This window comes from Strigops habroptila, chromosome 12 (genome assembly GCF_004027225.2).
Source record: "Strigops habroptila isolate Jane chromosome 12, bStrHab1.2.pri, whole genome shotgun sequence".
Lineage (NCBI taxonomy): Eukaryota > Metazoa > Chordata > Aves > Psittaciformes > Psittacidae > Strigops > Strigops habroptila.
In genome coordinates, this window is record NC_044288.2 from 10,943,556 (window position 1) to 11,087,734 (window position 144,179).

Consider the following 144,179-nt stretch of genomic DNA (forward strand, 5'->3'; position numbering starts at 1 on the left):
TATTTTGAAGCCAAAAGTAAGAGTTATTACAGACTGAATCAAATCTAACTCAGCAGGTGGGTGATGTCCCATCTCCCACCAGTGATGGGAGACCTGCACAACTCATGCAGTCTGGGACCCACCTACTTTGATTTTTCCTCTTCAAACCCCGTAAGTAAGTCCTCTCATGGATCTTTCAGTAAGGATTCTTCATTTTAATGTCTTATAAGCAGAGCTTAGCTTATAAAATAAACCATGAATTTAACATCATTGCTGCTGATAGCACATTAATACATAGTGGGCAGCTTCCTCGGGTGTGTTCCTGGGACCAGATGAGAAAACTGTTCTGATGAAGTGGGATTTTGTTTGTCATGAATATTTATATCAGAAGTCTCTGTGCCTTGATAGTTCTTGGAATGTAAATGCAAAAGGGGAGGAAGCAGATTTATTTTGTATGGTGTTTTTTATACATCTTTTAGTCTACTTTTGAAGTCCTAGAAAATATTATGCTCTTTCATAGCAAATTCCTGTGGCAGAACTGCTCTGCTTCACTTACAGAGATGCTACAGAGGGCAGCAGGCAGTAGCTGATGGGTCAGGGCTATACCTCCTCCTGGGTTCACATAATTCACCAAAGCTATTCACAGTACATTTGTGCTGATCAGAACATGCAATATTTATAGTAGGAGAACATTCCTGTTGGCATTGCTGGACTTTAAGGCAGGTCTTTTGTTGAGCTGCATTTAAATGTACAAAATGTGTGTAAAAGTGCATCGTACTGTTTCCACTGAACTTTCTCATGCTAATTGCCATACGATATCATAAGAAATAGAAATTATGGTGGTTATTGTATGTTCTACCTAGAATATTTCTGCTTAAATTACTAGGGGATGCTAAAAAACTGAATGGGAAGGGTAAAGCAATGTTTTGATCAGGAGCTATGTGTAGAGCTGTAATGAAATAGATTTTTAAGAGAGTGCTATGGCAGCAAAGTTGGTTTTCCAAATTGGAAAAGGTTTTACGCAGCGGCAGGAAATAAGAAGGAGAAGGGGGAAAGAAATATTACTATGGAAGATATTCCTTCTTCTTATGGGAAAAAAAAGAGTGTTTTAAATCAGCAGCATTTTGTGGTTTAAGTAATGGACCTACTGTTCTTAGAAAGTTCCGAGTATTCTGTTCCTAGAAGGCAATTTTACAAACACAGTCATAAGGATAGAATAATTTAAAATTAAGCACCACAAATAAGGAGTCATTTTTGCAGACTATAGTTGGTCACAGAACCTTTAATTCCATAGTTTGTTTCCTTTGAAGTGTATTTTAGTTTAAGTTTTGCCTCTTGACTCTTGCAGGCTTCAGACTTCCTATGGCAAAGTTGTTTCATATAATGATTTCCTTGTTCACACATTGCAGAAAAACAAATGAAGCCCACGTGCTGGATAGTCAAAAGATCAGGCAAATATTTCACTCAGTGTGCAACAAAATATTATGAAGTAATTTATTTTATTTTTTTTCCCCATTTTTAGGTAAAAATATTACAGTATACAAGATAATCTTATTAAAGTTAAAAATACAGTATTTTGCTTTTCTCTAAACTGATCTACGTACAGTACACTTTTTATTTTGGGGTTTTTGTGTGTTTTTGTACAAATATAACTTATTCTATTAGGCTATCTGTATTCTCATCTGGCACTTAAAACTGATCACGGGCCACGTTCATGGCTCTGCTTGTTTTCCTTAGCTGATGCCTAAATGTAATGTTCATCTTATAGGTGTCTCTTGTAAACAAACAGTACAGTTCAGTGGTTCCCAAGTAGTAAGGTGTTCTTTAAGTAGTTGAAGTCATGTAGCTAAATGTAAAAACCCAAGCAATCCAAGTTTGCAGTTGTGTTGCACATACTCATTACTTTCCAGTTGTAACAGTACAATCCAAGTATTACTTCAGCCTTTAAAACAGTTTTATTTCCTTCTTCGTCCTCTGTAAGAGCCAAACATGTAAGACAAAAATTTCCACAATGATTTTTCCTTTATTCTTCTTTATTTCTTCTTTTTGTCAGAATGTTCTCAGTGGAATTGAAGCCTTTTTGTATAGATTTAAAGGTTTGAAACTAGTGGGCTCTGTTTTCCATGATGTATCTGACCCTATGGCTTGCTGTTTGACCTCCGGAATCTGAAAGCTGAGCTCAGTTGCATCACTGTCACTGAACAACTGCCATTCCTTGAACTGAATACATTAGCACAGTAAATGTGATTTCTGGGTATTCCTGGGAAGTGAGTTGCACATCATTATGAATATTTCAGTACACTGTTGTGGAAGCTGGGGTCGTCTAAGGATAATATAGCTGGAAAAGGGGAACAGGAGTTTTGGGTTGGGAATCATTTGGTCAGGTTCTAGCAGAGGGGTGAAAGGATGCTTTACCCAACAAGCTCCATTCATTTTTTCCAATGCTGTCATCCGTCTACATCAAAAGTAGATGATCTCTACCTGCCCTACGTTGCAGTGGTCAGTTCAGCAGTTTACTTCTCACTTGTTTTTCATTAACCACAGTTCAAAGTTATCTTCATGGATGCCCATGTAAACATAAAAGGGGAGTACACACTTAAGGATAGGAATTTTTGACATTTTTGATAGTATGCTTAGCACATTTTTTCTTCAGACTTCACCCAATTCTGGTCAGTACAGTCCCAGTTGGTATAAATGAGCACAGTTACGTTGTCTTCGCTACAGTCAAATAGGTGAAGATCTGGCTTTTTTGCCTTTAACTAGAGGTGCCTTCCCTATGGTGCATCTATTTCTGATGCCAAAGGGAATACATTTTTACCAGTAAGTCACCTTTTGTATCATAAAAGATTTAACTGGCAATAACTCACCAAGCACAGCAGTAATGCAAAGTGCTCCTACCAATACTTGGTAGTTAGCAAAAGTTGAGTGTGCAGTACCCATCTTTTATACGGTTTTTGCTCTCCTAATATGCTGGTTGAGACTGAAAAGTGTTTAGAAAACCAGTTGCCTTTCTCTGTTTTCACCATCAGATGTCCTTGTTTAAGGTCTTCCCAAATTTGTCGCTCAGCTGCTGTATTAGTCTTGCCAGCTCATCAGTAGCTTGTGACTTTTCCTCCAAGAGTTCATAGCGGAGACTAGAAATATCTTGCTTAATCTCTTTAAGTTCTCCTAAAAGGAGGAAAATACCTTCATTAGCAATATTGACCCAAATAAGCAATCCCTATAGCTTTAAGATGTGAGAGAGCATTAATTTCAGTGTGCTTGGTCATGAATGTATATGGAGCTCCGTGTTATGTCCCTGCGTTTATGCATCTAATATTTGCACTAATAAGAAATAACCTGTACTTGCGGTAGTGGTACTGACAGCAATACAATGTATGATGTATGAAAGTTAATCTTTTTTCTGAAGTCTATTATCTCTCCACATATTTATCTCCATCTACGGGGGGACTTGCAGGAAGGTAACAGTTAAGAGGTGATAGAAGGAGGTTCTTTTTCATCTTCATACAAATCCTACATGACACAATGACAATACAAATCTTTACCCAGTTCAAAAACACATCCTTGGGGCAGGCAAGGGCAGTACAGCCAGAAATTGCTTTGCTTAGACACCACGATAAGGTTGGGCATTGGCAAAACCCTGAGTGTTGCACAGCAAGGAGAGATAGAGCTATGGGGCAGAGCCGAACTCTAAAGATCCTGTGAGATATGTGTTGTGCTAAGGAAAATTAAGGACCTAGAACTTATGAGCATAAAGGTGGCTCAGAGTCAGCACTGCTCACCCTAGTGCAAGCATGACAGTGCTCTTTCTCTACAGAGGATGTTATCTAAGCTGACCCCTCTTAGCGTTCATATCAGTATCAATAACATTACATGCTCTAATCTGTGTCAGTTATACAAATCCACTTGCCTTCATTGACTTCATCATTTTCTCTGTCAACCTGAGCCTTCAGGACATACCGCTTAATCAGGCGCTTCATTATTTTCTAAGAAGAGAACAGAAACACTTATCTTCATGTGAGTTTATCCCCATTGCCTTAATTCTAGACATTCTGAGCAATTCAAACACATGGGTAAAACCTGGCTTCAGAGAACGCAAAGAGAATTTATTTATTGACTTCCCATTTATTTTATACTTTATCGTATGAACTTTGTACTACAATAGGTGATTGACAGCCATTCCATAATGAGCCCACATATAAGGCACTTTCAGTTATTTTATGGAATGCACATGAATGTAGAGTATGTCCCACAGACAGAAATCAAAAACAGATGATCCGATATCAGGTTAAGAAATGGGATCCAGATCCTTCCCTTAGCATGTTGCTGTTTAATGTAAAAATACTTTACAGGAAGAAATACATGGTTAATTAACGATGTTAGCAAACGCATTCATGATGAGGGACTAAACATCTGACCCAAGGTTAACAGAAAGGCTCTGTTTGCCTTGCAATTGGGGTTTTAAGAGAGAAAATAGATTTAGTGAAGGATATAGAAAAAAGGGTTTGAACAGAAGGAGAGAATTTGGTTTAAGTAGGAGAAGTTCCTTAGGAAAATGGCAAATTTTAGGGGACATGCACAGGGAAAAAAAATGGAGCCATGTAGACTTATGGGGGACGATTGTTAGTCAGGAAGAGCGTATATGGAAATAGTAGAAGATGGCTATGGATAGGAGGTTGCAATGTGATATTGTTCCAAAAATGCATGTTACATCTACCTAGAAGGAAAGTAACTTTGGCAGTCTTGGGCTACACACAGGGTTACAGCTGAAGGCTGCATCATTGCCAGTTCTTCACTACAGAAAAGATACCCATCAATGGGGAAAAAAAAAAAATCTCAACTATAATAAACATAAAAAGGATTGCTCTATCAGAGACAGTGATTCAGGTGCATCCTCTGTAAACAGAGGAGCTCAGTGAGCATCCAAGAACACATACACAAATGCATTCATTGACCAGATGGTCATTCTTAGGGGAAAAGCCTTTCCCGGCATGGGCTCAGTTACTCACAGAGCAATCACAGGTCTCTGCTTTGAGCATCACTGAAAAACATTGAGAAGAGTGGGAAACGCCAACTAAGAAATCAGAACACCTATTCTTTTTCTCTTAGTAGCCAAATATGGATTATAACAGTGCAAAAGACATGTGAACATCAAAGAAGGATCCAGTCATTTGTATATGTCATGCAGTCATGGAATATGGGATATCTAAGACTGTCCTTGTATCAAGGAGGCATCTGGCTAACCAGGTGAGTCATTAAGGCAACAGAGATGAGGCACAGCGCACGTACGGTGTGTTGAAGATGGCCAAGGTAGTAGAATCCCGAGGGAGGTAGGGTGGTCACCTGAGAAAACATAAATGAAGTAATGTTTGGGGAAAGCAGGGAAATCCTGGATCCAAAAAAAAAAGAATTTTTTTTCAGAACAGACTACAGAGGAAATTTAGACTAAAGCAAGGAATCAGCACACAGTGAATGCTCTTATTACGTGGAAAAATAGGATAACATAATATCAATCTACTCTAGTTCCCATACAACTTGTATTTTTGATGGACACTATTCAAACACTATCCTATATTTACCACTGTGTGTGATAGAAGTCACAAGCTTAAGGCTGCATAGTCTATTAAATACATGTTGTAGTCAGATTTGTCTACAGAAACTAAATATTAAAAATGTTACCACTTTTTAACAAGAATCTACTTAGTCATTTAGTAGATATTTCTGACAATATCTTTAGGAAAGTAATTCATTTTTGTCTCAATATTGAACTGTTTTAAGCCTTGCTTTTCCCCAGTACTGCTTCTTTCTGTGACAATGTGTGAAATAGCCTCCAGGAAAACTAATCCTGGTTACTCAGGGAAATGCTGAACCAAACTTACGGACAGCCTCTTGGTAATGAATGCTGAACTGGAAAAAATTCAAATATGTCTGATTTGTATAAAGTTTCCCCATTCTTAAAAAACTAATTGAAATTCTTCAGGTCTCAGAGAACTTTTATACTATGCACCACTCAACTACCCACTGTCAGGCTTAAAATAGTCTTCATAGGCTTTTGGAACAGGTCAGGCATTTTTAAATTATAGCTGCACTGAATTCAATATTTTCTATGTATTTATTAGCACAACCTTCACCTTCAATCTCTGCATTTGCCATCAGATATCTGAACACATACTAGCACAGAGGGAAATGAGAGGAAAAGAACGGAGGCACTGAAACTGGGCTCATGAGATATGGGGCTCAATTTCCAGTTCAACCATCGGCTTTTTGGGCCTGGTAAGTCCTGCTAGACCTCATTTCTTTGTCTTTAGTGTGGAGGCCATGATATCTTCCCACTTCATGTCCCTTCATGGTCAAAATCAAGTGGAAGTCATCAGTGGTCAGAGGGGACAAATGAGGCATCAGATCTCAAACCTGGTGATCTATTTTGTCTCTCCAAACAGCACAGAAATATGCTTCTGACCCTTTAAAAGTACAAACTATTCCTTCTATTTTGTTTTTCTGACAAACCTTTTACTTAATTTTGTAGGTGAAGGCGTTGATAATTTGGCAGACTGCAGTGCTGAAAGTGGGAAAAACTCATTAGTTCAGCAGAGCATTTTAGCACTGCTCCATCTTAAAGTCTCAGCTCAAGAGGGCTTGATAAAGGTATCATTTTGCCTGGACTAGTTCACTCCCAGATCATGACTGCAGTGCGTTGACTTGTTCTTTCTACTTTTCAAATTACTACGTGTTCATATTCTGTGTATTTTTGTTATCCCTCAGGAGCACTGCCTGTATGTAGTACAAGTACACAGACTGCAGATACATCACTTGATAAATTCTGCTAAAGAAAACAGCTCAGCAAGAAGCTGCTGCTTCAAAGATTTTCCCAGTTGCAGAAGAAAGTTTGCTGGCCAGATTACCAAACTGTTTGTTCTTCTTTATATTTAGCTAATTAAGACTATTACACTCTCCTTATATTATTTGGGCAATTTCTTCCTGCAGCAACTGAAACTTTCTAAGATCACTTGAAGGCAAACATAGTAGGAGCATTTTTAAAGCGAAATAACAGGTAGCTAATCCTTTTCTGTCTAATTTTCACAGCCGCCTTTGGCTTTTTCAGCCTTGGATATAAGGGTCTAATTTACCACAAACATTAGGTGGTCTCATTTAGAAATAATAGCTACAGGAAGAGAATGAGTCCAGCAGAGGCTGACACATCTTTCCATTACCTGTGCGTTTGAATGGATGGGAAAACATCAGAAATGCTGAAATGCCATTTTGAGTGGGACACAATCATCTCTTCCTTTTGCCTTTGATGGTATTAAGCCAACTTAATACTGAAGTGAATGTATCCCATTTCTAGCTTAGATTTTTAGATACTCCTTTTATCCTGGCACAAAAGCCTAAGCAACTTTTAAAACCAGTAGAAATTTATTACTGGTGTGCTGTACAGCCTAGGAGCCCATTGTACTGGATGCTGTACCAACACAAGACAAAACACTTCTACAACTGCTGTTGCACATTTTGTCCAATTTAGCTATTACTTTCCTCAACTCTCTTTAATATAACTCTCTCCAGGCATATCACTTGCTGTCTGGTTCCTTTTCACTTCATGTTCAAAAATAACAAAAAAGTCCTGTGGAGCACATTTTGCTTATTGTGTTACCCTACTATATGTTTCCTCAAGAAATAATACATTTGCTGGCATGACCACTCTAGCTGAGACAGCCAGTTCTGTTAGTTCCTTTGATGACCGGGGTACCCTGTGCCACTGTTGCAGCCACAGGTATTTTTGAAGCATACCACATTGCAGGTTTAGCTTGGTAGGACAAGTCACTGCCAGAGAAAGCACATGCAAATGTTAGTGCAAAGGCTGGAGAGATGACTCTATGTCATGACAAATGAAGTGCTGTCAATGCAACACTAAAGCTTAGATGATATTCCTTGTATTAAATTAAATACCATTGAGAAGAAATAATTAGCATGACAAATGCTAACACCATGTGTATTTCCATGGGTGACAGGCTGCATTTGTCTCTGAAGTGCCCCAGCCCCATCCCATGCCTGTGCTAAGGCACAACCTGGCACATCACAGGGTGGCATCGACAGGAAGACGACAAACATGACCCCGGCAGGGAAGAGCTGTTCACTTACAGATTTCTTCCCTGGCTCTTGCTTTCATGCTGTGATTACCTGATATCTTGTGGGCTTGTTATAAGCATTCTTCCCAGAAAAATAGTCTGCATTTTGAGAGCTAGAGTGAAAACGAACTTTCTGAAATTATAAAACATCATGATATAATTAAATCAATGATAGCTTCTCATACCCAGACAGCCCCAAACTACACAGAGCTTTATAAGAACAGTAGGAAATGGTTCAATGTACAAGTACAATAAAAACTGGCATGTTCAGGCCTAAAAAGTAAGCTTTTGAAAGACAGAAAATGGTCAAAACACACAAAGTACTAGGGAAAAATGGGTTCTAAAATCTCTAGACAAAAATGGTATTCTCACACGAGTTTTAGACAAGAATGTGTTGAGGCACAAAATACATTAACCTTAAATAGATTGGTGATATCAATTTGGAACAGAATTTAAGGAAGAAAAATAAATACTTATGTTTAGAGAGAACAAGTCAATGTGGTCCAAAACCAAATCCTGAAACACAACTGATTTTCACTGGTCTTTTTAAAACAGCAGCATCATTTGTTACCTTTTTAGCTCAACAAGAAATATATACTTTCTTTTAAAAAGAGAAAGAGGGGATTTTTTTTAATCAGAGGACATCACAGTTACTAGTTTTGTGCTCTAGAAGCTTCCAAGGAGACTTTTGGGGAGACTATGCACAATATTTGTAAGACATTTTGGTGACTTTTATCCACCTCTGAGATTTTGTGGACCAAATGCTGACAAAACCCCACCACACTTATTCAAAGGAATTACTTCTTATTATAGACCCAGAGCAGCCAATAAATATCATAGATTTATGCACCTATATGCAAGTGTATATTCAGGAAAAGCCCTGCTTAAGGGTTTTTCTTCCCTAACTGGATAAGAAATCCTGAGAAATAAGTGATTTTTAAAGATTGCCTTTTTTTTTTTGACTAAAAGTCTGCAGTAATCATGTACTTTATTATTATTATTTCTTAGTCATCAGGTGTGCAGAGACTGTTTTGAAGATGATCTGTGAACAAAATCAACAGGCAAGCAAGAAATGACTGATACTCTTCATTGTTTATGCTAAAGCCATGGAAACTATGAATTTTGCATGAGTTCCATGAAAAAGGGCAAGCCAGATACTTTGACTCATGTGGCTTGGGGAAGGAGGGGCTTAGAGAAAAATTAATTACTTTGGTTTACGCTTTGAAGCAGAACCTAGATTTCAAACAAAGACAGCTTTGTGTGGTTAGATTCAAATAGTGTTTTTTAAACATTATCTGTTAAAATTATTATTTGAGATAGTTAAAGGACAAATATTGCTTTTATTTCAAGACTCCACTGTTCCTAGGGGGTCTTTCAGTAATAAATAGTTAATTTCCCCCAAATGCTTGTCTATCTTGTCAATGTTCATCATGTTGGGTAGCTAAATTATTTGATAACATGGAGTAGACTCCACGGATTTCTCCCTTTAGTTTAGGTTCTGGCAGAGACTGAACGAACATCAGACCTGAGCAGTTCTTTTAATTTCATGGAGCATGATCTCCTCCAAGGCCATGGGCTTTGCCTGGAGCTAGATGACTCAACATGAGCCGGGTTGCTCTTTCAAAGAGCCAAGAGATCCAGACAAAGCTCAAAAGCAGGCTGCACCTTACAAAGGCAAACTCTGCACAGCCTCCTCCAACCTTTCTTTCCTTACCCTTGATCTTTCTTATTGCAAGGTTAAAACTGAGGGTAGGCTGCAAAATGGGTCCCAATGTGACCCATTTCTTCCCTCTCCTGTGCAGTGCCACAGAGCTAGGGTATTAAAGCCTGGAAAGGTGGTCTGAGAGCAGGCTGATGGAATAGCAACATGTCCTACAGCCTGTCAATGAGCCACACTGATCTCTCGTGCACTAACTGTAAGACATAAGAGACAATACATTTTAAAGGGCTTTGCTTTTCCCCCAGGAATGAGTTTGTTTCAAACTCAGCTTGAGCTATGAAAATTAAACACCAGCCAGGACACTTTTATGCAAAGCTACCTCCTCACACCTTTGAATCCACTGAATTTAATGAGAGCAGCCCAGCAGCTGTGGCTGAGCTCCTGTGAATGTTTTGGGCTTTTTCATCCCCTGTGTAAAGCAAATGGACTTGTCCTGTGAGTGGGATTGTGTTTGTTGTAAATTTATGCGCTAGGAACACTTCATCGCACTGACAGGCTGCACAGTGTTGCTGATACTAATTTCCATAAGCAACATCATCTTCTCTAATTTCTCTGGCATTTCCCCAAGGAGGAGTAAAGCTAATTCTGTTGGGAAGGGTCTGGATGCTAAGCATACTCTTGCATATCTGTCTTGCTTTGTCATGCTGACACTCACTAGGGCTGAGGAAAGCCTGCTGACACATAGCCAGGATTCCCAAAGCAAACCCCTATTTTAATGACCAAAGGGGAGGTGGCTGAGGCAGAATCTACCCATTAGTGGCTACACATCACTAAGCAGATATAAGTAGAGAGGTTGTTAATTATAGCTTTAGACATTTAGAAGGTGTTATTAAACCCTGCTTAGAAACATGTTCCCAAACCTGGAATGGTGGTAAATGTTGTAATGACAGCAAAATTAGTTTGGAAATCACTTTAAAGGAAGGTGGATGTTTTGAAAAGGCATAAAGGCCTGATGGGTAGATGAGGAGTCAGACAAGCTGAGAGCTTGTTTGTGCCTCTGCTTCTGCCCTTCAGCTTTGACCTTGCTTATTTGGCCTTGGGAAACTCCCTTATAAAAGTGTCTGCTTTTATAGAAGTTGCTTTTTCCCTGGTGTCCAGGCAGTGCTCAGTATAATGAGGTCACAAGTCTAGGAGAACTCTCTAGCTACAATACTATATATATATATATAAAATATATATATATATAAAAAAAATAAAACACAATGACAAGGCTGACTAAGAGGCTGTGCTGTCCCTGTACACCGTGCAACCCCCTCCAGAAGGTGCCTGGCATGAATCCTGTCTACAAAGAAGTTAAAAAGTGAAGATATAACATACCCGTTGTTTGGAATTCAGCATCCCCATCTCAAGATCATTTTCACAGTTTTTGGCCTTAGATTTGCAGAGTTTTATGAGGCACATTTTTATTCTCAGTATGAGATAATAAAATGATTTAGGGCTTGGCACTAGATTAAAAGGAGCAGGTAAAGTCCTTCCTTCGTCAAAGTAGGATAGCCAAAGCTTGGCACGTGCAAACTTCCACTCCACATCCGCATCCTCCTTGGGAAGGGAAGAGGGAAAAAAAAACCCCACACACCCAAATGCATAATTAGTAAATAGGGAGAGATTTAGCTATGACAAGAACAAACATACAGGTAGGATTTAACTAGAATCAGATTCTGTTTGACAGACCAAGACCCATGCACAAAATGTGTCTTTGTGGGCTTCTCTGTGGTAATCTCAAAATAAGGAAAATTTGAACAAAGCAATGGATAAACAAAAGCCTAAGTCCTCCAAATTAAATAGACTGTTTCCTATTTCCTTGGAGAAGAAGAAATGACCTCAAGTTGTGCCAGGACAACCCCTTCACTAAAAGGGTTGTCAAGCATTGGAACAGGCTGCCCAGGGAAGTGGTGGAGTCACCATCCCTGGAGGTATTTAAAAGACACGTAGCTGGGGCACTTTGGGACATAGTTTAGTGGTAGGTTTGACAGTGCTGGGTTAATGGTTGGACTTGATGATTTTAAAGGTCTTTTTCAACCAAAATGATTCTGTGATTCTATGACTCTATCTTTAATCTCCCTGCTACTGAGGACTGGAATGAATTAGTATGAGATTTACTAGTTTTTCCCCGTCCTCAGGTAGGAGGCTCTGGGCCAAATAGCTCACCCTTGTTTTGCTGATTGTTCAGAGTAGTCTTTAACAAAGTTTTGAAAGTTTCCATGCAATCAAGAAGGATGATAAAGCATTTTTCCAGGAAAATGGTCATCCGAAGTTTAGACTGGAAAGATAATATAGGCCATCTATTCAGTATTTTTAGAGATTTTTCTTCAGAAACCTACTACAATAAACTAGGAAAATGCAGTAAGAGGCTGTGACCCCTCCAGAAGTGAATCTTGTTTCTGTAGAAGAGGATTCAGGAAGATGCTGTACCTTAAATGATTAGAAATCTTTGGGGAAATTGCTTTCTGCATGCAGGAAAAGCTTCTGGGGCACAGAACACATCTAAGGTCTCTGTGCCATTTAGACTTAGTTGCAGCACACACAAGATAGAATTCATTTGCACTACAGTACATGGATGAATCAGACAAAATATTTTCAGCTCTGTGCTTTTGCAGTGTCAAGTTCTAAGGGAGATTAGGACAATTAATTAATAGAAACCCCACTGCAGAAGCTTGACATTTAACAAATCAGAAGAGGTGACTCAGCATTAACATTATGCAAATAACGTACTTTTTATGCCTTTATTTACATTAGCAGGGAGTTGTTTAAGTAAGTCCAAAGCATTTAGCAAATCCAGTCTGTTAATAGTTCTACTACTGAACAAGGCTGGTAAATCCCACAAACCCCTTTCTGTGGAAACCTATTCATATTCCTTGAGGGCTGTGTTCATATCCTTCAAAAATAGCTTTTTGTGAATGTCCATGCAGTTTTATGCCTGGTATTTGGAAAATTGGGAATTTTTAAATATGCATTCATGAGCTTTACACCTATAGGAACTTGAGTGTTTAAGCAGTAGAGAACAGGGCAAAAAGCCAGATAAAGTACTAACTCTATCATAAGTGAACAATGCAGCTAAGGTAACAGATGGATAAATGACACAGGGAGTGAAAAATATCACAAAGCACTTTCATTAAATACATGTAAAGGAAATTGGATTTACTCAAAGAAGGTCATTAAAAACAAGGAAGTTGAAATTGTTCTAAAAATGATTTATTGTTAATTATTAATTCAATTGTAATTTGAGGACAGACACAGCGTTAAATTTGCACACTGTAAGCACTCTAATCTTGAAATAAGCTACAGCTTCCTTGTTTTTTTAACATTTTCATTATCAGTGATAATTAAGTACATTGAGTTTGTAATCTAATTTCTCATCTTACCTCAATTTCCTGATAGGAGTTGTTGATCATGGCTATTAGCATATTAAGCAGCACCACCACCATAGTCACGTTATATACTCCATAGAGTACATATCCAATATTCTCAATGAATTTATGGTCATACTTCAGCACCACAGATATCACTTCAGATAAGCCAAATATTGACCAGAATAAGGTTTTAAAACTTTCTTCTACCCTAAAAAGAAAGAAAACAATCTCTTTGTAGAGTTGGCACCAGGTAAGCCTGGCAAAATGCTAATAATAAAAGCAGCAATCTAGCAATATAAATATGATGCCTTGGCACAGTCAGTGTAAGCCATTATCCATCACCCAGGGATATGCCAAATCGTATTTCCTGATTTGATAAGGAAATATAATTTCTGATTAATACTATAAAATTACAGTGTCCCCTTTTTGCTCCATCTGTTCTCTCAGGGGCATTATTTGCGACTTGGATTTTGTGTCCCTAGTAAGGATGACTCCTCCATGGGCATCTTGCAGTTTGTAACTTTTAGTGTAGGGCTTTTTACTTCTACTCATTCACTCTTTTCTCACTCAGAGAAGACAGGCAGAGATTATCAGAGAAAGGAAAGAAGGAACTTAGTTTGACCTTCTGCTTTCTTATATGCAGTTTCCAGGGCAGAAGAGAAGCATTACTTTTTCCCCAGAAGAAATGAATGAAATGGTCTGATTTGTGGCATTAATATGAAGAGCACAGAGTGCAAATATAGCCAGACCATAGTCTGATTTTCTTCCCACCCTGCTTTGAGACTGTAAACAAGTCAGATGCCCAAGCATTTGTAGCAAAAATCTGTAATTAAGGGGTGGTAGGAGATGTCTCAGAGAGGCATTTTGATTTCATTATTACCCTTGTTTGAAATTACAAAGGAACCAGAGGAAAGCAAAAAAGGTTGGAAGATAGGGAGGGGAAAAAAAAGAGGAATAAGCCAAGGACAATGAGAAGCGGGGCTGGAAAGGATGCAGCTGGACTGATAGGTCAAAAGAAGAATCTGATTCAGAGGAGTCAAAGCTGTAACTGGCAGAGCGGAGCAACCACAGCTGAAAAGGAAGAAAGGAGAAGGGATGCTGGTACATTTTTAATTTACAAGTCATTTTTCCTTCACTGAACAATCCTTAGCATGTTAAGAGTTAACTGCCTGCTCTTTCCCCATGCCTGCCAGGAGGTAAACGCCCCTAAGAAAACAATGCCATTGACAAATTGTTTTGATGAACCCTTTTGTACTGGGGTGGCAGCCTAATCCTGCTAAATCTGTTTATAAAAACAGATTATAGACACAAACTGTGACATATCCTAAGGGAACAATAAGCTTTACATCATCTGCAGTATCAATTACACCATGTATAAAAGCAAGAGAAATTAATTTCAACCCTTTGAAAGGCTAGTGCACAGCACTGGGCAGTCCCTTTCTGCCCAAGCAAACTGCTATTTAACTCCCGCCATATGGTATTCTATATTCTATTTATAAGTAGTAGTATGACTGCAGTAAAAATTTAGGTATCATTCTCAACTAGTATAACTGCACTAACGTGTGGGGAGTAACCTTGAGTGGTGTTTCAAATAGATGTTGCACAACTTCATTAAAAATGTGGCTTTGTCTTTAGTCTCCTTGATTCTCAGAGTTATCGATACCATCTTCTCCTCCCCTTGCTGCTTTGCACCAGGCTGGGACACCATGCAAAGATAACACTTGTGGGATGAGCTATGACTGTGCTGCAAACAAGTGACATCACTTTTCCACTTTCTGGACATTCCCTCTCCTGTAACACTCTGCTTTCGTCTCCTGCCCTCATCTGCAGCAGAAAGTAGCTGGCATTAATGTGTCAGATAACCTTGTTTTATGGTAGCAATCTGGCCAGTGCTTATTCTGTACCTTCCAGTTAAGGAACACATACAACACCAGAAATCAGTGGCTTTGAAACCCACCACCTAAGAAGTCACTCATCAAAGTAATAAAAACGACAACCCCCAGCCTTGATCCCAGCTGCACCATGCTATTAACCTTCCTTTTTTAATTTGGAAAGGTTCCCTTCGCTTTCCTCCCTGCAGGCAGATTTTAATACAACATGTCAACTCTGCTCCTTTTTGGCAGCTTAAGCATTAACCTTTGTTCTGGAGTGATGCCAGATTCTCCTTGAAAAGTTAATTAAGGACTGTGAGTGGCCTTGTCTGCCCTGAGCACTGCAGAGGAGGCAGGCAAGGGCCAGGGTGCTGGGCTCCAGTGCACATGTCCATGGTCCCTATTCGCAGTGTCATGTAAGGGTAAGGGACCGGTGCTGATGGCGGTGGGACTAGGAAAGTGGTGTGAGAGGTGGACCTGACCTGTAGCACCCCAAAAGGGTGCTTAACTACGCCCCTATGCAGATGCAGGTCCTCCTGTTATAGAAGAAACATTTCTAATGAGAACTTGTACTAATCCATCTCTACCATCCAAAAAGGCTGGATGGCTCTTTCCTTCTCCCTTTTAGATTACTGCCAAATTGCATGAGATTTGGCACAGGTTGCAAGGAACATCAGCTGGGGTTGTTTTTTGAGAACATGTCACTAAAACACGAGACAAGAATGTTTGGAGCCAAGTTCTCAAAGGCTCCAAGATGCTGATTTGCCTCATCATTGCCAGCTAAGCAATATACCCCCTCCCTGCAAGGTCAGTGGGTGTTTCAGCCTTCTCAAAGGCAGACAAATGAAGTGGCAGATTGACTGATGTTCCTTATGGAGATGGGTATGCTGCAATTTCTCTCTGCTATGCTAGAGCCAACTGTTGCAGTGGACAGAGAGCAGAGAGACTTTTTTGTTTCAATACACATAGTCCTGTAAAAGTTAAACAAAGATTTTGCATCAAGGCAGAAAATAGATCATAAGCAACCACCTTGTTGCAGATTTTCCTTGCTTTTGTAAACAGCAGTGTGCTGTTCATCAAAAAAGATCACAGCAAGGCTATGATTTCATGTCAATCTTGTGTCCTTTTTACGAAATCTTCAGGCATCCTTTCAGACTTACTTCCTTAAACTGATTGGTTGGGATTTAACACTGCATGAAAAGCGATGAAGTCACTATAATCTACAAAAATATTGCATTTTGACAAAGGGAAATGAGAAGAAAAAAGCCTTCAAGCCTCGAAGTAACATTGGCACTGAACAATGAGTCACATTTCCTTTTGGGGAAAGGGAGACAGAAAACCTCATGTTGTAGCCTTCAGCCTGATTTGTGATGCGGAAAGCAAGATGAACACAATCAGCCTTCCCTCCATTCCGATTTTGTTTGCATAGCATGTTCTTAATTACAGACTGTTTCGAGAGCTGTGTTCTGTACACAGCGTGCAATAAACAGATAAACATAGCTGGGGTTGGTTGAAACTGTCGTGGAAACTGGTCTACTTTTCAGCATTGCACAACTTCCAAACAGTTTGAAAGTATACCCTGGTTAGTTAAATAATCTCTGTATTTAACTATGTGAAGTCAAGTCCACTGCATCTGTAGTTCCTTTGCATCCAGACCATTAAAATAGAAGAAATGACAAAACCTTTGCCTGATAACTGGGTTCAGAGGCCACTGGGGTGCCACATGTTTGCTCTGTAGATGTCAACACAAGCAAAACAGAGCACATGATTTCAAAAGTGCAATAGCAAGGGAAGATGAAAGCTAAGTTCACCAAACATTCACTCGCACTATTAGATCTCAGCAAGAAATTCCCTCTGAGTGTTATCTGGACAAATATACAATCTTTTCTGCCTATGTACTGTCCTGGGAAGCTGTGATTCTCTTAAATGTGTAACTCAAAGTTATTTCAGTGAGTAGCTGTTTGTCTAAGGTTTCTCCCTGAGGCTACTCAGTGAGCTGTCAATTCAACGCCCTTTGAAACTGGCCACAATCAATTAACACACAGATTCAGTGTGTCTTTTTCTGTCATGACTGGCCAAGAGACCTCTGAGAATCAGGTCCAATAGGTGAACAGCCACATTTCTGAGTATAAAGCCTGTTTTTTGTAAGATTTCACCCATCTTCATTAGAATTCACAAACGTGCCACCAGGAAATGAATTCAGCGACACCTCTGAAGTCACCTAATGGTTATGAGGACACCAAAGTAAGCATTATTCTTCTTTGCCCCAGTGAATTTTCAGTGAATGAACATTTGAGTTCGCTATTCAGCTCTAATACTGAAATCTTTCTTCTTTCCGTAAACAAGTTAATGACAGCAGGAGCCCAGCACCTTCAGCATGGCCCATAGGCAGCTCATGAAAAATAGAGAAGGAAATGTTGCTAGAGCTGGTAGCTGCCCATCTGCCAATATAACCTTGTAATTAGCTTATTAAAAGTGTTTAAGACTGTACCTCAGGGTTTCTAGCTTGTTGAATGAAATGTCTGAGAAGGATTTTTGGGATGAATGTTAATCTATTCTCTTTGTTTCACATGATGAAAGGGCTCATTTTCACTGATCATCATTTGATGCTCCCGTGTGTTTAAATAATCAGAAGAAAGTAAGTCTATCTGAAATCTCTTCCAAATTCTTAAAAGGAAAATTCATGCTCATAACAACATGAAGTCCCTCCAGAATAAGTAGTCACCAGGCTGAAGTGAAGGAGGAAGAGCGCTGCCTTTTAACAAGACTCTCCCCAGTCCAAACATCCCTGGGCATTTCAGCAATCTTTACTCCAGTGAGCAATCACCATTTTAGTCAATGTTTGCTCATTATTTCCATCAAAAATAGTGCCTACTGGAAGAGCCATTTAGGTAGTGAGTACTAATGAGAGAGTTATTGCACAGTACTGCCTCAGAGACTGGAATTAGTGATGTTCTCCAGCAATGTGCCTGAGGATACCATAACTGAGGGTTATTGTGCCACCAGGCAGTCAAGGATGGTATCAGCTCAACTTCTTATTAAGTCTTGTGCTTCAAGGGCACTGCCCTCTCCTCAAATAAGAAGCAAGTCACATCCCACACACCCAATTTTCTTCTACGTTACCACCAAGCACAGATAAATGTAATTGCATCTGGCCTCATAAATCCTTCCATTAAGATGTATCTTGAGGTTACAGGAGAGGTCTAGAGGGCATATTTGGCTCAATTAGAGAAAGTAAACACTATGTTACAGGATAGATGTTGCACAGGAAGGTGGTGTGGTAAAACTGGCTGCTGTGCATTGGAAGGAAACAGCCACTTGCAGGATAGAAATGATGCTGAAAAGGTCAATTATCCTAGAGATGCTGTGAGCCAAACCCACGCTCACTGTGTGGCATGTTAGAGAAAGCAAAGGGAAAACATTATGCCAAGATTTCCTCACAGATGGGTGTGTGGGAAGGCAAGTCTCTACCGTGTCCCCAAGGCTTTCACATGGCCTCTGCTGAAAAGTTCCCACTCAGGATTTAAAAACCACAGCCTAGACACCCTGGTTTGATTTGCTTTTCAGAGCATCATAACAAGCAGCTGGCTCTGCAGATGTGCACCTAATAATCACAGCTGCGCTCAGGTGCTGTCCTAAACCCAACCACAGATAAGCAAAATCCTCCCTTTTTTTACATACATTTAGGCTTGCAGTTTTAAGAACAATAACCTTAAGTCTAACCTCTTCCCCACTTCTTCTCTTGACTCATTATACTGAATATCTCACACAATATTTTCCTGATCTGTTATTTTGATTTCTGGAAATAACCATTTCTGAACTACACATCTCCCTGTGCTCAGGCCTTGACTCTGTGGTACCAGTTTCCCAGGTGAAATCTGGATGTGACTTCCCCACACAGCTGTATTAGCAACTATCTGAGCAGACCTTGCAGCAGCAATGGACCGGAATAGATTGAACCCTGCAAAAAACCAGGTGCTTTTCCATAGGTACTCACGTTGTAAACGCAGGGTTGTATTTTGCACCAAGGTAGTAGGAGTAAAGATTGAACATTCCAATCATAAAGGCCAGGAACACCATGATGAAGATGACCATGAACTTGAAGATATCCTTCACAGTCCTTCCCAAAGAGATCTGCAGGGGGCCGAAGCTTTCGTTGGCTGGAAGAATGTAAGCAATGCGGGAGAAGCTGAGTACCACAGCTATTGCATACAGTCCTTCTGAAATGATCTGAGGATCCGAGGGAAGCCACTTGTTCCTGGCTAAAACAATACATGTACACTAGGTATTAGTAACAAAAAATGTTAGGTGGAAGCTGTTATGATAAATGACCCCTTTGTCAAGACCGAACCTTGGCTTTGGCCAGGAGTTAAAGAAAAATAAAGAGTTTTGTAACCACTGGTCACTGAAGTCCTCAGCATGCTGTACAAATATAGGTGAGAAGAATTAGTTGTGGTTTTTACATGACAAAAATGAGGAATGACCAAGTCACTGGGATTTATCAAAGTCACACAACAAATAAACAGCCTGGCTTTCAACAAACTTGATATTTTCCGTTTCCTACTTGAACACCAGTGTCTTTTCCATCTGAAGCTCTTGGGATGGAGAACCAAAACCACCTCACAATGGAATTTGACTATAGATTCTGATATATGGCACTGTGTCAATATTTGGAAAGGAAGCATTAGAGAGGCTGAGATGTCTATCCCTACCATTAGGTAAGAAAGTTAGATAGAGCAGATATAACCATCAAATGTATCATTTTTATGTTATCTTTAAATTAAAACCAATCCTTGCAGTCTAGTCACTCTAATATTTTTACTTCAAAAAGCTTCTTGTTGATACCAGATATGCATCATTTATTTAATCTTCTGAAAATTTAAACATTTATATTAATATAGCTTGTAAGTGTCCCTGCATCAGCTGAGCTTCTTGATGAGAAGAATGTGACTCAGAAATAAAACATGTCACATCTTTAAAGACACAGCAGTAAACTTAGGCATCATTTGCAGTAATATGATCCAAAGGAAAAGCAGCAGATGGAGGCATTCGCAGGATCTGGTTGTGACATTCTCTTCTGGACCCTTTGCACCTCTGTGTCATGAACTCACTTTAAATGGGTCAGCAGCAAACCACAGAGAGGAAACCCACATCATCTCAGTGGCCTCTTGCTTGGCTGGGCAGGGAGAGGGAAGCTAACCTTCAGAGGGCACACACCAGGCAGGAGGCTGTGCACACTGCTGGGAATCCCCATGAATTTTGCTCAGGGTTACATCTAAAGCTTGCAGAGGCATGCAATGAATCCAGTCCCCACACTGGGGTGCAAAGATCTATTCATTTATGAATATCAAAGAAAAACCATTTCAGCCATCAAAAAGAATGTTGTCAAGGCTATGCTGCTGCTTGCATTTCCAAATGTTGGCAAATGATAAAAATAAAGTTTTTCTCTTGGAGGAGCAGCAGCTTATAGGTGTAATGGGTGTTTGTATTCCCATTATACAGGTGTTGGATCTAACAGAGGTGCAGAGCACCAACAGTTAGAAATGCAGCTTCAGATCCTATGTATGTTCACACATCTCCCTCCTCTCACATTTGGAAAGCCAAGCAGGTTCATTAATCTGTAATTTAAATTATATTCTACTCACTCTCAGTTCCTGATTATTTGTTGCTCAAGCTATTTTGTCGGGATGTGATTGACCTGAATGTGGCCTTAACACAAGATCAGAGACTGAACGAGGCTCAGATCTCAATTCCTTTCTGACTGTTTAGGAAGATGGCTGGAATGGGTAGATCTAAGCAGAATAATCTGGTTTAATTAGAGAAAAAGCCACATAAATATCCCAAAAAGAAAGCTGCTTTCAGCACTGCCACACATTAGCCTTAAAGAACAGGAAGCATTAGATAGCAAAAAGCATCTTACCATAAGTAAAATAAGCAACTTCAGGGGGAAGGGTGACATTATTGAGGTCATCGTCTTGAACGTACTGATCTACGTACTGTTGTGCTTCAGTTGCTTTGAGAAAAGCCATGAACCTGGCAGTGAATGATGCCACGAAGATGGACAGCATCCCAAAGTCCAGCAGGTTCCAGAGATGCACCACGTATTCGCGTGGACCCTCTTCCCAGATCTCCTTGCACTCTGACCATATCATGCCTGCAGAAAGGACACACCACATTTAACAGGCAAAGAGAGAAAGTGCTTTTTGTATTCAGGCAGACCTGTTCCTTGGCTAACAGTAACTTCTAAGACAGAGGCAAATGACTCTTCAATTAAACTGAATTTCTTGAGAGTGGTTCACAAAAACTTTTATTAAAAATCATCAAATACTTTAAGCTTACGTGTCTTTTTGTGCATATGAGGTAGAAACTTCAAAATCTCACTATATGAGTCAATGGTAAAGTAGATTTCTGGTGATGTCAGAGAAAGCACAGATCAGAAATAGTGAAGACAATAGAAAATCCTACTACTGATCTATTTGGAAAAAATATAGATTTCCTTTCTTGTCCCCAAAATCTCCTTGCTAAACTGTGCCACTGAAGGGGGTATCGCTTCCTCTGCTGATGTTCTCTTCCTTCCCTAAGATAGCTGGCAGGTCCATTTTAAGAATCGAAACAGATCTTTGCAAGAGAAAAATCTGATCCAGGAGTAAACACAGTGTGACTAGAGAAAAGGTAAGAAGTGGTAAGAAGGTAAAAAGTGCTCATATATAAGCACTTTTCAGAGCTCAGGTCAAATTCACCAAATTCACAAAATTTTCCAACTTTCAATCACAGCAGGGCTCTAAAGTCAGAATCTTGCTTCTGAATAGCTAAACTATCAGAATATGTAACCCACTGATAAATATTTCCTGCACTCTATTGAATCCTGTTTCCATAGCAGCAGTAAAATTCACATTTAACCGAGCAGGAGCAGTGCCTGCCAATTTCCATGTGGCCTCCTGCAACCTTGTCCTTTCTGTGAACTCTTCTTCATCCTCTTTGCTGGAAGCTCTCATGGTGTGGCATGTAATTGCATTTGCTTGGCTACTTCAGAGGCTCTTAGAAGCACGTGGTGTCCCAAGAGATGCAGTTGAAGACTGGGTTATAGGGAAGGAAACAAGTCAGTGTGAATCTAGCCGGAGGATGGAGGAGTGAAGAACTGCTGCTGTCAGTCCTTGTGCATGGGGAAGGATTTGAGAGAAAAAGGAAAGCTAAACTATTGATACCACCATTGGCCAAGGCACAGCGGGTGCCCTGCACAGACCTGGCATCTCCGGGCAGGTCCTTGGAGATGTACCTTGCTATAGGTTCTGCCCCATATAGATCTGTCTTGAGAGACAGCCAGAGGTCTCCTGAGTGTTGAGCAGAGACAGAGGGAGGGCAGGAGAGAAGCCTCCCATCTCTTCTCCTCGAGTGCTCAAGTGCTTGGCAGACTAAAAGCAGAAACTTCATCCCAAGCTGTCATTCACCACGAGTAAGATTTAATATTAAATAGCTTAAGGGAGAAGGTGGAAGAATTGGTTTCTCAGGAACTGTCCTGGAGCAGAAATGAAATATTAATGAAACATTTCTAGTTTAAAATATTGAAGAAACATTTCTAGCTTAAAAAAAGTACTCCAGAAGTAATACGTAGGAGCCATTCACCCTATGCATTACGCATGCGTGTTGCACTAAGGTACTAAAGCCCTTCTGGAAATATCACATGCGTGGTAACATTGCCCACCAAAGCACTTGTTCACTGGTGCTCAAAATGTCTTTTCTGGTTTAAATATTAACTCTCCCATCCAAATTTATTTCTAATCTTAGTCACTTAATATACCTAAGTCACAGATTAATGAAGTAAGAAATGTCTAAAACTGAGTAGACTCACTAAAATTAGGATCACTCTGTGGAAGTATCACAGTATTGGACTGTAATTTACATCATTCTTTTTGTCAAGGTGTGGCAATCATTTTTTATCTATACATATGGAAAAATGTCTATTCAGGACAAGTAGAAAAGTTACAGTAATTACTTGGTCAGAACTGCTGGGTAATTGTATATACATCATGAGAGAGTAATACAAAGCTTCTCCTGAAGTAAAAATGAGAAAAGGCAGCTGAAATTCAGGGAATGGGACTTGAGATGTAAAAAATAAGGGAAGGCAACTAGGCAAAGCAGATTTGCTAGGATGTGATTACAGTCCAATATGGTGTTTCTGAGGTTCCAATGGCTCTGGGAGAGGCCGTTTCCTCGACTTAGACATACATAGAGGTGGGATATGAGCAGCTTAGTGGTCACAGAAAAGAGACCCTTTGAGCTCTCTTGGACCACAGCCGGCTGTCACCAGGTGTCTCCCTCTGATTGGGACATAGGGGGACTCTTTACTTGGGCCGTTACTTCTCCTCACAGACACTCAACCCTTTGCCCATTGAGGAATGCTGAGAAAGCTGATGTGAGTATTTTCACTGCACTCAAGGGAAATTTTTAACAGGATCCTTTATACATATATATAAATATTTATATGCATACATATGTGTGTGTGTATATATGTCTGTGGTCTTGGTTTAGGTATTTAATAGCAAATGTGTAATTGTGTATATTAGCTTTAATAATCAGATGTTGTTAGAATTCTTGTGATTCACCTTAAAACTGCAAACTGCGCTAAACAGCACTTGTAGCCCTTTCAATGAATACTATTTGAGACTAAGCCTAGATCCAGCTGCACTTACGTTTCGTCAGGAGTTTAGAAAGCAAGGGGGTCTATTCTGAACCTCAAGACTCGATGGGAGAATCTTCCTTATTCCTTTATATCCCTAGTTTCTGTACACATCACTTTAGGCAATTCTGTATAATTCAGAATTATACAGAATTATACTTCAGCCTGACTCTGTTTAAATCATTATCAATTCTGACACCATTTCCTTTTGTATGTAGTAGAGTGAACCTTGCCATTGAATTGTGTTGAATCATGCTTTTATAAATTTCTATTAAAATCACTTTGCTGATATCCCTGATGGTGATTCTTTGAGTGATCCCAACCACTCTTTTCACAACAGAGTCAAGCTACCGGCATGGCCCGTCTGGAAGAAAAATGGAAATGTACAGGAAGTACCATTCACCACCTGTGCACAAAAAGGAACAGTTTGTCAGATTTTTATATTCGCTGGCCTGGTACATAAATCATGAGCAGATGATGTTGCAGAGCTGATTTTGAGCCTTCTTGGATCCACCAAAGGCTGTTGGATTAAGAGAGAGACTTGTGCTCAGATTGTGTCTATCCAGAGCTTAACTGCTACCTTGGCTGCTTCTGCAGTGGGGATTTTGTATCTCTAAATGAAACCTCCCTGCTTCCGGTACACACTTTTGTCCCCATTGTGCACAAAGAAAATCACAGCATTCCTGACTTGAAGGGAAGAGAAAGGAAGAGGTAGCCAAGGCATACAATGAGGCACAGATGCTTTAGCTGAAATTGCCGTGCTCCATGTACAAAAGGGCAAGTTCTCCTCTCAGAACATCATAGAACGCTTTTTCTCTGCACTAACAGGTTTATAATCTATAGCTCTTGGATGCTTTTTCATAACAAAGAAGAGTGAGACCAAAAAGGCATTCTCTCACCTAAAATGCTATCTGGCTGCTCATGGGGATGTTAAATGTGCTACCAGCACTACCTGACTGATCCAACAGCGCTCTACAGCCATTTTGGAGGTGCAGGCTAATGGAAAGGAAAGCCTCTTATATGGATTTTTGGAGCAGGATGAACTGCTTGCCTGGCTGAGTCACTGCCCCAGCTCGGTTTACTCCATTACCTGCCTCTATCACGAGTAGTTGGGAGCAGGAAATGGCAATGGTATCATTTTGCATAATCCCAGTCTGAAATGCTCCTACTGGTAGTTTTCTCTTAAGATATATACACATGGATCAATTTTCAATATCTCCAGCAAGATTAATTGCAGGCACTGCTATCACAGGTTGTGCTTGCTTGTGGCCACACTATGCTATGCTAATGTAACACATTCTCCTCGAATAATGCTGTTCTGAACATGCATCATAATTTCATGGTTGACAGCCAGATAACTCAGCCAATTTTCTCCCCAAAAAAGAACCAAGATCAAGGACCTGTAAGCTAATTTCTCAAAAATGGTCTGCTATTGTTGGAACCAGTAATGGGTCATCAGCATTCATCATTGCTGCCACAGTATGAAGGAGGAAAGAGAAAGAAAAGGAACAGAAGGAAGTGATTTACAAGCTGAGAATAAATAAAATTACACTTTTTGATCATACTACAAAACAAAATGTAGGTAGCACACATACACTGAGGAGTCTGGAGACAGCAACTGCAGGTTTTGTTAGGTAAGCTTAAATACAGCTATGAGTATTTAGTTCACAAGAGTTAGATTTATTATACTTTAACATAAACTTCCTGTCTACTTCTACTTGCAACTTTGAAAAATAATATCTCGGCAGCTTTACCTGTGATATTTCTTTATAGCATTTACTTTTATTTAATTATATTTCTACTTCTATATACATATTTATAACACCTGTAAGATTTTTGCACCAAAAGGCTGGGCAGCCTTCCTCCTTTAGTGCTTTTACAGTCCTTTAAGGTCTGTAAAATATGGGGCTCAACAAATGGCCAAGCCCCCGTGACAGCTATCTGCAAGGCACATGCATCAAACTTTCACCATAGCATTGCTGAAACATTATTTGAAGCTTTATGTAGGCAGACACGTAAAATGGCCAGAGAATATTGCCAGTGCTGATGTAGGTAGTCATTAGAAAATCTCATTATATTCAGCAATCTGTACAATGAATCACCTTTCCTCTCTCAGAAAAGTGAAAACCTTAGCTTTAAATTAAAAGTCTTCTTCTTCATCTCTCAGGAACTTACCAGGCAGACAGATATCCAGTGCCCATAAGAAAAGAATACCTAGTCTGAGATCTAATCATCTTGGTCCAACTGTTTCACTATCATTTTTAAAATATATCTTGCAGACTTACTCTATGCAGTCTGGCATCTATTCAGTATTTTCTAGCCTAATATCCTGTACGGGGTTCTGATTATTGTGGAGACAGGGAACAAAGAAATGGTGGCTAGGAAGCCATCAGATAGAGCAGCCTTATCCTGTTTTTCAGAGGAGTTTAATGTTATCAGTATTTATGGAACAGTGGAATTTTCTGCAAGAAGAGAATCAAAATCATGGTGGTGAGTAAAAATAGATACAGAAGAGGTAGACAAAGATTCTGCAGAGTTGATAGGCTCAATTTCCCAATAAATCCTTCTGAGCTTGTTTAGATGAGTGGTTCAAGGTAGCTGACCTGCCAGGAATAAATTATGCCTATAGGAAAATTAATATATCTGAATTTGCCTAAAACTCCCTGGAAGTTTAACATGTGCATGTGACATACTTCTGTGCTTGAAGGGTTCATCCACACGAAACTCTAGTTTATAATTGCCAGCTAACTGAATTTCTTTTAAAAGATGTAAATGCTGTGCTGTCCCCTCACCAGTAACAATACATACAATGGATTTCATAAAATCCAACTCTTATACACCTAGCAGTTTTCATCACTAGATCCCAGAGTTCATTACAAGGACATAAATAACTTACAAGGAAGTAAATACCCATTTTGCAGATGAAAAAACTGAGGTTCTTCAGTTCACTGAGGTTCATTGAGGTTCATTCATCCTTCATATGAAAGGATGTCATGGCAGGGTAATAAGAGAGGCTGGTGGTCACCCACGTCCCAGTGGACACATTTCTTTCTGTTCATTTTTGATAGAGCAATGTCCTATAGTGAAGCTATGCGTTTCTATGACTATATTACCTTCTTTAAGATGCAATGATTAAACCCATAAAGGCAAACAAAAAACATGTATAGCATTCAACATGGAAAACCAGGAAAGTGAGAATTTGCTAAGCGTCATTCAAAAGCATCATTTTCAAAAGCAGTGACCGAGATCAAAGTCGTCTTTGATCTTGGAGGACTTGTAGACATTTTGGTTTTGCTTACCCAATACCCACTTCATGATCAGCAATTCTGTCCATGAGAACTGAGTTGTTTTGACTCTAAATATTTGTTTTGGATGATCCGTGATGGTCTCATTGGGGAGATTTTTCACTCCTTCAAATCGATCTGATGCATTCACTACTAAGAGTCCAAGGAAGATTGTGAAAGAAACTGCATGTGCCACAAACTTCATGAAAGGACTTCGGAGGGTCCGTCCCAGCTGCAATGAAACATACATGACATAAGATCTTTTTTTTTCTCCTTATCTACCTCCTGGAAGGTTTTTTTCTATAAAAGTTGGAACCATTTGGATTCAGAAATGGTTTCCAGATCATGAACTAAACGGGGCTTCGATTTGTTCAAGTTGTTCTTTGCTATTACTAGACGTTATGCATCACAGTTTAAATTATGCCCCTTGGATAATTTTCTATGCATGGCAGTATCTTGTATTTGTTTGTAAAGGAGCAGTGTGATATCTAATTGTCCTGGCCATATGGCAAGTGGAAAATGAAGACAGGACATTTATATAAAAGGCATGTTTGTGGGTATACATGTTATATGAAGGTACTCATGTGTGTCAATATAAATCCTAATGATGGGCCCTCTTCTTATCCTTACATCATTGTTATATATCAGAATATTTTATTAATGCTGAATTCCTGGTTCATTAACAATGTGTAGGAAATAGCCTTCTGTTCAAGTATTCTTTAGTAATGTTTGTAATATGCTTTGGTATGATAGTCTTCTCTTGTAATTACTACAAAAGCCGAAGATTCACTCTCCGGAACACAAGGATTTATTTCAAGACATTAAGCCAAGAATCAGAGCAGCAGATCCCTTCACTATAGCTAATATTGGTTCCATTCTTCTTGATAAGCTTTCTTTGTTAATTAATTTCAATAACACTCTTTTCATTTTACATTTTCTGTGATCTAAGAAAACATTACTCCAGAAAGATGTCAGAGTAGAAGCATTTTTAGGAGCTCAGGGACTGATGCCTGCAGTGTTGGACACAGTAGATTGGAAGTACCATCCTGTATGTGCCCTTTCCAAAACCACCTCAAAGCAAATAAGAGATTTTTGCACTATATTACTTATTGATTCATTTCCATTGATGACATAATATCCTTAAAACTTTCTTAATATCTACTGACTTCATTATAAACCCCCTTATTAACATGCTTGCTTTTTTCTGAGGCTAATAAGGATGTGTTTAAGTAGGTAGGTATCACACTGAATCAAAACCCAAGTTTCTTTAATTTTCTCTAGGAATATTATGGCAGATATAGGAGTAAATGAAGTGTGTTAAACCAATCTCAACACTTGTGATGCTGGTTCACTCCTCTGCCGTAAACCTTGGTGTAGTGTTAGTTCTCAACAGCTTTTTATGGCTGGTGTTGGGTAGATTTATGCTTTGTAGCAGAACTCACATTTCCAGTGCAGAGCTGATGGAGTGATGGGATGTGTTTGAACAATATCTCATACATCGTAATCTCAGATATTTTCCTGTCTGAGAGAGTTCAAATTGCAAGGGTAAAGTGGGATAACTATGGGCATATGGGGCTTTACCAACAAAGGTTTAAGAAAGTGTATTTGCAATCTGAATGGTACTCATATCTACCCTGAATTCACTATAAAAGAAAAACTATGAATTATCTCCAAATAATTAATTTTTTTGCTGTCTATGGAAACTTTAAAAAGAGACCTGAGATTAAAGTAGCATAGCCCCAGTTATCAGAGAAATAATCCCATATATTACAAGACCAAATGAATTCTGTGGGTAATTTCACTCAGTTCTCTACTCATTTAACAAAAGTCTGCATTTAGTCAGCGTTACATCAGCATTTTATTCCCTTTATTACTGTGGAAAGCTTACAATTTTTTCTTGAGCTGATGCTTTTCAGTATCTTCTTAGAAATCTGATTTTTAGCAAAGAGCTACAGGATGTGACTGTGTTGACTAGAATATTCTGCAACAAATTAATGGAGCGTTAATTCCTTCAGTGAGCCTAATGCTTTATGACAGTAAGATGTATTTTTCAAGCAACATGATACAGTTACACTCAAGGTGTGTAACTACTTGGATGTATCAATTTCTCAATTACTTTTAAAAATCAAAATATCATCTTCCCTCAAATCAGGATTGCAGGGAAGTGCCTGCCTGTCGCTGTTAAGACAGAAATACTGACACTGTGAATACACAGGTTCATTCTTAAAAGAATAGCCCGTTTCATGACTTAGTATCCTATCTGTATTATAGGAAAATAGTGAAACATGCTGACATGTCAAAATGAAAATATATAAAATAGGATATTGAAACAAAGTTTTCCAAATGTAGATTATTCCAAAAGACGGGAACAAATAAAAAACATCATAAAGAAAAAAGACATTAATATTTTCAGTACTATGCTCATACCAGAAGAATGAAGAATATTGTAGTAATTTTATGCAGCTTAAGAGGGGAGGGAAATACCGAGTAGAAAGACAGAGGTAGGTTTAGGTGCAGTGAACTATTAAAGTTTTGGTGCTTAAACAATGCTGCATCTGCCACAGCAAGAGCTACAGTCCATAAATCACCAGCATGGCTATGTGAACCACCCAGGCAATGAGAGCTGTGTGTAGGCAACCTCTGCCAATGTTGTAACATTTGAATGTGCCCTTCAACTGGCCAGAGAGGAAAATTGTTCTTGAAGTTCTGCACAGTCCAGTCTCACTTGCTCTTGCTATTATATTTTTGGGCAGCAGACGGTGCAATTTTTCCATTCTCTCTCTTATCTATTTTGATCACCAGTGAAACAAGTTTTGGACACCAACATATCAAGCATTTCATAGACATGGTCTAAACGAGATGGATGAGTCAGCACAGGTATTTCAGGATAGGATGTGCTGACGCTCTGCAGGTCTTTTCAACAGTTTGTGCATCCAGAGGTGAATGAACCACTGACACTAAAACTGGTTTTAATAAAGACATCCCTGTGCAAAACAGGAGTTACAAGCTCAGTTGCGAACTCAATGACTCTAACAGAAAGTGCTTTTCTTGGAGATATTTTGGAGTAGACCAGCCTTAAACATGTTTTATTACCTCAGATGTTCTGCAAGACTGTTTTCAGAAGGTTTTTCTGATTGCACTAACATAAATCTTTTCAAATTACAGTCTTTCCTTAATGCCCATCTGTGGATCTATAATTTCTTGGACAAATTTAGAAAGGCTTCCCCACTGGCTTTTAAAGGAAATGGAAGAAGATGCTTTCAAGCCTGAACACATTACCAGCACCAGGGGTCATTTTGATCAAATTTCAGTACCTCTGATAAGTCTCCTGCTAAAGACCTCTACCTTGTAATGGATGATGTTGCTGGCTATTGCTGAATGCAAAATGATTTACCCTGCCTCCCCATCCTTCTGTAGCAAGAGTAGTATCACTCAGCCACACACGTATTTATCCTGAAGAACAGACTATTTCAGGATGGAAACCTCATTATAGATTTCATACCACAGACCACTCAAGCTTTTAACTAAGCTAATAGTTGGCTCTGGTTCTTTGACCTCTAGGTCTTGGCAAAACTCTTCTGCTCCATCTGATGCTGTGAGCTGTAGCACAGCCATATTTAAGTACATGGCAGTTTTCCAAGTGTCATCATCTTTTCCCTCAAAACCATAAAGATTGTATGATTAAGTCTAGTCTTCTCTGCAGTGCTAAGCAGTCCCCTGGGGCTTGCCAAAGTTTCAGGCATGTGTGCCATAATAATGCTCCACTAACTAAAAATACAAGATCAGAAAGAAGAAGGAAAAGGAAGAAAGGCGCTTTGAATAAGGGAGGAACCTTAAAAAAAAGTACTTAAACGGAATGAGAGTTTAAACATCAGAGCTAACTAAAAGGGCAACAAAAATCCTCTCCTTTAGTTATTTCCCATTTTGGTGGTTCTGTTCTTTTTCATCCCACTGCAATGTTGTTATCTCCTATCCATTTCTTGCTCCTGTTCTTGTTGCTCACTTGTCTTACCCTCTTCCCCCACAGGCCACCTATTTTACACGTAAATATGAACCTCAAACCATGTCTAATAGCTCCATTTATGTATATCAAGCAACAGCTCAAGCTTTCTTTCCTCTGGGGCAATCTTAGAGGATAACATGAATCACTTCTTAACCATGTTACAGAAGAATATGTGACTTCATTCATACCATAAAAACCATGCACCTTAATGAGTTTGTACCTTGCTGCAGGGAGCAATCCAGTAGGCTATGGCAAGGAAGGGCAGGCCAATGGAGACCCCAAAGACGGCCAAGAACTTCACGGCTATAGATTGTTGCCGTAAGCCTGAGAGGTTTTCATACCACATGGTGAGCAATTGCTGCTGGCAGTTGGGATGAGCAACAAACTGTAAGAGAAACAGAAATATCAGTAGCATTGTCTGAAGAGAATGAGATTTCAGAGAATAACCTGATGAAATTGCCAGTGGAGCAAGACAAGGCACGTCTTTGTTGTCCAACATAGCTTATGGTTTCACTAGCAGAAAACTGCAAACCAGGCACCCAAAATCCTCAGGAACTTGGTAGAAGGTGTTTGACTCCTGCTTCTTGCCTTCTCCAGATAAGTGTTTTGTTAGACAGCAGATGGTCTAGACCAAAACCCAGCATCCATCAGTGGCCATCACTGACAAAGTGCCTCTGTGGGCAAATTACCTCTTGAGGAAAGACGGTCTACGTGGAGATTCAGAAGAGGAACAGAGAGGCACTTCGATGTCAAGCTGAAAGGAACCTGATAACTTGCTAAATAGGCCATTGAAATAGTAGTTCAACACAGCACTAGTATGATATTGTTCTATTCATTGCGTATGGGCCCAAAGTGAACCATTCCGCCCAGTTCTCCTTCTCCTGTAAATTGTAAGAGGTCTGGCTGGTATTCTCCTACTTTGAATGCTTTATCTCAGAGTTCCTTTCAAAAAGTGACAGCTCATTCTTTACTGATCGGACAAAATGACAAATTCAAAAGAAGAAAGAAAAGCTGTGGTGCTCTGGTACAGAAAGTACATGTTTTGTATCCTGCAACTGAGAATGTTCTTCAGTTTATTGTTCAGAGGAAAAAGAAAAGGGGAGCAGCAGACAACTGAAAAGGGCAATTTTGTTAATAGTAAAATTACAGAATCACTGGATCCCCTGGAAGAGTTTAATAAAAAAATATTAAATTTCTTTATTTCATATTGTTCTTCAGGGTGATTGAATTTAGAATGTGACTATCCTTAATCACAAAGGAAGATAATTAAAAGGCAAGAAAACGTGAAAGAAAAGACAAAAAATAAATAAGTTGCTAATGCAGCTGATTGCATTAGCAGAACCCAGTGTTTCATTTATGAGTTGTGTGGCTGAATAAATGTTCTTGGGAGGGAAATGTAAAACCCTCCACTATTTCAAAAAGCATTTCTGGACGTGAGGGGGAGGATGAAAGGGGAAGAGAGAGGAAGAAAGAAGGAAAGCAGAGGTTAGTAGGGGGCTTTGTGGCTGCTGTTGCCCCTGCCTGGCAAGGAGGACACAGACCACATCTGGCAGCTGCCCCATTGCCCATCTTCAGCCCTTGAAGGTACAACTAGTCAGGGGAATTTCAGCTGTAGCCTGTAGTTCTATTGGGATGGAAAAGTAGAGAATATTTGAACTGTGCTTTCATCTTCACTATCTACGAACCGATGATCAAATAGTGAATTTAATGGACTCTTTTCTAGATGTTTGCATAATAACAAAACCATTACTGCAAGTTTAAATGATCGGTTCATTGCTAGTGCGAATGAAATACAGTTGCACAGTAATTAGGACTGCCATGGAATAGCACATTTCCTTCTGTAACAGCACATTAGCAGCTATTTAAAATGTGCTTCTTCAGATGAATTACGCTTTGGGGTCTGCATTGCTCAAAAAGAACAAAATAGAAAAAAAGACTTTACCCCTTCCACTGAATAAATCTATCAAAGTGAAGAAATTTGATAGGTGCTTTTAGCCTCTTTTGTCTTCAGAATCTTTTCGTGGAAATATTAACATTTTAATACACTTTCTTATAAGCTGCTTTCAAACAAAAAAAGAAGAAAGCTTTCTGAAAAGATATTCTATAAATTGTCAGTCCTAGCCCGTCTGAGCATTTAAAGTTTAAGGTTGAGGTGATGACAGCAGTCTTGCAAGGAAGCATTTCCTAATGCCCAGTGTTTATGTTTGCACTATTGTTGCTAAGGCTCATTATCTTTCTGGCAAATGGACAGAAAGATGAAGTGAAAGGAAGCAAAGCACAGAATTGATTCCCTTTGTAAATTTTATTTTCAGATATGATGAATTCAACATGGAAAGGAAAATTACACTCGTAGATGTGCAGACTTCTGAGTCGAAGGGTCAAAGCAACAGCCAGGCTTCTGCCTGCTCTTGTAATTGTTCATTGCATTATGAGAATTGATTCAGACAGAAAAATTCAGTTGGCCTTGGCCATCAGACAGTTATAGACTTTTGCTGGTTGGCATTTCAGAGAATTCATCAGACCTTTGAATATGCTCAATTTTTCCCCTCTGTCTGGGAACAGCTACAATGAAAATACAAATATAGGAAAATTAAGAAGGAATTGCCATAAAACTAAGTTCAGTGGAACAATTTATCTTCTGCAAGGCAATAAAGATTGGCAGTATGCCATAGAGCCTTTATGGTGTTCATCTTACTCTAATTACAAAAAAGAGGGAAAAATAAGAACAAGATAGGAAAGATAAGAGCATGAATGAGTTTTGATCTGTTATTTGCTTACAGCAAGCAGTACAGGTTTTCATTATGTTTGCTCCATCAGATATTCACAGAATCCTAGAATGCTTTGGGTTAGAAGGGACCTTAAAGCTCCTCCAGTTCCAACCCCCTGCCACGGGCAGGGGCACCTGCCACTAGAGCAGGTTGCTCCAAGCCGCTGTGTCCAACCTGGCCTTGAACACTGCCAGGGATGGGGCAGCCACAGCTTCTCTGGGCACCCTGTGCCAGCGCCTCAGCACCCTCACAGGGAAATACTTCTGCCTAAGAGCTCATCTCAATCTCCCCTCTGACAGGTTAAAGCCATTCCCCCTCGTCCTGTCCCTACAGGTCCTTTTCCAAAGCCCCTCTCCAGGTTTCCTGTAGCCGCTTTAGGCACTGGAGCTGCTCTAAGGTCTCCTTTTAAGGAGCCTTCTCTTCTCCAGGCTGAACCAGCCCAGCTCTCTCAGCCTATCTCCATAGCAGAGGTGCTCCAGCCCTTGGAGCATCTTTGTGGCCTCCACCTCCACTTATGTTGGGGGCTCCAGAGCTGGATGCAGTACTCATGAGAGTGGACCCTTGGACAACATCAACCTGCTCTCTATCAACATTTCAGAAATTGAGCTTAGATGTCATCAGAGACATTACAGAGCCATTCAACTTTCTCTCTTCTCTAGGAATGGGCACTGACATCAAGTTAAAGATTACACTAATACTTTGCTTAGTGTCATAGGCACAGAAAAGAATAGAGTTTGGGACAAAAGCTTCAAGGCAGAATGCTTCAAATTCTAATGAAAACTGGTGATATGTTGAATTTCAGATGCCTAAATGCTGCTATGCTTTTTCAAACTTCCCATTAAATGCTATTTTCCTCTCTGCGTTACTGGAAAATCAGACTAGGAAGCTTTTAGGGGCAAACTGTAGCTTCCTCTGTGCTTCAGCCCACAAGAAGAGAAAGGCAGAAAGCTTTGCAACAAGACTGCTGTGGCTGAGGCCATGCAGAAGGGAAAGATATTGCTGATTGAAATGGATCCACTGGCAGTGGAGAGGATTGTGAGAGTCCAAAAAGAGCCATTTAAAAGCATTAAGTGCTTTATCTCATGGACAGAGTGAGTCCCCTCAAAGCTGATAAAGGTAATGCATCAGGACCTGGGCAGCTCAAGCAAAGTGTTTTCCAGTGCTTCTGCATTCAGAAACCACAGCGGGAGCTTTTCTGGTCCCATGGCACAGGGATCCCAGTAGATGGCGATGATTTTTCCTTATACCATGCGTATGTCTCTGATTTAGGAAAAAAATTGTACTTCCCTCCAGCAAGTTGCACTTTTTTTTTTTTAAGTTAAAAAAGTCTAAAAAAATTAAATAAATAAACCCACACATCAATCTGAACAGCCAGCTCAAATAATGAAGCTGTCAAAGTGGCATGTTTGAGAGCCACTGAAAGACACAGGAAAGTAATGACACCTCCAAAAGCCACAGTTCTGTGTTACAGGAGATTAAATGAGTTGAATATTTGTCTAGAATATGGAAAAAAATCTCTCAAAGCCTTCAGTGGGAATTGAAAGGGCCCAAAGGAACTGTTTTACACATAGAAATACACAGAAACCACTGTGGATACCACATTGAATGATAACTCTTCCACATTGCTATCTAATTTGATGTATGACAGCTCTTTCTCGTAGCTTGTCATGTATACGCATTATGGAAAAGCTTTACAGCTCATGACAGAGTGAGATTTTTTCCTCAGCATCCTTGTTCAAAAATGAGTTTCACTACACAGACAATAAAGTACCTTTCTATCTCTATAGCTGTATAGAAATAAAAAGTTATTTCTGATAGAAATCACTGTAACAGAGGAGACTTTAATTTTTTATTTTCTATTATATTGGACAAAGAGTCTGTGACAAGGACCCTGTTCACTGCTGCTGCTGTTCAGCGTTAGCACTGCAGTTGCCTAAGCTGTCAGTGGTTAGGCACTACTTAAACCCCCTGTCTGAAACACCCCATGGTCCCTACCTGACAGGCATCTCTCATCCTGTGGCACCTAACAGGTAAGCTACAAAGGTGACAAAACCCCAGGAAATTCCTGAGAGTGTCAGACAATGCTCCCTCATCACACAGGAAAAAGAAAAGGAAAAGATATCTACCTTGGACAGAAAAATGCTGTCAGCAGAAACAAGGAAACTTATGGCAAGACAGGTAAAAGGCAGAGGTCAGCCTCAGATGATTGGAATTAATAGTGCAGAAAAAAAGCCACTATCTCGTTTATTACTGAAATAATTCCAATTCCCTTATGAGAGCAGAAATCTAGCACTGAGGCAAAGGAATTAATAGCTCAGTCAGAATCATCTTGCTTTGCTAATGCACCCTATTCTAAATAGCCAGGGGCTGAGACAGAACGGAAAAAACTCATCAATGACCCACTGAAAACACTTTAAAAATCTGCACATCAGAACTAACACACACTTGTGACTTTAACGACCTGCTTTCACAGAGATACTCCTATTGTGTCCTCTCTCCAGCTCGCCCCTGCACTGTAAGCTTACCGCAAACACTGGCAAACCTCAGCAAACAAAAGCTGTAATTCAGGTGAGCGGCGGTGTGTTTAATCACAACAAGAGCTACAAAAGGAGCTGCATAAATAGATTTTTAGGAGAACATTGGTAATGCCAAGAGACACTGGCAGGGACAGGGACAAGCTGTTTTTTCACCCCATCATGTAGCTGCACTCATGCCCTTTGAACAGCCTTTCTGGGTTCGTTATTACACATTTGTGTTTTGATGTAGCTCATCACTTCTGCAAGCCTTCATTGATTAATATGTTTTAGGCTGCAGCACCTCCTCCCAGGAACCCCTGGTTGGGTGCAGAATGCTTCAAATGACTCACTTGAGTCGATCATTACCCCTTGTGCCTCTGAATTACAAGGGAAAATGAGGACAGCACCAAGTGCATTGCACACACGGCCTTTCCCATTTTGCTGGGGATGTCACCAAGGAGTTCAGAAACAGCACTCCTGCAGGGATCCACATGCTGGAAAAACCAGGTGGGATCTGAACCACACACATTGTGTGCTCTGAAAAGATGAAAGTATTGCCCGTCTCTGCTTTTGTGTGTTCAATAGCATCCTTCTCCCAGCGAATCCTTCTTCAAAGGATGATATGAAATCATCCTTTTTCAGTGGGTTGCAGAAGATGCTGTGGGAGTATCAGCAGACATCAACAGGAGTGGAAGAAACTCAGGGAAAGTTCAAAGCAGGATATTACTCCTCTTCCTCAAAGGGTAAAAAAATATACTGCCATTTCACCAAAGAGGATCAGATGAATTAAAGGATAAACAAATGCCCACATGCACATGACAGGAAAAAAACCCAGTACTGAAAACATTAAAACAAACCATAATTTCTTTGCTCTTAAACCACTCTTCATTTTTAGAGATTCCTTTGATATTTTAAGTGTTTTTAAGACTTGAAGCATAAGAGTCTGAATTTATACTGAATAAAATACTTTTCTTGAACTGAAACATACTTTTTTGGGGGGGGCGGAACCCCCACAACCTGGAAAAAAGGAAATATATTGGAACAGTTTTTGATCTGGTAAGACCTACCTACTTGCAGAGTCATTTCACCTGATGCAGAGCAGGAAATGACAGAGCTCAGTGGAAATCACTTAAGCTTCCTAGGAAATACAGAGTACAGGAAAACGCCAACATATGCATACGCCTTTTCTTATTTTCATCTTGTACTCCGCTTTGTGAACCTCCAAGTGAACAAAGAGGTTTTGAAGAAGCTAGTCTGAGACACCTTAACAGAAGCAAATGAAATATATTTATTCCATGATCTGGAGTGCAGAAAAAAATCTGCCTTTGCAAGTGCTTGTGCTATTAAACTATGACAAATGAGGTTGCCAGATGGTAAATACAGCTGGAACTTGGCTCACCATTTGCTGTTGTGCCTCATAAGAGGAGTAAGTAAAACTGTAGAAAGATGAAGAAATAAATAGAAAACTACTTGCCCTATTATTTATGAATTAAAAATAATAAGTAAAGTTCCAATCCAAATACTCGTGCTGTGAGGCTGTGACCTTTTCACAAAATACATCTGCTCTAATTATACTTAAATTCTATCCATGGCCACAGGCCCAGATTTTAAAACACTTTGCACCAGAGTAATCTTACAAGGGGAGTAAATCAGCAGGTCCAAATTCCTTCATCCATACACAAAATGGAATTTCACGGAACCCTGTTCAACTTGGGTAAAAGAAAATTCAACTGTCCAAAACTCATTTCAATGGGATCTGGCCACTGCATAGAAATAAACATGTGAGGAAAGGTCCTCTCAGATACTGCAGTTGCTGCAGACACACACAGAGAACATGAAGCAAGGAAACATCCTTGCCGTGAGGATTTCTGCAGCTTTCCCTCTGTTTCTGGGGTTCATTTGACTGTCTAATGGCATCACACAAATATTCATGAGGTTCTTGCTCATCTTGTCGGTGAGCTTTATGACAGTCTTGGTGAATATTCAGACCTGATATCTAGAGTCTAAAATTAGCATTTACAAACCAGGTAGCAAAGGGAAAAGTTTTGTATTTGAAGGCAGAGCCCAGATGAGCTGGAATTACCAAGAAAAAAACCCAACAAACAACAAATTGTGGAACCTCACTCTCTGAGTTACTTTTAAGGCATAAACCCAGAAATATTTATTATGGTTTTAATAATAAATTAAACCTTTCACAAAACCTTTCACCTGCACCTTTCTGAATGAAAACATCTTTCTTATTAGAGCCCATTTGGCAATGGGGAAATACCTGCTTGCACCAAATCCCAAGGTACTCTCATATTCCCCAGCTTTATGGAAATCCAATATCTGGATCCACTTGCTGGTTGGCCCTAATTATCTAATCCCACATTCTGATTTTGAACATTTAAATCCTTAGCATTAGTTTACAACCACATCTCTTTCCTGTGACTCAGTCTGCTCTATAAAAGCATATGTGTTTGGGATAGATCCTTTGCTCTCAGCTAAATCAGTGAGTACATTAACAGGATTGGGATCTCACTTTGCAAGGGTGACAAGAAGACAGAACCAAGGCAGTGAAGGTCACCCCAGCGTCACAATGCTTGGGTAATTACCCCAAAGCACCCGTGTGGTGCAGCTCTGAGAAGGACATGGTGTGGTCCTGCAATGTAGATGGAAACAGGATTCGACCAGGCACCACATGGTTAAATAGGCACAAAATAAAACCCAATAAAACCAAACTAATCTAATCGAAAGCAAAAATAATGGGGTAAATAAAACTGCCAGGACCACTTCAAATGCAATTTGCCCATTCAAAGAAATGCTCTCCAACGATGGGGGAAAATACAAAATTAATAATCCTTCTAGGAGTGGAAGGAATGGAGGGGGATGTTTTTGTCATTCATGTAATACAAAATATATTTACATTACATTCATAGTTGATATATTTGAGGTGTACAACTAGAAAATGTAGAGTTTAAACAAATTCTTTAATTAGTTCAGTTTAAACTTTGTTCTGCCTGAAGTTTCTTTCAAATTCATTTCACTGAAACAAGGATTGAGGCTCTTTTTTGTGCTAAGCATTCTGCTATAGGGTGGTGAATAAGGTGCTCGGCTCTTCAGTTTCATATCCTAGTGGGTGCATGTTTTCTGAAGAGATTTATTGCTAATGCCTGTTTTCTCCTCTTTTTACATGTATGAATAAATCTTATCACTGAATTATTTATCTGCAAAACAACCAAATGAACCAGTGAATTGGAAGTCGCGGCCTCTAACATTCCAGGGTTTTCATCTCTGCGCAGAATCAAAACCACTTGAAAAATCCTTATTTAATTATTCATCTGAAAACATGCCACAATAAAAAGCTACCAAACAACAATCTCCTTTTGGTGTCTCAAAAAATACAACTGCAGTGGGCACAGGAGAAGAAATTTAACGTGCTATAGCCTCTTCCTCCCCAGGAGAGTCAGTAAACTATTTTCCCTTGGCTACATTGCGAGGAAACTGAGGTGGTGCTCAAACTCAGATGCCTCCAGCATAGATGGCTTTGCTCCCAGCAATGCTGATGGAGAGATGAAACTCCTCTCAACATGAGGTAGAGAGTCCCAAAAATGTACTCAAATATAGACATCTACACATGTGTGACAAGAATCTCACGCAGGAGAGCCACATCCTAGGCCAGTATCCATGCAGGCATCTGAATTTGAGCATCACTTAGGAATATTTCTTTAGTAACTTGAAATACTGAATCTTACTACTTTTTTTGAGGGATTGTGCTCATCCCCATCTGACCTCCCATCCAAAATGCACATTAGCGGGTCTACTGCCTATGGGAAGATAGATGAAGCCAAACTTGGAGGCAACTAAGGTCAGGTTTTGGAGCAGACAATGTTAACTGCTCTTTTCTAAGAGAAATTTATTATTAATAAAGGTAATTTTAATTCCTTTCATCTGTGATGGACATCCATGCAATGGATCTGATATGTTCCTGTGCTCTCTTTACAGTGTCTTGAAGGACATCTAAGACCTTGTGGCATTTTGCAAATGAAAATAATTAAGACTGCATATTACAGTAAATTGGGAATATTGCAAACACCACTCAGGGTGGAGAAATGATTCATTTAAGCCTTGAGAGGATGGATGTATGGGCAGGAAATAACAAAATGAGATTCATCTTGGGAAAGAAAAGGAATTAAAACATCTGGGCAAAAGGAAATAATCAGAACCACAGATTTTAGTGGGAGGAAGGAACCTTGCTAATGAAATACTCAGAGGCATAGAAACACTTTCTGCGAGGAAGGGAAGTAATGGGAAGTACCTCCTTCCTTTTCCAATATCATATATCTGTAATCTGCTATTAAAAATGTAAGAAGAAAAATTACATGTATAAGCTTAAGAGTCCAGAATGACCACACTATTCTACTGTTCACATAGCTATTAAATTACATTTGTACAGTATCATCTGGTTCTCCAGTGATGGAAACAAAAGACACTTTTCACACCACCACAGTCCAAGCCATCAGTGACTCCGTAAGACCTCCATTAAATATTCCTGAAGCTAAAGAGTGGAAGAAGATTAACCAGGAATTACAGAAACAAAAGCAAAAAGCCAACTTCCTGAAAGCCTCTTTTCCTGAGTTCTCCCCCTTGATGATAAAACATAACCCTGTCCTGCTTCAAGGCATAGCTGTGCATGTTGCAACCACTGGGGTACAGAAATATCAGTATCTGTCCCATGGGAAATTCCTAATTTTTCTCCAAAAGACAAAACACCCACAGGAGAGATTTTCTGTGACCTACACAGCTCTGAAAGCTGCAGAGCTGAAAAACTTCGTTTGGGTTACTGACATGCAGCGTGTCATTAGTGCTAAGGCCAATGCACGGGCTGTGTGTGAAGTCGTGGGTGGTGTGCACTCTTTGCCTTTCCCTTCAGTGATCCTTCCCCAGGGCACAGCACTGAAGGAACCTGCAGGATAACTGCAAATTGAGAGGACATGGAGCTTGCAGAGCCATAGCCACCCACCATGGTGCAGATCTGCACCTTGTTCTCCAAATGGAGGTGTTTCAGAACTTCTGGTCACTTCTGGGCTTCTCCTGCTCTCTGTTCCCCAGCTTATTTTCTTGTGCTTCTCTTGCAAACACCAAGCTTTTCCAGTTAGCTTTCCTAAGGATGTACTAGCTGAGCTCTGCCCCATCTTATTTGGGCAGCGTCCCTGCACGTCTTGAGGGGTAGAGCTATCTCCAGGAGGAGCAGGGCTCGTTCTTTCACCCATACAGGGACTAACCTTCTCTAGCTCCCATGAGTGATGGAAATACTGCAAATGTGGCCACATCCAGTAGTGAGAAAGACCCTGGAAGGCAAGATATTATGCAAGGTAAAACCACATCCTCTGAGCAAACCAATGGGGACCACAAGTTGTTGCGGCAGTTGGCAAGAACTGGGACTTCTCATGCCCTTAAGAATCTGAGTCGCGTGACCAATGCAGTGAAAAACTATAATCTAATGCAGCCGTGACTATTCTGTTTGAAGCATCTTCCATATGTTAATTATTAATAATACAGTTATGAGAAAAGTTCCTGTTCCAGCTCTCTATTAAATAGGATTTACTCAGCCATCTGGTGTTCTGTTTAATTCTTATTAATTTTTCTTTTTCTTCCAAACCAAATTTGTGTGTCTTAATAGTAAGTAAATTAAAACTTGTGAAAGAGAAAGGTGCTCCGACTTTGTGATGCCTATGAACAGAGATGTTGAGAAACAGTGGTGGGCATTCAAGGTTTACAATTAAAAGAATACAGCAACAATAATGCTGACATTGGGAAAGAAGGAGAATGAATGTCACCTCCTACGGAGAAGTAACAGCTTTAGACCTGTCAACATAGAAACCCCCTGCCAACATTAAAGGATGATAAGAAAAGAGCATAGCAGTACAAACAAAAATGAGCACAGAAAATATGAAGGGCTCTGTAAAGCTGATATATACCAGTAAAATGGTGTATTTTTTCAGTCAAAGACGGAGTTGTCCCAGCCTCTGTACCTATGCCTCTCACAGGTACAAATCACATGCTGGCTTAATTAGAAATGAGCCTAAACATAGGAAAAGCCTGTATTACCTTTATATTTCCACTGTCTGATTGAAAACAAGATTGCTTAATTGTTTCAAGAAAAGAAAAAAATATTATTCTGCAATTTTGACCCAAGAACATGAAGTAAGCTCTCACTCAGGTATTGTAAGCCTGCATGAAAAACAGATGAGAGTATCTCTGACTCAAGAAGCTCAAGATCAGTTTTATTTTCGTTCCTTGGGACCAGAACTCTGATTTAGCAACTCAGGCTACTTTTGGCTATAATCCGTCAGTAATGTCCACCTAAATAATTCCTGTTTCACCTTAATGCTGCTTTTAATTTTGCCATTTCCATTATAGCTGCTGGACTCCTTCACGTTTGCTCTCACGCTGTGACAGTTCCCCAGCCCTCTCCTATAATATCCAAAGAAACCACCTGAAAAGGCTTGTCATAGCATTGGCAGGGTGCTCTGTGGCTCTTCCTGCACCCAAGCTTTCTCCTTATGTCCAAGGCTCTGCACAGCTGGAGGAGAAAGAAATCACTTCTTGAGTGGAGACTGGAAGTGCAAAGCACAGCTAAATAATATCAGAGGAGACAAAGGTTAATTTGCAACAATCCTGTGACATGGGCTAAAAGTCCATTTCTTGGAAAGAATCCAGGGCTCAGTAAATGCTCAAATGTTTGCAAATTATTTCTTTTGTTCTTGACAACCTGTTCCCATTGTAACAATTTTCAAGGAATTTTGAATCATTAAGACAGCTAATTTGAAGGAAGAAATTGCTCTGGAAATCTTGAGCAGAGGACGTTTGAGCATGGTTTTCCTAGAATCCTGGGGTACAGTGATTATTAAGTTCTTTCAGAAAGGGTAGAGAATTAGAGTAACACAGCATTTTTAAAGACCACTTTGCCAACTGCTGTAATTGTAGCTTTCTCCTTGCTGCGGAATATGTACAAACAGAGTTTCTTAATTCTTCAATAACCTTCTAGATAAAGCCCTTCAATTATGTTAGAGCCTTACATTCGATTTCTTGCCAGCATCTCGTATGTGCTGGTAGCATGCCTTGCAGGAAAAAAAGGAAGCGAAGAGACAAGTGAAGTCTGGAACTTTTGATACTTTCTTGAGTGACTTTCCAAGATTCATCTCAAATGTTGGAAATTACAAAAAAAAAGATCAATAAACCCATGTCCTTTCAACAGAGAACTACCTTTTTTAGAGTGGCAAAGGGGTGAGGTAACAGGGAACTCCAATGGGAAGCACGAAGGATCATTTAGGGCCTGGACAATAACCTGGTGTAGGTACCAGTTGCAGGTTTACTGAGTAGAGGAGGTAAGAAGGCTTCAGTCCCCTTTTTACCCCTAATGTGCATACAAGATTTTCCTGCACTGGTAGACCAATGAACAGTTCTGTGAACATCTAGCTCAAGGGCAGACTGTTGCTGGACTTGGGATTTTCAAACAGGGATTTGCCCTTCGAAAACTGAGGCACAAGAAGCAGCGTTTGGGGCTAAAAGCTACTGCAGGATTGATGGCTGATCCCTGCAGTACAGGCATGATGAGCACTGAACATGCAACGGGTTTGCAGCCTGCACCTCCAACCCAGTATAACTTACTAGGGAACACACCTGCTGAATTCAAGGTCAAGAAGATACTGTGTTGGAACCAAAATTAGGACTTCAAGTTCAAACTGTACACACAGCATCAACTGCATCCCTAAAATGTTCCAATGGGCACAAGGAAGAAAAAGGCAAAAATGCCAGAGCTGATTTAAATCCATAAAATGCATCTTTCCCAGACTCTGGAAATAAGTGTGATAAAATGCAGACTGCATCAGCAGCTGTAAAAGTAAACCTATGGATATTAAATAACAATTTTCAATATAAATTGTTCTCGTAAAATTTTCATCAAAGACAACCTACTGCAGGCACTTAAAGTGCCAATATGAAAATGTGAATTAAGAAGTTAATGGTAGAAATAGACTTTTTAAAGCTTCAAATATTTATTACCATTTCAGACGTGAATGCAAATATGTAGTCTGGATACTAACTTAATGAAAAAGAGAACCCATAACAATTAACACTTCTTACTTTCTCAGACCATTCTGAACTCCCTAAAATTGCCTTGTCTAAGATTCTTCTTGCTGTTCATGGGAAAGAACCAATACAAAATACATCGGGAGCTCTACATTAATTTAAGTAAACATCTTTATTTCTCTGGCTCATTGGGAGCTCGCTGAGCTGTAGAATATGAAAGTGACCGTCTAAATGTCGATGCTAATCATGGAGGTGGGGAGCACAGATGGCAGGCACAACGGTAGTCCCTTTATTAGTCCTATCCTGCCAACTAAACTTCCAGGACAATAGAAGTGGCAAACACAACTATTTCTTTGTCATGTGAGCGCCAGAGCACAGTTAAACACTTGGAAAGGTCTCTATATCCGTGGGACTGTTCCTGGGTGAGTTATAGCCACCCACATCTCAGCCCCAGGGCTTGGCTTGGGCGGGCAGCACTGTCAGGCCAAGTGATGGGGCTTAGAGGTTCAGGTGCTGCGGGTGGGAAGTCACTTGGTGCTCCTGCCTTTCACCCTTGGAGGGCCACGTGTGATCTCACACCTCTGAGTCATTGCATTAGCTTTGAAAAAGCGGCTTGAAATTTACTGAATCTGTCCAAGAATTGGTTTATTAAATATGTATAGTAATTCACTCTCCATCTCACCACTCTACTGTAGGGTTGATATCTGTTATTATTATATATTTATAGTGATCTATATTATAACTATAACTATCTACATTATATCTATTTCATTTCTTAAAATGAAAACAGATTTCAAAGTTTGTTTGTATACATAAGCCTAAATACCGCTCAGGTGGATAAGAAACTTGTACCTGAAATGTATTGCCTCTTAAGGAAACCATTACCATATTACCGTAACACAACCTCTTTGTTCTGCAAGTGTGGTCAGTCTACTATCATGTCACAGCCAGTAACCAAAGCCATTTATCAGAGTCTCTCTCTGCCTCCCACAACTGGAACAATCTTACTTTCGAGTTAGCAGTTAAATATTCATCTTACATATAGATGTATAATGCTAGCTGAAAAGAATGGTCTAAAAAATGCTAACCTGAAAGTCAGCATGATGTTGACAAATGCTTATGTTCTGTAATTAGTTTAGTAGTTATTATAGGTGAGCAACAAGTTGCTGTGATCCAGAAAGGATGCTCAGCTTTTCTGGGCGTAGGAAGATATATATATATATATATTAAGATCAACTGTATGTGACCTACCACAGATGCTTTAGGTCAGTATTCATGCATACATGCAATATTAGAAATGGAGGAAATGTTCCTCTGAAACCATCTGAGCTAACATGAATATGCCCAAAGCAGCACAATAACTAAAAGCAACTTAGCTCTTGCTTATGGTGTTGGTATCTAAAGTATGACACAAATACTTAGAAGAATAAACAAACAAAATAGTGCAGGAGACTTCATACATGGAAAAGGCTTGTGGTTCCGACCAACTTAATGATGATAATTCTTAGACCATAGGTCACTGGATACTATTCCTGATACTGGGGACTTGATTCCTTTCAGGTGCTACCAGTGACTTTTAGTTGAGCTCATTTTCTGAAAGCACCAGAGCAACTTTCCTGTTACCAAAGCAACAGCTTCAATAACTAAACTTCACTCAGTTTGTTGAAAGACATCTAAGAGTGAACTGAGCTGTTAACACCCAGCTTGGGTAACAGAATGATGCAGAGACACAACATCTCAGGAGGAAATATTTGGCTCCATACTACGTGCTCCTGCATGAAAGCAATTCATTTCAAATAAGAGTTTTAAGATTCTTTTTAATTAATAGCTTTCATAACAAGAAAAGACCTTCTTTAGCCAGCACAGCAGCACAGTCAAGAGGCAAACTGAAGCAGGTGATGGGTTTGGGAAAGGAAAGAGAGAGCAGATGTTAGCTTGAAAATTTGGAATGCTCTTCAAGTCCTGTAGCAGAAGCCCAGTTTCCATCAATGCATATTGTGGGAGCAATTAATTGGGACCACCCAGGCCTAGGATTTGCCAGAATCAAATTTTCCATTCATACAATATACTTCTGTAAAGCTGAATGCCTGTTTAAAACACTTCTGAAAGTCATTCAATCTTTGTGTTTTTCCTTAAAATATACTTCTTCCTTCTGCTTTGTAGATTTGGGGAAAACTGAACTCTCAGAATATGGCTCTGAAGCTTTAGAAGAGTGGAAGCTGGGAATCTATCACTTTTTAATCAATGTTTATCTACTTTCACATGCTTTCAATAAAAGAATTGCAAGTTAAGCAGAAATTGATTTTTGAGGTTTTGATTCAATTCTGAATTAAAACCACAAAACTTCTAATTTTAAAATGCTAGATTCATCCCTTCATGTAAATCATAGTGTAGGAAGACCGACCCTCAGTTTGGTATGGTAGCAACTTTTGGTCCCTGCTGAAGTCTTTCGAAGTTCATGGTCACGACCAGCACAAAGATGCACAGTGCTCCATGGGCAGTCCATTGGGCCATCTATACATTCATGTCTATCACTTTAAAACAAATACCATGCCTGCTGTAATATACCTTTGGCAAATAGTCTTTTCCATGTTAAAGTATGTGAGAAAATGCAAATCAAGCCATAAACTGCTAAAATTCTAAGAATTGTCCTGGTCCCACTGAAATCCATTTTTCATCTATTATTTTTCAGGTGACATCAAAGAAGCATAATTTAGATGTGAAGATGTATTCACCAAGAACCTAAAGAAGTAGCTTACCTTTTTGACCTCGTATTTAATAGCAAGTTTAATCCTGCTCAGACTTGGCCGGTGATGCTCAGGGTACAAAGGTATGTTCACATCTCCATTCAGAATAGCCTCTACTTCTTCAGTGTCTCTGCAGAGGTCCAGCACCCCCACAACAAAGTCCTTGCATTGCATAGATAGCTTCCTATAGTCATTCTAAGGGAAAACAGAGAAAAAAAAATGAGCTATTTAATTGTGCACTTGAAAGCATGTCTCACATAAACAAACAAGGAAAGCAACAGAGGAATTGTGAGTAAGGTTACTTCTGCAAAAAGATACTAGATAGGATAGTAAGAAAGCACTTAATTCACCTAGGAAGTAGCTAGGCTTTTCACACACAGGAACTCCTTCAGACTCAATTAGCAATGTTTTTATTAGCAGCACAGTTTACACTACAATAGAGCATGCTTTACAGAACAAGTAAATAATTTATAGGGAAATTCTGACATTAAGCAATCACTTGATCTCTCCCCTCTCTGTGGCATTATCTTCTAGAAATGTGAAAACATGGCCAAAGATCCTGCTAAATTTTACACCTTAGATTCTTTGCTAGTAATTCTTTCTTTAGTAACCTTCAAGGAGCTTCAGACTGGCACAACAAGCTGAAGCATCAGATACAGATGTGTTCAAATGAATTATCTAGTTGTAATAGAAATTTCAGCTTCAAACTTATTACCTAATAATTTGGTTAAAGAGTCCCACAAGAGCATCCAGAGGATCATTTTGATCATAACACTTCTCCAGGAAATGGGGCTTCAGAAGCTCAACATGATTTCCTATGAAATCATTTCACCTTGCAAACCCAAATTACACTTATGGGAAAAGAGATAGTATGTAGCTGACTTGATAGAGAGGTAGAAGAGCAATTTCAGTGCCTTAAATTAAATTGTGATTGATTTTCACATGCTGACACTTAAGAAACAAGGAAAATGCCACCACCTGAGTAAATGCAGCAAATTAGAAAACAATTAAGGCGAGCATTAATATCATAACAAAATGGTGATATTAAAGACTTGATGTAACAAACAGAAATAATAAGCATAAGACAAGCTCTTACTGACTTGAGAGATCTTTTCAAATTAGGTTTGATGAGTTAATTAAATTCAGCAGCTTATCTAATTAAGCCAGCAGCCGAAAAAAGAAAGTAGTTAAACCTGGCTTGGATGGAATGATAAGAGTAACCTGGCTTTGTACTCCTAGATTTTCTAAATTATTACTTCCAACATTTACACATAGCAATATTAGCCTTCCTTGTTAGGCAAAGATCTCAAAGCACTGTGCAAACATTCATTAGTTAGGTAGAACAACACTGTCTAAGATATGATGTTATTAGAGGTGGTTAAACTTCTTTGGACAGTTTTTCCCCTTCAGAACTGAGATGTTCTTGATAATGAATATTTTAAATAAGTTGGTTTAATGACTTTGTCATAGGTTTGAGGTTGCTTCTAATGAGTGTGTGTGTCCCAGCTTTGCTTTCTATGCTGTCCTATATGCTGAAGGCTAGGAAGAGCTGTTTCCTAGTCATAGGGAACCAGAAGTGCCTTCATGGCTGGGGTTAGAGCATTCTCACAGGAACAGGAAGATCTAGGGAATGGCCTGCATTTTAGTGGTGAGACCTTCTTGAAGGTGGAACTTGTATGTTGACATCCTCTGATCTATCAAAAAGATTGAAATCTGGGTTTCCCTTTTCCTCCTTGAGTGCTGTAATCAGACCACAGGTTCTAATTGGGGAGTTTATACGTGGGGATCAGCAAGAACTTCAAATCTTCATTAAAAGGAGACATCGGAACAAGCAGATGTTAATCTCTGGTAGAGCAGGTGCATGCCCCATTGCAGAAAGTGGAACACCAAGACCTCTATAAATGCGCCAATTTAATACATTAAGATTTAAGATATCCTCAAGGTTCACACAGAAAATGATTGCACATTTGCATCTAAACCTAGTACCCAAGTATTTAATGGAGATAGGGTTTGCAGAGTGAATGTTATAAAATACAGGGTGAAGTAAGGTCTGAAATGTAAATGAAATACGGACAGCAATTTATGCATTCAAAGCGCTCCTCTCCAATCAATTCCATGCTTTAATCTTCACCATACCAAGATGAATTTCAATAAATAGAAAGCTTATTTGTTCACTGAGAGAATAGATGCACAAACAAAAATATCAGCCTGGAAGTTACTAGAGGAATTGTGCAGGACAGCAAATATAGATAGGTCTGAGAACAGATGCAGGCTGGGAATGAAACGCCTACCTACCACAGGTGATGGAGACTCTTAACCCAGGTGGTTTATAAGCACAAGGGTGAGAACTCTGCTAAGTTTTAATACCATTCTCTGTATGTACCAGTTGCGAAGTTCACAAACTTATCTCTTAGCCAGCACATTTTAAGTAATTTTCATCACCATTTCTACATCATCTGAACAACTAGTATATATTAGCTCTGATTATATTTCCTCTTTCAATTTTTAAGGAAAGCAGTTTAGTTAGCAACTAGGAATGTGCTTCTAAAGCAACTGTAAATGGCAGGCTCCCAGCTGGCAAACTCCATCAAGACCCAACTTTTTTCACATCTCCAAGCCTAATGTTTTTACTGGTTCTGTATATTTGCAGAGACTATGAATGATGTTTTTGTTCAAGATTGTTTACTCCACTGTTTAAGTAGACGACAGCAGTAGGAAAATCTACCCAAGATACAGGCTCTCTAAAGAATAAACTAAACTAAACTAAAACCTTCTAGCCAATCTGCAGGCAGGCAGGACAGCAGCTTACTGCTCTCAGATGGCTGCTCACGTGTTAAGACAAGCCTCAGTGATCACTGAGCCTGCTGTGCCTTCTAACAATTGCTTTTACAAAGGCATTTGTCATCTTTGTTCTGGCTTCCTTAGTGCTCAGAGTCAGTACAGAAAATCCTGTTCAGTCTGAGGGCGAGAACACAGCCTCTCTATAACTCTCCTAATGTCAGTGTCCTTCCCTTTGCAAGCACAGGTTATTGGCTGTGCCTTTAAGAAGCCGAGCTTAGCAGGAGACTGACAGCCGAGCTGCTCCTGACCCCGGTGTGCACAGTCCAGCTCTGATGGCACAAGCAGAAATGACCTACCTGCATGTAAAACACTGAATTGCAATTCATGGCACACGGTAAAGAACTCAAGGAAGCCAAGATTTCCAAGCAGCATGCGAGCTGTACGTGCCAGTGCTGTGTAAATTGCCTGTATTTCACACATTTGGAAGCACCTGCAATCCTGCACCCCCTGCCCAAAGGAGAGCTCTGAGAATCTAGAGGCTCTCTTTTGTGTAGGACAAAAGGCTGCAGCCCCAGGGCAAGGGTGAAAGAGGGGTGAGAAATAAGCAGGAAGAGGTGAAGGAGAACCAGAACACATTTCGAGTTACTTTTTGTTACACCAAGGTTGTGAAGATCACAGCCCCGAGAACTCCTGGTGACTACCAGAAGACAGAAGGACAGCCAGCCACTGTGTCTTAGGGTGCAAAGGGATGGTCCCCGCTTCACAGGGGTTCAACCCCTGAACCAGGCACTTCATGGCCTTCCTGGTCTAAATGTCTCTGGAGGGAGCCATCCTGGTTGGAAGCCTGGGGTCCTCTCCCATCACCACAAGAAACTCCTCCTGGAGACACAAAACCCAGCGTTGCAAAACCAGACACAGGCAATGACAATAACCCAAACCTTCCTGACTACTCCAATTAGCTACTACATTGTAGAAGTCTGAGGGTTATGTTTCATAGAACAGATGGATCTTTACAGTAATGAAAACCACAAATCATGCATGAGGGATGCTGGGGCCTCATCCTGACAAGCTGAATGCTGCCAAGCCTCAGGGAGGAAGACGAAGGATACAACTAAGTACGCAAGAGAGCCAGTCTGCTTCAAATAACACATGGAGCAGTATTTTATCTCCTATAGAGACAGTGAGCAGACAAGGGTCAGGATAATGCTTGAGAATGTTACGATATCGTTTTTTAAAAACTAGAACATAATAAAAGGATTCCAAATTAGCCATTTCCTGCTTCTTCTAGCACTGTTGTGCATGTGGAGTTAAAAATGTCTAATTTTGCTGTTTTGAAAAGGCTGATGGTACTTGTCATTCACTGCAATTTCTCTGAGTACCCTATTATTATCTGCTGATTATGTTCTAAATGAACTCTGTCATGTCTCCACATCTGTTCAAAACCACCCAGATTTCTTCAGAAAAGAGCTGTTTCAGGTCAGAGGGATGCAGTCGGAGTGAAAACGTTAAGTGAAATGAGAAAAAGTAAGAGCAGCAACCTATCTTGGCTAGTTAATTTAAAAAGCAATCACAGCCAAGGATTGAAAAGGAACTTCATCCAGGGGAGCCTACGTCTCAAATGCCAGCATTGCAGGTGTGGTTTGGATGGCACATAAGTCTGGCCTCGATGCTTCAACATATAGCGAGCAGGTCCGAGCTTTGCTGAACTCCTCAGTGCAGATGAGCTTTCACCAGAAACTGGAGTGAGGCCAACGGTTCAAAACTAAAAGGATCAAACAACCTTATATGCAATTAAAAGCTATCTTCCTAGTCCCAAATACAGGAACACACTTGGGTTTATGTTTAAGTCCTTCTGATGCCAATGAAATGCTTGCAAGCTTGTTTCAGTGCACTGAAGCAATCTTTCAGGCTTCAGGAATTTCAAAGTGGGATGAGCTTGTCAATCAACCTGCAGGTTTTCTGGTTGTAATCACTGTAGATTATTCACTGCACAGCTGTTACGGGAAATGGGGCCACAGGCTGACAGGACAGCACACGACACACAAATACAGGATGACACGTACAAGTGCACTGTTCATGAAAATCATGCCACAAGTCACCATTTCGGACATTTAATTAAAATCACTCTGAGAATTGCTTCCCAATATCATGTAAAGAACAGATATTCTAACCAGAGATAACTCCAAGATTCACAGGTTTTACTGCTATCCTGTATACAACTAATTGTTCTATGTTCTATTATTACTGCTATCCTGCATGCAACTAATACATTCTATCTATAGCCTATACTAAAGCTTCAGGGTCAGACTTCTGATCAGAAAAGCCAGTATCACAGAAGAGTTTCTCTTTGAATAAATAACCGCATACCTGGCTCAGAATATTTTAACCTACAAACCTTTTTCTAGGAAAAAAAAAAACCCCTAACCCAGACCAAAAAACCTAATGCTGCTTATCAGTACACGAGGGGGTTTTGCCAAACAAAAGGAGGAAAAGAGGAGTAGACACAGGATGATGGCAATATATTAAAGCTACCATTTCTCAAGGGCTCTGCCCATGGTATATTGTCTCATAAATCTGCTTCACTGGAATTTGAGGGCTTCCACACAAATCCAGGACTTCTGGAACTAATGGACATGAACGTCCAGCATCTGTGACTGGGACTATCATGGTACCAGACAGCCTCTGCATGCTCTCAGTGTGTTCACAGATCAACTGCACGGCACAAACCTGCTGAATCCAACCTTCTGTCTGTGAGCAATGCAGGAGCTGTGTACTTGGCAGTAAATCTGGCATTTCTGGCTAGCATTAAATTTGCTGTGCAAATGAAAGCTGTGGGCACGTTGCACAGAGCCTCCCGTCATGTTTCCTTGAAGTTCTTGGTTCTTTGTATTTAATCTACATCACACATGCACATATATCATAGAGAGAGATATTGCATTGCGAGATTAGCATTTTGGGAAGAAGCAGCAGGAAAAAAGAAAAGGAGAATTCCACACACATGAACAAAAAACTCCCCTAAATAAAAATGCTCATAGGAAGATAAGAAAGGTGAGAGGAAGGAGGGGGGCAGAAAGCCAGTAATATTACATGCTAGGTTTGAAATTACATTTTTAAATAAACCATCATGTCAAATATGCAAAATGCTTATAAATATTTACCAATTAGATCTCTCATGAAATATGCACAAGCCAGTTTAGAAGCTGTTGGGCAAATTTCCTCCTGGGTATTTACACTATCTGTGACTGGCCATATGTTTAGGAATGAAAAAAAGCACAAAGCCTGTGGGAGGGAAGGCGATGAGAGGAGAAGCTAAAGAAGGGCCCTGCACTGATCCTGCTCGTGTGACCACATGATCTTCTGAAGAGCACAGAGCAGCCCTTCCAAAGAGCTCTGTTAACTGTGCACATAATTGCTGACACATTCGAATGCAGCTGAGTGCATTTCTATTGTTTCCCGACTAAATGCCTACATGCACTGACTATGCCAAGGCTGTACAGTTAATTTTTCAGAAAGCACAACATCAAATTGGTTTATGTTCTTTTGCTTCTTAAGTGGCAGCACATCAGTGATTTTTTGGAGCTTTGGGTGTACTGTGTCATACTCAATGGGCATGTCGCTGAAAAAATAGAGCCAAGTGCTCATTTAAAACATTTCACTGCTCAGATGCAGGTTGCTAAGTATGTCTGGAGGTAGCGACAGATTCCACTGGTTCATTTTTCCAATGATCCAGACCTTGACTTCTTCACCTTAGTGTAATAAGCAGTCTGTTCAAATACAAGAGACTGACATTTCAAATGTATGTCTTTGTTGCTTTCCAAGCTATTTGGACCTTTCTAAACAGACCCAAGATAAACATGGCAACTGTTTGCTCTCTGAAGAGTGCCAGGCTGCAGCATGGTGGAGCAGAGGGGCAGTACCTCCAGGCAAAGGGTGATTTAAAACTCTGATGGAGCATCAGGAGACAGCAAGAGATGGGTCCAATGGAAGAGCCCAAGGACAAAACAGACAGTGCCGTCTGTGTCATTATTTTTGGCTGAAGAAGTCCAGGAAACAACAGTATATTCTGCTGTTGTTTCTGTTATTCATTGAACAACAGTCTGTTCAGTGTTTGGACTGAGGACTGAAAACTTTGTGGTTTCCAATGAGCCGTGAAAATAATGTCTCTTGCATCATTACAAGGATTTCAATGGCAGTCGCATTGGCTGATCGACCATAAGAGATGTTTTTTGATGCCTCTTTTTTCTCCTTAGTAGGTTAGGCTTTTTAGCTGCAATTCATCTTTTCCTATGCACTGCAGAACCTTATTTCTGAGAAAGCACATCCCGTCAACAAGGGGATAGATCAGTAAGAATTCAATTAAACCACTGACTTCAGATTCCACCTTATACCTATTGACCGGTAGGTATATCAAATCCTTAAAGAAGCCAAGATGGTGTTAATAATTTCTGTGGTGGTTAAAAAAATACCTTAAAATTTGTTACTGTGCTTTTACATCATCCTTCACAGGTCCAGGCATACATGTAACCTTCAACCATAACATTCCAAGAGCTTTAAAGGAGGAAATGACAAAAGCAGCAGAAAGGATAGGTTTGCACGTCCCTGTTTTCTTTCTACTCTTTTGTGCGCCAGCTGTTATGTATCTACCAACTCTACCAATCATTGCTTCTGGGAAATAGTTCGATTTTGTGATAAACACAGCTTTTGTGGAACCCAAACCAACGAATACATCTTGCAAGCCTTTCCATCAATATAAGCATTGGAAACTGCAAAATACTTCACTTGGATATACCCTTGAAACAATTCTTTAAATTTTCAGTGTTTCGGGGTTTTTTTTCTCTTTTTTTGATCTAAACTTAGTAGATGGACTATTTGGGGCAGTAAACCCAGAAATCCATGCACATAGTCCTAGCAGAAATTCAAGGACTGAAACTGAACATAATTCCTGACTCTTCAGCCAAAGTTCTAGGTTCCCTTACATAAGAAATTTCAGATGCAGCCCACTCTCAACTTTTTTATCACTTATATTGATTTTTTTTTTTTTACTGGAAACTTAAAATAAAGTTTCCTGTTTACATGAACTCTCTCTACACTGAAATTCTTTGATCACTTGATTTATTTAAAGTTCTCACCCTGAATAGAGTACGATCCTTTTTAATAACTAAGAAGTTGCCATTAGAACACGTCCATCTCTCCTGCTCCTTACCCATAACGTCACCTTCTTCCTGACAAGTACCATTACTGAGCATCTTGGTAGCACACATGTGCAGGAACATCAGTGTAGAACTAACACCCTATTCCAGGTCTCTGAAGATATTTAAATCTAGTTAGAAAAGAAAGTGTGTTGTTGACAATAATTTTTTCAAATCTCTATTTAAAGTCTCAAGGTTGCATAGTACCTTTTCAGCATAAGATGCCATTTGATGCTTGTTGTGCTTCTCTTTCAGATCATCTCAGCTAGTTTTCAAATCAATGTCACAAATAAGCCACCTGCTTTGAATTCCTTAACTAATCAAAATGTAGGGTTTTACCTTCTTGCAGATTTTCCCAAGCTCATTTAAATGTTTATACTGAAACACCTGTTTTCAGAAGATAAAATACTAGGTCCCTGGATGTCACAAACAGGACAGGCTGTACAAAGGTATTAACTAAATGCTTTGGCATGCAAAACACAGGGAATACACACGTTCGGTGAAGGAGAGCGTCTGTCTCCCTGTGTCCTGTCAACAGCTTCTCTTTATTAAATACAAACTACACATAATACTCTGCTAATTCTCTTGGTGAAGAAGAGTTTAGGCTCTGTTAATGTCAGCAGTAAAACCAAGCTTATGATGATGCAGTGCAAGATTCCAGATCCTTCTCCATGATTTTCAAACCTTTGCTTGTTCCTTGTGCGGAAACATGACACTGAGAAACAGCTTTTCTTATTTCTAAAAATACAAATGTCCCTTGCATTAGAGAAACCTTTACCTCGACCTTACTTTTATTGCCATGCAGAAAGAATTCCTCTTTTACCCCCAGATGCATTTCACAAGGGCAGGAGTCCAATGCAGGGTTGGGGTTAACTTCTTTCTCTTGCCTTTTATTCCGTTTTCAACAGAGCACAGATGCGCAAGACAACGGGCAGCAAATCTGCAGCTCTGATGCGATAGATGTATTAAAGCACAAAAGTTATCTCTGGGCTATGCTCCTCATTTCACATGCCATTCATACTTTTTCTCTCTGGCATTTTCCCATGTTTATTACATTCCTGATCTGTCTGTTACAAGCTTCACTGGGGAGGATCCACATTTCCTATACGATACGAGACCAAACAGATAGTTTCCTTGCACTGAATGCATTAGCTGCTCTCCTTCAATTGTGTGGCTTTTGTCAGTTCAGCTGCTTGAAACCCCTATGTTTCCTGAAAACCAGATGGGAATAACAGGGAGAAAATAATGGACATAAATTTAAATCAATTATTTTCTTAACACAGATATGTTTACCCCCTAAGCTGAGCTAAATTTGGCACTTTCAGCTTGCTTAGGAAACATATTTTTATGTTCAAAGGTGCTGTAAGTCCCATCTCTCATGGGAATTTTGGCTACAAATTGACTCGTGTATCAAGAAAAAGACTCCTACATCTAGGCTGCAAATGAATGCTGGCTTAACTGAGAGCCACGGGACAACACACCTCAATAACTAAAATAACCATATGTCTTCCAGATCTCAAACAGGCAACTACCACAGTTCTCAATGCCTAGCAAGAACAGCTCCTTGGAAAACTAGTCACAAGCATCACAGTGGGTGAAGTTCTGGTCCCCACAGCACCTAAGCAGCAACTGAGCACTTCAGAAGTGTGATCCCAGCTGCAGAGTACTGGCATAGCCTACTCTTGATCATATGGACATCACCCTCTCTCTAAGAAGAGCAAGCTTAGAAGTGATGCTGCAGCACTTTCTTAAGCAGAAATATGAATGTAAGAAGTGCATGATTACATTTCTCTGTTCTGAAATGAGGCCAGATCCTGGGGCTTGGATAGTGACAATGAAATGACACACTTGGCAATGAGCAGTTTCCATGCTGCACTGGTGTAAAGTTCCCCACAACAAATTATATTCCAGGAAACAGCCATTTTTGATCATGTAAATGCCCTTTTTTGGCATTTATCTATCTATCTATCTATCTATGTTTTTTCATAGACACTAAAGTACCTAGCACCGTTTTGTGGCAATGTGAACTTGTCTGTATACCATTCCTGTTTATCCACAATTCAGTGGATAGACTGCCTAGACACAGGGAGGATGAGTTCATTATAATTATCTACAATAACAACAATTAACAACAATGAGGGATAAACTAAATCACTTCCCATCTGCATCCTCTTTAATGTTAGACTTGAGATCCTCAGAATGTTACTTAATTTACATTCATTAATATGATATTAATTCCCTACGGTGCCTTGGATAAACATACCTGACTCCATTCTCCCATCTGCTGATCTAGTAGCATTATGCTATTCAGAGCAATAGTCTTAATTATGCTCATTTGTAGTTCCAGTACATATCCTTGCCCAACATGAATAATGAACAGCAGTCTTTGGAAACCAGTCATCCTGTTCATAATAAAACCGCCCTGCTCCTAACTATTCCCTAAAAACCAATGCTCAATGCTTGGGCATTTGGTGTTACTAATTAAACACAAAGCTTACCAATATTGTATCAGACTGATATTACAATAGTGATAGCATCATTTTCCATCTGCTTTCCTCACCAATAATTTGATTTTGTCTTTCTGAAAAATGTTTTCATCTTTGCTGCTCTAGAGTATACCCCCTCTTGGTACCATTCATTGCTGAGCAGAGGAGGAAGGAAAATTGTATTACGATGTAATTTTACATCAATAAGTGCTCTGGAAAACTTTAGGATGCATAGTGAGTATAGTAGTAAGGGCAAGTTCAAAGTCACACAAGCTCTGTACTCGTTACAGAGGATGCAGTGACTAGGATGAAAAAAGTATGACAGAAGCAACCCTGGAAATATATGAATCTTCTGGAGAGAACAGCTGGAATACTAGGATGGAAAGGGCCAACATGCCATTCCTTTCAAAGCAGCCAGCTGCAGGTGGCAGTAGCCCTCTCTGCACTACCACTGAGTAGATGCACCAGCCTGAATACCAGGACTCATTTTGTCTTGCACTCTCAGTGGACAAGAAAGGAGAACACTGTCACTGGTAACTAAACACAGGCAACAGGCCAAATCATTCCGCCTATTTATCACAGTGCTACTAGCAGCTGGCAACAAGCTAGCAGAGAAACGTGAGCTGCTCCTCTTGGGTGGGCTGTGGCTCAGCACAGCCCCAGTGGCTCGGCTCTCCTGCAACATCCTCCATCTGCCTGCATGAACAGAAAGCCCTCCAGCACCCAGGCTGGGCAGCTGGCAGAGCAGCAAGAGGTGGCAAGGAGGAGTTTGTCTCCCCTTTCTTGCTTAGAGACTGGAGAAAAAAAGGGAAATATCTGTGGGATAGCCCAGAAAGGTTGTGATACAGCATAAATCCTACCTACAAATACAACTGCTGATTGGCTAGTTGGCTGTGAGGGAGCTCTTAATCTAAGATGCAAACCATTATTCCTCATTTGTATACAGAAGAATCCATGAGCAGTGGTCAGCCTTGGAGCAGACACACTGGTTAGTCCACCAGCTTTACTGACCACGTACCTTTCAAAGGGTAAGGATGAAATCATCGCTTCAACAAACCCAAAGATCGTATCATGGTCAAATGAGCCATGATTTTGCCAACTACTGAGGATTTTCTCCCATGTTAAAGCTGTTATAAAATACAAAATGTGAAAGTAATAACACTGCGGTAGGATGAAGACTTTATGTTGAATTAAATTTTGAAAGCATTTCAAAACTGTTTGTTGCCTGAGCTGGGTTTGTGACAGTCATTGTATCTGTTAGATTCATCCTTCTGAGCATCTGTACTCAAAAAGCTGTTGTAGGGTTGTGCTTGCACACAGAAGACTAACACAAGGCAGGAAAATCATCTTCATTCCTAAAACAAGCCATCTCTAAACCCAAACAATTTTCTTAACTCCTTGTCTCTGAGAAGCTGAAAAAGGGTAACACTTATCACTCCCCCTAAAATTGCTCCCAAAAGCCAGTTAAATGCCACTTAAATCTTCACACCGGTTACCTGCTATATATTACTCAGCTATATGTGGTGTATATGACTCCACAACACACACAGGCACTATATTAATTCAATTTAACCTTATTTTACTTGCTTTTATATGACAGTAACTCTAACTTAAAATAGGTCTGTATTTAACCTACAAATCCCATCCACAAGCAGCAGATTATGTCAGAATGTCAGTTATCTTTTTCCTTGTACTTAGTCGAAACTTGTTACATTCCTGATTAACATGTCACAAGCTTTATTATGCTTCACCCATCCACAACAGAGATTACCTGTATCAACAGTAAATCACTCCCCTTGTATTCAATATCAAAAGTTCAGGTTGAAGAGGAATAAAAAGGAGATCTCTCAACTCTAAACCCCTGTCCCCTAAATACATTCAATATGCTCCAAGAGACCGTATGTAAGATGTCACACACACACACACAAATATATTTCCTGAAAATCATGGCTCACTAAAGTTAGTTGCCACAAGCCCTTGGAAATTTAGAATGCTTTGTAGAAGCCACCTAATATAACAAAAAATAATATATAAATTCGTCATCATACCTGGGGTTTAATAACTATATGGAAAATCTAGACTTAATATAGTCACTAAAGCAGGCTACAAAAGGAAGCAAAATAAAGTTCACCAGCCGTTTATGCAGGGAGGAAGCACTGACATCCCCAGTGCAACCCATTTACTGCAGTGTTGAATTTTCTGGTTCAGAAATTTAATATCAGATGTTTCTGGCAGGGGAAGAACAGACACATTAATATGGCTGGATTTCCCCTCTTTTGCTGCAGATTCCTCCCAGGATTAATGTGTAAGGGAGTTCACTCTGCTCTTACCAACTCCTGCCCTTCAGGTCCCTTAAAAATATGTCCATTAATAAAGACTTTTCAACCTGACAGAAATGCACTCTTGGTGAAGGATGGGCTGCTTATTTGTAAGGAAACATTGAAATCCCAGGAGCAAAATGACCTTAAAGCAACTGAAATATGCTCATTTCCAACTGGTTCCAGATTTTGCACTTACCTCTCTACTTGGCTTAAATGTCTCATTGTTTGGCTTAAAACATCTACCTGAAAATGCTTCTGAAATGCTTGACAGGGGTGAGGCAGCTGCTGTGCTACTTTGGTATGTGAACCATTCCTATTGCTCTCCCCTTCCCACTCAGCTTGTGAATCCCCCTGTTGTCTCCCACTAATGGTTATAAGGGGATTGCTTGTTATTTTATATTTTCATGATCGTGTCTGTTGGTCACCTAAACTGGAATCCTTCTCTAGTATGAGGGGTGCCAAGTGTAATCACACTGGAAAGAATAAGCTATAAGGGCTGCAGTTACAATGCTGTTCATCCTCAACTGAGGACTAGAAATTACTTCCTAAGGTAATAAGCATTGCAATCCTAGTGTGAAAACTGGCATTGCCAGAAGTCTCATTTGCAGTAGCATCATTGGGAAAAAAGAAAGCATGCCAGCAGTTCTCTCTGGAAGACTCAAATACTTCCAGGTTTGTTTCTGTCTTGCCATCTCCAAATGCCAAAAGTTTCCTCCAAACAATTTTTTGAGAGGAGAAAAGCCCTTAAGGCATTGATTCAAATATTACATTTTTTTACACTGATGCATTGTCTCTGATTTGAACTGAGACAATGGTTGTGTCAGAGAGCGTTGAAAGAATCTCTTTTCCCCTCCATTCTTTCAAAAGAGAAGACACCAGCTGGTTCCTCTGGGAAAGCAAAGAGAACACTTTCCTGCAGAGAATATTTTGTCAACTTTTAAAGAGGTTTTCCTTGTCTTTTTTGACCAAGGTTAGCTGGGAGATTTTAATAACAATGTCACTCAATCATCCATAAAGTAGTTTAAATGACCTTGTAGGCGATGGCCAGGATCCAACTTTATGCGACTGCTCAGTGTCTAGTGCTGGTACCAGAGTTACAACTGTCATGAATAACGGGTCTTATTTTTTCCTAGTAGGTGGTAGAGTTATACCTTCACTATGAATCACAGCATCTACTACTCTGCTTTACTGTGAATAGACACAGACAGATGCTAACATACCTTCACAGCTACTAATATATTTTTTCAAGACAGCTCCAGGCATCACAGCTTTGGCATCGGTTCTAAAGCACTCTGAAAAGCTTTGGAGATTTTCTTCTGCTGCAACATTTGAAACGCATTTTGCTTGGGCAATGTGCCAGGCAGAAAATGATTTAATCACAGAACATAGAAAGAACACTTACAATAACAGCCCTCAAAATATAGAGGATATTTCTTAACTTATAAATATTTAAGGAGAACAATACAAGAGTCACAAATTTGGTGGGTTTTTTTTAAGGTCAGAAGGGTTCTCCACATCCATTTCCCACACTCTCTGCTACACATCCATGCAAAACATAGCTGCAATTAATTAATTTAGCTTTCAAGACAAACTCAATGTAGCATCTATTAGTAGTGAATTCACCTCTGAAAAAGAACAGCACAGAGAATGAGTACTTCATGTACAGAGTGAGTCCCATTCAGCGAGCCAAACACACATTTCACTACAAGGCTTAAATATATTCTCCTTCTCCGAGGCTACTTCCATGATAATTTTTAATTTCCTCTCTTATTTTCATACCTAATTTGTTCCAACAGTAAGTTCACATTTTAATAACGGGAAATTTGTTTTCCTGCTTTAGTGGTACTTGATTCTTTCCTGTATTATGAGGTGGGTAATTGGTTGAACCTGCTTATGCATTTGCTTTGCACAAATGAAAATTGAAAACAAGAATCATAGCTTCTAAACGCACGTGTTTGGAAGGCAGAAAATTGGCTTTTAGGTGAGAGGAGGAAAAAAAAAAAAAGGAACAAAATGTACTTTTTTAAGGCTGAAAAAACACCAAACCACATCCCTGACTCCATGTCTAAGAAAATCACTAAAGACTGACCTGGAAAAGGTCGTACCCAAAAACTTCATAGAAGGATTTTAGATTACCAGCATCTCTTTTGAAATAGCAGGTTTCATAATGTCTACAGAATTCACAGCACTGTAAATGCATTTAGCAATGTATACATTTTGTCCTTTCTCAGGTATCATGTATATTCAAGTAAAAAAAAAAAAGAATCAAAAAGTGAGTCACCCTTTTGACTCTGCCCATGAAGATGGCTTCAAAAGCAGCAGGGATCTATCTCCCTTAAAGAATGCAAGGATACTGAAGGAGCATAAAGCCAACAGCAGAAGCAGAGAACAAGCTAATTAGAACATAAACTTTAATACAGAAAGGGTTTGAAAGGGATGTTCTGGCCCAGCCACATCAAAGTGCAGTGCCTCCAGGTATTAATTTGAGATAAAGCCAAATAACCCAGTGGCCTGCTCTCTCAATTTGAAATTTAGCAATGAGAGTTAAAAGAGGTAGCAGACAAGAAGGATGCAATGGGAAGAGGTGGTTTTCACTCCCAAGCAGCTGCTTTTTGGAGTGGTTGTTAACTCACAGGAGGAGAAATAGTAGTTGCTTCACAGCTGTGCACAAGATCTGGTGTAAGAGACAATCACTTGGAAGTAGTGAATATTCATAGATTCAGAAGTATTTCTAATAGTGATGCTTAATTTTCAAAACAGGAACTAGGTAAGACTGATGATACTTGTGCAGAAGAAAATAAAAACAGTAGTAAAATGGAGTGAATATATTCTGCCTACCAGCTGGCTTCTCTTCCTAAAACCCAACAAAGTGAAACAGCAATAGAAAAAACGAGGTTGCACAAGTAACAAGACATCTCTTTAGAAAATACAAGTCTTCTCTGGAAGAAAAAAAGATAAAAAAGAAAAACAGAAATTTTGGAAAATTAAATGAAAACCTAAAAAAATGCTAGACAAAAACATGAAAGATTCAAAGAGCATCTTGATGGAATAGTAAATAGGAATCATAAAAGGTGTTCCCAAACATATCAGAAGCAAGACTTCTGTCAGAGAGTATGTTGAAGGAGAGATTAGGAAAGGATAAAAGGATCTCTCAAGGAGGAACGGGTCAGAAAGGAAAAATTAAGCGATAGATTTCCAAGAGTGTTCATGCAGCTAATTAGAGGTTCCCATGACAATCTCTTTTCTTTAATGGGAGGTGAGTTTCAGGAGCTATCTCCAATCAGTCAATTCTGAGAGCAAACAAGTCTCAGAGCATGCTCAGTTTGGGTGGGAAGCAGGGTTCCTAAGTGCAACCTTACTGGTTTACAGCCTGATGGTGTTCAAGACTCTTATCTTTCTAAGTCCACTGCTAGTCTCCATTTTCACAAAATACTTCCCCTTCTATTTTGTTTCCCAATATTTCCTGCCCTTTCCTGTTTTGTATCACTGATTTCAAAATGCAACAATCTAATAGTGATTTTTTTAACTCCATGCAACATGTAATCTTCATGCTAAAATAGTTCACAGTCAGGACCACGGAGCTCAACTTTTGCAGTTAGCTCTTCTTTACAAGATTTCTTAGGCCTTCGCCTAAGTGTCATATCTGATTTTCTCTAGATTACCATTACCTCTTATTTTCTTACAAATTTAGAAAGAAACTCCCCTACCTATTTTGTATTTAAAGAGTTAGACTTTCAAATTTCACCAAGTTTAGCAATCAATATTGGGAAAGGAAGCAGTTTACAATCACTGATGCGTTTATCCTCAGCAATGCCCACAATATGCAGAAGGCCGGAAAAATGAGGGTTAGGAAGTTTTCTTCAGTGCTGCAGAGCCACAAACCCTAAAAAGCTGCAGCTTCTCAGCAAGATATAACCAGTGCTTATTACTTTGCAACAGCAGTGCAGCGTCAGCCTCAAAGAAACTGGTCCCAGTTTCCCATTTGCAGAAATAAAGCCAGAAATATTGAGAAAATCTACAAGATCATTTCTCTGAAGAAGTTCAGGCACATCCTGTGAAATTAACAATTTGCATTTAGGTAGGAAAAAGGAGCTGACTTACTGGAGCAAGAGCTGTGCTGCAAGATGCCAGATCCTCCCTAGCAGATACAAGTCATTGAGTCTCCCAAGCTGTTTTGCCACTCTTTCACCATCATGAGAATTTAAGGATTTGAGCCTCAGCTGTTTTACATTACTGCAGCCCCAAGGAAACAACAACCAGTTCCTAGCAGGCACATCTCTGTAGGCACCTACATGCTTGACTTGCTGCCATGCAGCCGTTGCTCCCAACAAATAACAAAGCAACCAGTTGTAACCCATCAGCCAGCTGAGCCTGGGCATGATGCTCTCCTGCACACCAGAGCAGGCTCGCGGGTAGGATCTGCTTTTGGATCCCATCATTTTTCAGAGAAAGGACAACAGTTAAAAGTGTCAGCAAGACGCATATAAGTTAGAAATGTCTTGTGCTGTGGTTACCTCTGAAGGGTTTCCTACCCACCCCATTTCTAGGCTAATTACCAGGACATATAATGCAATGGCATCATTACTACTTTCAATAGTACCAACTAGTTCAATACTTTTCAGCTTATTTAGGGGAAGGGAGATTATTTATTTCTAGACTCATGGACTACATCTTTCATGTGATTTGTTTTCTTTCATTAATAAGAAAACCTTTTTGCATCATTTTGACACTAGAGAATTTAAAAGATGAAATTACTTCTATGTGAATGTAAAATTATTCCACTTTTTTTCCCTCTTCCTCTTCAATAAGCATTGCAAAAGCTGACATTTGCTTGAAATAAGGACATAGCAACTTTGATCCAAACTATACATTTGTTCTAAATACTCGGATAGACTCACATCTTCTGTGACTTCACCTAAGCTTCAGTGAAAGAGCACTGATTTACTCCAGTAGAGTATCTGTCCCAGTAAAATCATTGGCACTGATTGGCTCTGACAGCTCCTCTCTTTCTTCCAGCTCCGGATCTCCACTGTTATTCTTTTCAGCATGTGGAAAACCACATAGCAGCTGACTGTCTTGACCCTGCTTTTGAGCCAAAATCAACAGATTAGAAAAGGAGTTCAATAGGGCAGTATATCCACTCCAGACTGACAGCCAGAACACCTACTCTTGCTGTTAAAGACCTATTGATCGGTCGACAGAAAGTCTGCTGAGGGCCAGTGTGACCTAACGTATGACTCCCATTTTAACCTTAGTAACACTCCCATACTACTTTGTGGTGTGCAATGCTTATGCAAAGCCATTTCCTAAGAACTGCAATGTAAGACTTTATCTTAGCAATTTGGGGTGAGAACAATCTATTCAGCTTTTGCCACCTTAAAAAAGAACAGATAAAATGATTTCTACCTAGTAATCTTCACTGATGTCTCTCTTAAACTGTGGCCAACCACAGCTAATGCAACTTTTCTCCTTTAACGTGGTTCGTATGGCTGTTTTGTTTCACCTTTCAAGTCTACAAAGAGGCAACTCACCTAAAAAATTTCATGTTCTTTAAAAACATAGTGCATGTTATTAGCTCCTCACTCTGCTGTGCTGAATGGTGCTATTGCATAAGAGATTTAGAGCAGCAAGCAGCAGGTGAGAGGCACTGCATTTATATTTTAATTAGCTCATGCTAGGATTTTCTTTAGAGGTTACTTAATTACTATTTGTCCACCTACATTATTAAAATCTTACTCATGTCCTTCGTTTCAAGGACTTTTTGTACCTCCTGAAAACTGTATTGCCTAAGACTGCATACAAATATAACCATTCTGAAATAATTCCAAGTGATAATTTTATAAATCTGTTGAGCACCAATTGTAACGACAGAACTTTGGTGCTAAAAATTAAAAATTCTCGGAAATTATTATTTTAGGCACAAAAAAGTCCTCTGGAGCTTGTCTGCTTCCATAAATCTCCATAATTTGTGGGCTTCTTAAATACATTTTCAGCATTTTCTGGAAATGAATTCTCAGAATGTCATGTTCTGTGAAAAAACCCTACTGTTTTATTAATACCCTATTCTACATCACATTTATGTTAAGAATAAATATTTTTGCATAAATACATACATCTGATTTTTTTTCTACAGTGAGAATACATTATAACCTTGAGAAGTGTCTTTTTTCTGAAAGAATTAATATACTAGAGGAATGTGACAACTTTGAAGTAAACCAGTGGTATGGGTACTTTTGAGGTACTTCACTACCATATGTAGATGTGTATTGCTCAGAATCTTCCAAAGAGGCAATGAAATTGGAAAACCTTCCTGGAAATACAGTAATTTAGCAAAGTATTTCTAATTTGTTTTCCAGTATTGGTTTACTCACACCCATTTCCCAAAGCTGGGGAGACATAACCACCATGAGACTATTTAACATTTGACTGCTTGTTTGCTCCTTGAGGATTCATGTACCTGCCAGTGCCAGTCTAGACTATGTTGGCAGCTCTATGAAAAAAAGGCAGGACTCTGATAGAAATAAATGTACTTTTGTGCAGCAAGACACTTATCAGAACTGACAAGCGTGCAGTACAAGGCTGCTCGTGTTCCACACAATATGTATTTTCCTACTGAAAAGTAGCTGGAACATTAATGAGGTATTAAAGTTGTTAACAGTGGGTGTGAGCCCACAGTGCTTTCACACAGGAGTAACCCTCACTCAAGCAGCAAGATTCATTGAACCAAGTGAGGTTGTTTCCCTAGGACTGAATGCCATGCAAGTAAAACTCCCTTTAAATTATTGTGTCCTTGAAATTGTGATTCACAGAGGTAAAAAGAGTTTGCAGGATTTTGCCCTAATTTTATTGTCAAAAGAGCTCAGTGGTTTGGGTATTTTTTCCTGTTAGAGACTTACTACAGAGATTCAAAGGGAAGAGCCTCAGAATGTGCGTTCTTCTCGCTTTTAAATTGGAGACCATAGAATCATAGAAAAGACCTTTAAGATCGAGCTCAACTGTGAATCCAGCACTGCCAATCCACCATGTCCCTAAGTGCCACATCTACATGTCTTTTAAATATTTCCAGGGATGGTGACTCCACCACTTCCCTGGGCAGCCTGTTCCAATGCTTGACAAGCCTTTTTTTGAAGACATTTTTCCCAATAACCAATCTAAACCTTCCAACTCGAGGCGATTTCCTCTTGTCCTATAGCTTGTTACTTGAGAGAATCAACTGACCTCCACCTCATTACAACCTCCTTTCAGGTAGTTGTAGAGAGCGATAAGGTCCCCCCTGAGCCTTCTCTTCTCCAGACTAAACCCCACCCAGGTCCCTCAACCGTTCCTCATCACACCTGTGCTCCAAGCCCTTCAATGGCTCTGTTGCCCTTCTCTGGACCCACTCCAGCACCTCAATGTCTCTCTTGTAGTGAGGGGCCCAGAACTGAACACAGGGTTCGAGGTGCAGCCTCACCAGTGCCGAGTGCAGGGGGATGATCACTGCCATAATCCTTTATAGCATATAGCTACAAATTCTGAAATGGATGCTTTAACACTTGAATAGTTTTCTAAATTAAAAATAATGAATTCCTGGCAGGCATCCTGTACTAGTTTACTCACAACATAGATTTTATTACCTCAGTGTCATCAATAGTGATTGTAGCTGCACAGTAGTCATAAGTTAGAAAACAGTCTTATGCTGATGACTGAGCCATTGAAAATGAGTTTTTTCATGACTAATTTATTTTAGAAAGGGACACAATGCTATTTATGTCATGTAAATGACTTAAAGAAAGAATTAAAATGACACAGGACATTTACAAACTCATGCTAATGCAAATCTTGAATAACTTGTAAGACAGTTCTGCAAGTTCCACTGTTATGTTTGGCAAGATAATAAACTTTGTAACAATCTCTTGATCATTTCTCTCTTTCTTTTTCATGAAATTCCTCATATATAGATGCAGTACTAAATCAGTAAGGTGCAATACAATTTATATTATTTTACAAAGAACCAAATTTGCTTAATTTATACCTTTTATCATTGCAACAGAACTAGATGTACCGGATTCTTAAGCCATTAAACCAACCTCTAGAACTCTTCCTCTAAAATAGATTGGTCATTAAAAAGACTTACCTTTCTTACAAAAAATGAGTCTCCATTTTTTAATAATCTGATTTTTATTCCTGCCACAAACTAGAGATTCTAATCAATCACAGTGTGCAACATAAAAACTCTGAGTAAGGATGTCTCTACTATAATGCACAATATTCAGTTCCAAACATTTATTAGCTGGAGAATGCAGAGTGATCAGAACCTGTGTAGTTAACACATCTGGCAATTTCTGTAGCTTCTCTTTCCTCCCCCATCCCCTCGAATGGCATACCAAGACCTGATCAAACATGTAAAACATACAGTACCCTGAACACACTCAGCCCAAGGAAAAAGGCACAGTGGTAAATTACCTTAAATTCAGTTTCAATGTTGGCTAGTCTGGCCAATTCATTGCTTAGCTCTAAAGCAGTAAGGACAGGGTCTTCACTGGAAAGAGACAAATAAGCAGCACTGGCTAATCCTTTGTAGGCATTCATTCTCGATCGAGAGTGACTAAAGGAATCTTTCCTCTGCTTCTCAATACATTCATTGCACTTGCAAAAATAGTCATGTGGCCTTTCAATCCGTGCGCCTTTTAGAAGCAAGATGTGAACTATTTCATACTCCTGGCAGTGGGCAGCAAGTATGATAGGGGTAATGTCATGGGAGAACCGAGTTCCATCTTCATCGTAAGCATAAAAATCATCATCTCTCAGTTCCTGCTCAAGGGGGCTGAGTGTGAGACGCTGTCCTTGTGCAAAGGCTGGATGGTTCAATATTGCTTCTACAATGCGCACGTATCCTTTACTGATGGCTAACAAAAGCGCATCTCCAACCCGAGCAAGATTCTCCTTTTTGAGGAGGAGCTCTGTCACTTCCAGATGCTCATTCCCTACAGCTAACTGAAGGGCGTTTTGTCCCATATAATCGACACAATTGAAGTTCAAGGTTTTGGATTCCTCCAGCATTTTTCGCACGACCGGAATGTTGCCATATTCTGCGGAATCGAGAAAGCGTTCTTCTTCTGCAGTCAGGCTGGTGCCTTTCTCATTGAACATGTAGGCTGGGCCCCGGATGGCCTGCCTCCGGCCCTTCTCCCGAAGGGTTGTGTGCCTGCGATGCATGTTTTTATAATTGCTGTTTCTCAACCTGCAGAAAACCAGAAAGGAAGGCTGGTTATATTCTTGGAGAGTCATAGTGTCATATAACCTGAAATAAGGTTAGAAATGGCTCATTATGATCAGCTCTTGCTGGCTTTTTATGATCTGGGCCAGTTGTTTAAAATCATACAGCATACATGTGGAATAAAGATTAGTTTTCTGAACAACAGACAAGTTCTCTGACTTGTACACCCTTCTGGATTTCAACAAGGATACACAGCACATTCTTAACTTGAGAAACAGCCCTCCCCAAAAGTATGAACAGAGTCTTTTGCATTTTTTATTGTTTAGAACTTCATTACACAGTCTTTAGGAATGATATCCACAACATGATATTTCTCCCATTTACTCTTCTTGAATTCCATCCTTGAGGGCATGAGCCCTAAAGAAAGTTAGCAGGACTCCCCATGTCAATAGACCCTGGATCAGGCCAATAAAGGATGTTCCATAAACTGAAAAAGCATGCTTCTAATTTTAAACACACGGTAACAAGGATAAATATATCACATATTCTGCTGAGATTCAGCTGATACAAGCAAACCACCTATTCATTCACTGCTTTTTTCATGCTGCATAATACCATTTTTCTGTTTCCTGATCTAGAGCAGTTTAATGAATGACTAATTTTCTCACTCAAATACAGTTGGCAGTTACTCTAAATACAAGTATCCAAATCCAGGGGCCAGTCTTGAAAAGCACAGGCATAACTCCTGATTTAGTGTCACATCACTTCCCAGTAAGCATCTTTCAGAGAGCTGCTGCAGAAAGACAGGAACACAGGTATATGACCACAAACAGAGGGCAATTTCCCCACTGATTAAGTGGCGGAAATGCCTTCACTTGGAGTTGGCGACAAACTATTCTTATTCTGCCTTCTCTGGAATCCCCAAAGAAAACTATGCTATATGCAACCAGGCTCAAGGGGGAGTGTATGAAATTAACTGAAATCCTAAATCTATCTGTGTATTTAAAACATTCACACTTCGCATTCAGTACCATCTCGATGTTGCTCTTTTTAAATCTTACTGCTGTAACCTCCACAAAATCCTAGTCCTTCTTTTAGAGTCTAAGCACATAGAGTTATTTGCCACCCTAAGCCCTCAGAATGGGCAGCCTGAGTAAAGAGGTAAAAACAAGACCTCTGTCACAAAACCCATTTGCACTCAGTCCAACAGCAAGTCCTAAATCACTTGGGTAACATTTTCAGGAGCCTCTAAGTTGCAGTGGGCAGATGTAACAAGCAGGTGTTAATGTTCAGTGGGTGGCAAAGGTTTATCCTTCCATGCTCCATCTGTTCTCCAAGTCAGTTTTGACCTTCAGTCAATGAAAAGTTCATGTTGCTCTGAAAAAATACTATTGGAGTTTGAAAGTGCTGTCGTGAATGACAAGAGGGAAAGATGCCAGGAGACAAAGCGGAGTAGATACATTGCCTTCAATAATACTTAAGAAAACAGTAATGGAATCAAGAAAAACCGCTGCAAAAGAAATGGTATCAGAAACCCAAAATACATAAAAAGTGCCAGGACACAGGTAACTGTTCGTATGGAACTAACATGTACCCATGCATCTATTATTTTAATTCATCACTTTTTTTTTACTGATCTACAGCAGAAAGCTAGTACTGAAGAGTTTCAAATAAATGTTACAGCATTTTTTTAGCAGCTACATTAAAATGTAAAAAAATCCTAAGAGAGAAATTCTGTGACCATACACAGTTGAAAGAAAGGTTCATATTTATGAACCTCTCCCCCTAAGCTTTCATGAGTCAGTGTAACAACTTAATAAAAGCTAGAAGAAACTGAACATATCATCCCATGCTCCACTGAGAGATAAAGTGTTCTATGGATCTTAAAACTAATCCCTTCTGGAGTGGTTGGAAGTTGAAGAAATTCAGAGGTGAGGGAGAAAAGAATAATGAAGGAAAAATGGTTAAGAAAATCAATTCCCAAGATGGCATGAAGTTTTGTATAAGATAAAACAATAACTAAAAAACCATAGCACTAATGTATCTAACGCTGTCAGGGAGACAGCAGGAAAGCGGCAAAATTCCAGGGATAAAATTGGAGCCCCTTAGAAGTCAATAGTACAAGTTTCATTGATTTCAGTGGAGTCCAAATTTTGCAAACATGCATTCACATACATGCACATACACCCCCCGCCATGTCCCCAGCAAATAGTTTTCATCTCAGAAGCAGCCCCGGTGAAGCCAAGAGGACTAACGTGCTAAAAATAAAGTGTTTAACTATATGAAAAAGTGCTTATCTATCATTTAAGTTTTAAACCTGCTCTGAAGTCTGAGTTCAAGTAAGGACTCTACATACAAATAAACACTTCTGACTGTGACTTTGTTAAATGGGGACTAATAGCACCAAAAAGCACTTTACACATTTGCAGTCTTGGGATTTCCTTGATGTTAAATTAAACCTCTTAAAATGTTCAGCAACTCCAAAGGATGAGCTGGCAATGGCTTAAGTAACTTTTGTTTCAAGTGGAAACCAATCCAGCTTCTGTAGCTGCTCATGACCCATGAGTGTGGCAGGATCGCACATATCTAAATATCTTAGGGCAGTTAATTACAATAACTGTGTCAAGCTGGAGGAATTCCACTGGGCTTTTCTGATGTTCAGAAGCCATGAATAGTAAGATATTTGGCAACCTTATATTTGTTGTTATATTTAATGGTCATTACTGGAAGCACCTCAGAAAGATGGATAATTTCCAGCACTGAGAAACCTATTAGATATTTTTCCTGATGTCCAAGTATAATTCTTGATACTTTGTTATCTTTTTCTTAGAAAAACTTTCTCTTTTACCTCTAAAGGAGAACCGAAATAGGTGGGAGAAATAACCTTATAATCACACCCAAAGTAAACATAAACCTACATAAAATATTACCATTGGCCCAGATATAAAGTTTTTGCTTGAGAAAGGAGGTTATATTTTGGCCTAGAGCTAATTCACACCTGCTCGTTGTATATGTAGTAACATGCCAAAAAAAAAGGACCTTTGTTTCACTTTCTTCAGTTCAGAGTGAACACTGTTTTCACACACAGCTTCTAGCAACAGAAATTGCATCAGAAAAAGAGGAAACAGTAATGCACACCTGCCCTCAAAAAGGATAATTATTATACAACATTTATCTTGCAATAAATGTTCCACAGGGTTGTCCCTACAGCAGCTCCACTGCCTGCAGGTAAGGGCAAGAGCATCAAAATTCAGAGGGTTTCACCTCAGATGAATTATGACCCCGAGTCTTGCTCATGGCCAGAGAAGATCAATATCTCAACTATCACACTTCATCATCTTTATAGAGAACAAGAGATGAATAAAAAATTATACTTTTAACTTTGAATAATTTCACGAGAAATGATCAGCTATCAACTCCTGTGCTAAAAAGGAAGTTGTAATTATGTTTGACCTGAGCACTGAATCATGATAGAGAAGTGGTAGTGCAAAGAGTAATGTATGCAGCAGCTGAAGATCTTGGAAACTGAACCCTACTGTAATGCCATGACTGTACTCGGCACCTTTCTCTATCCTGCTCTTCAGTTATTTGCAGGCAGGTTTGGAATTAATCATATTTACTGAGTGTGTGTAATGTGCCCTCTCAAAAAAAGGTAATTGTAACTTGATTGCATTTATCTTACCATTTTTGTTTAAAGGTGCTCTGCATTGAAATGACTCTGTATTTGCATATTTTCTTGAGACAGCTACAGATCAAACTTATCATGCACTGCAATTAAATATTGTGTTTTTCTAGGAAAGAATGCCAATGAATGCAGTGTTGTTGCAGAGAAAATGGTCTGCGAAAAGAAAACCAAGAATTTCAGGGCCTAAGTACTGCTTTCAGCAATGTGCATCCCGCTTTACGCAGCTGAGGGAGCCATAAGATATCTGGACTCCTGTGGTGAGTGGAGAAGAATAGCAGCTTCTGAAAGGTGATTTAGCTCTTAACAAATCTTCCTCTGGGAGCATCTCAGTTTCTAATTAAAGTGGCTAGGAGCAGGGCCTTGCAACCTGTGCTGACAGTACTAGGCACCAAGACACTCAACATCTGAAAAAGGAACGCGGCATCGCGTGAGATTTGTTCTTCATGTGGTGTCACTGAAAACACTGCGGAAGCTGAAACTCTCCTGTCTTACAAACACACGCAACTGTTCTGAGCGCCAGATGTGCAGGACAAGGTAGACATGGGAAGGAAGCTGGGCTGCTTCATATGGAGCTTACCCCAGCAAATGCCCATTCTCCTTGATTCTGCTTTCCACAGGACTCCAGATTATGTCACACAGGACCTTCTGCTGCCTCTCTAGTCCTACACAAGAACCTATGGAAGAGCAGGGCTACCACCTCTAGCTAAGGCTTGGAAAAAATGTTCAAAGGCCTAAATGCCTTAAGAGGCTAAATTGGAGCTTTTACACATGGCTTTGAACCAGAACTTTAAAAGCACGTAGGACAGGCTGAATAGTATCTGCTTGAGTGTTTTAACATCTGAAGTCTGAATAGGTGTTGCAATCAATGGGTATTAGGTGCTGTGGCAACCTTTACTTGTCTTAAAGCCTAAAAATTGAGCAGGGCATTTACAAAGGCAGCCTTAGGAACTTACGGTCTCTGACTACACTCTGGGTTTGCTTTCAGTCAGTGAAGAGAGGTTGGCAGGAGCTTCCCTGTGCCCTTTCAACAGCCCCTTTGTCCTGAAACTACAGAAGAAACTTCAGATATATAACCGTTACTATGCCCCTCGTTGGGTAAAGCAACCATCAGAGTAGGCTTTGATGAGACATTGACTCTGTCTTGTTGAAAAGGAAATCTAAGTTTCTGAAAGCCATTTTGAAAGCATTACCCTTGGTTACTGCAGCACCTCAGAAACTGTCAGATTGACACTTTACTTATTATTTTTCTTTCTACTTACATCAATATTTCTAAAAAGAATCAGGGCACAGAAAGGCTGCAGACTCCCTGAGGCCTCTTTGGAATTGACACAGCTCTTATACATCAAATGGACCATTTTCCTCTATTCACCCTTGCTATCCTATATGCAATAGGCTACTCTGGTGTTCCAAATGCTGAATAGGCATATATTACCAGCGGTCTCCCAGAGTCTGTTTTTCTCTAATGTCTTAAATAACCTAAATCTTACATGAAGTCAAGATGCTATCCTTAAAGACAAAAGTTTTAAGTATTCTCTTTCACATATTGCTGACTTACCGTGTATATAGACACAGCATCTCTTGCTGTGGTTGCTTGTGATTACAGCAGCTTTTATTTTTTTATGCTTTTAAATAAAATGACACTTAAGTATTTAATCTTGGGATGTCTAAAACAGTAATTCAATAGTGTTAGCAGCACAGTCATTCTCCTACATGAAAAGTTGCATACATATTTAAGGACAGTTAACAGATTTTTTTTTTTAGCTCTATTCAGGCAGATACTCATTCGCTTGCAGAGTAGTCCTACAAAGCAGATCCAAGAAGTAACATCTCCTCCCCACCATTCCCACTGCTCACATAGGTAAAGGAAAATGATATTTCAAGGTTGAACTTCAAAAAGAGGCTTCTCTCCTCCTCCGGAAGTATAGGCTCAGTCAACAAAACCACAACTTTCCAAAGCTCTTTAAGAAACGGCAGCACAAAGTACATTCAGGAAGGCAAGCCAGGCCTCTCATGTGATTAAAGGATGCTGGTGAATGACACACAATACCACTCCCATCATCTTCTTGTCACAAAGCATAAATTCTGAGGCCAATAACCTAGAAACACTGAGGACAAACCACCAAATCTTTACCAGCATCTAAATTTTCATGTCCTCCCTGATCTCTGTTAGAAAGCAGGCAGCTCTGCCTTGTGGTTAGAAAAAAGGAAATGGAATTTGGCTTTCTACCAGCTCTTTTTTCAGACAAACCCATCCACAGCTTCCCAGTGGTCTCGCCCTCTCCTTTCCTATAAACAAAGCATTGGCATTTTATTTCCCATTCCAAAGCAATGTCATGCACCAATACAAGACTTTTATAGCAGAAGAGAGTGAAAAGTAATCACCTTGGTTGTTGTATTCAATTTCTTCTTGTGTTATAAGTAATGGGGTCTTTCTTTTAATTCCTTCCTTCCTTACTTCCCCTTACTATATCATTGTGAAGATGACTGATTATTACAATGGTATCACAGAAAACATGTGAGATAGATATACCAAAACAAAGACTATTTTTACATTCTCTCCCATCATCCATTAATTAACATGTCTGGCCACCAAATGAACTGCCATGAAAAGAATGAGTCCTACTTTTTTTGGTTTTAATCTGGCTTTGCGAACTAGGAATAATTCACTTTCACTGTTGAAGCATTTCAAAACACAGGCTCAGATTATACTGAAAACACAACAGAAGAATACCTGTTCATTCATAAAATTTTACTACTGATGAAAGCAGTGAAAAAGATTTCTAATTGTGCAAGCAGGGGGCAGTGTAACGCTGATTTTCAATAAACGCTTCTATTAAAAAGAGAATAAAAAGCTGTGAAAAGAACTGGTAATCTCAGTTCTGGCTGTATTTCATTTTTCCCTGAACCCTTTTCGTTGCTCACTTCATAGTTATTTCAAGACAAAAAAAAACGTGGAGAGAAGGACTCCTGACAACTGTCAGACCCAGCAAGCTGCAACAGGCAAGATACAGTGTCCTGTATTTACACCTCTCTTTTTTAGTCATTTCACCTTGGCCACACTGTTTCCAGGAAAAAAAAACCCAAACAAACCTTGAAACGTTCACCCAGATACAAGGGAAGACAACTGTGTGACTCCAAACCATGTGGTTGGTTAACAAACAACAAGCCCTTCAAGGTACACTAAGACCAAGCATGCTTGCACAAATTCCAAGGGTAGAAAGCCAAACCAGTTTCACATGCAGCCACCCACTTCACTCACACCAGCCCATACTGAAGCTTGTAGACGACCGAGTCACATCGAAACACCTCTAACCCCAACGAAACTTCCCAGTGCATAACTAGGGAGCGGCATTAGAGCAAGGGCACTTCTTGAAGGACCTGAAAGCATAGCCGGCTCTGGAAGAGGCAGAGCCCCGCGGCTGCCCGGGGGTCTTACATGTGCGCGTCGGGGCCGGGTCCGTCTCACTCCAGGGGCGCGGGCGCTCCGCAGGCGCGGACCTCTATAGCGCTGCCACGGTCGCTGTCCCCGGTGCTGAACAGCCGCTCAGCGCGGCAGAGGCGGTGTCTCATCCTTATCCCCTCGGCGCCGCTGGGGCAGAGCTCCGCGGGAGCGCCCGGGGTTCGCTTCCCGGAGAAAGAGCCTGCTGCGAGGTTGGCATGTGAGTTGCGCTGCCCTCCCGTCTTCCCCTTCCCTCTTCCCCCGCCGCTGTCCTCTTGTAGGTGTGGATTTGATGGGGTTTTTCCCGGCGCGCCCCCTGCTCGGCCGGAGCTGGACGAGTGCCCCTGCGCCCCAAGGGCTGCCCCAGAGCAGGCGCGGCGAGAGAGCCTTCCTGGAGAGGGCAGGGCTGCCCGCAGGCTGCCCGGCGGGGCGGGGGGCTCCGCCGGGGGCTCTCCCCCTCACACGCCGCACGCCTGCCTCATCCGGCTGTGCCGCCTCTCTGCTGGGAGTGGTTATTGCCGCTTCTCCCCCCCTGCCGTGCCCAGGTTGAGATCGTTTTCTGCTCTTCCTAGGAGAGCTTGTCCCTTCGGGGGTGGCCGAGGAAGGGTCTGTATGTATGTGTGTGTGTGTGGTGGGAGTGGAGGGAGGGGGAATGAAACCAACACGCGAAATAATCAGTCAATGCAATCAGTTTCACTCCCTTGCTTGACAGAGGAAAGCAGCGGGAACAACTTCAAACTGCACCCGGGAGCGCCGGTGCACCCGCTTGCACTCTATCCCGTACGGTAAGAGCAGGAATTCTCCCCAGGACCTCTCCCCGGCCGCCCTCAGATGCTCCCACCGCCTCCCACACAGCTGCAGCTGCACAGGGTTCCCCAACCCCATGACCTTCCCTGTCCTTCCCTATCCATGCAACTCCCGTGCCCACCCGCTCTTCTTTACCTGGACTCGGGGATCCCCACCTCATCAAGCACCCCATTGCAATTACCAAACACCGCCAGCCTGCCTCACCTGGCGCGTCTTCGGGAGTTTAAGCCTGGTGGGAACCTTCTGCTTGGAGAGGTGACGGTGGGAAGCAGTGCAGGGCTCTGAGCAGCACACGCGAGAGGATGGCAGATGTTGATTTGCCCCCAAGTTCTCCCTCTCCCATCCCCTCACAGCACTGGGTGAAGCGAGGGCACGGATCAAGAGGCGATTTTTCATTAACTTACAGTCTCAAATCTGTAATCAACTCAGCTGAAGACGTCATTTGAAGGACACATCTGAGGGTGATGGTGGGCACAGGCACTGACCATTTTAGCAGGGACGACCAAGAGCTTGCAGTGGTTTCTGTAGCAGCACTATAAGAGCATCTCAGACTATATCTTTCAGAACTACTTAAAGACAGCTGATGCAGGGCTTTTTTCCCCACATCCCCAGGCAGATAAATTACCTTCACCAGCCTGAGCTGTACTTACAGTTGTGAGGAGGGTGAACTCTTTCGTTAAAAGTATTTACATTTCCTTTTTAAGACTTGGGAATACTTGCAAAAGGTCAATTTATTAACTTTTTTTTTAATTGGGTAGTTTGGAAGTGGAGATGAGACAAAAGCAGTGGGTTTTTTCATTTATTTTATTCATAGCATTGCCAGTTTATCTGAAAAATACTCATTTTGGCATTGAACATGTGATTGATTTGACTAAACACAGGTAATCTTTCACACCTCTGCATCCTGAAAAATATTCAGGTACAGAATCAATGCACTGTGTTACTACTCCATGTGTCTGTACAGCTGCAGTGACGTCTCCTGATCCTTCTTAGTTCCACCTCCACTGGAAAATATTCACCACTTTTATTTCCATATACATCTTTTATTCTAAAGAAAAATACTGAAACCCCAGCAATGTCTAGCACTCAGAGCTATCAGGAGAACCTGCTTAATAATCTTAATAATCAACAGCCTACCCACTCCATGAATCTGCAGCTAATAAAATACTGACAGCACTCCCAGTTGCAATTGAGTATGTCAGATTAACACATGTGAAGAGAAAAAGAGGAGAAAAAGGGACTGAGGAAGTCCATCATCAGTTGTTATCAATGCACATGAAAAATATTCAACCTACTGTTGTAGGTTTCTGGTAAGGCACATCTCAGACTTAGTGGAAACAGCTACAGAACCAAGAAATCTCACACCTGGCTCTCTTAAAAGGCATTTATCACAAGGTTCTGAACTTCTACAAGTTGCCTTTCATCTTGATTAGCTTTGCATTTTGCTATTGCAACAGTTTCACATGAAAAGTCTCTGCTGAGAAATCTATTTCTAATATTATACAACCCCCTTCTGACTGAAGTCTTATTGACTAAAAGATTACAGAAAACTTGGGGTTTTTTTTTCCTGCACATCATCAACTATCTGTGTTATTGCACCTTGTACCAAAAATGTTCTTATTTAACTGGCGCAAGAACAACTCTGGTATGAAAGAATCGAGTTATTTACTTCATCTCACCTGTATCTTTAAAACTAGACAAAACACATAGTAAATGTTGCATCTGACCAAAACCAAGCAAGCATGCATTTCTCTGCAGGAACAAAAACATGGAAACGATTAAGCAGTTTTAGAAGTCATGGAATTGTAGAGTCATGTCATGACACTGAATGACTGAAACACGGAGACTTCAAATTCCAGTCAAGGTTTGTAGTTTTGAAAGCTTCTGAGTCCTTATGAGCTCAGTATTCTTTATCCTCAAATATTATTCTAGTCACAGAGATATTGCAGAAAGAGAATTGGATGAAAAGGCCTTAAAATGAATGTAAAGTTCTACTTTTGTTAGCTCAGGTCTGATGTTTCAGAGAGTTACCCACATGCCACCAAAAGAGATTGAAGAAAGATGTTGGCACATAGGCCTATCTTGCAAAATCTTTTAAAATTCAAGAAGATAATTAAAACACATATAGCATGTATTTCTAATTCTTGCTGGAATGGTACACACCTGAACCAATTTTGACCCAGGGACCAAAAGCAAAATATTGCTTTACATCTTTATGTTACTTTGACCATCTCATGAGTTTTCCATTCTCCAGAGCTATGGGTTGTGCTGCCTGGCAGCTTCCAGGGGTATCTATGAATAGCAACCCCATTTACTGTACAATCTCATCTAATATCCTTCCATATGAAAAAAATGGAAATTTCTCATATTAGAAAACATCCTAAGCAGAATACATTTTGATTACTCACTCTCTGTCTCACTGTGAACCATTATCTTTAAGATGGTTTTATACACTTCAGTGACATTTTTTGCTCTTTTAACTACTCCTTTTACTGACCTGACTACTTCAGGATAACTTTACTAAGACTGGCAGCAGTCTACCCCCAACAAAAATAGATTTGATCATAAATAAGTGATATCCCTCAGGTAAGAGAAGCAGCAGGGGTACAGAAGTGATGGGTTGATTTAAGATATCATCAGCAATGGGGCTGGTCTGACAAGTGCCTATTTCTTTTAACCCATTTTATTTCAAGAACAATTTATATGATAATCAGATCTGGTGCAATTTTTTCCCATTAAAAGTAAATGATCCTTACATGTCAAAAAAGAAATCTTCTATTAATAAATTGGACAGTTAAAATTTGAATCAGAAGAAACTCTGGAATACAAATAAATGTGTTTCATTTCTTATAGACCTTCATTCCCATTATAAAGTTATAAATATGGGAAAAAAATATTTTACAAGTTAAAAAGCTCGGGAAATTTAAATGGAAAGAAAGAAATTCTATTTCTTTCATTTAATAAACATAACCTGTGCCCTACTTTATACTACAGATTCATTTCCTCCTAAAAGCTATGACTAGGTCATGTCAAGGGCATATCACAGTGATATTCCGATACATATCTTGGTAGATATGGCTGCAGAGAGCATTGTACTTATATTTTTTGATGCCCATTTTAACAGCAGTGAGTGTCCTTTATTCTCTGTGTTAACCGTTACCAGCTGAATATTCTTTGCTGTGCATGTGCGTGTATTTGAGGTTTTGCTGCTGTTTCCCACCCAAGAGTAGATGTTGAACCTCTGCAAGCCTCAGACATTACAACACCTTTTCCTTCATTTTCTTGTCATACAACAGCAGCTGGAGAGAGGGCCCTGCACCTTTGGTAAAGATTTCTGAACAGAAGTCTGTAAAAGGCTATGTATGTGCTTACTGACACCTTAGCAACCCTTACCCTTTCTCTTCTCCTCCAGTTTCATTGCTTCTTCCCAAACTTTACCAAAGCTTTCTAGAGCCTTTCCAATTTTCTTTATCCTGTTTCTATTTCTTCAAGTGTTTGATATTTTTCTCATCTTTTCTGTATGTACGCCATTGCTTCCTCTCCCCTGAGGGTACAGGTTAGGGAGGAGTTGCCAGATGGCCACTCTTACACTTGGGCATATACTAATTTAGCCTTGAACTCTTCTCATTTCCCTTCTGAATCCCTTCCCTCTGCTGTCTTTTCTAATCGGATTTTATGCAACACTTCCTGCATGCTTCCCAAATACATTTGCTTACAAACCCCATGGCCATTCATTCCCATGATACTTCCTCTCTCTGGATCCCACTCTAATTGCATTTAAAGCTCAGAGCAGATATCTTACAACATTGTCCAAGCTTAACATTTCTACTGATGTGTCCTGAATTACTTATATCTCAATTAAATATTACTCCTTCCAGAAGTATCATATAACAGGACAAATCTGGAAGGATTTAGTCCTGTGAAGTTTTTACTGAGGAAGGAAGATATAGAAACTGAGAAGCTATAGGGTAATATCTCTCTCCAGTATAAAAAAAATGAGGTTTTATTTTGTGTCCAGATACAGTTAATTCTGTGTTTCATTAGTTTATTTACCTCTCTTACCCCATTAGGTTTTTTTAATAGTTGTTCCTCTGTTCACACAATTGTAAATTGGCAAATTTACACTTTGGTATAACTTTTCAATCTCTTCAAGCATTTGAAGACGACAAGAAACAGAACCAAGATTAACTGTGTTTGTCAAAAAGAAGATTTTCCACCTAAACATTTGTGCACTGGAAACCATACACAGTGTGAGACAGATGATGATAGGCTTCATTCAACCTTACCCTAATTCTGAAGAACACTAGATAGTATCCCAAAATGAAAAAGCTTTGCCCTTGAAATCAGGGTTTCCATTAAGTTTTCACTTCAGTACTTCCAAACACAGAGGGTTCAGACTGTGTTGGTGACAGCTAAGCTGGTACACTTTAGCACCAACGCTGTGAACTTTTGTAGTTAGCAGCCTGTCTGTCCTAAAGTATCCTCCTATGTGTCCTGGGCCTGAAAGACATCTGGAAATATTGCTCTGAGTCTGACTTGGCTTTGCCCTTTCTTCCTCTCTAGAGAATTATTGTAAACACTGTTATCATCAGACCAAACTTGTCTAAAGCACATCCTCTTACGGGTGCTGATGTGATGCCACTGCTCTCTAAGATATCAGCTAAAGCAAGCTAGCTAAAGATGAACTTTCCAGCAGTACTTAAAAAACTTTTAATCTCAAAAAAACTCCCATAGAATAAGTCAGAAATAGCCATTTAAGATATTTCAGAAACAATGAAGTTGTTAGAAACTTTTCCAGGACTGTCAGTAACCAGTTAAAAGCAGTTACTCTTGTAAACAGCACAGCGTGATCAGCAGTATTTGAGAGCAAGGCCGTACAATGGCCTTTTTCGGCTTTAAGACAGTGACAATGATGAAGGATTGGCTCATACACACATCAATCTCTCTATGTGAAGGAAACAAGTCCCAAAATAACTAATAATTTCATACAGGAGACTACAGTCCCCCTCAGCAGCCTCTCGAGTCAACAGAAGGAGGTAAAAAGATTCAGATCTTGGGTAGGCAGATCCACCACTGAAAACCGACGACAGAAAGATTTCTTAAGCACACCAAATTTAGCCTGGAGAAATCCCATGCATTTTCCAAAGTGTTTGACATAATATACCTACTCACTGATAGAACAAAAGAGAAAATTAGCAAAGATGCCAGCTCAGTTTGCAAAACCGCTAGCAAATTCCTTGTCCACAGTATGTTGGTTGAAGTCAACATGCTTCAGGCACTGTATTTATTTAATTTGTTCCTTCTCTCTTTGATCTTCCTTCCCAAACACTTTCATCTCTAATAATTTGTCTTTCCTTAAAGTAAAATCCACAAAAGAAGGGCTATTCCATACAACATCGAATCATGGTCAGCATACAGCTTAGACCTGTGGAACTCTCATCTTACTCTGCATTTTCAGCAAAGAAAAGATATAGAAAGAAAATATAAAACAACACAGCCCTTCTGGTGAGACTCTGCCAATGTCCTTCCTCACTGGCATTGTCAAGTTCACATGTGAATGCTGTGAGAACAGAAGGCAAGAAAAGCATCACTTTGCCTCCATTAGCATCATCAGCTTCTCCCAGATGTTATAACAGTTTCTCACTGGCATCCTTCTCAGCTTTTGCAGCTCAAAACCAAATAAAACCCCATCTTTTCGTATGTGTGCCTTAGCTCCTTTTAATAAAATCTGTGTTAATATCATCATTGTTGTGCTAGGAAATGTGACTGGTGTATTAGAATCTCAAAAAGCCCCGGTCTCAACAATATTTTAAAGTGTTCCCCAATTTGATACTTGCAAAAAATGAACATAATGGTAGTAAACATATATGCCAAAGTGGAACCTGCCTGTGCTTGAATCCCAGCAAAGTTGGGTAATTTCCTGCTCCTAAGAAATACAAAAAGTATATTTCCAAGAGGGCTCTGAGTCCTCCAAGTGTCCTCCACTAAAAAGAGATCAGTCCACTTTGTCCCCAACACTACCAACTTGCCCACACACTAGTGCTAAAAAGGAATTAATATCTTATACAAATCCCGGGACAAACTGAGCAAAGATTCTCCAAAATTTGAGAAAATTAAGATTAATCCAAGTTGTTATGGAGCGAACAAAGAGTGTTTCCTTCTGGAAACCTTCATCATGAGTGTATCAAGGTGGTGATGAGGGGGGCTGAGGATCTCACTCTTTGGTTGAAAAAATGGTTTCAAAACATCTGAAAAACTTAAGTAAAATGTGACAGTGTGAGGAAAGGATCAGATATGTTGAAATGTATTTGGGATGACTCAAAGACTGAGGATTTATTTCATACAGTGGTTATCCTCTAAAGGGTAAGCGTTCAGGCATCTTCTTTTGTCTATGGTCAGTAATTGTTTGCAGAAGATAGACAATTGCTAGGCTTTCTGAAATACTTTATTGAAGAATATCTATGTCATGACTGCTAGAGTGTGAGCTTCAGATATACCTAACAAATTCCTTACTTTCAGTGATAAAAAATCAGCCTGAGAGACAGTTCACATAGATAAATATCTTTCTGGGTGTATTCCCTTATTCAGCAAAGTCTTTTTTTCTTCCAAGGACGAGTTTATTTGTCCAGTAAGATAACCTCATATCTGTCTGAAAAACACCCACGCTATGAAGGTATTACATAAACATTAATCTGGAGACTAATTTAAATAGTTATCAGTATTAGATACAAGATACCTGGCTTCCTACATTAAATTCTATTATACGCTGTAAGTGAAATGCTACAGATAATAAATTCTCGTCAGATCTCTTTTTGAAGGCTAACAGTCAATTACTTGCTTTTCTCAAGCACCTATTTCTAGTTTGGCTACTGCATTTGTTTCCTCAGCCTTGGATAAGAGAAATTCAAGAAAGGAATAGAGCTCTTCTCCTTTCTTTACCTCATCTTTTGTACTGTACACTATACTTAAATTACATAAGGTCTTTCTTATCACTCTCAGTGCAGTCCCTGCTAAATGAAGTGAGCTCAGAAATAGGAGTTAGAATCTTATAATGAGTGGGATATTTGGTTTAAGAAGTCGCAACCTTAATCAGAGCACCTTTCCCCTACCTGTTGCAAACCAGGACTGCACCCAGCTATGCCATGCCTTGCAATATTGATATTACCATCTCTATTTCTTTCTCATCATTCATGGTTTCGTAATGGATTTAGCACAGGCAATGTGCAGAATGAACCTGAAGCCCATATCCCGATATGCCTCAGGGTACTGTCAGAGATGCGAAGTGTCAGATTCAGCACAGGGAGTTATTTAGCTTACCCGTAACAGAACAGTTCAGAAACTGTTTTGCACACCTCTACTCAGGAATATTAGGTGGGAAATTTGAGAGTTCTAAAAAGTCATGATCACCTACACGCTGATATTATCACTGGGGTTCTTGCTTGGTACCCAAGCAAATCAAAAGCAAAACAGCCTCAGCATCTATTGAGCAACCTGGGGATTAAGGGGTTAAATACTGTGCAAGCTCCTTCAACACCAGTTCAACAGGGGACCAATGTAATCCGAGTAATATTGCTAAGCCAGGGCATCCATTGCAGTAAATCAGTGTGTATGCCAATTGACTTCAATAAGTTTCTATTCAAATGCTTTAAACTACCACTGATGTAGTGTGTTTTCTTCATGTGCCTAGAGCACATATTGCTTGCTGTTTACTATTCTGGAAAATGAGCTTTTTGAATGACTCCCTCAGAGCATTTGAAATGCACTTTATTTTAAAGGCAGCAGCATTTGAGCATCCTTGAAACTGCATTCTTTGTTTCAAGAGAAAAACAAAATGTCAATACTGTCACCTTTGAGAGTCAGGGAAAATAGGTCTTTCATTCCACCATGTCAAGTACAGCTGTAATTCACTTAAAGTTATACTTGGCATGCTCCTATTTTACAAGGAAGGACACAAAAATTCAGATTTATGAACAGCAGAGACAGACCATTCATGCCACATTATCACAACAAAATGGTAAAAATATTACATACCTTTCAAACAGTGCTGAAAGAGCTGGAAATCTTCCTGGCCTTTCACATCCTGGATTTCATGTCATCTCTTTTGTGAACCTAACTGTATCATAAACACTTCATGCTTCTAACTTTGATTTTTAATCTGTGTAATAATCAGCTGTGACATTTAATCCTGCATGAGGTGACTGAGCTGTGAGTAACTTTGTCTCCATTGTTGTTAGGTAAAAATTAGGCAAATATTTTGAGCAAGAGAGGACTGACTATGACACTAGGAGAATTTTCAAGCATCATTACAACAGTGTGTTGCATGCTGAGTATAAGGCAATATAAAATATTACACACTCATCCCAGAATGGTAATTCTTACCAGAACACATCTGTGGTTATTTAATATCTCTGCAACATGTAACCTTCCCTGCACTTCAGAAAGCAATGGTACCAGCTAAAGGACATAGATAGGAGAACATTTTCTTCTTTTTTAAGTAGATATTTATTTGAGGAAAAAGATGTGATCACTGAAATAGTGGTGAAAAGCAGGTTCTCTGTGTCCCTACTTTTCCTTTCTTACTCCGTTTGGCTTGGACTCAGAGATCAGGTAACTGTTTATTCTTCAAACAGTGCCAGGACAAAACAAGTAGGTTAGTAGACAGATGCAGATGTGGTAGGAGCAGGAAAAAATGAAAGAAGATTCCTTTGACTCAACCACAGGTCAGGCAGATGAGAGTCTGACACTCTGCGTTAGATTTCCTGTGCAAACATTTGAAATGGAAATATTTAAAATTTCAGTCAGTGCTTTTAGCCTATTTGGTTTATGCTCCTCTATCTTGCCTTGTTCTGAGTCTTCTCATTAGACCACAGGTTTTGATTTCTCTCCAAATTCAAGCAATGAGCCCAAAGAGTGAAATTTATAGTGTCACACATGCTCCATACTCACAGTGCTCTACCCAAACCTGCCTCAGTGTGCTGGCCTGGGAGCATCCTTATGCTGTGTATTCTTTTCAAAAGCCTTCAGGTCATATTTTAAGCATATTTTGTCTCTTTCCTTTGTACTTACAAACAAATGCACTCCTGACCAGCCCATTCTTATTCCTTGCAGAGAACAACCATGGCAAGAATCCCCCTTTCCTCCTCCGCCTGACACCACTGCTGACAGTACTACTGCAAAGTTCACGCTCATTAATATGAATAGGCCACTTACTTGTTAGAGTTTATATTATTTGCTTCCCTTCTCCAGTTATTGTTCAAGACAAGTGAGCCAGGCAAGCCATGAATGATGAGGTTTAATTAAGCTGCAACTCCATTAACTGAGATCCTCCAGGAATTACCAAGCAATCATTCACCCACAGCAGCTCATCCTTCCTTCTGTCTTTTCCACCTACTGAAAGGAGCTTCCATTGATGCCCCACGACTCAGCTTGAGCTTTGCTCTTCCACCATTTCTTTCTGCAAGAGAAACTGGCTGCCAGAGAGTAAACCTCTACCTTCTTTCTGTTCTTTCTAAGGGTGAGACTCATCTTACCTAACTTTAGGGATTTACAGAGCAGAGATGTAATGAGAATCTTAGCTGGAAATACAGTCTATCTTTGCTGTCAAAGGAAAGAAAGAAGCACTGCTGGGGTCAGGTATGGTTTGCTTAGATGACTCAAATCTGTTTTCAGCATACCCAGTCTCCTCCTGGCAAGAAATTAATATAGACAGGTATATTTCAGGTATAGTTATAGACATCTGAGTCTGAAAAGACAAATCCCAATTTTAGAGACAGAAGCTACTATCCATAAACTATCTAAACCCCTAATAGGTGATACTCAGCCTGAACACGTGCCACGTGATTGTCCTGCGTGCATCCATGCAGCAAAATGTTCCTGAATTTGGAGAGTTAACAATTGCCTAATATTAAAAACAAATTTATTCACCAGAACATAATATTTAGGGGGTTTGGCACAAGATAATTTGCTCTACTCATCCTATTGTCTACTAGACCCAAATCAAGCCTGACAGCTCCCTTGTGCCTTGGTTTTTGTTCCAAAACTTTAGATCAGTTTAGAAGCTTTTCCCCGAAATATAATAATATCACCCTAAATCTTCTTCTGTCCTGATACTGAACTTTAAACCTCAAACTGCTTTTGGTCCTTCTTGTTGAAGCCAATGGTCAATGACTCACCACTTTCAAATTCCAATTTCAAGCTGTGCCAGAAAAAATGCTGACTCAGATCTAGAAAAATGAGACCCAACTAACTGTATGAGCAGAAAACCTTGTTATTCTACTCTCCTTTTACCCCAACCAGCAACAAATCAGTACTTTGCTTAATGAATAATACAAGGTTGCTGATGTTTTATCTATTGTTACGGTTTCATGGTGGTGACTGGAATAAAGATTATTAAATGGAAATCCTCTTTCCAGCGATCACTTAAACAAACAGGCAGGTCAGATTTCCCCAGTCTTTACAAGGCTTGTTTGCTCTTTGTCTGGAGTCAGTAGAAGTTTTGTAACAAAGTCCCTGAGAATCAGTAAAGTCTCAAATGAAGCCAGATTAATTTACGTTGGTATCTTCTAATAAACAAGAGAAAAACTGAGCATTATGGGAATGGCACAGATTAACCTGATGATATAACACAGCTTTCAGTATAGCACATCCTAACAAGGCCAGTATGCAAACAGGAGCCAATGCTTCTCTTGCTCTTGGAGTCATCCTCACAGACCTGGAGGGAACCATCATTTAGAAAACCAGCCAATCACGTCAGCAACATCACTGTAAAAAGGCTCATTTCATCAGTGGTGTAATTTGAATGAGGCAACTGGCACTCATCCCAGTATTTAGGAGAGGCTTCATGGTGTTAAGACAAAGTCTGTGGCTGAGATTCAAACTATAGCACTAATTAAGTCAGCTTTCTATGATTAGTGTTATTTTTTTTTGTATATGTGCATCTTAAAGCAGTAGAAGAATACTCTGCAAATTTTTGCTATATGCATTCAGCCTGTAACCAGTTTTGAAAGTCGGACTAAAAGACCTTATCTCCCCGAAACACAAATAGACCGTCCTGTCAATAAGAGATGATTCATGAAAGCCATTTGTCTCATACTGTTCTTCTGAGAAACTTGGAAGGGCAAGAAGGTGCATCTTAAAGAGATTTATCAAGGTGATAATGGGAAAGGAGAGAAATCTTTCTTTTCCAAAGTTCTAACGGAAATCTATCATTATTTCCTCCACCAGTTAAGAATTTTAAGCGAATACTCAAGGGATAGATAATGTGTGGGTTTGTCCATCTATTGCAGTACATAGGAAGCCATGGGGACTATTTAGCGGTGTCTCTGGCTCAGTGGCACCAGGATATCACCAAAGGTCTAAAATAAACCTAAACCCAACAGGTAGAAAGACCACTGAGTTTACAGGGCTTCCCTTGAGGCTGATTATCCACAGCACCTCCAGACAGTGTGAATGGTGCTCCTCCTGAAGCTTTCTTATCCATCTTTTTCTCATAAACAAAGATACTGAGTTGATAACTAAAGACAAATTCATGTATTTTGATTCACATTTCTGACCAGTGCAAATTTTGTAAATGTCCTTTTTTCATGATTATTCTGGAAGAGGCTAACCATAGTCAAAGCGTCTAAGTGCTTCCTTTGCTAACAGGCTGCCATGGAAAGCTTTTAGAAGGTAGAGCTGAGGGTCAAGCTCAGGCTCCCACTGAGGAAATACACCACCTTTTCAAAGTGTTGGGGTTTTTTCAGGAAGAAGGAGTGGTTTTACGTAAACCAAACCTGAGTAATTTGTACAGAGGCCACTGTGGCCACTTCAGACTTTCACATTTCTTTCAGTATTCAGAGAGTGAGTGTGCGATCTGCTTCTTCAGTCTGCTGCTTTAACTGTGAGAAGGGTGAGAATCTTTTATCCCCACTCACTTTGAATAATGAATTAAACAAGAAAGGTTTCATGGTTTTCTTCAAAGTAAGTCTTTCATATCATTCTGTTTAGGCTACAGAAAGAAATAACAAAAGAGTAATTTTTCCTTATAAAAATGGAGAAATTGAGATTGTTTCAGTATCTGAGAACCAAAAATAAACAGGATGCAAAAGGAAATGTTTTTGCAGCATTGGCAAGATCCTTCTTGCTTCAAATCTGTGTCTGTTAGTGTAAAGGTAGCTGCAAAGCCAGTTCCTGTCTTTAAGCGGAAATCCTTAGTAAACATGCAGCCTCCTTAGCAGCTTGTCTGCATACTTCATCATGTTACTCAGCAAGGGGAATCCCAAACACCACTACTACAACCTCATTACCTTCCTGAGACCAAAATCAATGTACTTCAGTACCTGCTGTGTTAGGTATAGAACCAGCTCTTCAGCTACCGTAAGCAGAAAGGACAGTCTAAGGCAGTAGCGGAACCATCCCTGTGTAGGTGGATAAACATACGGAGGCAATTTCCAGATATGGCAACGTGGTGATTTTTTGCTTTAAATCATTTTGCTAAAATGACCAAATAGCAAATCCAACACTGGAGTATTTTTGGGAGATTGAAGGGAAAGATACAGCTGCAGCCCCTTGTAAGCTTAATAGAAAAACAAATTTCCTATGAAACGAGGAGTGGATAATTATGTGTTGCCTAAGAAAAAGAAAACTGTTCCCTCCTAGAGCTTATTTTGTTTAGAACTTGAGTGCTGCTAGTGAATTTCTATCTGTGCAAAATGATTGGAACAGAGGAAAGAAGGCAGGAGAAGCTACACAAGACTGTGTAGAGAAGCAAGCAAATACTCCAAATGTATTAGGATTTTTCCTATTGGCATATGGGTATTTTGGAGAAGGTGAAGTAGTTACCTGATAAAAGAGAAAACAGCATGCCCACTAAAAGAGGGTAGATGTAGAGCGATATATAGAGTTACATGTGAGCCAACGGATTTCTTGAGGGAAAAAAAATCAAGTGCTTTAAAGGAAAAAATACAAGAAGTGCTTTAAAGGGGAATAAAAAAGCCTACAGTTTCCCAATCATGTTTCAAAAGGTGAATAAATTGATCACAGAAGGACACAATGGTTTCTGTAAACCAACAGCAGTACCTACACAGGCAAAACTGCAGGAGGCTTCTTAACAGTGCTTGAAACTAAGAGAAAAATAATAACAGCAAAACAAAGTGTCGCTTTTAAAATATCCCTTTAAAAACATGCAGAGATTGCCAAGAACACGAAATTCAGACTCCTCTTAAACTGTGATTACAGTGGCAAGTGACAAGAGGATTTTTTCTAGGATGTACTATCCCAAAGCCTGTGCTGGAGGCAGTCAGGAGTGTACAAGTCAGGCAGTTACAGTAAGGACAGAAACAAGCTGGCTCCGGGTTGGAAAACCCTGAGGTAGCTCAGGGCAAAAGACTTACAGAAATAGTTCAGCAACAGCCTTGATTAAAAGCAAAGGAATTTCTTAGCCGACCAAAAAAATGAGACACAACACCAAGGTAGACAAGTTACAACTGTGCAATTAATGAAAGACATTTTTACAAGGATGGCTATGTTCATTTTCAGTCACACATTTTGAACTCACAGAATAAAAAGCTGGTTGAGATTGGATGGGACCTCTGAAGATCATATGGTCCAACCTCCTTACTCAAGCAGGGCCACCTAGAGCTGGTTGCCCAGGAGCACGTCCAGATGTCTTCTCAGTATCTCCAAGGATGGAGACACCACAACCTCTCTGGGCAACCTCTGTCAGTGCTCAATCACCCTCACAGTCAAAATGTATTTCCTCATGCATTTCCAGCCACTTCTGGATGAAGGTTTGTCATTAGACATGTCTTTAAGTTCTAATTAACTATTTCTTCTCATTTGAATGATGGAAAGCAACAGCCACGTCACTGTGATGCAGCACTAACAACAGTCACCAGCCCTGGTGATGCCATGTCTGTGTCACACCAGAGAGAACATTGGCAGTGGCTGGTCGTGCTGGGGCTGGTAACATAGATGGTCCAGGGTAGATACAGAAAGGGCTGCTAAAGACTGTTAACATCACAAGAGCAGCTGGACTGCTCTGTTGCAGTGAAATGAGCTTTCTTACAAGACAGACAAATGCAGCAACCTGAGAAGTTGCGTGTGAAGACTTATGTCTCTCTAGATAGGGAACATACTCCGTGGCAGCCTGCTGACCTACATTTACAGCTGAAAAGGTACAGCTGACCCATAGGGATTTGTATATAACTGCCAACACTGAAAGAGTGCCAGTCAAATGGACTGTGCCTTTTAAAACGATAAACTGAGCAGGAGCAGTTGCATGGGGACAGGTTTTCTTCTGCTTCCATACATAAGAAGCAAATGAGATCAATGCTTAATTACCAAGGATTACCTCTAATTGACAATAGCCATTATGTAAGATGAACTTAGACAAGTCCATAACAGTCTCCAGTGCAGTACATGCTCCTTAGTGACTAATAAAGTTTGTTCTTTACCATCTCATTTAAGCAGTACCTGTCCCTCTGCTCTCCCGGTTCCCAGCAAAGGTATCAGGAGCTCCGAGATACAACTACTGTTCAGAACTAAAAGAGTTTTGCTCTATTTACAATTCTAAGGCAAGTTTGTTTTCAGAAATACTAGACTTGCCTGTTTAGAGGTTTGACATTTTATTGACAGCCAGACAAGTGAGGTTATGCAGCTGGAACAGATGCTGCTGTTTTTAGGTATAATTAGCATTTCATTTCCTTTCAGACAATTTCGCCATCATGTTGAGCACCACCAGGGCAATGGGAACATTTAAAGAATGCTCCATTGCAGTTTTATGTCTTCTTTTTTATGTTTTTTTAACAAAAAAAGAGAGACAATTTCTAAAACTAAAGGGGTTTTTGAAGTGGGGTTTTTTTGGTACGGTGATATTTTACTGAGTTGATACCAGGTAGCATCTCTAAAGCTTTAGAAAGGCTTGACTTCTGTGTCTTTCCTGGTGTTATTTAATTTCCTATTAAAAAGTTATCTTATTAAAACTTCTCTTGCAGAAGGGAAGTTTTTAGTGAATAACATGATAGCAGAGAAACCAAGAATCTCCCTGGCTTTCACACAAATGACTGGGAATACTTTACTGTCATCCTCAACTCCTTGCTGCATACATACAGCAGCCCCAAACATAGTCCTGATGAGCATCTGGGGAGCACATAAGGGTAGATGAATCTCCCATTAGACCTGTGCCAGGCTGCATTGTTATTTAGGTGGGCTGCTGAGGAAAGGGATGAGGGCCAGCATTCCAACAGGTCACAGGTCCAACCCCAACTGTCTGAATCTCTCACACCTAAAGTGGGCTATTGCAGGTATTTAGCTACATCTCCTTCCTTTAAGAAACATTCCAAGGGAAGTCATGTCAAAATTGATGCATCTCTATAAGAAGTTTAGGGGTTAGTTCCCCTATTGATCCCTTCCCTGTGAGCGAAGACCTTCCAGGCTCTGGCTGGGTAGCAGACAGAAGATGACACCTTCATGTCATAAGGCTGCATGATCATTATGGTACTTTCTTGATTACTGGGGGGCTCTCTGAGGATATTAAAAATCAAACAGCCTGATTCCTGCTGAATCCTTGCCCAAAATTTATGGTCCATGTGACTTCTCCGCAAGGCAAGAGAGGCCAACATCTGACATGGTAATTTACAAAGCTTCTCCCTGACAGGATTTAACTACAGTTCGCCACCAACGTCAGCCTCTGCTTTGATAAACCTGATTTGTCATTTATGCTATTCTTGCCTCCCACACATTTTCTACAAAACATGAAGAATATTCATTTTGCTGTTCAGTGACAGCAGGAGAATGCCCCAACCACAGTGTCTGGCGTGTCTCGGTCTAGTCATAGAGATAAACATACCAAGAAAAGCAACCTGTAGATTTAGAGTCTGAAATAATGGCATTTAATGCTTGCCAGAGGTACAGTGCCATGCAGTGGAACTACAGGATCCTTGTGCTGTTACAGTAACCAAGTTACAGTGCAAAAACCAGTGGTATTCCTTGTGCTAAAACAAAGTTTCTACAAAGTCCTGGTGTAACCTTGACTATCCTTTACAGAGCGCGTACACAATGAAAGAGAAAAGGTCTGTGGGCTCTAAGCATATTATTTTTTTCTTTTTAAGTGCATTAACCACTTTGCAATTTTGATTTTTCTGGTCATGTTTCCATTGGAATAGAGCTGAGTGGCAACTGGAAATATGCACATCTGATACAACAGTACACTTTTTAATACACTGTATGCAGCGGGTGAGATTGTGCAAGACATGGTCTGTAATTACTGTCACTTAGTAAGAAGTTTAAAAGGCTTGTTTGCAGCTACTTTCTACTTTAATTATGTTATATAGTGGTCATTTGCTATTATTTATATGTGTCAATCTGTTCATCAATGGAAAGAAGTTTTAAAGGGATGATTTAATAATGCTTAAGGAGTAAGAGTTCATACCCCCCAAGTGTATTATTTTAAGTTGAAAAATGAACTGTGAAAGCTTCTAGTAGCAGGGTTTTGATTTTTGTGATAATTGGATGTACACAATAGGATTTGACTTGTGTAAGAAATTAGCTGTATGACTATGGTTCCTGTGCTAGATACATGCCTGATACTCATATAGTCATCCCTAAGCAAAAGGGCAAAATAATCAAAGGGCAAAGGGCTTTCATCTTGCTTGCCACCTTGAATGAAATTCAACTAATTTCAAAGGGAGCCTGACTGAGCCCAAGAAAGGCAGCAATAAAATGAGAAGTATTGGGCAACCATTCATATTTATTGAAAGTGTGAAAAAAGATTAATTTTCTGTATAATCAAATCCACACATAAGCATCCATTTCTACTATTGTAGTCCAATAAAAGTAAATTAAATGGTGTCAGAATTGATGGCTTTTCCTTGTGAGACAGATAACAGCCACAAATGAGGCTATGAAAATTAATTGAACTATGAGTGCAGTTCACATTGTTTACAGAGAACAGGGAAAATCAGCAACCATGTAGGAGCAGACTATGTGATGGTAGTTGAAAAAGCAGTAAACTTTGCTTCATTCCTCTTGTACTAAAAAAAAGCTTTAATTTTCTTCTTCAGGGTTTTGTTTTTTGGGTTTTTTTTTATTCCTAAAAGATTAGGATTGATAATGTAAGACAGTGGCTGCCAAAGAAGAGAGGGAAAAAAACCTCTCATGATGGGAAAGTTTCAAACATCGGCAGTTCTTTCAGCTCCATATACAAACCCATTTTTAATGCAGGCTGTTTCTTTGTGCTGCACTGCCAGATGAGTCACTGATAGATGGAGGAGTTTGTAGTGCAGCAGACATGAAAACTGTTCCTTATTATAAACCAATATAGGAAACTGCATACAGAGAAACTGTAAGGACAAACACACAAGAGAGTTTAACGAAGCTGTTCCTGCAATCTCACTTCAGCCTCCCCAGGCACAGACATGCCCTCACTCCTCCCAGCATCATGCATCAGACAGACTGACACAGCCAGCAGCAGAAACACCCTTTTGGGGCTCCATTTCCAGTCACTGAACACTGAGAGAAGACTTTGGTTTTATTTCTTATATATATCTGCCTTAATTACTATTCAACCTGTGTATGAAAGGAGACAGTGACCTTGTTCAAAGGTCCCTGTCCAATTCCAGGCTGGATTATAGGGCTTGCACAGAATATAGCACTGCCTTAAGGCATTTACTAGTGCCTAAAGCATTTACTAAATATGTTGCTTGAATTTGCAACCCAGTGCTCTCAAACTGGAAGTTAACCCTTCCGACACCTCTAATGCAGGAGAAATTCTGAAAAAACTGTTCTAGTTGTCATACAGCAGCACCAGCAAAAGCTGAAGCTGAAATGAGGAGCCAAGTAACAACGTAAAATATATTTGTTTATATATATTATATATACTATATATACTTAAATATATATTTGTTTGTATTTGTTTATAATTTCAGCAATGCCAAAATATACGTTCCTCTTTAAATTGTTAATTCTCTCCCTTGCCATATTGGAAGCTAACTCTGGATCCAATAAAGCAAAATAACTCACAGTAAATTACTTGCAAGTGAAAGAATCAGATCCAAAGTTGTTTTTCTTCCCAACACAAGTTAGAGACACTTAGCTACACTAAGTAATAGAGAGAAAAATATTTCTAATTTATGCAACGTTACAAAAGCTATATCCATCAAGTTACTCTGGAGAAATGGACTGTAGAAAGAGACTCCTTTTAAATATAGCCAAGAAGGAAATTAAAACTGGTTTAAAATAGAAACACCCACTACAAAAATATGCTGCTGAATGACAGTGTCCAGATCAAAAAAAAAATCCAAGTCCCTATGACATAAATGTAAGACTGACTCATACAAACTATTTCATAAAAGTATATGTTAGAACAGCTCTACATGACAAATGTGAGAATGTCACAGCATTGCGTAGCCCCCACCCTTAAATGTGTTTCTGAATGCTGAAGATGTCACACACATCTTTCTTTCTTGAAGTAATAATTATAGTATTAGTACAACATATTACCTGAAGTATCTTTGATACTCGACGAAGGCACAACCCAACTTTGTCAAAGGTAGAAATAAAAGTCAAACTTTACAAATAACTTTCACATTAGCATAGTTTTCCATAGCTATCCAAGGTGTTCCTTCTCAAAGACACCAAAGCTTTCAGCTACTGACCATTTTGAAATGCATGGCTTGTCCTCAGCATGAACTGCTTCACTATACAGATCTGCCCTTCTAGACCTCACTGTATGCTAAGGCAGACACAGAAACTCTGCTTAAACTGGAGCCAAAGAGTTTGTTATGCAAAAAAAAGCTACTGTCCATTTCTCATCTCTTCTGTCACAGCAGGAGATCCTTGCTGCAAAGCTTGGTAAGGGTATTTTTGGATGGACATACAGACACATTGGTTTACATTAAAAGAGAAAGACATTGTTGGTATGGCTCATAGGCCATAGCATTATATGTCCTAGGTAGTTGGAATAGTTTTGCAAAATTTTCTTCATAAGTAAAAATGGAGAGAGAGGAAACCATGGAATAAAGGTTCCAAACCAGAAATAGATGTTTTCCAAGAAATAAAGCTTTTCCTAGCTTTCCTAAGGCTAAAAGTTCTTTTTCAAGTTTTCATCTCTGTTACAAAAGAGATGAAATATATATTTATTACAAATTTTTTTGTGTGCATTGTGAATTCTGCTGCACAGATCTTTTTCCTTGCATGGCCTGGTGGCTGTGACATCTATATTTTCACATGTTATATTGCCTTTCTCACTTCAAACTCTGCTACAGTGAACTAATTACCCACCATGGGCCAGCTCACCTATCCAACACTTGGCAGTTAACACAGCTATAAACCATCCACAAGCCTTCCTTCCATCATCTGTGTGCCAAATTTTAAAAGACACATCACCATCTTTCTCACCATCCTTCTTCCTTACTTAAATCCCCCCAAATTTGCTAGACAACCTTATTGTTTATTCTCAAAACCCCTCTTTTTTAATCTTCATAAGGCTTTTAAGAAGTCTTGATCAGAGTCTGCCTATTGGGATGTGAAGATCAACCCCTATCATGCTGACAAATATCTTCCTATTACCTTGTTTAATCACATCTATCTGTCAACATCCATCATATCCAGCACTCATGTGCTTAGACTATAACATTTTTCAGCAGGTGTTGTCTTTTTCTGTTCAAGAGACCAGTATGACTGTGAATTTAAACTTTTCCTATTACCAAAAGAGTCAGACAAGTTCATAGTAAGCCAAGTAAATTGACTGTAGTAGTTCTCATTAGGAAAGGGACCAAACAGCTTTCATACAGGATTTTCTTAATTGAGGACTACAGAAACAGGATAAGAAAAATACAAGAGAAATTGCAAATATATATAGATCTTACATATGGCTGGATTTTATAATCAGAAAGCAAAATGTATTTGCTTGGGTTGAAAACAAAAGAGATGGAGGGTGGGAGAATGTGGTCTAGTTTAGAGCTGCATACAAGGAGCTCTCATCTCAAACCTGTGAGCTGCTTTGTCAGCCCAGTGCCACACACAGCTGGGAAATGCAGGTCATGCGTCATATGCCAAGCCACGCTTTCATGCACATACAGTTTCCCTTGATCCTTTACCTACAGTACACAATTAACATTTCAAATCAGGCAAAGCATTATCATTTTGATAAGAAGGCTAGATAAAATGGATAAAATATGTATTTTAATTGTAGGTTTTGTTACATTTTTATTCATGACTCGTTTTTTTTAACTACTTCTGATTACTGTATCAATAAAATGTCACACATCGATCCCTAATTTCCCAGCTGGAAATATGCGTGTGTATCTTTAAAGGCAAAGAACTGAAATCTGCATTTGCTGTACTGTGCTATGCTTAAGATTCACAGTGAGGAAAAACAGTCAAAACAGAACCCTGACTGAAAAAAGACAGGCAAATATATAATAATAATAATAACAACAAGCTAAACTTCCTTTAGAAACAATATCCTAAGAGTCCCTCATAGGACTCATAGGATGTTCCTGTCACCATTGAGTACAGGCTGCAGAGCTAAGCCAGTGCATTGTGGCACATAAAGGTGCCAATTCTTTCCAAATCTAATACCTCAGCACAGGCAGCTGGGGGAGTGAGAAGCCCAACACCTTAAAAAGTTTAGAGTGCTCTTCATATGCAGGTCCAGCAGAGAAAGGCTCCTTCAGAACTAAATTACTGAAACAGAGTGCTGAAAATAAGGCTTTTGCAGTAAATGAGAATTAAGTACAATGATCCAGGCAACCTCTAATGCCTATATTTAATCTGTTGGATTCAGGCATACAACTATAAATTTCTCATTAGAGTCCAACATAAGCCCAGGCCAAAGTACACACAAAGTACTAACCATGGAAAGCAATTTTCCAAATAGTTATTATTTCCATACTTCGCTATAAGCTGTTTTAAGTGATGAATAAGATTTTTGCTTCACTTCCTCGGGTCTAGTTAGTAGATCTGAATCTCTTTAACAAGAGGAGTAATTCATTTCATAAGAAAAAAAGTAACATTACAAATAATAGAACCACTACGGAGAAAAAAGGAACATTATAATTACGTCAACAATATAGATGTTCTTCAAACACTGAAGTCCTCTCAACTTCTCTATATAGAGAGCTCTTTTCCAGACTTTGCTTTTGAGAAAATATTGGAATGATTACATAAATGTTCAGGGTTTGCATATACTTGTTTGGATTTTGAAGATGGAAAGAAGAGAAAAGCAGCCACTCTGGGGGAAAAATACAGCTTGAAGCCTGAATTTTCTGATATGCCATCAAAAGTAATGAGAAGGGAAAGAGGACAGTGACTAACAGCAAATGCTCTTCACAAATCTTGACTTGTTTAAAACTTGCCTGGAATTTTAAGAGATGTGTTTGCTAAAAATAGCCTTTTCACATGACCAGTTGAATGTCTTTGTAACATCACAGTTGATTACTCCTACCAGTGGCCTTCTGTCTCCAACTTCTACCTCACGCCTGCCACACAGACATCCCCAAAATAAGCTAATAAGTGTAACCAAAAAGATCACATTATGCCTCTGTATTTGCGTATGATTTTGATTACACACAGTAGAATTTTTAGCTTGGGGATTTTTATAATCACCACACATGCTATATTCAATGCAGATGGAACTTCTCACTCAGAACCAGGCAGGTCCTGCACACTTTATAAAACTGAGGCCCTACAAAGTGTGTGAAGGAAAAAGCATTCAAACCTGTTTTTTCTTGCAACTGCTCTCTCACACATCTTTGCCTGCATCCTCTAGAGAAAGCAGATCCACTGCAGGACTGCCTTGACAGCTAGCAGTATGCTCCTGCCAGAGGAGTGAAAATTGTTAAAGGAACCAGTTCATATTCAAACAGCTTCTACAGATTGCATCTGGAATTATACCATCCAGGCCAAACAACTGGATTGTTCATTAAAATCATCTGATTGCCATGCACTTATCTTTGTGCTCGCAACAAAAGAGAGAAAAAGAAAGAAGAGCTGCTTTTTTTCAGAAAGAAGAGCTGCTTTTTTTCAGTCCTTTGTACTATCATCTCTTTCTATTAGACTTTGCCTGTTGGACAGAGATTTTACCATGATTGGTCTCTTTGACATGCATTTCTATCGCTCTTCATCTGAAAGGAGAAGGTGACTAAAAATTAAGTGAATTGTTCATTAAATAGCCACCCTGGCTTTGAGAAAAGGTTATTCTTTCTCAGGATTCTTTGATGCTGTGTTAATGGTACCTTTCATTCCAGAGGCTTTATGCATAAAAGACAAGCTCTTGGAGGAAAAAAAAATTGGAAAATAAGCCTTCTCCCCCCTCATTCTTTCCATGATGGTAATTTAAAAGATAACTGTTTTGAAGATAAAGATTTCTCATAACAAAAGACCCACTGTTTAAAATGGGAGTCTGCTGCTGTTAGCAGATGATTGACATGAAAAACAGTCCAGCAGGAGTGGCCACACTGGTTAATGGGGACTTGCAACAATGACAAATAGAACAGCAATCATAAGTCAAAGTGACCCCATGAAACTATTTTTGGGCTAGAACCATATTTTCATTCTATTTTATTTATTGGTGCATTTAAACACAATAAGAATGCAGGTCATCAATCACATCCTAACAAGAAAAAAACCCAACCTCCCAGCTCCTCGCTTCACCCATCTTCAAACTGTCTGCAGTGCTAACATTCTTAATTGGGGGAGCATGAGCGTGTGTGGATTGTGTGGTGCTTTTTTCTTCTCTTATCTTTCTTCTATTACTTCTATTGCAAGTAAACAATCAAGTTTACTTGTTCCTATGAAAAAAGGAGAAGTTAGAGGAACAACAAAAAAAGGACAATAAAATAAAGATATGCTTGGGATTATCATTTATTATTTCTTGCACGCTGTCTTATTCATTCAGGAATATGTATATAGGAATTTGTTCATCTAAGACCAAGGACAATTTCTAGGTATGAGAAATGTTCTGCTCCTCACCTCTAATAAAAAGGTCAGAACATGCATAAACACCAGTTGAGTTCTCAAAATGAGGTGTGGGTGAAATTTAAGTGATGCATTAGCTTCATATTGGGTTTTTTTGCCAAGGGATACTTTCATACTCAGCTAATTACTGAAGTTACACAAAGCAAAATATCTAAGAACTCAAAAGTGTCAGCACCTATGATCTCACGGCAGATATAGAAAAATGATGCACGATTAAGGTCCTTGCCTTGAGAAAAAGAACATATGCTACTGGCTTTTTTAATTATTCTGCAGCATTTTTTATCAATTATGAATATATCATCCAAAAAAGAAGCAGTTACCCCAAAATCTCCAAACCTCACCAAGCACATTAAACCTGCAGCCAGCAACACTCAGTTCTACAGCTGAGCAACTTACGTTCTACAGCTACAAACTACAGGCTTCCAGCAGCACTAAAATGCACTCCTAAAACATATTAGGGATGATCTTTCAATCCTTACTCATATTAATAATCATATCAATCACAACAATAATACAGATATGAAAAAGGGCAGCCAGATAAAGCTCTGAATTATACAGATTTAGGGCATTTGAAAGACAACAGAGAACTCCAGTAATTATCATTTTGGTTCCTCTACTGAAGTCCTCTCATCCTTAAAACATTCATATCCTATGTGCAAAAGCCTTTACCATACTCTACCAGACTAGGGTGAGTGGAGAAATACTGAGTAAAGGTTACAGAAAATAGGTGAAAAAACATACCAGTGAAATGAGACTTGGCCAGGAGACATTAATACTGCTAGGCTGGACAAACAAAAAGGACTGAAGAATTACATTGTGCTCAACCACTATCATGTCAGCCTATAACTATCTGTCAGACTTTAGACCTCCTACACTTGCACTAGCATAGCCTAGCGTTGACCAGTGTATTGGATATGTTTAGGCTCCCACGGACACTGTGAGGAAAAGTCTCTCCTTCATCTGCAGAACCTTCCAGTCTGTTTCAATGACAGCAGAAGAACAATGATTTGAAGCCAACACTAAGGCAAGCTCTCAGAGCACTCCCTTTTTATCATCCTCTTCCTCTGGAGCTGGGTGTAGCTGGCTGCCACTCCGCATATACTTCCATTTAAATCCCAGGGACATCTGGAGAGCGCATCTGTTGCAGCAGACATCTACAGCTGTGTGTCCACAGAATATTGGAGCAAGGAGACCCCCAGAGCTCTCAAATATGTGTTGAAAAGCGGACCAGAAAGTCCGGTACTCATGAGGGTCCATATGCCAGGGCCGCAAGGGACAGGAGCAGCAGATGTTTCTCATTCTCCTGTGGGGTCTTTCTCTCCAATCCTTCTTTCTCTCCCTCCTTCCCTCCAAAATACTGACACTGCTGGGGTGACAGGGGATCTACAGCTGCATTGTCCTGAGGTTTTGTGGATTATGGACAGTCAACACTATCTTTTTTCTTCAAAGTCATCTTGTTCTGATCATCCTTTCCTTCAGCTGCTTGCTGCCAAGGCTGCTACCAGAGCTGGTGCTGTGAGGATTGACTAGAAGATGGTAGTCATTCCTGAGCCAATTGGTAACCCTCAAAGCTTTCAGAGGATCAGAACATGCTTGCAATGGCTGTCCTGAGCTGTGAACCCAGACACCACATACGTAGTTCTGTCTGAATATTGATGAATTCCAGAAAGGTCTGAAAAACTACAGCTTCAAAGTAAACTGAAATAGCTTCAAAGTAAACCTGAAGTATAATTCTGAGAGGAGTTTGCAGAAATAATCAAAGATAAGAATTTTTTAATTGATTGATTACATCTTTTTACTTAGAAAAATAAAACCATGGGAACAAAATCCAGTAGAAGGAAGAGACAGATAAATCAATACAGCAGGTGGAACAGTCACAGGGAAATTATAATCACATCTGCTACTCTTTTATGCTGAAAAGTGATTTTATAAACCAGAGAGAAGCTTAAATGTAGAAACTCAACTCAAATTTTAGTCACCCTGAAATTTGTTCTCCATTCCAGAAGTTTAGATTACTTCTGCTGGAGTTTTTTGTTTTGTTGTAACTGAAAGCTTTAGAACCCATCCTCACTATGATTTTAACTTCACAGCTATCTCCCCATTTTGGTATCACTGGCCTTACTCCTTTGCTGATTGACAGTGTACGATAGAGACTGAAAAGTTCAGCTTTCTCCCAGCTTCATTACTGTTCAACCTCAGTGCACAGTGTGATGAGCTTAGCTGCAGATGTCACTGTACAGCTGTATCCCCTGGGAGAGACATGAGGGAGAAAGATGAGCTACTGCAGCTCACAGGCCAGGTTATTTATGGTGAGAGAGTCTAGAGGCAGCCTTGATCATGAAGAGCTGCATCCAATCGAGTGCATTTTCCTGCAATTACACTCAATTAAAAGGAGAGGGTTCTTGTATCTTAATAAAAAGCTTTCTTTATGCTGTCATAGTCTAAGCAGTACAACTAAAATAAGGATGTTAATAAAATACACATAAAAAGAAAAGAAGAGTGAAAATAAGAAGAGAAGGTTTTAGTTCCTGTAAAAATAAGGAAACTGAGGTATGTTGGGTGGAGATCATGGTCTTCAAAGAGTTTCAGCACATGAACTCCAGGAACAGTGAAGAACAGGAAAAGATACCCATCTTGTGAAATATTTGTAGTAACTGAGAAGGTGGGAATTTGGCTCATATCATACATATGCCAGTGTAGAAAAAGAATAACACTATATTCAGATGTGTAAACTGGAATGTTTCTTGGCAGATACAAGAAGTAACCATTCCATTTTACCCAGCTTTAACTAGGAGTTAAGGTTAAGTCAGCTGCGGCTCTGTTGGTTGCAACATATTGTTTCATGTCTCTCAATTTTTTAAAATTAAAATGAAAAGGGTGGATGACTGTAGGTGTAGAAAACATGACCTATAGGGAGCATTTGAAGTAACTGGAATCAAGTTGCCTGGAATAGAGCAGACTTGAAGGGAAAAAATGACTCTCAGATAAAGAAAAGAAATTATATATCATTGGATGTTCAACAACCATAGTATATTTGCTGTTTTGACATACATCTTTTGGTATGATTAGAGTGATTTTTCTTAAAATGACAAAACTAACATTTGGGAGGGAAGGGAGGAGGACATTGGTTTGCTGTATCTTATTTTTCTCCCAAATCTCTGGATTTAAGAATCAGAAGCTGAATATAGCACAATGGTGACAGATCCGTTCAGAAATTATTTTGTAATGGCTCATCTCACCTTAGGTGGGCAAGGAATAGATTTTGTCGCTTAATTGTATGTATAAGACATGACTCAAAAAGGCTGAAAAGATGCAATGGAAGCAAGCATATGTCAAGAAATGAAGGGAGCAGGCTGCAGATGCACAGAGCTGATTACGAACCCTGTTCTGCCAGCAGCACCCAAGAGGGACCTCTTTTGAAGTCAGTAAAATCTCAGTTGCTTAAGTAGGGTGTTGCACGGGAGTCAGCCCTATCATTCCATGTGTCACATTTTGTTATCTACTAAATTATCTCAATTTTTAGAGTCCATAGGATTTGGATCAGGAAAGCAAAAAAGGAGACTAAGATTCAATATATTCACTGTTAATATGTATCACATTTCAGGCATTTATTTTCACCTGCATATTAAGGTCCATTTTTAGTACAGTTTTTACCATTCTAAGGAATCATAGAAAAATACATGATCATTAATCAGCTGACAATACAGCTTCTGAGACAGTGAAACATACAGCAAGCCTTCTTTGAGCCAATCAATCATATTTTATCACAGTGAAGTACTTCATTATTCCTAAAGACTTTTAAAACTATATATCTCATTTCATAGTACTTCTACCAAGTATTTTTTTCCAAGAATAAATCCTACATACACAAAACTTAAAGACAGCTTACTGCCTTTACAAGGAAGCTTGTGGGCTTAGTTTTGTACAGATCTTCACAAATTCTGAAGCAGGTTTGAAAACCAAGAGAAGTCATTTTATTATCATCACTACAACTACTTAAATAGTTAGTAGCTTTACACTTTAACTTGTAAAAAACTGAAGCATCAAAGGAACTCCGAGTGAAACAGCCTTTTTAACCTCAAAAATGGAAACGTTAGAAAGTTACCTTGAACAAAACTGCATCCTTGTACATGTCAGTCAAGCTTTTAAACTTTAGAAGAAGAAAAACCCACAGTGATATTTTAAGAACACTTGCAAGGAAAAGTAAAGATACTATTTCATTGCTATGAAATCAGCAGTATTTTAGTTACTAGCAGGGGCAAGGACAGATAAACAATAGCTGAGCAGAACATGAGAAATAGCTGGAATCTACCCACCCATTTTGTTATCCAAGATGAAATTCAGCTGCATCAGGGGAGGGTTAATTTCCCTTCAGGCAGTAACCTGTGCAAGGAGTGATCAGGTTCCTCCTTGGCTGCCATCAATCCTGGCAATACTGGAAAGCATGCACGTTTTGGGAAGGTGCAATGTTCTCTGAAGGTGCAAGGAAATAAGCAACACAGAAACTTTTCAGCTCTAAAAACCTCACACCAGAAAACTCCAAATAGACAAAACATCCAAAGTTTAACATCCCTAAATATAACACGGTGATAGCACCCGCTGTATTACAGCCAGGAACTAAAGCTTAAGGGTCTGAATGCCAGCTGACATTCATGTGAGTTCCCTGATGCTTGTCCTGTCTGCAGCTGCAGAATGATGCCTGCATGAGGATCCCAAGGTTTCTTTCCGTACCTGACAGCTGTCAGCGTGTGACAGACAAAGACAGCTCACAGGACACTTTCTGTTTATCTCATGACTAGTAATGAACAGAGAACACATGGAAAGTTTAATCACTTCCTATTTTCAGTAATCCTGAAGCCTATGCCAAAGGACTTTGCCTCAGTCATTTGCACATGAGCACAAATCCACTCAAATGCTCCCCAAAAAGCACCAGCACTTCACCTCTGTGGCTTGCTCTGTGTGATTAGTGCAGCACAATCTTTGCTTCCCTCCAGTGTGCTGTACAAAAGAAGGGAAAACGCAGGAATATGAAGGGTATTCACAAGGTAGATCTTGTTTTTATAACTGATTAGTATTGGTGTGCCATTGCATTTCTCATTAAAGTCCCTTTCTTGAAGCTAAGTACAATTTGCACCATGTTTTCCACTTGTTTAGGCTTCAAGCTGTCGCTCATAAAATTAATTTTAGCTGTGTTCATCTTTCCATCACAATCTTTTTGTCACAGCAGCTGATTAATTCTATGTCATTGTTTGCTCTTTTACAAGATTAATTGCAGGATGAGAGAATATATGACATTTTGGTGAGGGAATATATCAAGTTATTGTGATTCCACAATGCTGGAAAGCAACTTTTTTCCCTCCATCTAAATTCAGGCAACAAGCAAATAATGTAGAGAAAATTATTTGGTCCGTTACTGGATAAGTAGCATTGATCAAAGGGAAGACTTTCTTTGGTTGTTTGGTTGAGGTTTGCCACCATAGCACTCATTCCCTTCAGTTCCATTCTAGCCAAGCCCTTAAAGTCTGAAATGTATCTCCTGAAGGAAGCAAACCGTTTTCACAGCCCACATGACTGAACAACTGGCTGAACAACAACAGACAGCTGTATATCCCATGTAGGTTCAGAAAAGACTAGCCAATGCTCAGTGCAATGCACAGATCCCAGACTCTTACTCAAGACTTGTATATCCCATGCTTCCACCCTTTTAATCTGGTTTGCTTTTTAGGATTTTTACTCAGAGATGTGAGACACTGATATATAACCGAATAGTCACTAATAAGCTTCACATTTCCTGGTAGGAAACACTGTCAGAGTTTTTCCCCAAGTGAGGCTTGTCCTGTTCCAGTCCAGGTGAGCTGACACCTCTGGTTCTAATGCACTCAAGGTGCAATACCTTACATGAACGAAGGACAGGAGGGGAATTTGGGACTCTCTTTAGTCTGTAATGGCATACGATAACCAGTATTTTGTATTCAGTCAACCTTTTATTGGCTTACTTGGGTATACATTTGTTTCCAGCACAGCTGTTTTGCAAAGCATATCTTTGATACTCTATGTTCTTTTCTATGCAAACTTTAACGATTCAGCTTTTATCCCACTTATTCTGCTTACTGACTGTTTGGAAGAAATGTTATCCACTACTTAGACAACTGAATTGATATTTCTCTACTAGTTTTTCATTTAAGCTTGAACATTGTCTTCCTGTTCTTCATTCACCCAAGCGCATAGGAAAATAAGAGGTTTTATGGAAATGTCTATGATCCCCAGATGCATAACATTGCAAAGGCTTGTTCCCTTCTGTATTGAAGCAAGGAGGATATTCTTCCCCCTTTCTACGGGAGCAGGTTTAGGCGCTTTTGTATAAATTACTTTCATTAAAAAAGCAGAATGAATTGCTTTGCAACATAATACATTAAGGCATCCAACCCCAAAAGCCATAGCAGTACATAAATGCAATAATATTGCCCATCATCTGCAAGAATTTTACTATTTGAATGAAATCACTAAACATAGATAGAAAGTGAGTTTTCATAGTGTGTAGCAAAACTACGTAGAAAGAAAAATGCTTTATATTTTGCCTTTTAATTGTTTTTACCCATTCAGCTCTACTTTTTGTATGAACAAAGTGGGGGGCTTAATATTATGGTGTTTAATTGTCAGTGCTTATTTGACATCAGAACTCTGGATTTTGGGTATTTTTTTCCCTCATTCTCTTTTACAGGTTTTCTACTTGCACTTCTCTTCCCCTCCTTGAGAAGCAGTTGAGCACATTTCATTCATGGAAATTCCTCTTCAAATTTTACTTCTGCTTTCGTTGTATCAGCATCAATAAATAAACACAATACAAATTAGCCTGTTTTGAGTGTTGCCTGTCTATGTGCCAGAGATGTATCAAAGTCCTGTTGACCTTTGTAGAGATGGGGCTGGATATACAATGCCAGGAATATTGCATTATTTATCCCATGCCACTTGCAAGCAATCCCAGTAAGGCCAATGGGGACTGTTCATGTAAGGAAAGATAATAAGCCACATAAGATAATTAGCTGGTGTTAAACTCTAACAGAAGTAACAAACAACCTGGAAACAGCATCTACTCCAAACTGTCTTGAGCTGCCTGAATATAGGAATAAAACCTGAATGTTAATTGGAATTTTGCAACTGCCATTGAAATAGATAACAGGCACTGAAAATATGTTCACCTCTACAAGGAGATAAATGCAGCTTTAATTATTTTAAAGGTGATCCTGACCCTCTACTTTGCTCTCGCGAGACCTCACTGGGGAATATTGTGTACAGTTCTGGTGTTCTCAACACAAGAAGGACATGGAGCTGTTAGAGCAAGTCCAGAGGAGCGCCACGAGGATGATCAGGGGCTGGAGCACCTCCCATATGAAGACAGGCTGAGAAAGTTGGGGCTGTTCAGTCTGGAGAAGAGACGGCTGTGTGGAGACCACAGAGCAGCCCTCCAGTATCTGAAGGGGGCCTATAAGGATGCTGGGGAGGGACTCTTCATTAGAGACTGTAGTGGTAGGACAAGGGGTAATGGCTTCAAACTTAAACAGGGGAAGTTTAGATTAGATATAAGGAAGAAGTCCTTTACAGTGAGGGTGGTGAGGCACTGAAATGGGTTGCCCAAGGAAGTTGTGAATGCTCCATCCCTGGCAGTGTTCAAAGCCAGGTTGGACAGAGCCTTGGGTGACATGGTCTAGTGTGTGGTGTCCCCGCCCATGGCAGGGGGGTTGGAACTAGATGATCTTAAGGTCCTTTCCAACCCTAACTATTCTATGATTCTATATTAATTCTACTTTTGTCTACTACTCTATTATAATTATGGCTCACTGTAATCTAAATAATAACCTGAAACTTATAGGACAAAATTTTATAAAGAGACGTTGTTGACATGTCATCTTAGCAGCATGCAATTGCTTCTTGCTTTGTGCACCCATATTGCTTTAGGAATAGGGGATGAATGCCTATGACCAAAACCCAGCAGCCAGTCGCGTTTCTTCTGTTTACTGCTTTCATTATTCAAGCTTTTCCAATGCACCATGTCATATCTTGTGAGGGAAATCTGCCTTCTAGAATTCTGCTCATAGAGGAAAGCAAACCTTATTTTCCTTTTTTAGGTAAGAAAAATACATGCAAAAAAAAAATATGCTGTATGGGGAACTGATGTACCCAACCTTAGTGAAATCATTACTTTTTTTAGAGCATGAAGCCTGTGATTTAGAAAGTCATCCAATGACTCAGGGGACTTACTTTGTCATTTAAGAGGAACTACATGACTAAATTCCATCAGGAAAATCCCATGAGTAACTTGGAAAATTTCAGTATAAAAACTGAAATTCAATGAGTTAGAGGGGGGAAAACCCCGCTGTGTTCCTTATATCCAGGTAGCAATGATGAAAACATACCCTGTGTGGAAGAGATAGAAGAAATATCTGAGGTGCTGTAAGTTATGAAGCAGCAGCCTATTCTAAACCTGTTTCCCCACAGGAATTTTCAATATATCCCTTCATCATGATCACTCCAATGCTGCACTGCAATGTTCAAGGTGGTTGAGTTATTTCTACAATTCGTGTTCAATCTCAGCTCTTTCAGCCTTCCTGCACCACAGAGTAACACATTTAGGGGAAGAATTTGCAGCATCTGATAATCAAAATGTCATTTGTGTTGTAGTCTGCAAGTGCAGAGATGAATTAATGAGCCACAACATATACATCAAGATAAATGCATGCTTAATCTTAAATTCACATTTTTCTCTCTCCTTCACTGAAAATCTTTTCTTATTTAGCAATGCATCAGGATTACTCATGCTTGAAGCTTGCTATTTGTTTAAATATCTCATAGCATGAGAAAACCAAAGTTAGTGCACGAATTGCTCTCATGTTCACAATATGCAATTATTCCTACTCTTGGGGCTCTTGGATATTATGCTGAATAATGTTAGAGAGTATTAATAACTAGGTAGAATTGCACCAGAAAGCGTATATATGAAGCACAGTGTAGGATTTTACAGGGTTCCCCCCCAAGCCATAATGCTCATTTAATAGAAAAGTGCAAAACTGAAACATACATCAGTAAATGTGATGTGTAAATTAGAGAAGTCTCAAAACAATTTACATTTCTTATATACCTCTGAGGAAGTAGGACGCTTTTATTAGCTACTGTCAGGTAGCACATAAATGAGAGCAGATCCACTTGTCTGAGTTTCTGGAACTTGTCAAAGAGCTTAATGGAAAGATTTATGAGAATTTCAAGCTTTAGATTTCAAATCCTTGGTGTCTGCCAAGCTGCGGTCTTAATACGAAACTTCTCATCCCCGAAACTGTCTGTAAATTTAAGATGAAGCTGTAAAGGGTTGTTAAAGGCTTTTATTTTGCATCTTAAATTCTATACTCATGTTCTGTTCAATGTGCTTTATTACTGGGAAGTCTTTTGTGCTTTGAAGTAACCTGACAGCTCCTATCAGACCAACTTACCTTACTTTACCCTAATATGTTTTAAATGATTTTTCTTTTCCCAGCAGAAAGATGCTGACATTTCATTGTATTATTTAATGTCAAGTAATTGGGATGACTAGCTGCTTTTCCTTCTGAAAAAGGCTGTTAGTTAGGAGATTTGGATTCCTGTTTCGGTTCATTTAACAGGGAAGGCACCGCCTACTTTGGACTGTAGTCCCATGGCAGCAGACTGGGGGCATCTGGAAACATTAACAGGAGACTGCAAATTCCTGTCCTTGCAGCTAGCACTGGAATTACATAAACAACAGGGATATATTAGTCTCCTTTGAAGAAGCCCGTGTGTGTGCATATATATACACGCATATACCTATTTGTACAGATGTATACTATATACACTTGCTGTTGCAATGAGCATCTTGCTTACGTGTAATTGAATTTGAGAAAAGGCAAATGTCTAAATAAGATAATGTGGATCTGCAGAGAGTGAACTCTTGTTCTGCATGACCACTATTTTCAAAACCTCTGCAGCATGCATTTTCAGACATCCCATTATTCAGGATACTGCTCTTTGACTTACAGGTTTTCAACTGGAAAAAGGCATCATTATTTACTTACTAGACAGGAAAAGATTCCTGAGCCGAGTTATTGCTCAGGTAACCTACTTTATGAGGAAGACCAGGAAGGAAAAACCTAAGAGGAAACCAAAAAGGCTTTCAAACTTTTCTGGATAGTTTTTTGGATTTTAAGGTTTTGGTTGGTTTGCTCTGTGCAGAAGTTGCATTCTTTCTTAATTTTGCCATCAAACCCAACATAATGCTACACAACATTTATGCTAATAAATCATGCTAATAATAATTTAATACTAATTTTCATCCTTTGGAGTTGCTATCAATTTTATTTATGTATAATAAAATTAATAAGAAGGAAAAGAGAAAAGACTGCTGACTGAACTTCTTCAGAAGGTGCATTTTAATAAGGAAACTATCTTTTATTCATGAAGTTTTATTTTAAGGAAATTTATTAGAACAAAAAAGATTTCAAGTTTTCGTGGAAATACATGAAAACATCAGCATCCAACATTCAAGAACAAAACAAGAGCTAATGTTTCTGACCTGCTCCTAGTAACCACTTTAAATTCTTTAATTTGGTAAATTATGCAATCTCTGGAAACATTTCAAGCCCTTTTAAAGAGCTTTTCCCTTAAAAGGTAAGTATTTCATTATAAAACTACGTAATATTTGCTAGGAATTTACGGAATACTGGAGGAATAGCATACAAAAGAACACACACAAGGAATTCAGGAAATCAGCTATTGCTTCTCTGGTCAAATCTTCCCAGAGGACCGCAGAGCTTCCCCTGGTGAACAAGTGTGGGTACGGGAGTACAAACCAACCATGCCTTCATAGCTCATCAGACCAGCACTGGCAATACTTCTGGTTTCTTCCTTTGGAGTAAATTTTACAAAGAAACTATAAACTGTGGAAGAAACAAGAGCACTTGACTTCTCTGTCCTGCCCTTGTTATCCAGGAGTCATTCTTCTCCTGCAAACACCTGCAGGTAGCACTAATTACTAGTCATGATTTGGTTTTCTTGGAAACATAACAATTCAAACAGGTCTTTATCAAGCCTTTTAAGAACAGGATGGGTTTTGCCCACCACCACCTTTTGCTCTTTGCTACCTGTATGTAATTATCCACATACTCAGATCAATTTATTACCTTACGCATAAGCACATTCTCATTCTTCTTTCCCTCAGGACCTTTACATTAAGATGACGACTCAGACCGCTCGAATCACCCAATCGCAAATGCACTTTGATCAAACGATGACTCAAGGAAACTCAAAGATTATTTCTGCAGGGAAAGATAAGGCAAATTGATCAGTGCTGTCACTGGTGAGGAACAGCTTCTGCAGGAATAGTTTTAAAATGTGTTATCTTTAATGTAATCAAAGGAACATTTCATGTAATTTGAAAATGCCTTGCAATATTTGTTAGTGCTATCATTTCAGGGGGTTAGAGGGACAAGAGTTAATCACACTGACTAGACAAATACTAAATTGCTCAATTAAGGCTATTCTGCTTTCTTTGTGTAATATTTTTCTTGCTTGATGCACTAATACTTGTATGATGTATTATTTTTAAAACAGTAAGAGCATGGGTGTAAATAATATTTCAGGGTGAAAGTGCTGAGCTTAAAGCTGCAAGAGGCGGTGGTCTAGGAAACTAAAAAATAAAGAGGTGTTTTTCTTACCAACTCAAGACACATTTTAGATTGAAATCAGAAGGGACTAGAGATGCCCATGGCATGGTTTTTCCAGAAGGCATGAAGTAGATCATAATCCACCCTTGGGTTACCCAGGCAGCATGAGTGAAAATTTGGTATATTGCCTAGACACTGCTCCCAGAGCCAATGATTAGGAGGAGTTTGCAGCCTTCTGCCTATTTTTCTGTTTTGGCTTTGCATTTCTATAGGAAGGGGATGTAGCTGCAGCAGTGATGGAGCAGGAGAGGGTCTCCAGAGGCTAAGCCCTTCCCTCATCAAGTAGCAAGAGGTACTGCTAACAGAGGGAGATGGAAGCCCTCAAATCCAGGAAATCCACACCTCGACATCACCCAGGCATGATGGCAGATGTATGTGACAGAGCTGATGCACCGCACACACTAGAGACTATTATTCACTAGCATAACAATATCAAACCGTCAGCTAGACCCAGGATTTAGGTGACAGATATAGATATTTTCTAGTGTTCATATCTTTGCTTTCCTACAATAATATTCTGTTTAAAAGTTTTCTGTTCAGTTACATGGCAAATAGTTATTTTTCCAAGATGTTAACCCTTGTTCCACCACTGCTCATCTTCACATCAGTTATCTTCTCACTCAAGCAGAAAAGTGAAAATGGAAGTAGCACTTCAAGTCAAGAAAATAAGAACAACCTCTGTACATGGTGATTTGAATAAAGGCATTTCTGTGCATCCTCACTCTTTGTTGCAGAAACAAGAGACTGGACACATTTAGTCTGCTTTTCATTTGCAGCTACAGCTGTGGGTGCTACTGCAAGCACCCAAAGTACTTGTACAGGATGAAGAGCAGAAAAGGTACCATTTTAAGATAAATCACCAAATAAAACTGAAACAAAATAAAGCAGACTAATGTTCACATGAAAACATCAGGTGAAAATACGGTTTCCAAGGGTAAGCAAATAATGCTTCCTCTTTGATAATATTGTCCACATGTCATATTACATGGCATATTTTCATTGTAAGGTAGGTCAAGGTTATGGAGAATACTTGTTGTTGCAACAGCACTTCATTTGTGAAAACACCATTTAATGAGTTGTAACTCTATTGCTGAGAATACAGATTTAAGACTCTGGCATATGTGCAGTAATAGTGCCCCAGCTACCGTTGCTATTAAGAAAGATTACTCCCAAAATCTACTGGGAAGAAACATTTTTTTCCTGATTCACTTATGTGTAGCTCTAAGATTTTCACAGGAAGCTGAGCTTTAATGGATCTATTCTGTCAAACAGCACTAACCTGAACTGATTCTTGGGGTCACTGAGGTGGAAAGTGCATAGAACTGCTTTAATATTCTAGAACTTGGTTATAGGTTTGTAACTAGTCACACCACGCACTTGCCTTGCAATGCAATTCCCTTCCAACACACACACAGTCTAGGTAATGAAAAAGGGATTAAATTTCCTTATTTCTAATAGCTGTGTAATGCTATGAGAAAATCTGGTTTGCAGAAAAAATAAATAAATAAGGTCATGATTACACTGATTTCCCTTCAAGATTTCATTAAATTCAACAGCAGCAGCTGCACTTACAAACAAACTGACACTTCCCCACACCAGTTACTCCAGACCAGACTATATACTTACAAGGCAGCATCATGATCATTTGAAGTGTAAACTGATCTTAATGATCTTCTTCCTGAGATGGAAGGGAAAAAAGAAGAAAAATATAAAAACACCTTTTTGCTCTTTTAGCTACATTAAAGCATCTTAACTCTTGCCAAGGTCTTTTTTTAATATCTTGTAGCTGATGTTACAGAAAAAAGTGACAAGAATTTCATCCATTCTGTACTCGGCACAGCCAGGAGCAAGCAATAAACAGACAGGTTCCAGGTTTTATTTGCAATAATCCTGGTTTCATGCCACTACCCACCAAAAAAAGGGAGCAAAAAGCTATCTGAAGTATATATTTCATATATTTCCTACTTGAAGCAAGCACATTGCTCTTTGCTCATAGCAGCTCCTGATAGATGGGCTGAAAAGAGAACCAGAGAAGGTAATTTCTGGAGGATGGTGATTTGCAGGTGAGCAGCAGCCAGGTGGTTACAGGGAATGGAAACAAGAAATGAGTGGAACACTTTGAGACAGAGAAAGTAAAGGGTAAGGAGAGGGAACCAAAATATGTCCTTAGAGGGAATAGGCAGAATTTCAGCAAAAGTGTTCTCATATGTGCTACTAAGAAAAGATCTTGTTAGAGCTAAGCAACAAGACCACAAGACATATAAATTTCTGGCCACAATCTGACTGCTAACTCCCTCCACAGCCTGAAGCAAGTCACTCCAGATGAGCCGAAGTTCAAATGACACGTTGGCAGTGGGCCTATAAAACCAGGTAGAGGCTCCCACTGGATTATTTCCCCTGCTTCTTACAGCAAGTATGCAGTCCACACCACTGCTAGATTTAATGCTAAAGTGAGCTGATTAAGAGTTACTGCATTAGTCACAGATCTGCTCCCTGCCACCAAGCCACCCAGGATTGTCAGTGCCATTAGGTACTCTTGAAAAACAGGATGGATGGTAGCAGTGCAGGAACAAGCAGGCGAGCTCTGAGGTGGGAATAAAAGCAGAGCTAATTTAAGTGTGTCTTGCACCGTCCTGCAAAGGCTCAGGAGAGAAGATGCAATCTTTGACCTAGGATAAGCTAGACCTATAGAGGAACCTAAATGGAACTCTTCCCAAATAAAGGTAGGTTATGGTAAAAAAAAGCGTAGAAGACGCCAGGACAAAGGGAACAGTGGAGGAAGTTCCAGGCAAGTAAATTACTTCTTCAATACCAAACCATACACTTTTTGGTTTATACTTATAGTATATTTGACCTCTACTAAATACCCTGGCTATACTAAGTAGTAAAGCCTCTGAAAGTTCAGGAAGTTGGCCTCTCTTTGTATGCAACATATAAAGTTTAAAGTAAAATACAAAACAAATCCTGAGGAAGCCTTCTTCATATAGACAAGTACTTCCCTTAATGTAACTGATAATGCTCCAAATAGCACCCATGGAAGAACACTTCCATCAGATACAAATCATTGAAACTAAGGATTGCTTCTGCAGCACAGCCTGGTCCCCTGTGCATGTCATCAGTTACAGTTTAGGGTTGAAAGTAGAACAGCTGTTGGGGTTTGTTCCACTTGTTTTACACACATTTTTTACCACAACAGCATCAATTTAGGATGTTTAAAGTTTATTCCAGCTTTAATTTTCTTCACACATTCTTCATCTAGGTAGCAAATTAAAGGAGCAGATGTGTCCCTAGGAAGGTTTCCAGATTGATTCTGAAGAAAGTGGGACATCCAATACTTCCTGAGCTGAGCTAGGGATTCTGATCAATAATACCACACACAGTATTGAAAAAGAGCTTGAACTGAGTAACTGATGTGTAGATTTGTATAAAATGGTTTAGGATGCAGATGGTTTCTGTACCTCTCCATGGACTCCTGGTAAAGATAAAAACTGCTTATCTCCATCCTTCACTATCACATAGGTCACCTATATTGCTTTATCCCTTGATACAGCTGAATGTTCCGCCTTCTTCTATGTGTAGCTTATGCTTATATTGTCAAAGATTAAGGAAAGCCTTTCAAAACAACAAATATCCATGTAAATGTTCCATGACTAGTATTGTTAAACCAGTGTTAACAACAAATATCCATGTAAATGTTCCATGACTAGTATTGTTAAACCAGTGTTAACAACAAATATCCATGTAAATGTTCCATGACTAGTATTGTTAAACCAGTGTTATCACCCAAAGTATTTTCTACAAAGACCTTTTTTTTTATCTTTTTATCTCTGTTTTATGGCATCCAAATAGTGAATCCTGATACTTCATCTCTGCTTCCCTGAGCACTGCAACAAAGGAAAATATTAGCTCTTGTGCTCTTAGCGCAGGTCCAAGCTAACTGTTGCAGAGCATTTCAAACACTATGTTATTAATCTATTAAGCTTATTTTATGTTAACTCCCACTAATCTTCATGGGGTAATGAGCAGGAAAAAATGCATCTGAGAGAATTCAATTACAAAATTAAGCTGACCATGGTACATCTGACTATGTAAAGTAAGTTTAATCCTTTATAGGAACGCAAACAAGAGTTTCAGGCAGATCTGTGGTTTCATCTCAGAGGGGGTTTGAAAGCTGATGGCACAGTTTTTCTAATGTATCTCTGCATAATCACAGTTTTTAGAACAAAGTTTAGCATTAGGTACATCAGGTAGAGCACTACAAATGCTTTAAAGGTACTGACTATTTAACTAACAAACAAGTATAAGCTTCAACTAAGAAGCCAAACTAACTCTGTGATTTCTAATACATACAGTAATATCTTACTTCAGTGGCCAATTGCTCTTTTCACAGTGTGAATCCTTGCCATTTATTGGAAAAAAACCACATTTCTTGAGAAGACTGTTTTGGTTTTAATCATGTGGGTAAAGCCTGTGAGGAAAATGTAATATAAGTTGTAATTCACTCATTTTCTTTCAGCTCTGGAATTTATTCTGGCTGAGAGATTGGCCAAGACAGCTTTCATTTCATGCTTATAACTTTATATTTCCCTTAGAATGAACTAAAGCAACATTTTTTGTTCCTTTTGATGAAAGTTGTTATTACTGCGTTAAGATCAAAATTTCAAATACAAAGAGAATGGCTGCATTTACAATAAAGGAAATATAAACCTCCCATTTTTCTCTGAATTATGTTTGAAATGTATATTCATTCCCATAAAAGTACAGTTCATTATACAGTTTAAAGCAATGCTACTGAACTACATAGCTAGAGCATTCAGGAGAGCCGTAAAGGCCAGATCTTGCAGCTCAACCACATAGTGCTGAATTAAAAGAATACATATGGGAGGGGAAGGAAATGCTGCCATTTCCTTAGGACAAAAGAGAAGGGATTACCAGGCTCCTCTATGCTAAACTTGTACCCAGAAAGTCCAAAGTTCATACCCAGTGAAACACTTCCAATACTGTTTTTTGTTAACAGCTATCAACTAATTAAGTCAATGTGCAGAAGTGAGAGCTCTCGCATCCTTTTCCTCCAAGCTGTGTTTTCCCAAAGGTTTTTGATTTTGTTTGGATTTGTTGAGCTTCGAGCTTCAAGATTTCAAGTGTTCTCCCATGTAAGCTCTTGCCCACCCGAAACCAGCCTGTGGGAGGTACCTATGGTTCACTCAAAGCAGTGTCATTCCCACAAAGGCTTCCCCTCCCCTAAGGGCCAGAACACCTCCTGCACTGTCACCCACAAATCAACATCATGCTCTTGGTCAGGCAGGGAAAAGCAATATGATTCTCAAAAGCAGTCTATCTGGTTTGGAAACCATGGCTGGACACTCATAGTGTATTTTAACACTTGAATAGACTTATAGCATTTCCAAGAACAGTCCAGTAACATCCTGTAATGAACTAAGTCAAAGTCCAGCATCAGCAGTCCAGTTTGCTCTTTGTGTTCTGAGCAACAAGATAATGACTCAGAAAACAGAGATTCTCTTCTTTGATAATCTCTGTGATTCTCTTTGCAGATGCTCTCTTCAGCAGAGGTTATTTTCATTCAGAGTAGCAATCTCACAGGAAAAAGCTGTATTTTCCTTTTAATTCTCCTGTACACATTAATTTGCCAAAGACTAAATAAGATCTAATTATTCTTCATGCAGAGTCATAACTAGACAGAGGGTCGGAGTAAGTGCAGAGTAAGTGCTCTCTAGCAGCTACCTGGAGACAGCATGAAAAAACCTTGCAGAGGCACTGCCACAATAAGCATTTGGTGATATCTTTTGAGTCATAATGTGTATTCAGAGCTGCAGTTACAGGTCAAAGCTCACTACATGCAGTCGTAGTATTCAAATTTCCCCTTCACCTATTGCATTTGTAGTGTATGCATAGCAAACTTTGAGATATCTATGTTTTGTTCTAGTTGTTCACTAGCACAAATCTAGACAGTGAGGAAAAGTTAAAACTTCAAAAAGCTGTTAGTTTTGTTTGATTGGGTTTTTATTATTATTATTTTTAATATTGTGTACAGACCTCACTCTGCATTACAGATCTTCAGGTTCAGAATGGTAGAAAAATAAGAGCTGCTTTTTCAGTGCAGCTGAGAGTAACTTCATTTTAAAATAAGGGAGATTTGGTGCTACTTTTTGTATCAAAGACATAACTTTACGAAAGGAATAGGGGGCTTTTGTCTCCAGTGGGTTGAAAAGGCTGCATTTCACAAGCCTTGAACTGTGAACACTTTAAAATTTGAACAAGAAAAAGAAAGAAAAAAGGTCAGAAGACTTCAATACACAAAAGTAAGAACAGAGCAAATGATTCTTCTTGTCTCCAAATTAAACTTTTGGGAGATCAGGAAGAAGCATTTTAGCTAAATGCAAAGAAAACAGCAACAAAAAAAGAACCTCAAAAAGTTTTTTTGTCTATCAAAATGAAATATTTTTCCAATTTTTACTTTCCTCTTGGACCCCCTTTTTTCATTTGGCACCTGAACTGACAACATCTGTTTAGCCCTGGATGGGGGGAGGATCAAGTGGGGATGGACAAAAAGCAGAAAGACACAGCACAGCCAAGATGCCCATCACTTACTGGGGGGACGCAAACTGATGCCAAGGGATACAATCTATCTGCTGATAAATCCCTGCCTATCTTGCCACCTCCAAAGCACTTCCTAAAACATTATCTACCGCCATCATCGCACTAAACTGCAGGATTCAGGAGAGTCAAGGGAATGTGAGTGTTAAATTAGAGCAAAATTTTGGTATTCTCATGTAGCTCATTTTATGCAGTATTTGGAAGAAAACTTAATGAAGAGCTTTCCATTCACACAGAAGTCCAGGAAGTGCTTTCAGGGCACTTCAGTTCTGAGATTGTGCACTGAGCCCCAACTAAAATTTCATCTCAATTCCACTGATTTTTTCCTCTGTTTCCTCTTCTCCTTTTCCAGGATCAGAGATTTTACAAGATTAGCACTAAGCAGCTATACTTATCTTCATCTTAATGGCATTACTGATGCCCTTCCAAGGCAATTCAAACTGTTTGTCAGGGATTAGTGAATCAGGACTTGAGCATGCCTCACCCCCACCTCCCCGAAGAGATCCTGGCTCTGAAGATGGCGCCACGTGCTGCCCTCTCCCTGTTGCCCTCCCCAGCCTTCAGCCAACTGCTCTCCCAGTGCTCAGCAGCAGTGGAAAATTCCTTGTCCATAAGGTGAATTGCATACTAAACCTAGATGACAGGATCCAGAAATATCTTAAAAAAATTAGCAAGGCAACAAAGCAGAGCAAAGAAGTTGTCAGTTGCATTGGTCTTTCAAAGTGAGCCCCTGGCCTAGACTTTTGCTCTTTGCTTTCGATCTTACCAAAAAACAGTTACACTATTAGTCTTCTAAAGCCTTTTTTGCTGCTTTTAGGAACAGTGGATTTTAAGCAGTGGTATCTCCAACCAAAGTCAATGGTATGACCCATTCAAAACTCTAGTAGGACTCACAGCGTTGAAACTTTTTGCAGACATAAATCCAGGTACAGTTACCAGCCCTGTGTAGCAATTTGACCAGAAAAACACACAATGTGCAGGAGACAGATATCAAGCCCTTTGCGAATCCAGAAGAACAAAACCAGGAGCAGACTGATAATTTGTAACTCTCCTGCAAACATGGATGTGATTCTGCTTCTCTTTGCCCCGATGCCTCCTCCTTTCCTGCCTTCCTCTATTATTCTTTCTCAGTTAGCTGGACACAAACATCCTTCCCATTATTTGTAACTAGAGAAAAACCCACCACAGATTCAACGATGTATCTAGTACAATGTGATGACACGAAGACAAGAACTTCATTTACAATCACTGCTCAACACCAGATCACGAGCACAACAGGCAAACAAAGCAACACCTAATGAAATCTTTTGTGAAAGTGATTTTTTTTTTAAGGTATAAACTTTGTCACATGAATTGGAAGCTGGTAATTTGGTGTTTTACGGTCATCCTGAACACAAGATGAGAGATGAAGTTTTGAGGTTCTTCCTGTCCTGGGACTGAAGGACTTGTGTGATCTGCTCCTCCCTAACTCAAGCATTACTGCAACAAGTACAATGTTGAAAAGATTAAAAGAGACTTCCTGTCACTTGAGCTAAACTTGTACTTTGTCAGCAGCTATATAAAGGTATCAAGGACAATTTGTTCCTGAAAAAAGTAATCCCAAGCTGCATCTATCAGTGTATTTGAAATTATTTTCTGTTTTTCAGCCTAAAATCCTATTTTTGACTAAACTTTTGAAGGATTTTGTCATGACTCTCCCTGATTTTCTCCCAGCCGTAAAGTCTGAAATCTTACCAACTTGAAGTTCTTGGAAATTTGAAGAACACAAAAATGGTGCTACACGGAGGACATACTTCATTCGCTTCTCAAAGAGGTTTCCATCTGCTGTGCAAGCAGAAGCAAAAAATAAAACTATTATTCTGCACCTTTAATCTGCAGGAAGATGTGGTTCAATAGAGCATAAATCTGCAGTTTGTGTTAAATCTCATATAACACTTCAAGAAATTGATTCTCAATGGCCCCCACAGGCACATGCACCATCCAAATATCTTAAGGAATTACATCCTAGTACCCCTAAAACAACAGGATGATTTCAGAGCTGTAAATATTCTAGAAATGGCCATTACGAGAATAATGAAACAATCATATGCTCAGAAACAATCTGCTTCCTGACTCAGCTAACTTTGAAATACCATATGAAGGATTCCAATATTGTCCTGTGGGATCAATTGTCAGAACTGCTGAATACTAGCAGTGAAATATGGAAATATGTTTTAACCAGCAAGAAAAACCTCGTGTTAGAGTTAAGCACCCTAGAAGTTAAAAATCCCATGTATTTTCATGCTCCAGTTGCTTCAGTTGTGCTTGTTGTATAAACACGGCATTGAAATAAGCACGAAAAGTTTATTCTTGATTTTCACTATAGATCTATTTGATGAAACATAATGAAGCATGACTAATACTACAAACAAACACTTTCTTGTCAGGAGTTTCTTTCTGTCACTATGGCTTTCACAGGCTGCCGATGCTCCCAGTTGCTCCAGAGTGCTGCACTTGCACCCTACGTCTCTACCTCTCATTCTTTAAAATCAGGGGGGTTTTCCTACTCAGTTTTGCAGTGCTAAATATTGTATCCATTTAAGTACAGATAGACAACATTCAAATCATGCATGCAATAACACAACAGAACAAAATGAACTTAGGCTAAAAGCTCTCATCACTGCATCTGTGTAAAGAGATATTAGTGGTCCATGGTTTTATTTAGGCATGTCTAATTCAACCACTGTTCTTCCTGTTCTCGAATTTTCCTGCATCTTCCTGTTCTTGCATCTTCCTGCATTTCATACGCAGGATTTCACACAGACTAAAAATATTTCAGTCCAGTTTTACAAAGATTGAGAAAATTGTTTAAAATGCATGCCTCAGACACCCTTGCTTTGCACAAGAAAGCAGAAGACCTCAAATTCTTACCTGTCTTCATAGCTGTAAATGCTGAAGAAGTAAGTTTGTAAGCCCAGATGGTGGAAGGTGGAATAAATTGCATAAAAAGGAAATGCCAGAATAATGAGTGAGTAGCTAAAACAGCCAGAGATTTCAGCGTCCATGCAACAGAACAGTATAAACAGGGACGTTCCTTAAACTTCCATGTTAAATTGATGTTGGAAAATATCTACCTCCTGATCTGCTATGGAGATGCTCTAAAGACCTCTACTGCTCTTGTACTTCAAGACAGCATCCAGAATACCAACAGCTGGTGTTTGAGACAGGCAACCTGACCTTGGAGTGAGTTAGAACATGTGCAGCTTGTCAAAGGTGGAGCTACTTGTGTGGATGAGAGGAAGGAGGTAGAGTGAGGCATTGCTAGCTCACGCTGAAGAATAGGCCACTAAAACAGGGTTCATGGCTATGTCTACCAAGACTCTGCCTTCATCTCCTAAATGCACAGTATGACACTGCTCAGCATTGTCCATAAAAAACAAGTTTGTTGTTAGTTCAGCTTCATATACCCACAAAAATTTATTCAGCTGAGGCAGTGAGTTAGTATATGGTGTACTTGCTTTCCTCCTGTGAAAATTGCTTTGGAATTTAGTATTTAAAACAGACCTCTCTTTCCAGAAACACACCCTCCCACACAGCACACACTGAGTTTGCCAACAATTAACCAGTCAATCTGTCTGTAGAATAATGAAATATGGTTTAAAGGAAAAAATCTATTTAAATTAAAAAATTGCAGACTAAACAGCATGATTTTTCTCATCTACCATACACGTTATTTGAAGACAGCATGACCTATGCCATGTGAGGATTAATTATATGAAACTTGTGGTTAAAAACAGCAAAGTTTGCTCTCACAGTCACTGTTATATACCTTGGAAGGTACCATTCTTTTCAAAAGTGCTTAGCAAGGGTGAACAACCTCAAGTTTTCTTGGGAAACAGTGCTTCTGTTGATAGCAACTTGATGCATGGGAGCTTTCAAATATGATGGACTTGTGGCTTTTTGATCTGTCCATTCACTTTTATGTAAATCTCCCAAATAGATAACTTTAAGAACTTCATCAAATTAGATTCCTTTTCAGTCATCAGCCATCACGTACATTGGGCCAAGACATTTCCCTAAGTACATTCTGCATTATAGGTTGTATCTGCAACATAGCTAGAGAGAAAGCAGCTTATGGATTCATAACAAATTCCAGAAGGTATCACCACACAGGATGGTGTTTGCAGAATACATCGTACTGCAAACTTGTTATCATGGCTGCTCTCTTTTGGACTGTTCTTACATTTACTTTTTTCAACTTCTTTTTTTGACATTTGCACTTCTTGACTCTATGCCTGAATAAATCTCCATGCCCTTTCCAGGTGCTATAACTAATCACCTCTCTGCAAAACTGCAGGAGAGAGCCTTGGAAGTATTGAAAAAGCTTCAAAAGTAGACATTTTGAGAATACCAAAGGTGGCCTTAAAAAAACCCAGAACAAACCAACAAAATCACAGTTGCAGCACTTGCAATTCTGTGCTGTAGATGTCCTTGGGGTGAAGGACTGGATATCTCTCCAGGTACTAAGCACTCTGGCTGTAATTTAGCATTTCATAGCCTCAGGGTTCAGCAGATAAGCAGTGACAGAGGCAGCCTTACTTATCCTCTGCACTCCACACACGTTCAGGAGTTGGGTGGACTGGAATGACATTACAAGATCATTATGTGATTCAGCAGTATCAGTTCAAATTACTGTTAAAAACCCCCAAACCATAAAGCAGTGATCATATGTTTCTAGCAGTTCATATATTTAGGATGGCAAAAAGTAATCCTAATCCTTCTAGCATAAATAAATGTATCATTATACAGCTTGGACACGTCAGAATTGCATCAATTCAAACTAATTTCTATGTTTACTGCAATTCCTGAATTATTGACAACTGTTTTATTTGAAGAATTTGTTAGTTCTCCAACAGCATATGGGCACCAGTGTGCAAGACAGATCACGCCTGCAGCAGTGCCAAGCAGGATTTTGCCTGGTACAGCACATTTATTCTTGAAGGCTGAAATGTACTGCTCTAGGAGAATAAACCCAGTTCCAAAATGTAGGATAACATCACATCATTATAATTAATGATCTGTAATATTATACTATGAATGCTTCATTCCTCCTCTTTCTCCCTCCATGTGATACTTGTGATGGAAAAGAAACATGAAAGAATAATAAATGTAAGCTGAGTGCAGAGCTGTATATTTTGACAAACTCTTATGACCTTTCCCACTGAAATTTACATACAAATGTTTCCAAGACTTTTTATTCAATTGAGAAAATGAATTAGCATTTTGAAAGTAAATATAACCTTTCTGGAAAATATGACCCAAAGAAAGGGAAAAAAAAAACCCTTGTATAATCAAAATTTCATTTGGAAAGCAATTTTCATTTATGTAGTTTACCCTAAGCTGAAAGTCAGGTCTTCATGTCATGAATACAGGCAACATAAGCAACAAGACAAAGATGTAAATCCAGCGTACAGCAAAGGTCTCCATTAAGGTACCCTGAATTCTGAATGAAGCCAATCTGCACATGCTATGAGCAAGCAAATATTACACAAATCTATCCTTAGAAATGGTGGAAAAGAAGTGAAGCAAAGCATGTTCAGCCCCAGTTTAATCTATTATTCAGAAAACTTAAATGTTTTAGGTAATGTTTATTACCTAACATTTTCTGCCCCGACTCCTTGGTTTCCTTTCAACCCAGTATTTACATGAGCAACCTGGTCTAGTGGAACATGTCCCTGCCCATGACAGTGGGATTGGAATTCGGTGATTTTTAAGGTCCCTTCCAACCCAAACCATTCTATGACACTGTTATTTAAGCTATTTAAATCCTTTCAACTTCAATCAGCTGTAAAAGCTTTCTGTCATTGCTACAAATTGTTTGTTTTAACATGACACCCTGAACAAGTGGAGTTGAATGTTCAGGTTGGAATAGTAAGTGTTATGCCAAATAAGTTTGAAGGAAGAATTACACCTTGGGTCATGATGTACCACGTGGATGGCTAAAGGCCTCAGCATAACAAGTGGTATGGAGATGCACAGCACCACCATAGGGTCTAATCTGGAATTCCTGCTCAGAGAGTCAATCGAAGAAGTTATCCAGGGTCAGCAGGATATAGTATGTGTGTGTGTGCAGCTTCTACCAAACCCACTGTGAGGGTCCTCACAGCACCCAACTCCTTACCAAACACCACTGGAACCATTCATACCACAAAGTATTTGCTTTACATGAGTGCCAGCTTCCCAGTATTCCCACAAAAAATATCCTACAGTTATAAAGCACTTTCTGGCAGGTCACAGTGCCTCAAAGCATAATATTTTCATTCTCCATGAAAGAAAAGGCATCTTTGGTCTAACAGGTTCACAGCTGTGGCAAACCAGAGTAATCCCATGGAAGTCAGGGTCAATGCATGAGCACATGCTGCCTCTACTTGTGCCAAGGTACTAGGAAGATCCTACCCTGAGCACTGCCCTGCTTCTAATGAAGTGTTGCCCCACATCTGAAGTATTCTCTGTTGTTGTTTGGAAAGACGTTCCCATTTAAATCCCACCTTCCTCATGCCAGCAGAGATTAAAAATTTCTCAACTAGGTGCAAAATACACTGCTCTGCTTAAAATTGATGCCAGTTCCATGCTACCAAGATCAGTGCAAGATGCATGGGAAGCAGAAAGCTCTAGTGGAGAAACGAGCAACTTTCACATGGGTTTTAAAGAATCTCACAGTACTTATCAAATAGATTGCTCTTCACTTCGCTTTTCCTTGAAAACCCATTTAAACTTCCATAATCTAGGTTTATTTGTGTCCTGATGTTTTTCTCAAGTTCTAAGAAACCTACAGTTTCATGAAGTACAGCTCAACTTGCAGGTTCTCAAGAGTTTTGATGAATTCTCAATGCCTTCATTTCCTCTCCTTAATGCCAATAGGAGGCAAAATCCTTGACAGGTTTAAGTAGCCAGAACTGCTTGATTCCTGTGTACCCCACTAACGAGCCCATCTAGCAGGCAGTGCAGTGAAACTTGGTTATCATCCATACACATTGCTTTAAGAGCACTAAACCATAGGGTGGAAGTGCCTTTGATCAACAACGTTGTCAGAGCAGGAGTTTCAAAATATGCATCTCCCACTGAAATCCAAACTCTACCCACTACCTTTAAAGAAAACAGATTTAGGCCAGCACTGAACACCAAACCTGAATAACTCTGTGTGGGCACCACTTCATGAATGAAAAAGGCACATGGAAATGTAGAATTCATGTAAACCTGCAGTTGAACCTTTGCTGAGCTTTGAAAAGTTTGGTTTTGATTAATTTGTCATTTTTTCTTACCTCTCAAATGTTGAGTGCTGGTAGCAGCTGGGAGCAGGACTGCCATAAGTGTTGTTTCCATGGCATTTCCAGTCTGTCTGGAAGCCAGAAACATTAGAAAGCTCATGAGACAGCCTGTTTTCAAGAGTTCTGAAGTAGATTTTGGCTGATGCAGGATGTTTGGATAACTTTAGAAAAGCATCCAAACTGGGGCATATTTCATAGCCAAGCTAAGCCCTAAGCTTAGAGAAGTTTGCCTGCAACAAGGTATGATTTGAGGAAGGCAGGTGTGGGCTAATAATTTCTGTGGTTTATCAGAAGCATTTAAAGACAGACAGAGCCTAATAACAGAAGGAGAGATTCAGACATGTATGTCCAACTTATTGTTTTCCAATTCAAGTTTTCAAACTTGACTAAAATGCAGCTCTCCTGCCACAAAGCAGCATTCATTTGGGTGAAATGAATTTTAGTAGAGTCTGAAGGTGGGGAGCTGTGTGCTAGCATATCCTGGGAAGGATATGCTTCTATACATGAGAGAAGAGCAACTTCTGCTTTCCCCATTTCACCTAAAGTAAACCTGGGCTCTAAGCTGCTGACAAGATGCCAGTATGATTTGCAGTGGCACAAGCTTTTTCACCCATATACTAGCAAGAGCAAAGCTGGAAGTCTACAGTTAGGTTTTGCATCTGCAATTCTCATTTTCATTCCTGTGACTGAACCTTTCCTTCAGCAAGTTGGATATTAGCTTGTTATCAAGTTTTCCTTGAGTGCCAAATTGAAACCATATAAAAAAAAATAATAGCTCATTCCCCCTGAACACTGGTAGCTGAGGTGCCAGGTTCAGAAGAATTTGTTGTGATAGCTTGCAGCTTGGGCAGTCAGGTAAGTAATGAATTTTCCTGGAGTTCAAATGATGTTGAAGAAGCCCCATAACCTGACCTGAAAGACGAGTTTAGAGAAAACTTCGAGTTCACCCTAACTTTGGGCTGAAGCCATGCACACGCTTTGCTCTGAGTAATTTAGAATCCTAGCTGTTTCTGTCAACCAGAGGCAAATATAGAAATGGGCTCTTTTAGTACCCACCCCTCCTGCTACACACACAGACTACTACTCTACTGCATGGCATGAACAGCGAGCCTGTCTGGAGAGCCCAAACACCTCCTTCAGTACTTCTCCTGTTTCACAGCCAAGCAAGAGCCACGAGGCATCAGGGACCAGCACACACTGCTGACATAGACACTCTGTTCACTTCGTGATATGATCAGGCATACACAACCCTCTTTTCAGCAGCACCTTCTGATAACCAAGGTCCATCAGAAAGATGAGAGGGCCACAGCTGGAGAGTAGCTATGAACAGTTGTATCACTGCTCACCCTTGCTCATGGGCATGCAAAGAGCTGGCGGGAACATGTAGCCTGCAGCTCCTCCTTAAATTCCTACACCACCTGATGTCTCAATATGATATGAGCCCTACTTTTCTGACCCCAAGACTGCTTCCTTTTCCTTGGGGAAGATGTCTTCTTACTGAACAGCATAAAACTACAAATAACAGGTTTTTCTGCATGCTCTTGGTGGAAGTAGAACTGCCTGCTGTAGCTAGCACCTCAATATACAGGGGGAAAAAAAAGCCCCAAACAAATAAACAACTGAATGCATTCATTTATCCTTCCTTCCATGAAGTTCATATTTTTCTATAAATCAAACAGAAGATGAACAAAAAGTGCGATTCCAGCTTCTCAGTGCAGTATATCTGAAACTATTTCCTGGCTCCAAATCTCAATCAACCACCATGCAAGAAAATGCAAATGCATGTTTGTATCTCTTATTTGATCAATGTCAAGATTGCTTCCATTTTTTAATTTCAAAAGAAACTAAGAAAACACATTTTTAAGTTTCACTGCAAAGAGCAGATTCAGCTAGAAGATCAAACCCCCAATTGATTGCATTGTTCAGGGTCACTGCAGCAAATTCAGCACATCAACTGTTTTAGTTACCTTTTTAGAAACCAGACACAGTACATTACCAGATCTTTGGTTTTATTAGCTGCATCACCAATCCCAAAGAGACCTCAGCTCAGTTTGTTTTTCTTTCTGCTGCATATAATGCCCCTGGCTTCTGCTGTATGTGCTACTTCATTATGCATTTGAATTTCTTATTTTGAGTTCAGGAACATGTCCCTCTTTCCTGAATGGACTTCAAAGCTCACAAAATAGGCCAATCGCTTAATATAAATATATTGATTTTAAGAGCACACTTGTAGTTAGGAAGAGCAATTTGGCTTCAGATCAATAATATCTGCTAATGTCTTATGATCTGAGCAGTAAGATCATTTTGAAGAATCTAATATAAGGCTACTCACCCCAAAGTATAGCTGCAAATTCATACAGTGGGACTCCTTTGTTGAAACAATCCTCTGCTGCAAAAGTCTCTTCTGCAGGAGCTCCATAGGGGTCCGAGTACTTCGACATTTCAATCAACATCTCTCAGTTCACAACTCATTTTCAGCTCTCCATGCTAAGCAGGTTAGCTCTGGAATTACCCAAGTAAAGCATTTGTTACTGCTCCATCAGCTCACAGGGACTGCTGCAGTTCTCAATTCCCTAGCAATACGCTCCATGGGAAGCATTAAGGAGATCAGTGCAGAACCAGAGACAGCTTGGAAGAGATTTTAAGGGAACAATTCAACATTTTACTGAGCCTACTTGCTTTTCTTCAAATCTAAAATATATACATACAGTGTATACAGTAATCTGTGTGCAAGAATTACTGAGAAAAAGTATTTTCAGCATGAAGTCTGTCTAATTCCTGCTTCATACGAAGGAACAATCGTAATTACTTTTTCTCTTTTTTCCCTCCTTGTTTTTAAGTCCTAAACTATATGTTTCTTAATTTTAGTTAAATATATAGCTAATACTATGTAAAACCCCAAGATCTGGCTGCCATCATTTCCTGGACCAAGAAAATCCTCTCTGAGATACATCTAATTTAGTTTTCACTTTTTCGTCCCTGCAGGTCAAAGGTGTTTCTAGTACACCTTTTTGACTTTGAAAACTACAATCTGGTTGAAGCAGGGTGAGAAATGAGTTTGTAATTGCCAGGGACAGTAGTTCCGTGACTTGCTGTAGAGCCATGCTGTTAGAAATAAGCTATTATCAAGAAAAGAGACTAGTAATATTGATTAAATTTAGCATTGAAAACTTAAATTTTGCTTTCCATTTTTAGCTACAACATGAACTATAACAGTTATTTTTTACAAGGAAGAGATAAAACTCTCTAATATCATGGGTACATGCAGTCTTGTGGCAGAAATAACGCAAGGAATATAAATCAATACCTGGAAAATACATTTTAACAAGTTTCTTTTGAAGAGATTATTGGAAGTAACAGGAAGTTGCAATAGCTTTTTTCAACAGAAAACATGGAGAACATGCCACGTAGAGTAACTTTATCCATTAAGATGACCTGTACTGTTGTGCTGTGCAGTTTTTAACACAAAGAACAATTGAGCCAAGTATCACAAAGCCAAATCCTGTACTTTCAGGGCAAAGATACTCAGCTTTCACTTTTTGATGCTTTTTAAGTAAATATGTTGTCACAGAAAGGCTGAAGGTTACATCAGACCCTGAGATTTTATTGTAATCACTGGAGAAGCTTTTCTGCCAGCAGACAATATAGCAACAGTAGTGCAAGTTTAGGTGGAGAAAATCCAAATGAAAATTGGCCGGGAACAAGGAAATAGAGATGAAAACATCTAAGCATTTTGTGAGAAGTGGCTTGCCACACATAAAACTTCTGAAAACTCATTGACTTTATCAAAGCAGATTACAGATGGTAATATGTATTTCCTTATTCTAAGGTGTTAAGAGTTTGTGACGCTTCATAATTAAACAATGACCATCTCAAGTTAATCAATGGCACACAGAGAACATAACTAATGAATGAGGAACAATACTCATTGTTTACAAGATGAGTGGTTTAAAAACACTATGAAATTCAGGGGTCTTAAATATATAAAGTATGCTGCTTCATGTGAAGTCACAGTTTATAACCAAAGACTGAAAATCATATAACATTAAGCCCTTCAGAGTCTTCTAGCAGTGTCTTTCCTTTGTTATTACTTCAGTCAACCAGGATTTTTAATGAACTGTTTTACAATAACTAAGCAAAGACAGATAATAAAGTAGATTCATTTGGTCGTAACATTTTTTTCAATTTTCAGCATTGATTATTCAGCACTAACATTAACAAACTCCTTTTTTTTCCCCTCATTAAAAAGGTCATGCAACAAACAGTGTTAAACGCAATTTTGCTCCAGTTATTCAATTAACATCTGCACATATGCAAAGGTCAGAACTTCAGCCTAATTCACTTTATGGTAAGATTTTCCTCTTTTCACCCATCACATCCATCACAAAAGCAAAGATTTGCAGGTCATATTGTTACCTGAGAAAGCACAATCTTCTGCATCTGTATGTATTTTCTTGGTGTGAAGGAGCAACACAGCAGCTCCTCACTTGGTGGCTCTGAAGAAAAGCAGACTGCAAAGAACAGGAGACAGACATAACCTTGACCACAATCCCCACCAGCTGAAAACCTTGGGAGAGCAAAGACCCCATCAAGGCTTGGTTCACCAAGGCTACCAATCATCACACACCTTCCAGAGGCAGGTGATTCAGATTTGTATTTTGAAAGAATTTATGAAGAATAGATTTTATGGTTCAAAGACGTGTCTACTTCAAACCTTAAAATGCAAGCGCTTGCCCCAAAACTTCAGGGTCTTCTGTTAGGTCCTTGATGTAAAGCAGTGCTAAACTCAGAAGTAGCCCCATTGTTAAAAGGAACTTAACCAAATCCATATAACAGCAATTGATACTGAAAGCCTTAACCTTGAAGTTACACATAGACCTTTCTGATTGCAAAAGTCCATTTCTGAGTGAATAACTCTTTTCCAGTTACTTTTATAGAACTCAAATATTAACAGTTCTGGAGCGTATCTTTAGTGCAATGAGGTAGATAATGTTTGTCTGTATGAGTTATATACTTAGTTACAGGAGAGGAGATGTAGTAAAGTGAAATTGAGAAAACAAATGCAAGATGGAGAAAACAAGCTACTGCTGCAAAACCCACAAGCAACCTTCATTTCCTTTTAATTTTCTATGGGTACCGTAGTTGCCTCTGTTTTGCCTCTGCTTTTGACTTGCACTATGTCACATTCTGCACAATAACGCGACAGTTTTTATCTTATCTGTGCTTCAAGACAGCTGAAGGCATGGAAAGTAAATACCAAAACTGAATGTTGTTGAGTATAGGAACTTGAGATCGTTCCAAAAGAAAGAAATAGGATATTTTTTCTCTTATCTTCTGACCACTGCGTGTTCTTGACTGCCAACATTGGAATGAGGCTTTTGAATAGAAAATTCTTAGTTCATATGATGATCCATTTTTCCTCTCTTTCCCTTGTGTTTCAAAGCCTTGAGTGTGTTGCACTGTTATCTCTCTTTTGTGTAAGATCTAGGATGGTCTTAAGTAAGATAGATAGTCTGTTCTCAGTGCTATGGCATGCATCTGTTTATGAATAATGAGTATCACAGACTGATTAATAGTGATTTTATATTGTGGGAAGAGACTGGAAAGGAGAATATTGTGTGGAATATTTATTAATGAAGTACAATCAGCACCACAAAATCAATAAGGACTGTGGGGGAGTGAAAAGGAGGGAGATAAAGGGAAAACAATGCCCAGAAGCTCCAGAGAGCATGGGAATTGGGCCGCCAAGTAGAACAGTGCAAAAGGGATATGAATGAAAGGCAGTGAGAAGTAAGCAAAAGAGTCACAAAAACTTAATGCATGAGCATGAAGGGCCTCTGTTAAATTGTCTAATGTAGGGGTAAAGAAAAGAGATAATCAGAGTAGTACCTCACTGGCAAAATAATAGTATATATTTAAAGGGGAAATCATTATCCTGAGCTGAATTGATGCACACACAATATATCTGTATCAGTAGAGCCATATTCTGAGTATCATTCAGTCCCTTAAATCTGCCATTCAAACACTAAATCACAGTTCTCAGATTCAAGATTTGCTGAAGTGAACACCCACTGGCGTTTCCTCGCTATTGGTATCAGTCTCACAATGCCTTCCAAAAAGTCCCAGGCTGAATTACTCTAGGTCTCAGACAGACCATACAGGAACTCCAGTGTCTGTACCTGGAGTGTATATATTTGCAGCTTATCAGCACATTTTGAGAGGCATTCTAACGTAGAGAGCAAGAAAAGAAACAAAGCATACCTATCCATCCACACAAAAGACAACCTGTTGCTTATATAGGTTGTATGGTGGTCCTTCAGCAAAGCAAACAAATAGGTATAAATAAAACCACATAAATGCTATTTTTATTATTCCTACCAGTTTTTCTTTCCCCACTCGTGTTTTTCACAACGGTCAGAAATAACCTTGGTCTCTTTTTCTTCAAAAACTGGAAAGTTACTGTGTATGTGTACATCCATGGCCAACCAAAACGTTGCATATTGCTCATCACTGACCTCTCTTACCAGCTAGTATTTTCACTCTCTAAAATGACTATAAATTAATCTGAAATAGTGCTATGTAATACCTTGTTTTTAACAACTTTCTGTTTTCTCTCCTAAAAATAACAACTTTGCTGTGGAACAGTAGAATCCCCTGTGAATCCCTGTTGTGTCAAACAGAAACTCAGAACCAGTATGAGACCTTCAGTTCCTATTCCCAATCACATACTCATCCACTAACTAAGCTTGATTTTTGTGTTGCCTTCTCTATCCTTATCTTTTGTTAGGAAAATAGCAGTTTTTTCATGTTACTCCACTTAGTCATAAAAATGAGTATAATTGCAATCTTATTTTATTGTGTTTCTCCCAAAACTCCCCACTTCTGCATTTAAGGTACAATAGAGAAGAACTGTTATTGTTGCTACTTGCTGTTGTTGTGTTGGCTTGTGTATCAATTATTACTCTAAAAAAGATATACAGAGCTCGGCTGGAAAAAAAGCATAATGGATTTTTACCTATCTATTTTCAAGGTTATTTGTCTTTCTGCTTCTGCTTTTCAAAGATTTTTATTTTCAATTTCTTCTTTGTCTCGATACTCACACAATATGATTTATTATCTTTTTAATTCAGTGAAAAACTGCCTTAGTGATATGTAAAGCCAAGGAAAAACCTCATTTGCGGTATATAATTTGTTTCCAGTAACTAGTCCTGTCAATCAACTGGTCCCAGGCTCCTGCAAAAGTATGTCAGAAGTTGCATTTTCCTTGCTATTACCTACAATCAGTGTGAAAGAAGAAAGCACATTGTTTCATCTACACTTGTGTCATATTAAACCTAACAAAAAAATGGCTGTTAAATCTCACCAGGATTCTGCAGCTGCAGATAAGACAAAAATTTAATTAATTTCCCAGCATCAAATCTTTCTGCATCAGATTATTTTTGACCCTACCAGTTTGAAACTACCAAGGTGTATGATCAAACAGGCCATATGCAGCAACTGTCCCTTACAAGCAGATGAAATAGGATGAGAGGAAAGAATATTTTCTCTCCTTCTCCTTTGCTGCTGTTTGGCCTTTTATGCAGAGCATTTCTTCTTAAAGAAGAAATGGCTCACATTCAGCACCATCTTCCTGTGAAACTTTTTCAGCCATAGGTAAGGACCTTCTCTCCTGAAATTCAGAACATCGTTAACATGATTTTTGAAAGATGCTCTGTTATAGGCATTTAAGAGTCAAGTTCTCTTTGTCAGATGTATTAAATCTGAGTTATCCACTTTAGGATAGCCTAAGGAAGGCCTATGTCAGCCCACAGTTTTTCCTGTGGGACCACAGTGAGGACAGGTGAGGAAAGAAATGACATTTACAAAGACCCATAACATGAGTACTCTTGTAGTCGCTCCCCAGTATGCGCCTGTGCTATTTCAGCCCATGAGAACTAGCACCTTCCCATAGACATGGATTCAGACCCAGGTCCAGACAAGGATCATCCCTGGGCAGTTCTCTCCATAACAGACACTGCCCATATGCAGGACAGACTGAAATCTTACTTTTCCTTGGTTTTTTTCTGGTTTGTCGCTTAAATACTCACTGTTCCCAAAGGGAAGTCTGGCTGGATCTTCAACCCGATGGGGTGAAATGGGAGCTCATAGAAACCACATTTCTAATGTTGTTCAGCCCAGTGTCAAAGGGACCAGCTCCCAGCAGGTCCATCCTGCCTCGAGCACTTGCATAGTAAGTATGAAGGTAAGCTGTTCCCTGATGTTTCTGTCCACTTTGTTCTGTTCCTTTCCTCCTCTGGGCTTTTTTGCCATTTGTTTCCCTTGTGTGTAAAGTGGAACTTGATGAAATTCAGCTGTTTAAACAGCAAAAAGCTGGAAACTATTGATTTGGTGTCATTTATTTTAGTCACATACTGTGAGCACAAATGCCTGTCTGTGAGAGAGGAATGTGTACATTAATAGGATGGCATGCCCTTTTGCAAAACACAACTTTCTCAGAACTGTGGCATATTTATTGTTTGTATTTCATGTATATTGCAAAATCATAAAATAACTCCATTCTTTTTTACCATTTCTTATACTTCTGCCTGTTTCAAAATTGTATCTTTGTTCCATAAAATGTAAAAGCTTCTTGGAAGGGGACCATGTTAGGAATAAAACCATCACAAAACAAGATGAGCTATATTTCTTTTTAACAGCTCATCATCTGTTTTCTCAAGAGAATACTTGTTTCTTTGGAAAGAAAACCACTTCAGCTGAAGTAACTCCTTAGATTTTTCATTAGTACATTCCTCTTCAGGACTCATCTTTCAACAGCTAATTTTTTCACCTGCCCATCTTTCTTAATTCTTGAAAACAATCCTCTCAGTAGTTCCAGCAGTGATGTGTTCTGCATAATGACATGTAAAGATGTATCATAAAAGAAATTATAAAACTGACCAGCCCAGAGATTAATTTTGGAGTGAATATAGAATAAGTCCCAGTTATTTGTTAATATAATTTCATTAAATTTAATGAAAACAGAATAGAATAGATGCAGTATTTCCCTGCAACATGGCCTCACACAGCCTGAGAAGCAATAAAAGGCACCAGGTACGCCAGCAGCCTGTTCCTTTGGACGAGCAGCTTCCACCACTGGCTCATGGGCTGGCCGCTCTGTTTTGTATCACTAATTGCTCTCTTGCCTCCAAGGGCTGCAGACAAGCATTTCTGCCTCTCCTCACCAGGCCCCATGAGAAAATCTTGCTGTCTCCTTGCAAATAGCTTGTGACTGTTCCAGGAGCACAAAAGTGCCTGTATGCTCACTAGAGCTCAGTGTACTTTCACAGGTGTAAACCTGTCATTTTAAGTTATCATCTCAGAAACCTGAGAAAATGAAGTTAGAACAACATTAATATTTTATCTCATGCAATTATTCCAATTCAGGACTGAAGATCTCACGACTACTTTCCGCAGCGTGCCATCAAATCTGCAAGCAGAATAATCCAAAGCGCCAACCACTCCTTACACACAAACGTATACGCAGTGTTCAAGCAAACACACACTCTTCTTTGGAAGTATAGGAACTGGAGGTAGAAGAAAAAAGATATTACTTAGAGCAAAATGCATGATCCTCTTTTTATCTGCTATACCTTTTATTTTCTTGAAGACTTAAACTTGGAAATCACTGATTTCTTATTTCTGCACAATATGCTGCCTGGTCTGCTGCTGCTCAGGAGCTATTTTTATGTGAACTTCAAGAGTTTCTGTTCTATTTAAAAATACATATTTTACTTTCTCTTTCATGCATAAGTTTGCCTTTTTCTCAGCAGTAATTCCATTTGTCTCACTGGCAGTATGACTGAACCCAAACAAGGCTGTTTACTGATCTTCTGCAATTTGAGGCACAGGAAGCATAAACCCAGAGACCAAAGTTAGTATGAGCACTGCCACGCAGAAAGCAGCCCATCGAGATAGTCTCTGGTATCATGCAAACACACACAGGTTGTAAGATAAAAATTAGAAACCCTCCAAATTTGTATTGCAGAGCCACAAGTGTGAGCAATTTCATCTCCATCCCCCTCAGGTGTTCTCTTGTCTGTAATAGACAACATGGATATTTGTTGTTACTGTAATTCCCAATTCCTGATGTTTACTCTTTATACTTTTATTTTCCTCTGCAGAATGAGTACAGTAGAAGAAAACTTGTTATACCTCAGACACTGGAAAAGCACACTGTCAAGCACCTTGATTTCAACTCCAGCTTATGTCACCTTCATTTATACTGTAGGACTGGGATAACTTTATTGACTTCACCTATTTTCAGCTGAAGCACAGAACCATATATCAGAAAATCTGGATCATCAACCTGATTTAATGGTATAGAAGGACTTTCGAGCATTGTAAGACAGGGTGATTCATCACAGGGACTGATTCCCAGAGTTCTGCTTCGTGAAAGGCTTGGTTGGGTAAGCTCCAGACAAAAGCAAGAAGGAAAAAATAGTGGAAACATTCAGCAAGCATCCCTTTCTTTTTTAAACAACCATTAAACACAATAAATGTTTATGTAAAAATAATGCTCAAACAGCTTCTGAAAAATGAGAAAAAGCACAGTGTTGGTTAACAGCTGAATGTTTCAAACCCAGAGCAGCTGGTTAAGCAGTGTTGAAAATACTGAGGAAAACTGTGAAGATTGGTCTCTAAGTCACACAAAAAAGGAAAAAAACCAATACCCAAAGGTCTATGGAGGAGAATGTTCTGTTTCTGGGAACTACCCTCTGCTTTTGAGAGGGTATGAAAAAAATGACTACCTAAAATGCCCCATCCCTGGCAGTGTTCAAGGCCAGGTTGGACATAGGGGCTTGAAGCAACCTGCTGTAGTGGAAGGTGTCCCTGCCAATGGCAGGGGGGTTGGAACTGGATGAGCTTTAAGGTTCCTTCTAACCCAAACCATTCTAGGATCCTATGATTCTATGAGAACATCTCTTTCTTGCAAGAAGTGATACCAAGTCAAGGGCCTGGGTTGCTGAGAAATTTGCTACAGCTGCAAGGGATGGAAGAAAGGTCCAGAGTCCCGGGCTGCCCAGCTTTGCCTGTAACCAAATGCCGGAATTTGATCTCAGTCATGGGATCCTTTGGTGGCTCAGGTTTGCCAGAACTGTCACTAGCAACGGATCAGGGTGAGAACTAACAGAAGGTGCAGTGGGTGAGTCTAAGGTGGGGTGGATGGAGGTGAGAAGGGGACCGTCAGGCTTGAGACCTGCACAGACCTTCAGAGCTGGCTGCAACAGTGAGACACCCCCCCGGCTTCTTGAAGCTGCTGCGTTCTTCACTTTTCTTCAGGCTGTGTGCTCCCAAGGAGACAACAACTTTTGTAACTCCCAACACATCGCCATATACCACGCAGCAATAGAGAACTGTCCTGTGAGGATCAACAGCTCCCCACGCAGAGCACAAACCTTCCTTTGAATTTGTGCAGATTAGACGAAGAAGATTTTTATCCAGGAAAAAACATGTTATATAACAGGAAAAGGTAGCAAAATATGGAGAAGGGAAAAACACTTGGTTAATTTTAGGTAAAAATAAAAATTAAGTCAGGCATTAATTCTGAACTGACTGAAATCTTTCAAGTCCTATGGGTTCACTTCTAATTTCATGGAGAAATTACATTATTTATTTGTCTGAGCCTTTCTAAATATTTAGTCTTAATAATAATTAGAGCTGAAGATTTTCAGCATGAAGATTTTTAAATACCTGAACATGGTTACAATACAATGAAGAAATAAACCCTACATACTAAAAGTTATTTTCTTGAAAATTGCCTTTTAGCTTTGCTTTTGCTGTTTGAAATGGAATCAAATATCTCAGTCATCATTTACCTAATAAAACAGGAGTTCTATAACTGATTAATGGTAAGGATCTAAAAAAAGAAGATATTGGTATAGAGTTTTAGTATCCCTTGTTTTGCAAGTAAAGCTTTTACATTAATTAGCATCTCCATGTGCTTATAGATTTGGAGATGCCCCAGAAAAGAGTTTCTAGGGATTGGAAGCCTCTGGCAGACTTCAGAAAAATACAAAATCATTCCGGTTGGAAAAGACCTTTAAGATCATCAAATCCAATCGTTAACCCAGCACTGCCAAGTCCACCACTAAACCATGTCCTTAAGTACCACATCTTCACATCTTTTAATACCTCCAGAGATGGTGACTCCACCACTGCCCTGGGCAGTCTGTTCAAGTAAAATATTACATTACTTTTTGATTCTATACCTCTATAAAGAGCACAGAAAGGAGGAAGATTAACATCTTTGACTTACAGGCACACCACTAGGCTTTCAAACCTCTAAAGTGGCATTTTCCAGGCAGCGCCCCTTGCATTTCAGCAGGATCCATTACAATGAGTGTGCAAAAAACTATGTAGTTTCAATTCTGCAGGACCTGCAGGCCTGCACCTGACTGCTGCGTTCTGCCCCCACCACTCCAGTAAGAATGCATCTTTTAGAAAATGCTTTGGGTTCAGTTCAGCTTTCAGAGAAAAAGGTGACCAATGTAATCGCACCCACTGTCAGTCTCAGCTCTTTATCTTTTCATCCACCAAACAAGTGAAGCTGGACAGAAGGTGGCAGGATCAGGCCATGGACAGTTAATTCTACCACTGTTTTCCTAGCATTTCTTTTCAAAGAGTTAGGCGACCATTCTGCTATAGAGGAGGCTTTGAAGAGATTAATGTATGTTCTTTATACTAGAAATTACACGTTTGTATAGCTAAAACAACTGGTTACATGTTAAAACCATTAGTATTTAATACTTAATTTCAACATTTCTTAACTGTAGCAACTACCATATTAGTTTCCTCTTCTATTCAAGACTTACCTTTGCTAAAATAAGAAATAATGTTAGAAAGGTGCTTATGTAACAGGCATTTTGGAACTTTTGCTTCAATTACAGTGGATTTTCCTCCAGGTTTGTACTACTAAGACCTAAAATACTGGCATGTTACCATCCACTGTACCTCATGTAGAAATTGAAATCATAAAATAATCAAGGACAAGGAGATTAATCATCAGAAAAGGGAAAAAAAAGAAAACCAATGTGCTCTGGGGCAGCACAAGATAAACATTTGTTCACAGGAACATGACAAGCTTTACTTTGGCAGCTGGGAAAGACACCAATATACACCAGAGGAAAGAGCACAATTAAGGCAATTAGAGAAGCAGCAGTCAGAAGTTGACCAAGTTGAAAGCTTTTCAAAATGCAGTCATGTTTGTGCTAGATGACATTCCTGTATGCTGGGGTATTTCACACATTTTCTTTCTTGCTGTAGCTCCTGTCTGATCAGCCAGGGAACAGTATTTGAACTTGTACGTTAGTGTAATTTACTTTATACTACATTACAAGTTAGACAAATGTATTGTCATGGTGAATTTGGGTCAAGAGAATACATTAGAATCACATTTCTCCACTTTCTACCTTTCTTGGTAATAATTTGACAGTTTTGTTACTAAAACCATAAATCTGGTTGAGTTCATCATAAAGGCAATGTGAGAAAAGGAAAGCTAACTGCACTCTCAGCTTTGAATAGTTTCTAATTTAGGAGCAAGGATTTCTATCCTGCCCAGAAACAAGACTGGCTTTATTACTCATAGTTGCCTCTGGGTAAATACTGCATTTTTCCCCCTTCCAAGATCTGCAGACGACAATGGCCTGGGTGAAATTGCAATGGAGAAAATCCTTGAAAACACTGCAAAAGAGCCTGATTTGGCTGTGTTCCAGTTTTTCCTTTTGGTTTTGAACACAGAAGCAAAACATAGATGGGATAGAAATTGTTTACATCTGATTCTAGTAGTTTTACCGTGGCATAGCCATCTGTTTCCAGTCTGCTGGCTCTAATTATACATCAGGAAATACCAACCCCACAGGTTGCCTGTGCCTGTCAGTCAGCCAGAGTGGGATCAGGCTTTGGGTACTCCATGTGCCATTGAGCTTTACTGCATTAGCAATACTGGAAGAACACAGTGTGAAAAAGCCTAGAACTGAATATCCTGCTTTGCTTCAGTAGGTAAAGAAAGGCAAAGCAGTATTGTAGACTCTAAACATACAGTAAACTCAGTGGGAAAACCTTTCTGATAATTTCCTGTGGGGCATGGAAAGCTTAATTCAATTATTCATTTATATGCTTTTATTGCAGCTTATCATCATCCTAATCTCTCCACCAAATTTCCCTTTGTCTCAGAAAAAAAACCAACCACCAAACCTGTAACAAAACCCTTCATATCCCAGCCCCTTTTTAGAGGTGCTATTTAATTACAAGATAGAGCCAGACAGCCCAAATTAGACAACAGAATACTTAATCACATACTTAATTAAAAGATTAAGTATTGGGAGATAAATATATCTTTAAATGCTTTGTTGAATTGGGCCATAAAGCAGAATGTCACTTTCCAACCTAATTTTCAGCTACCATTTCCTTTTCTGCAGCCACGTGAGCAGTCTCCAAAGGAGCTGCTACACTGGTTACTGAAAGCACATCAGGACTTGATTACCTGCCAGCTGCAGCTACTGAACAGACTGTTGCAGCTTAGAAAATGCCTTCGATTCAAATGCCAGCCTCCAAATAGCTTTTCCTGCCCCAGGGCCCTCTTCCCTATAATAAATGTAAAATTACAAGGGCTTGCCATTAGACTTATTTATTTATTTTTTAATCAGCCTTAAGGAACTGTAGGAGTAACATCTTACCTTTATTTTTTGGGGTAGCCATTTTCAATATTGTAGCACACTGCTCTATTGAATGTTGTGCCATGGAGTTTTCAAAAGGAAATAGTCCATTTTTTGTTATAAACTTAGATACTGTAATATTTTTTATATTCTTTCAAAGTAGCAGCATTTCCACAGATTAGTAGATTTCTAAATAAGCTTGCTAAGCTGTACCATGGATGGTCTTGTGTTCCCTAACTGCATTGCACCTTCAGTACTGAGGCACAGGAGAACTAAACTGTCCAACAGCCAATGGTTTGGGGGTTTCTTTTTCCCTTGAATGAGCACATTTCTTTTTCAAAATAACTACATTACCCTAAACTTCTACTTGATAAATCTTCTGAAGTCTCAGCATGAGCACACTAAGAAGCACAGGTATATTCTTTACATACAGTTCCCAAAACACTTTCCAACACTTCTTTAAGCACATTACGCATAGAAGGACACAGCTTTTAAAGATTTCCATTAACCTCAACTAGCAAGAAACAATCTACAAATCTCCAGCTCATCCACAGCAGAAAAAAAAAGACACCTGTGATCAATAATGGCAAGTCAGGTGACCTGAGGAGGGCTTGTGGGTATATTTTTTCTGGGTGTTGGTAGCTGTGTGATGTTACTTCTAAAGCAGTTGAAGGAGGCTCTGTTGAAGAGCTTGTTTTTAAGTGATGTGGGATGCTCAGCATGTTACTGATTCTGGAGACACTGATTTGCTTGCATGGACCAGGTAAGCAGGCTCCTGTTGGTTGGGAGCTCTTTTTCTTCTGATTTAGGCACTCTTGAGTTTCCTCTACTTAAAAAGTGAATTCTCCTGATTTGTATTTTTATAAAGCCTCAGTTTAGCATGAAGGATTTTTGTTCTTTGTAGGGAGCTTGTTGTAGAGTAAGGCATCCCTTTCCCAATGTGCTGGCCTGGGGTCCTCTCCCATTAGAAAGCAATGGCTAGAAGTGTTGCTTTGAAGCAAAAGCCTTACTAGACTCAATTTAAAAGTGTTGTGGGAAAACGATAAGTAATGTGATACTGTAATTTGACAAATTTTCAAACTAGATGCCGAATTTTCTGAACTCTGCAGATCCTCATGGGTGTTAATGTACTGTACGTTGTAGACCTTAAATGTTCCTGAATTATTGCAAGTGTCAGCAGGAGCCCAAATATATTTTTCACTAAAAGGAGGAAATGCTTTACTCTTTTGCCTGGTGTTTGGAAATATATTTAGTATTGCTAAAAACTATGTACAATATCTTATGCATTTCCAAGGTGAGAGTGTGTGTTTAATGGTAACAAGGAATGTTGATTAGTGATGAAAAAGGAGGTTTATCACATGCTTTCTTGTTAGATTTAGTTTATATGAACGTTTGGGTTTCTCAAAGGAGTGAATGAAGACATTGGAAGCTGGCTTAATTTCAGCCTTTCATTGCATTTCCATTACTAAAAATGGAACTTTAAAGAAGAAAAGAATTGTGTAGGTAAGAAAATGACAGTAAAAGCATCTGTGCACCTGCTACTTCTGTGCTTAAGCACAATTGGAAGGTGCTGCTGAACAAGCAAAGGTATTATGGCTCAAACACAAAACTATCATTAACTGGAAGACAGTGGCTGGTGTGGGGAGGAGGATGATGCCTTGATCCCATGGATGATCACAGGAGTCTTCTATGGAGCTGTTGCAGCCACCCGTCTTGTTGATCAGTTACATTTAACTGAGGGTTTTTGAAGGAAGATAAAGATTTTGAGGAACGAGGCTCTGAAATGAGGTTTCCCAACAGGATTTTTAATGTAAGCTTAACTTACAGAAGTAATAACCCAAGTTGCCTGCTGAGGCTTGGACCCCAGGGCCTGGGAGGTACCTCTCGGTCCTGTGTTCTCACCTTGCTTTTCTCTGGTGCAGGGAGGTGTATGAGAGCTGCTGAAGCCGACATAAAATAGAGATAACGTTAAATAGAATAACATTCCTGTATTGGCCTATCTTAAAAGTTTCCTGTAAAACGAACATTACAAAAGGTGTGTTTTGCCTTCTTTTTCATTAACTTTATAGGTTCAGTGGTGGGATTATTCGTAATCATACGTAGACTTATTAAATTCTCAAAGCAACGTGTTCCAGCATTCATTGATGATGCTCAAATGAGTAAGTAAATCACGGGGTTAACAGCCTGAGAAGCATTACAACATTTGCGATGCGTAGCCAGCTCTAAAAGCTACTTCAAAAAGCAGCTGGTGATGATACAATGATGCTGCACAAGAAAAAGATTGTTATCCAGCTGTCACCCGTCTTACATGCTATCATTCATCAAGTGTTTTAGAGGGCCACTTTCCTACACTGCCTTAATGCAGACCTCATAGCTGTGACATCCTAGGTCTATTTTATGCAAATATATAGTATTTGTATGCCAAAAAAGGTCTTGACCCCCCCAGTGTGATCTTGAAAACAGCAAAATTCAATAGATCTTTCTAATCAAAATACACAATGCGTATAGAAGAGCATTTCCTGGCTTAAAAGTTCCCCTGTGTAGATGATATCTACCATTATTTCTTTGCTTTTTGTTCCTTGCTTTTGCATTTATGGCTTTTATCACAGTTCTTGCAATATATCATGTGAGCATGTACAGCAATAGCTCTGCAGATAACTGGTTGCTCCCTCCTTTCCAGCTATTCCAATAGTCAGTAGTAGATTATCCATAGTTGAGTAAGAACATGGACGTACGAAGCATGTGTTTTCTGCTAGCGTTGCTGTCATTGAGAAGTCTTAATGTTTTCTCAAAGCTTACCTCTGGAAGGCTTACTTTTAATTATAAATATCTATTTCCTTTAAAATAATGTTCTTTATGGTTAAACATAAACCTGGAAATCTGAACAGATCTCGCTCTAGAGACTCAAAAAGCTCCTTTTATCTCTCATAGCTTGTGGTTTTTAGTCCATCTGCAAATGTTTCAAGAGGAATCGGCGAGTATAGTTCCAAGCTGGCTGTATTTAAGTATTTGGATGCTTTAATAAGTGAAGTGTAACAGCCATAGTATCTGAGTAGAACCTGCAAACAGTCATTGCACTTACTGAAATCCTTGGTAGTAAATAGTCATGAAGTGATGGTTGCTTGCGTTTGTATTTTAAGACTAAAATTAGTATCAAAACTATGACGTTGCTTTGTGCATAAAATTGTGCTGAGCTGCCTCTTCCCCTTTCCAAGTGGACTTATGGAGCAGAGGTGAGGCAGCAGGAGCAAGGCTGATCTCTGCTCTGGCATTTTGAAACTGTCACCAGGAGTTGGAGTGGTATTTTCAAACATGAATTAGCTGCAGGAGCCTGCATCAGATAGAAAATAGCAAGCCAGTGTTAAAAGCTATTGCTGCTGCACTCCTACCCTTCGTACTGCTGCTTTTCTGGGATTTGCTGGGTCTCTGCCACTGTAGAGTTTGTTGGGACTGTTGACTGCGAAAGAGAAGAGCAGGAGGCTCATCACAACTCCATCCCTGGCTCATGGAGATAATGTCCATGCCAGCAAGCTCAGGGGCTCTACCCAGTCATTTAGTCTTAATGTGGCTCTCCCTTATGTCCGTGGGATCTGGCATACTGAGATAAGCATTGAACTTTGGCTTGTGGTCAGGTCTTCAGCTTGACTTCAGTCTTAAGAACTACAGTAAATAATACTGAGTGTAATAGTATTGACCTGGCTGCATGTTCAGAGCATGTGTTTTTCTTGGGAATGGTATTTGAATAAACTTGTGGGGCCCTGCTTGTATATTTTATAACACAACATTTAATAAGCTGTTCATTCTGCTCATTGTAACTGTGTAAAACAGATAAAATATAGTATATCTGTTCCCAGAGTAGACAAA

The 144,179-nt window shown here is 39.4% G+C and overlaps 1 protein-coding gene across 3 annotated transcripts; it reads right to left on the bottom strand.

Moving 5' to 3' along the window:
• Positions 1-1,447: 1,447 nt before the first annotated feature.
• TRPC7 (transient receptor potential cation channel subfamily C member 7) lies at positions 1,448-76,416 on the bottom strand. Of its 3 annotated transcripts, none has more exons than XM_030504818.1 (13): positions 76,209-76,416; positions 68,334-69,111; positions 47,124-47,306; positions 31,228-31,392; positions 27,020-27,236; positions 20,964-21,197; positions 19,041-19,305; positions 13,185-13,380; positions 11,140-11,361; positions 8,155-8,235; positions 5,269-5,322; positions 3,890-3,965; positions 1,448-3,147 (listed from the first exon to the last, which is right to left on the bottom strand). In XM_030504818.1, coding segments are annotated over exons 1-13 (2,616 nt in total). In that variant the 5' UTR covers positions 76,211-76,416; the 3' UTR covers positions 1,448-3,004. The 3 variants fall into 3 exon arrangements, with proteins under 3 accessions (XP_030360678.1, XP_030360680.1, XP_030360679.1); XM_030504820.1 differs by having other exon boundaries at positions 1,596-3,147; positions 19,041-19,203; XM_030504819.1 differs by lacking the exon at positions 5,269-5,322 and having other exon boundaries at positions 1,596-3,147.
• Between the last annotated feature and the right edge of the window lie 67,763 nt (positions 76,417-144,179).

Excerpts from the sequence above, each read along its gene's own strand:
- TRPC7 (XM_030504818.1), bottom strand. Across the intron at positions 19,306-20,963 it reads AGTTGCTTATTTTACTTATG|CCAGGAACAAGTGGCTTCCC; the intron begins GTAAGATGCTTT and ends GTATTGTTTTAG. Across the intron at positions 3,966-5,268 it reads TTGGCCATCTTCAACACACC|AAAATAATGAAGCGCCTGAT; the intron begins GTACGTGCGCTG and ends TTCTCTTCTTAG.